Genomic DNA, 125,192 nt, shown 5'->3' with positions numbered 1-125,192 from the left:
CCTCCTCTTCTTCCTCCTCCTTTTCCTCCTCCTCCTCCTCCTCCTCCTCCTCCTCCTCCTCCTCCTCTTCTTCCTCCTCCTCCTCCTCCTCCTCTTCTTCCTCCTCCTCCTCCTCCTCCTCCTCCACCTCCTCCTCTGAAACACCTGTCACCTCCTCTCCTTCAGGGAAGATCATGAGGCGAATCCTCCGGCAGATCGCACGTGACGACCAGGACCTGGGAGACCTCTCCACCCTGGCCGACCCCAAGGTGGCGGAGGTGCTGTTCAGCCAGAGGAGTGAAGCCGCAGCTTGAGCAAGCAACCTTCATCTCTCTATATTGTAACTATGCAACATTACTGACGAAAACAATCACAAGCTTCCGCATCTGGATCAGTGCTTTTGTGTTCTCTTTTGGACTGAAAGACAGGGCTGGGACTGAGACCTTTAGAAACTGGAAATAATTTGAAATGCCAAACCTTTTGTGTTTGTGTTTGGGCCAAAATGTCAGCCACACAAGTCAAATCCTTTACTGGGTGAAGAAGTAAAGTTTTTTTTTTTTGTCTTTTTAAAGTCAGCTTTGTTTCTGACTGACGCCTGTTGTACATTTTAATGCTGCGATACATTTTTATGACCCGAGAATAAAGTGTTGAATCCATCTTCTTCCTTTGTTCTTCCACCTTTGAACAGAGCAGCTGAATGTCGCCCTCATGTGGAGGGGATCATCCTCTGCAGCTGCTTCCCGACAGTTTACTGAAAAGCCTTTTTTATCACTCACCTGCTGAGGCTTTTTACCCTTCTGTCGTCTAATGATGCACAAAGCACAAACACACAGAGCTTTGATGATGTGATCTGTGCAGCTGGGATCAGCGATTATGGGAGACCAAAGAGAGGAGAGGCTGTTGTATCTTAAGAGTGTGGGATTCTTCTGAAATTACAAGCATCAGGTGACTTGAAAAGGACAGAAAGGGAACAATAATGTATTTCTTAAGAGATTAGATTGCAGCAGGTTGTCGTGAACATCGCTCGTGGGGGGGGCGACTGCTGTCTCATCCTCCCGTAGTGTTGGGCCGTGTGCAGTCAGTGGGCATCGCCTTTGTTTCTCCCTGTTTGTCTCCTCCATGTCACATACGATGTGAGCGCGTGCAGGTGGGCAGGACAAGGACAAGAAAACACACCAGTTATGGCTTATGTTACATCATCACCCCCAGCTGCAGGAGGAGTGGTAACCATGACAACTTCTTTGCCACCACCATCTTATCCTCCCCACTTCTTCCTTTCCCCCCTGATTCCATCCTCCTTTTTTTCCAACCTGCGGCCCCGGCAGCAGTCTGCAGATGTTTGTTATGTTACGCAATCCCTACTTCTTTTTCCACGTCTGCATGCTTTTTATTCTTTCTATTCCTTTTATGCTCGATTAGTTGACGGAAAAAATAAGCAAAACAACAGCCAACTACGGACAACAATCACAAATAAAGAAAGCAAATTCCAGCATTGATTTTAAATGCCCCCATGTTGTATAATGAATCATCCAACATCCAGTTAATTAATCAACGGTGACCTTGAAGTGCAGAAGACGATGAAATGATGCCATTTTAGAAATTTCAGTTCTTCTCAGACACCAAACAGCTCAAAAAAGAAAGTTTCTTTGTTAATGGCCCATTGATAAAAGATGACACCTTATGTCATAAACATCTGAAGAATAAACATCTGGAGAATAAAGGGCTAAAAAACACACAAACAAACCAATTTATGAATATGAATAAAAAGTACAACTTAATTATTTTTCTAACACAAAGATTGACTTCCATTATTTAAGTGCAAAGAAAATTTTCATTTAAATGTATAAAATCAAAATAATGTTAATTATTACCTTTTTATCACCCTGATTATTAGTTTTTGCAAACTGAAAGACATGAAGTGTGCAAAAGCAGGAATGGGCGAGTTAGAGCAAAGAGACGTCGGTGAATATTTTAAAAAGATGGTGATGAAAGTACAACCGACCGAAATGTTGTTTTAAACAAGATGTTCAGAAGAAGAGAAAGAAAAATCAAGAAAGCAGCATTTCTGAAATGCTCAGTGAAATGTTGTGCTTTGGGAACGTGTTCTTAGTTTTGTTGCTGTTTTCATAAAATGTCGGTTTTGAGACGTCTTTGTGTAAATAGGATGTAGCGGTTATAGAAAATCAATTAATTTAAATTATGGTTTTAAATGTCATGTTTTTCTTTCTTAGCTTTCAATTTTTTTATTTGATTTGTGGTTTGGTTGATGACCAAATCAGCCTGATTACACTGAAGCCTTCAGTCTTTATGAAACAAGCAGTAAGTCAGCAGTAAATGCACAGAATGTGACAGTTTCATGAAAATGAAATAAAACTAGTAATAAAATGACAAAATATACCAGACTTGTTTTGTAGTTACAGATAAATAAAGTGCCGCACGTTTTACTGTCACCCACAAACAATGTGTCCATGATCATCGAAACTGCAGAGGAGACACATTAGTAGTTCCTGTGAGTCAGAGCAGGTGAAGACGCTATGAAACCACACTGTAAGTTAGAGTAAACAACAAAGAGACATGAAACAGTATTAAATCAAAACAGCCTCTGGTTCCCCTCAGCACCCCCCCCCCCCGATACACCTGTGCTGGGAATTCAGCCTGTGACGCACAGACACACAGATTACAGTTACACTGAGACGCAGCACTGTGCCACCCCTCATCTCTTCATATAACTTTGCATTTTCTTTTTAATGTACAGTGGTATTTTTCTCCTTTTCTCGACCTATTTATTTCCTACATTTATTTCCTATAGATACCATATATGTCAGCAGTCGAGCATCTTAGTGGGGTACAGAGCGTTAACCAGCTCTGTTCTCTCATTGTTTACATTTCTTTCATAAATTTCGCAAATCCACAGTATAATAAATATAGCCTAAATTAGTTTCTTATATATTTTTTGCTGCATTCAATCATTTATCAAGTCTTTTATGTATTTTTCCACCAGTATTAAAAAAGTCCTCCATGATTCTTTTCTTTTGTCTCGTGGTGTCACATTGACTCGTAGAAACACTCCGCCGTCCAAGCTGCCTGTGTTGTTAGATTACCCGAAGGTTTCATCATTACGTCTGAGCCAGTATGGAGGCACAAAGATGTGTGTGTGTGTGTGTGTGTGTGTTTGGGTTTGTGCCAGGGCCATGAAAAAGACTGAGCACATCCAAAGCAAATTACACAAACAAAAGGAGAATCAAGGAGGCACCAAATGAAAGGCATCTTTTTGTTTTAGCTCTTCAAAAGAAGAGACAGATGGTCTAACTGAACTCGAAGCCCGTTGGACTTTTTTCATTTTCCAACGTGTACGTCGAGGACGACACTGAGGCCGCCTGACGGAGGTCAACAAGCTGTGTGGTGGATGAAAGAACGTGCTTTCATACTAAATAAAGTGCAGCATACCTGTGCACAAGAGCAACTTTGAGAGGAAGTTGTACGTTTTACAAGCAGCTCCAGCAAAGTAGAATTTTCCCCTTTTACAAATCAAAATGTTTGTAGTGTTTGGAGCACATAAACCATTAAACCATTTAAAATCTGATGTAGCTTTTAAAATGAAGCCAATGAAAGTCCAGAGGAATGCAAACGGGGTGTACGATATTCCACCCATCGGTCTGGTTGTTTTATGAATTGAGCAGGGCTGATTCAGAATGGAGGGCAGGGTATGATCAGGCCACTTCCACTGACCAATCAGAGCAGAAATCTGCAAATGTGCAGAAGTCAGTCGGGCCTGAAGTGAACTAAAATCCTGCAGGGTGCTGAGCGAGGAGTTAATGAGCTTATGTCCCGAAGTCCGCCTCCTCATCTCTAATCAAAGAGCCCATAATATGATCTTCATGGCCCACCATCATTATCATATGTCATTATTCTCATGCTTAACATTTGCTGTCAAGCTGTCAATTTCTAACACTCACGCTTTAGCTCATGTCTCCCTTAGGACTTCCTTATTAAAACCGGCTCTGATTGGTCAGGTGAATCTTTGAAAAATGATGGTGTACAAAGCAGCTGTTTGGTTTTTTTTTGTTTCAGTCAGCCCACATGGCAGCTGGGATTGGCTCGGGCTCCCCACGACTTTGTATTGGATCAAGCAGGTTAAGAAAATAGATGGATGGATCCACGAAGCGCTATGCAAATGTGTTTCGTGATGATGTCATCAAGTAAAAGAAGACGGACCACAAAAGGAGGCTTTTCAGGCAGTTCAGGAGCAGCCACTTAAACTCAATAAACTGTGAAATTACTACACTTGAATGATGCTTACACACTGATGCATTAGTAGCATGATGAAAAAAGGTGACCTGTTATGTGTTAGTGAGTAGAGACATTTACACCTCTCGGCACTTTTAGCTTAGTGAAGTTTTAAATCCAGGAATCTTTCCAAATGGCTGGACTAATCAATTCAATTTGTTACATTCCTCTACTTTTCGTGCCGTGCAGTTTTCAAACTTCCTGTAAATGTTTTCTCTCTGTGGCTCGACATGTTTCTGATTGGATGCCAGTCTGAGCGACGGCCCTGCTCCTGCAGCTCCGGGTTCAAACGGTCGTCACACTTCGCCTCACAAAGGGACCGTCTGTTCACTCCCACAATAGTGTGCTTCTTGTGGCTCTAAAAAACCCAAAGAACTGGACGCCCAGCCTCTGCCATGCTGCTTCCCCAGCTTGAACACGCTGCTAGCTGCTGCCGCTCTGGTCTGCTGCCTCCACAGGAAGAATGATGATGTAACCCCGAACGAGGAGCTGGGAAGGGCCTCCCAGCAGCAGAGGTCTAACTCGGTGTGAATTCACCTTGGGGCCCAACATTTTTGCCTGCGCCGAGCATTGAGCTTTTTGTATCGTTGGCATGACAACCTAATGGCAGAGCCAGTCCCATTGTGTCTCTCATTGTCTGTTTGAGGTCTTCGTGCACGGCTGCAGGCGCGTGGAATTTGGGGTCCAATTTTGACAGATCGGAGAACGAAGGAGCGCGGAGGCCTCAGAAAGGTTACGGCTGTCAGTGGAGGACATGGAGGATGAGGCAATTAAGTCCAGTTGACTGAAATGTATCTGTCTTTGAACTGACTGAACAGACGGTAATTTAAACATCTCAGAAATGAGCAGCCGCACGATTCATGATTCCTTGATATTTTTTTTTAATAGAATATCTCCTATAAAATGTACAAGATTCCGACTTTTATTCAGTTTTCATCATGAGTCGATCACCACTTACTAATCAGTGAGTTCATTTTGAGTTGCTGAGCTGTGAAGAAGTCGTTTGATGCACCCACTAATGACATGATCAGTGACTAACGGACTTGTTTCACAATTTAAAAAAACTACTTTTGTCTCATACCTTCATTAAACCTATCAGGCAGCTTTTGTCCTTGACAGTTTGGTTCAGTTTTGCTGTTTTAAAAAATGTAAATACACAGCTAGAGGCCGTCTCAAGGCATCTTACATGAAGAAAAAGGAAAGCTCACTGGTGTTTACATGAGAACTGTGGAAACTCCTGCTAAAGAGGACTGTCACAGCCTCCTATGTTCCACTCCACAGTCTGCCAGAGGAAATGTGTCAACCACCATCTGTTCCATCATCAGTAAAGATGAGAAAGTAGATGCTCAAACCAGCCAAACATGCTCACGTCATGTTTCAATGAGGAGCTGGAATGGTTGGGATCGTGGTTACTTCCTGTCTCCACACTTTGTGTGCTCGATTTGGTGAAACTTATGTACCATCAACTGCACTTTTAATTTCACCAGTAATTTCTTCTTCCTCTTCTTTTCTTCAGACTTTCTACACCGTTGTTCCTGACATGTTCCGGCTTGATCTCGTGCCGAAACCTGAAATAATGACAGAATAGGAAACCTTCTATTGGTGCTAATGAACATAAGAAGTCTTTTGTTCAGTTTTTGCATTTTGATACGATACATTATTATAGTTTGAGCCCCGACACTTTCCTGGCTTTAACCACCTAGTTTAAAATAAACTATAACTGTGTAGTTTGTAACGTGTACAACAGCGATGACACAGCAAGTGAAAGTGTGTTACAAAAGCAACTGAATGCAAAAAATAACACTTCAAACCTACTTGAAGACAGTAATGATCAGACCAGGACTTGGTCTTACCTCTTCAGCTTGGCAAAGGTCCTCCAAAGGTGGACTGTTTTGCTTTTTAACTGTGATACACGAGTCGGTTTTTCACCATTTGACTATTACACAGTATGTCATTTTTTCAGGTCTAGTAACAGGAAAAAAAACCTGTAAAAAATGTATAGATCAAATCGATAGGTTAGGTTTTCATGACTTTTCTTGTTTTGCAGTGAAAACGTTTGTGTATCTGCTTTATAAAGTGTTTTTGCTTCTTTTCGTTTAGATACATCTATCTTGTATCTTTAAGAAATATATTCTAATTTTAGTTGTAGAACATTGGAATTAGTACCTGTAGAGCAATGTAATTGATCTAATCTAATCTAATTAATTGTAGTTTATTGTAAGTTACTCGTGTTAAAAACAGGACTCGTAAACTGAAGGAGTGAAAAGAAAATTATCAAAGCTGATTTGTATTGCAGCTGGTAAAAAAAAACTTATATTTACAGCTTCAGCTGGTTGGGACGTAGGATCAGGAATCGAATTATGCATAACGCCACATTTTTTTCTATTTCAACAAAACTCAAGTAAGATTAAAGCTTTTTAACTTCAACAACCCCAGTAAATGCGTGTTTTTGTCATCTACATAAACTGCTGCAGCAACACAGTAATTTGCTGACAAATAAAGTCGTAAATCTCTCTGCAACACACTTGTCTTGAGACACAATTTTCACTTGTGCTTGTGGACACAAACATGTCGGTGCAGAGGATTTTCCTCTGGCATTTTGTTAAACTGTCACAAAACAGTCAGTTTCTTTATTTAGCAGATTTATGAGCGACGAATGATGACAAAAAAGTAGCATGAAATCAGATGAAAATTAGAAAAAACTAGAACACAGGCGATAGATATAAAAGCAAGCTGGAAGGCAGGTCCAGAGTACAAACAAGTTCCTAACTTTAAAAGGTTTAAAAAGAAAATAGTTAAGTTTTAATTGAGATGTTTGTTTGGTTAGCTTTAGAGATAAAGAACCATGTAGTTAGGTTTAAGCATCAAAAACTTGGTTAGGGTAAGGGAAACATAATGGATAGTCTAACAACATCCCTGCCTCTATCCGTTTTCTCTAAACACCTTCCCTGCGAGGCATCCGGAAAGCATCCTGACCTGATTCCCAAACCACTTCAGCAGACTATTTCTACTCTGAGCTCCTGCCTGATGAACAAACTCCTCCCCTGATTCCTCAGGAGACACAACCTACTGTACAACATGTGCATTTTCTGGTTGTTCAGGTTCATGCCGTCTGCTCTCTAACCTTTATGTTGGAGTTATTGGTTCACTGTACTTTCACTGCCCTCTTATATGTGAACAGTCAAAAGGCCAAACACACACACACACCTGGGTAGCAGTTAACTTTTGTTCCTCTGAAAAAAAGGAAACTCAACATTAGGGTGATTCTGAAGCTTCACTTTGTGTTAAAGGGACACTATGTAATTTCTTCCCCCATCTAGTGGTGCAATTTTATTTTGCAAAGTTGAATGAATTTGCTCTCTAGCGCCTCACGTTTTCAAATGTGCGCTGCAACTTCTTGAACTACGGCAAGCGGAATGTGTCAAGATTCAAGAAGCTATAGCTTCAGACTCAAGGTCCATACAAACAAAAAGAAATCAAGACACACAGTACAAAGGATTATATAACACACATACAACAACACTATGAATACAGATGACAGATAACATGTCAGATAACATAACATCTCCTTTGGTGTGCAAGCAATGCAATTAGTCATATTCCGGGAGTTACCGGAAGTGACGTCGACGCAGCGTTAGCATTAGCCTGCGTTAGCAATAGGAGCATTAGCAGCGGTAAATAAACTCCCGGTAAACTTACAAACTTTCTAATGCCTCGTTTTGTGAGTTAAGAGCCTATGTGTACTACGACAGAAGTTTGGTAACAATCAATGCATTATTAGTGGGATCATTTACGAGATAAAATCTATTTAGCATTTTTTTTTTTTTTTAAACTTTATTAGTAAATCAACAAAATAACAGTTTACAAATGTGAGCATAACGCCAAAAAGAAGATATCCAGGGGGAGCATAGGAATAATAATAAAAAGAAGAAGATGATGCACTTACAAAAAGAAAGCTAATGAACACAAAGACATATGTGCCAAGGAATAAAATCTATTTAGCATTAGCGGCTGTAATAAGCCATTTGGCGGAAATGACGTCACAATGACGTCATTTCTGCTTGTAGGCCTGGTGGGGAAATCGCGATTCGAAGTGCTTTATGTCCCTCTCGGCACTTCGTCATTTTTCATAGACCGGAAGGACATGGCAGCCTCCATAGAGCTTACCTGCTCTATGTAGATACAGACTAGTTATTCTTCACTCAGGAGGATAAGTGAGATTTTTGACAGAGATCATTTTACACCAATGAGGACTAACTTATGAATGAATATGTTGATTTGAGCTAATAAATGACTTAATTTATTACATAGTGTCCCTTTAAGATGGGTGGTCTTATGTCTAAATCCTTGTCGCTTTTGAATCATAATCTATCTTATCTGTCCCTTTGGTGACCTCAGATGGGTTTCACTCAGGTGAAACACTGGCTGCCGTCCAGCCCCTGCCCACACTGCTCCCCAGTGCTCAGGACTTTTAACAACTGTCAGCTGAGTCCTCATACATCAGCTGCAAAACTCCACAAAACAAAACAAAACAGGAAACAAGAGGCTCGTCACATCTGTTCAGTCGAACGCGCAGAGATTTTGGAACACGAGGGGGAAACGGCACTAAACAGTCTGACAGAGTGGGCCAGACAGCCGTCGCTGCATTATTCATCAGGGAGGAAAACCTGGAGCTTTTCATCTTTTTCAGTCGCATTCGAGTGTCAGCGAATATTCAACAGAAGACTCATTTAGAGAGGTGGTTCAATAGTTCAATGGACTTTCTCCAACCTGTGAAATCTGATCTTATTGGCAGCAAATGTTCTGCGTTGTTGATTTATTCATGATGTCAGCAGCAGATTGTTTGTTCCACACGATCGAAGCCGTTAGACATGGCGGTGACCCTGGGAGCACTTTCATACCATTTCTGTTTTGCTTTTTCTTTGACTTTTGTTGCTTAGATCACTGGTGTGACTCCGACTCAGCAGATGTTTGTCACTAAATCTCTTGAAAAGCATCCGGCGACCTCTTTGACAACCAATCTGTTTTTCTTATCAGATAATTGAAACCGTTACAGTTGACTTTGTAAAGTGGTGTCATTTCAGAGATGGAATAAACTGTGAAGTCATTCTGAAATCCACCAAATTTTAAACAGGCCAACACAGATGATCAGGAGGATCAGGCGATTATTTCAGTAAGAAAGGACGCTTTATTTAACCTCCGTTAAAAGCAGGGAGGTTTTTATCTTCCGAAAAGAAAGTACATCCTTGTTCTAAGGGTTTACATATCAGGACTTTCAGAAACTAAATCAATTTGACGTCTGGACAACTGAATGCTCCGAACCAGCAAACTGACAAAACTTCTGCTTTTCTAAAGGTGCTCACACTTGCTGATGATCAATTAATAAATGTAGTTTATTTGCATCACCTGGCTGCTGCTTAAACTCTTATTTCCAATGGAAGCAGTAAGGATACACTTAGTTTTTCACACACTGTTTCAGCATTTTAGTTTATTTTTTTTTTCTATTCAGGCAGTGTAAAATGTCAGGTGTTGTTGTTATTATCTGATGTTTGATTTATATAATTTTAAGACCTTCTTAGGAGCAGGTGATTTATTTAAATGATGTCTAGATATATAAGAGTTTAGAACTTAAGAAGGGTGTACTTTCTTTTTTTGCACGGCTAAATGATGGCGGTTGTATCTGCACATTTGTGTCTCGGGTAAAGTTACGTGTTTACGCGTTACGTTCCCATTTAAGCTACATGCTCTCGTGGCTGAAACACATTTAATATGAATGTCCACTAAAACTGTTCCTGGAAAACTGCTCTGCCATGAGTCCAAGTAGACTGAACTCAGCCGATGAATCAAATTTATTTGCGCAGCACTTTTCATACAATGGCTCATTTTAGTGCTGAAAGGCTGCTTCATATACAGGCAGCTGATGAGGGAAGTGGGAGCAGGTGAGCAAGTGGGTGGGGAGGATTATGAGCTGCACCACAGGGGGAAAGACAGAGAGTTACTGATGAGAATCCTGATTGAATAAAAATTTTGACATAATTCGATCAGCTGAATGAAATGTTCAGTAATAATGTTTCAGTGTTTTTTCTGTGTGACAGGAAACAGAAGCATATCATGTCCATCTCACATTACACAGTGTAGATCAATTAAAAACACAGTTCAAGAACCCTCTGAATGCCCAACAAATGCTTTTTGCGTTGCCCAAGTCAACTTATGACGATAGATTGTTTGTTTAGTTTCCACACTAACAGAGAAACTGAATCGAATTAAAACACACCGTTAATCAAATAATGCTAAATCAGACACCAATGAAAGTCGCACCAACAACTGAATCATACATGGGTAAGAGAAGGTGAGAATCTTCAATTCACCCATCATGTCCTGAGGTGGTGCAGTTAGTCCAAAGAAACTTCAAAGTCTGACTCCAAAAACCTGAATGAAATTAGGTCTGTGTGCAAAAACTTCACGAACAAGTGAAATATGACTTATAAGGGCTTTGTTTCAACCCAAAACACAAACATGTGTCCTATGTGACAGGCTAATATTGTGACTGCATATGAAAAGGGGTTGAAAATACACTCGTCCTACTCCTAAATATCAGAACAAGTTGTGAATAATCCTCTTCAGGCCTGGCTCATCTCACACGAAACCTGTTCTTTTGCACGTCCCTCGTAAATCACAAGGGTTTATTCTGAAGTCCTCTGCAGTAGGTTAACTTTACTTTTCTACGTGACTTGTTGGCTCATTGATCTTATGCTTTTCAATACAGTACAAATGAGCCAATCAAATCCTTTCTCATTTCCAGTGTTAGCCATGCTCGTGTGAAAAAACAAGACACATCATCTCACTCTGATGGGAAAACGTTGGCTTCTCATCTAATGCTGATGGAAGATCTACAGGAACACGCCTCAGGTCCCGTCACTGTCACAGGATGCACCATGTCGGGCAAAAAATACGTGAATATCTTCTTTCTGTCCTTCCTTTATTCTTTGTCAAAGCTGAATCAATTCAGGAAATCTCTGAGATTAAGACACTGCAAGGTGTCAAATACATCAGCAGCGTAGTGAGCAAACTTTAATAATCAAACAAAGAAATCCAATAAAGGACTTATGTCTATGTTTAGCAGAGATGGGGGCTCAAGTCACTGTGACTTGGACACGAGTCGACTTGAGTTGCTGTTTTGATGACTTGTGACTTGACTTGACATAAAATAAAATACTTGAGACTCCACTCGGACTTGGAAGTTAAAGACTCGGCACTTGACTTGAGACACGATGACTTGACTGACTTGTGTGTTAAGCATCAAGCATAACTTCGAACTTTGTTCGTCATTTGAAGATCCATTCTGACCAGTAAGTGCTTGTGAAATTAGCTAATATTATCCTGTTAGCCTAGTCTGAAGTTAGCTAACGTTAGCTTGATACAATACGGGGTGGGGGTGGGGGACAGTTACTTATATCTTGTCTATTCACTTTATTAAGATCAGATTCTGCAGGTAATATTGCAATAATAAGGTGACTTGACTTGAGTTGACTTGACTTGTCCAAGAAAAAATGACTTGAGACTTACTTGAGACATGAAAGCTAAGACTTGAGACTTGCACATGTGTGACTTGGTCCCATCTCTGATGTTTAGCCATATGGGGAAGTAAAAAAAACATGAACTCGGGGCCAAAACGCCACCTCATTGATTGCTTCAGTCTGTAAACAGCAGCTGAAGCTTTCCTGTGATGTTCTGTGTTTTTAACCAAAATGCCACTTTCAGAAAATCAAACTAGGTGATGGGAGTCCTGTCTTCATCTTCATCAATACTTCAGGACTGTATTTGGGTGTGACACGCCCGTCTGCCTGCCGCTGACATCACACATTAAAGCAGTGGACAGTGTGTGTGAGTGCAGGGACTTCAGGGCTGCTGTAAATTATTCAGCAGTGGTGGGTTCCTCTCTGGGCAGATGGAAGTAAAAGCAGCTTCTTCTTGCCTCGCTGACCCACTCAGCGCCATCAGCAGTTCCCAGCGTGCAGTCGGTCTGCATTAATTATTCAACGCCATAATTCTGTGAAAGGTATACGAGGCCCTCAGCTCCCTGCTTCAGACTCTTCCGCAGAGCCGATAAGAGCCATAAAATTTACAGATTTAATTCCTGTGCCATCTTTGCTGCTCAAACTTAATGTAGTGAAATAGCTGTGATACTTGTCTCTTTTTTACTGAGCCAACAACAACAGTAGGAGGGGTACTTCACTTACTTTAGAAAAAATGGTATTTTCCCATTTAACCAAGAGAGGAAAGGCACAAGGAGGGGCTGGGAATCTAACCACCAATCTTCCAATTTGAAGAACCCGCTCTACTACTTCAGCCATGGTGCCCTGAGCCTGAGATGGAAGAATACTTTGGATATGGAGATTTATTCCTACTCACTTCCTACAAGATCATTATATACTCAGACCTGTGTACACAGGGAAATGCAGTCCCCATCCTGGACATCAGCCTAACCTGTGGCAAGACGTTTATGTGAGTGAACATAACTGTTGTTATGGCATAAGATAAAGTTACTGAATTTAAACTGTGATTATATTCTAGCTATGAGCTATATCTGACTCTACATACGGCTCTGTTTTGATCTTAAAAAACTAAATGAAAGTCCCTCCATGAATCAATGCCCTGCCCTAGTTTCTCCTGCCTGTGATGTCGGTCAGATTCTGTTCGGCCAGTCGGACTTCACTGTAAAAAAGTGTCGGACTCTCCAAGATAAACGCCAGCCTGTGGTGCACGCTGTTGCTAAGATAAGGGATCAACACGATGTTTCATTATTTAAAGGTGATAATCATCATCTATCGGAGTAAATTCAGTTGTGAGTTTCAGCATAGGGGTGGGTTTATCAGTCCATTCCCTCTCTGGGAGTTAGGGAAGGTCTAATTTCTTATATTATGCTGCGATTCAGAAATGCAGTTTCAGATGATGTGCAATTTCTTCACGTTCCCACACTTCCGTTAAAGAGAGGCAGCACATTTTCATCGTTAGTATTCTTTTAAACATAAAACAGTGGAGTGCCTAGAGAGAAAACAGCACGCTGAGAATGCTTAAAAATGCCTATGTGTGTCTTTAGAAATCGTATTTAATGAGCTTAGAGAACTCTCAGCAGCAAAATAGACATTTCTGGATGCTGCAGGATGTTTTACTGTGTAGTTTTGATCCAGTTTGACTATTTTCTGACACTTTTTTGACAAGTGGTTACCAGGATGGGACACAAGCAAGATGAATTAAACAAGCTTTAAACATAATCTACATGACCGGAGACGAGGCAAACACAATGATCAAGTGGTTAAGGTGCATACATGCTTTCCAGTCTATCTAAACTTAAAGGCAAAATATCCCCAAAATAATTTCTTTACATAGCCAGACTTTTTAAAAGATAGTAGCACTGTGAGTGATAGAGGTCCTTCTTGCCTGACAGACTGGAAATTACGAGGAAGGTGGCCCATGTATGACCGCGATGAAAGAGGATTTGACTTCTGAGAAGATGCAATCTTCTTATTTATGTTCTCTGTGCCTGTCCCCCCTGACCCACTGTAATCCTGTGGCCCGCGCTGTAATCCACAGACACATCTGAGTCGAGATCAGTGTCAGCGAACACAAACTCAAGTCTAACGAAAGAGCGTACAGTTTATCATTAACCGTATCAAAGCTTCATCATGGATATCAAACACGAAACAGAGGAGGAGGTCTTGTAAATACACATTCATGTTTATTACCATTTAATTTTTACATAAGACTATAGATTGTTAGACTTTTTGACGTAGACTTTTCATTTAAAACATTCATATTTTTATTTCCACAATCCCTTTTTCTTGTCAAAAGAAAAAGTTTTTCATATCCAATAGTAACAAAGACTGGTAGGTACAATAATTCACTTAAAAACTCTTCTTATTTAAGTCGATGCAAATCATTTGTGACAACAGAAACAACAGCTCAAGAGTTCCCTTCACGATGAGTTTTGTTTTCCCCCCACAAACCGAGCTGAGTGACCACGAATAACAAGAGCTTGAATGTACATGCACTAAAGTGCTAGTGTTCAAAAGGCATGCAAATATTTGACTGATATTCGTACAACCGCCTTCCAAATATGCATAAGTTTCCTCGGGATGTTGTCACCCATCTTCTACCCGACGACAGATCCGAACAATCATCCAAACGTAGAAATAAATCAGGCCGTTAGCATCAGAAATGACATCATGTGTGTCCACTTCAGACCAGATGAAGTGGAAGGGTTTTTTTTTGTTTGTTTGTTGATTAGCTTGTGTTGTTTCTTGCACCAAAAGCAGAAAAGTGAAGCTTCAAAAGGTTGGCAAAAGAAAATAAAAAAAAGCAAGAATGCAATGCTACAGGACAGAATGAAGAAGTGTGCAAGAAAGAAAATTGTAAACTTCAAACAAATGCAACAGTTGACTGACAGTTTTCACCTGAAAAAAGGTTGAGAATTGTGGCTTCTTATATATGTGTATGTATTAAATACATATACACACACACACACACACACACACACACACACACACACACACACAAACACAGACACACACATCTGGGGTGATGATTAACTCAAGTGTACAGGCACCTCTCATGGAAATATTTCTTTATGTCTTGATGTCAGTGAATTTTCAGTACATTCCAGGTTCACCCAAAAAGAAGTTCTGGTTCCTCGATGGTCAGCTGGTGCTACTTGGTGGACCCCCAGCCCCACTTCAGGCTCCACCTCCTGGGAGTCTCTACTTCTGGGGGAACTCTGAGGTACTGGGTCTTTTTAGGCTGAGGTGGAGGAGGGAAAGAGGAGGTAGAGGCCTCACGCCGGTTCCTCGCCCTCCAGGATGGGCGTCTGGTGTCCCAGCGGTGGGAAGGTGAACCTTCTCTTCATGCCCTCGCTCCACTTCGGGGAGGAGGTGGGGGAGCGGGCGGCCCAGCGAGAGGGGGGTCGCCGGTTGGCCGGGCGTGCTGGTCTCAGGAAGCAGGAGTCCAGGGGCGGAGCCACCGGAGAGCGAGGCAGATCCTGCCAACGGGGAGACAAGGAGCTGTCAGAGAGAGAGGTCTGCAGCTGCTCGCCGCCGAAGAAAACAGGAAGTGAACAGATTCATACATGAATGAAAGAAAGTAAGAGAAGAGTGAGCAGGGGCCAGATGCATAAATGATGCGCCCAAAATATCAGAGAGGGATACTGTCAGTCAAAATATGTCTATTTGCAGTCCTGAATTCTAATCTTTCACCAACATTTGTTTGCTGATGGTCTGAAAACCATAACAGAATATTTACTAAAGACTATTTTGCACCTGTCTGTTGGTAGTTTCTTTCACTGTGATGTGTTTAAAGTCTGGAGTCCCTCTGCAGAGACCGATTTCAGCCGTCTCCACGGGATTTAAATCGGGTTCAGCACGGGACTCGCTGTTTGGCGGATTTAAAAGTTCACCTTTTTGTTTCAGCCGTTCTTTTGTGTTGTCCAACTAAAAAACTTTTTTTTCAACTCTGGTCAACACAAATCTCTCTAAAATGTTACATTTCATCCTTCCTCTCATAGATTTAGTGCATCCCATACCAACATTAAAGCAGTCCCATAGCATGATGGAACCTCCACCATGTTTTACTATAGATACCCCCCTATAAGGAAGGGTTCCTTAAAGGATTAATTTCATCTCCTATAAGCAAACTCCATCTCTTTCAAGTGTGCCATTTCTGTAAATGGTATTTTTTGTGATTTGTATGTGTAAATGCACACATATACAATGAATTTATGTCCTCTTTTATATTTCAAGTGCTCTTTTTTATACTTGTTTACTCCTTTTTTCCCCTGCTACATTCTGCTGGTGGTTCACTTAAATTTCCCTGTTGTGTGATCAATAGTTTATCTTATCTTATATAATGCGCTACCCTGCACCACATTCTCACTCGTTGTAGCTTAGTTTTTACTCTCTTGTGGAGCCCTACTTAATTCAGTATGCAGTGAACTGTACTGATTAAAAAAAACACCAATTCACTTTGCTCCAAGCCAGCCTCAATTATCTTGTAATCTTACGAATTTTATATATTTTATTTGCAAAAATATAATTTCTGATGTTCTTGGACAACTTTCTTGTCCTCACATGTGTGAAGCAGCCTGTTTTATGCAATATGAATAATTCGTCGTCTGTGATTTCGGGTCAACACTGAAAGTTAAGCACATGTGAGTTTTGTTTTTAGTGTAAAGTCACAAAAGGATGCCATAACTTAGTCCAGTGATCTTTTCAAGCCTGCATTCTTACTTCACAACATATTTTCACACACACAGGAACACCCTGATGATGGTGAGAAGTGAGACTGATAAAGAGGACTTTCTGTCAGACTTTATCAAAAGTGCCCACACACCTAAGAGCTCATCCTGATTTGATGTCACAAAGCAGTTAATTGTACCGACCGGCAAAAATGACTAAACATAGACTGTTCAAAATTTCACAAGGATCACAACTCTTTGCTAAGAGCAGAAGAAGATTGTGAGTTTGGGCTTTTAAAAAGGGAGAAAAAGGGAGGACAGGAGGCTAAATGCAGCGAGAACAACATTATGTATTTCAGGATTTTCCTTCGTAAAAAAACTGACATACGGACTGCAGGCAATGCAGTCACACTCTTAAAATCATTTGTTGTCAGAAATAGTGTCGGGATCGAGTAATTTCTCATATTTGATAATGAATTGATGTAAGCTAACACTGTAATTACAGCTACTGGTGTGTTTATAGTAGGTGTAATATTTGTAATGGCTGAGCCCAGTGAGGCGTTACCATCAACCTGCTGATGTCGTAAAATACGGAAACAAATGACCAACGTCTAATCCAGGGAAGATTACTCAGAGATATAGCCATCTTACATTTTCCACAAAAATCTATAAAAATCCTGGGTTCTGCCATAGTGTTTTAGGATTATTTCATTCCCGAATCTACAAGAACTTATGAAGGATGAAAATATACCTTTATTAAAGATGTTTATCAGCCTCGTAAATCGGTTGCTCTTTAGAGCCCCAGATGTGTGCGGATCCAGTAACGACTGTAAACAAGAAGCCTGCCTATTCCACCTTCTGCTGCACTTTATTTCTGTTTAAAATGTTGCTATATCAAATTTGTTGCTTCAGCGTCTGGAAAATACAGATGCCTCCAGTCCGTCTTTCAATCCAATCCAATTTTATTTATAAAGCACTTTACAACAACCTCAGTTGACCAAAGTGCTGTACAGAAAAAAAAGCAATTTTTTTTCAAAGTAATTACTCCCGAATTGAATAATTATAATTTGTATTGACAATGCACAGTATTCTTTCATAAGATTCAACTCTACAGTGATTTAAAAACCAGGAATAAGGAATAATTTATTTCTGTTCTTCTGCAGTTAAAAGCCTGCAAGTGTCAGGTAAAGGACACGAGTGTCCTGTTTGCTGTCCCGGCATGGCTGTGGTCCATCTATGTAGAACTTCGCCATGATTGACACCGTCTAGGCAGAATTAAACAGCCTCGGGGAGCTTAAGAATGAACTGCTGTTGTGCGTATAAAGATTGGCTAAAGAGTGTTATACATCTGACCCCTTCATGGAAAAAAAGAAAAGAAAAGGAAAGAAAATAGGGTGAAGAGAAAAGTAGTAATCCCCCGTCAGAATGATGCGACTGACTGAATGATCACGCCACTGGCCCGACTTATAAAAGGCTCATCTCCAGGCGTTACATTTCAGCTGCAGGATGGGGCGCATCAGTAAGGCAAAGCAACGGTCGAGTTCTGCTAAACATACACGGCAGTCAACCTGCAGTGGCGTGAGACGGGAGAAGTAGAGGACAAATAACTCTGACAGAAGGGCAAATAGTCAGAGACGTGTTATTCAACCTGCAGGAAGTCCCGATTGACCGGTAAAAAAAACAAAGTCACAAGGATGAAGGGGACGGGCAACGTCGCCTACAATAAGTCAGCTGTTATTGAATGCAGCTGATTGTATACACTGGAAATACAGGCAACTTGTTCAGCTGGTGGCTTGTGGGTTGCTACAAGAGTTCATATGAGGTGCTAATATATCCAGTCATACAACGCCACAGGTCACGCACCAGTACTGTGGTACAGAAAGTCAGCATAAAGGAGTAGCTATGAACGAAAACAAAGTGTACAACCTCCGTGTGGTTTGGTCTTAAAGGAAAAATCCAACTTTCAAACACTATGACACCATTTTACAAAAAAAACCTTTATAAACACCTTAGAATAAGGTTAAATGTCAACGGTTTCTCTTCGCACTGCTCCATTCCTCTAAGAAGAGTTTTTTAAACCTTATAGCATGGACTAGGCATAATGTTCTGCCTAAAAGCTTGTCTCAGTCTGTAAAGCTGGAGATGTTTTTGCCTTCGCACTCTTCTTTCACCCTTTATCAAAGCATGGCATGAGCTTTTATCATCAGCGTTTGAGAGCTTATGTTCGCTTTGCTTTGGCAGAATGTGTCCGCCAAAGATTTCCACCAATAACAAAACAAATCAGTGGACAAAACTAAACAACTTTAAATGGGTCTAGTCGAGGAATACAATGTGTAGAAAACCTGTGCTCAGGGATGGAGAGTCCTTCAATTCATTCTGGACAGGACAAATATGTAGATTTATGGTCTTGATTTACACTGAACGTGTTTGTCCTGTCCACAGATGTTTACCTGAGCATACCCAGGCCAGCCAATAACAGCCATTCAACTCCACTGGTATGATACGATCATAAGTCTGTACAGAAGAATGCAGTTAAGACACAACTCTGAGGGATACACTACACATTTTGTAGCACTGATTACAGTTATACGTCAACTAAACAAGTTTCAGAGGCATTTAGGTCTGCACCATGAACTGTAAATAAGAATTGGACGTAGCAACGGTGACATCAGACAACCATGCGAGAATGATGAAACCTTGAATTTGGAATTGGCTGTTCTCATCTTGGTCTTTTTGGAACCAGAAGTGACCGTGTTTGGACAACAAAGTGGAGCCGGAGAGTTATACTTGAAACACGATTGGACAAAAATATGGATCTTTGACATAGTATCTAGTTAAATCACCAAAAGAACACTGTTGGTGATCCACAATGATTGGTGGAAAAAGATGTATTGACTGATAAGAGAAGATTAATTTTTTTTTTTTCAGGAATCTATTGAAGCCAGAGATGTATTTGGAGCTATGCACCAAGCAGCCATCAGTGATTTTACACTTCAACAAGCTTCCTTGTTAGCTTGGGAAGTTCGGGACTGATTTGCATTTGTCTGATGATGCCAGGTTATACTTCTATACTTATACGTCATTTTTCTAAAGTTACAGAGCAACACATTCAGTGAGGAGGCCACCTCAAAATCAATTAAGCGTTTGCTGTGCTTCATTTGTGGTGAATAAAGTTTAGTCACGATGTATTAGAGAGTTACTGATACTATCAGGGCCAGCGGCTTTCAGTAAATTTACATGACACCATAAAAAAGGAATTATTGTGTTAATTTGGTCAAAACTGGACTTTTAAAGGACATGTAAACACGTTAGTCCAACCAAAAACCATACGAAATCGAAGCTCTTAAAACTGGACTAACCAGATGATGCAGTTGGGAGTTAAATCCGTCTTCATTTATACGCTAAACTAAACTCAAACTGGCCATGGTGTCCAGTACACACAATGATAAAAAGCCTGCAACAACAGAGAATAACCAAAAGGGATTGCATGCATCTTTTTGTGAAAACAGTAAATTGTAACTGTATACAGATACAATAAAAGAAAGCTGTCTGCATTGACATATTTTTCAACTAAACACCTCAGAAATTGTGAGTGAAAACCAGCCCATTAAGACCACGTCTCAACTCGCGGTCACTTCTAGCATTTCCTGACTGTCGCTCTGCTGTAATAAAAATCCTAATTTTATAATATCAGCATCATCTGACAAAAGATTAGAAGACGGTTGATGAAAATATCAAGATATGAACCTACTTTTTCAAAATGGAGGATGAAAAAAAAACACCCTTTTGTGACGGTTTTCAGCTTTTTTTGGAAAATAGTTTGAGTCTGGGGGGACAGAAACACCTAAGCTGAAAAACTAAACAAAATCACAGGAACAGGTGTTTCACTTCTTGAAAGGAAACATGGACAAAACTAGCTTACCTGGCAGGATAATAACATTGTACACATTAAAAAACATTTCTGAACCCCTTTCTCATTTTTTTTTAATTTGCGCATATAGGGCCAAATAAATTGTTTTTTCTTTAGTTTTCTTTAGGTTTTGTTCCAGTTTGCACCCCCCATACCCTGTTAAAACAGCTATGCACAACCCACAACAAGGATAAACTGTATTATGTGTGTCTCATGATGGATTTTTCCTTTAAGCATGCAAAATGTACCAGAACATTCAATCAATTTCCACCATGAATCACAAATAACGAAGAGAGGTGATAGTGCACAGGAAATGATGAGTGTTAGAGATCATCTTCATCTGTTAATCTCAGGAGGACTTGTTAGTGTGAGAGGAAGGTGAGGGCAAACTGTAAGAGGAGGAAAGAAAACACTCTATGGACAAATAAGTAAATATAAATATATAAATAACAGGAGAACATCACAGCTCATCCAGCTGCACACATGGTGACATAAAGAGGTGGACCTGGTGGAAACACAGTGTTAGAATAATCAGCTCAAACAGACAACAATCAACTGGTGATTGTGTAAGAGTCCAATTGTTTTGTGTCATGTTCACTGCTTAGCATTTTGACACAAATATTAAAATGCAACCCAACCAGTAATCAAGACACAATCTGGTGAGTCACATGAGCTGGCAGGACCATACGAATGGTTTGCATGATCTGTCCTTAAACAACAGTCACTGTCACACTATGAGTGAGCACAGAGAGCAGGAACTGGATGGAAATATAATACTTAATACGAATTGTTTCAAGCAAACACCAACAATCAATAATAACTTTAGCTAGATACTAATGTTTGTCTTTCAGAAGAACAAATATTTTTAAATAATGGGATGTCACAACATTCGTCCAAATTTCAAATGTCCAAATGTGCATTTTTTTTACTAGTTTCATGAGACATCATTAGTATATTTACTTATTTTTCGATTGTTGTGGAACATAAATATACAAAATCATTCACAATTAATTATCTAGTCCACAATCATGTGTTTTTTTCTCTCTACAGTGGATTTAAATGGGCTTCCAGAGTCCAGTCAATGGATAAGAAAATGTATCCACAGCAATTTTGCTACAACCAAACTGGTGTTTACTATGTTTATTTTTCTATAGGCTACTGGGAACTCAGAGGGGCTAACGTTGATGTTAGCTAGTAGCAAATCAAGCTGATGTTTGCTAACTACTTAGCAGTCATATAAAAATACACTTTTATAAGTCCTCTGTGAGAAAATGGTTAAGAAATCCACTGTAGTTCAACATCAAGTATAAAATAAGTTGTAGGGAATATTATAGGATGGTCATTAAGCAACTGGTTTACAAAAAAAAACCTCTACAACCGCCGGGGTGGAAAAACAGCCAACATGGAGGTGGCATAAACTTCCTAAAGTGGCCCAACTTCAAAAACAACTTTACAACAGAATTAAACAGCTAAGCTCAAAAATTGGTTTTGGCCATTTAAGCTAATTCTCCATAACAAGACAGTTAAATGGGAGATTAAAAACTGTAGTTAACTCACTCCTATTAAGGTGACGACACTATGGGACCACAGCAGATTTTACGCAATATTCTAAAGGTCTTGTGGAGCTTTTTAAAAACCTGCCTCCCTGGTTTGCATTGTTGTTTTTCAAATAAGTTGGGACAAAGAAACCTAATAATGCCTCATTATATTCCTCAGTCGTAGATCGAAAAGTCTAAATTTTCTGTGACCAATGTGGTGTTAATCAGATCCATCCTTCAAACATCATCTTTGGCTCCAAAAACCCGAGATGGCAACAGCCCAAAGACAAACGGTAGAATGGTAGTCTGCAGAGTGATAGGTGACATCATAGTTGTTTTGTCCATCTTTTATATGTAAGATATGTTTATTTGTAGTGGACATTGCTTTTTTAGTAATTTGCTTTGTGGAGTTTTCTAAATTTAGAGGGAAACCACTAAATTAGAGTCATCCCAAGTTTCAGCTCTCTGGTGCAGTTTCACACTGTGTTGGCAGAAAGTTCAATAATTCATACATGTATGGTACTTTATTAAAAAGCTAGTAGTTGAGATTGATAGTTAATCAGCACCAACATGCAAAACCACTAGTATGGTCCTTTAGAAAAAAAAACATATGATCAATTTAAAATACTGAGCATGCACTTATTTACAAGAAGGAACAGATGTATGGCTGTCGAACAAATTTTGACACCACGCCGATGGCTTTACACACTGTCACTCTGCTGACCTGTGAAGCATGCATTAATGAAGAGGGGGCATGAGGAGGGGGTCTGCAGGGCGTGAGGTGAAAGGTCCATGTGGTTGGTGAACCCACCGCCAAAGGCCATAGAGGAAGAGGAGGAGGAGGAAGAGGAACTTACATCACGGAGACAAGCAGAGTTAGAGTCCCCAAGGAGTTGTTAGTATGACACTGTGGTTCTGGATCAGAGCACAGTGGACAGGAAGGAGGAAGGAGAGATAAAGCCCAAAGGGGGGGAGAAGGGGGGAGAGGAGGAGGAAAGATATAGAGTGGCAGATGTTAATAGGTAAAATCGAGCAAAGCGAAAGAGGAGATACATGATAAGTTTGGGCATATCGAGGGCAGAAATAAGGTGGCTGCTTTCGTCCTGCAGACGGCACAGAAAGCAGTTTACACACATTCACTTAAGACCTGGAAAACACACAAGGAGAGGCTAACCTTCATGTGGCCACTGTGTGGATACGCACTGAGTGTTCGAGCATCGGGTCAAACTATCAGTACAAATGGCAACAAATACACCCGAACCTATCCTTCAGGTATTCAAACACCATTTAAATCTTTATTTTCTCTCTTTTTTTAAATTTCAAAGAGAAAACGGATGCTACAGTCTTAATTGTTCAGAACTAAGCTGAGATGAGTTCACTTCTTCCTAACTAATCATTCACATGAAAGTCTTTACGCAACCTTTGAATTTTTATTACTCCGCTATCTTTCTGAACAGCTGAAATTTTGATGTAAGTAAGTGAGCATATTAATATGTATGTGTGGGATTGTGTTGCTTACTGTACATATACGTGATTTTCAATATACATTTTGTCTGTGAGCATTGCGACAAAGCATGACCTATTTTCCTGAGGTATTAGTGCATCTATGGAGAAGTAGCAGATGCAGTCGCTTCACATTCAAACATGAGCAGAAATGTTGTTTAGCGTCTGCCGTTCATTGTCCACATGTCAGCTGAATAGGTGGGGAAAACTACTACTTTTATTTTTTCTTCCACACTTCAAAAACCAGCATTGTTTTAAAATTCTGGTTGAACGTTTGATTGGAGTGCACCGATATTAATTATGTAACGTCGTTACTGCAAGCCTACGCAACAGCAAGATCCTTCATTTCACTCCTCCACTCATCATGCACATAAATTAGATCTAAGCCCGGCTTCAGTGATAGTTGGAGCGCAGACGTAAGAGCCAAACTGTAAGGAAGAGGGAAATACAGAGAAAGAAGGAACGGTAGATTCTCTAAGTTACAGCAGTTGAAGGAAGCTCAGTATTGCTGAGGAGGGTTAAATATCTTAACATTACCATCGCATCAGTCAGTGCTTTCGATCTGAGAAAGAAAAGCATGAACATTTTAGTGCATGTTATGAACTTTATATCTTTACTATGAACAAACACAGTTTGTTAAAGTTAAAGTTTGTCTTCAACCATTTTTTTTTTTAAAGAGAAATCCGAGGCAATGTCATAAATATCACCGTGTCATAAAACATGGGCCCCAGACCAAAGGAATGATGAAGCGATGAATCCAGTTCTGTATATTTACCTCCATGCATCCAGACTGTCCTCTGTCTGAGTCGGCCTGCCTGCTGTTGTCTCTGGTATGGGTGCTCTGTCCTGCTGTCTGCAGCCTCCTCTCGTCCCTAAAGTTCTGCTCCTGCAGCTTCTTATTGAGGATGCGGGCCGTGTTTTCAGCCAGCGTGTAGCCCGGAGGGGCCGACAGATCCTGTCGTATGCTCACTATCTCTGGGTTTTTGTCCCCCTGAGTCTCCACGATCAGCTGCACGGGGCTGGGCGAGCGCCCTCGGGCAGTCCGCAGGCACTCCTGCGCGGTCCTGGGGTCGGCGGCGAGAGGCCCGTGAGCAGGGCTGGGCTCCGTGGTGGACGGTGGCGTGGGGCGAGTGTGACTCGGGGACTTGTTGAACTTCTGCAGGGAGTCGTACACCACCGGTGTGTGGTCGATGATGTTGAAGAGGCTGGAGAGTCCGTCGTTGATGGTAGTGTGGACGGGGCTGTCCCGAGTGGTGGTGGAGCGGGCCCACGCTGACTCGCTGTTGCCCTTCTGAGGCGTGGTGGGGGTCGGAGCGCGGCTGTTGTTGGGTAGCTCGGTCTTATTGGATGTGGACAGTTTGCGCTGAAGCTTAGGAGAGCCGTACTTCGGCGAGCAGCAGGGTCGCTCAAACTTGCTCTGAATCACAGGAGAGTACTGAACCTTCCTCATGCTGCGTGATGGAGATGAGATTGGCGTGCCTCCACCTTTTGGCGTGAGGCAGCGGTGGGGGCTGCTGGTTAGGTTCCGCAGCAAGTCCGTCTGCAGACCCACACTAATGGTCTGGGTGGTTTGAGTGCCTCGCGTGGTGAATCCGTTGGTCTGGCAGGCGATGTCGCGGACCACAGGCCCTGGCGGGGAGCGGATGGCGTTCCTTACAGAGATGGCCACCTCCTTCATATCATCACTCATGTTTCTGGAGAGCTGAAGCTCAAGAGAGGAGGCAAAGCCCACTGTGGGGCAGATGGGAGACTGACTAGGAGAAGTCCTTAGCGCCCCACCCTCCAGGAGACAGGGCCACCTTGCACCACTGAACACCTCATCTGGCCCACTGGCTCCCACCCCAGCCTCCCCTCCAGCCCTGGCTTTGGTCCCCTTAGAATACAAGAAGTCTTCGGTAGGAGGACACTCAGCTGCCCCCGTTCTGGTGGGACTATGGAGGATGTGAACCCCATAGTGCTCCAGTCCAAGCCCTGTCGTCCCTGCCTCGTTGCCCCTGAGCGGGGACTTGTGGCAGTGCTCAGGGCTGCTGAGGGTGCTGGTGGTCAGGGTGGCGCTGGTGGTGAGGAACCAGGTGGCTGGCTGGAACGGATCAGGAGTGGGCTCCCCTTCTCGGACCTCAGTGGGTTGGTCTGTCCACACTTCCCGAACCAAATGTGGGCCAGAGGTGGATGATGGGAAATCCCAGCCCTTATTGTTGAACTCCTCGATGTATTTGAGGTCATCGGGAGAAAGGGGTGGGGTGACGTCGTCTTGGTCGCAATCATCGTGGCGCGTCTTGTCAGGAAGGAACGGCGAGCTGTCCATTAACCGCTGGAAGTCGCTCATGGAGCACACGGACTTTGCTCTGGACGCACAACGAAAACATACATATTATTACAGTCATCTGGGACCGAACATCCCAACAAACAGATTGTAGTCTCATTTATATTCCCACTGTGGAGTTTTCTTTGCTTTTTAGTGTCTCAAACCTGTCTGAATTATTCATCAGCAAAGTGATCTGCATCTCTTTCCTTCCATAAAAATAAACTTAAAAGAAAAATCCCAAGGGAGAAACTCCCTGCCACTTCAAGTAACGGTTAATAGAACCAACAGCCCATCTCCCCAGAGACAAACGTGTATGTATGAGCAAAAGAACTGAAGTAAATGCAGCAGGAACCTGAATAATCTACAGCAAGTCAGACCAGTTCTCTTTGACAAATTTAATGCTAACATCTACAAATAAAATGAAGTTTTCTCAAGTTGTTACCTGAGCAGACTCCCACCCTCCCTCATCTCATCTTCTGGGTAATCGGGGTCAGCTTCTCTCTCTGAAATCTCGTTTAGGGCCTGAAACACAACAGACAGTTAGAACGTGAAGGTGATTCAGTGGACAATGATAAAAGTGTCATTTATTTTAAGCTCGCCTTACAGAAGAAAATCACTCACATAAGAAAAATATTCATCTTATTTTGGATAACAGGTGGATCCAGAGACTGAATTACACGTATGAGACAATGAGTTTTGTGTCAGCAAGGTTATTCTGAATTACAATCGAGATTTACATGAATTTTCATGAAGAAGTGTCTTCTTTTTGAGGAGCTAAACACTGTTTATATCTCGTTGAGCTATTTGATCTAAGGTTGCAATAAAAAAAAATTTGCAGAAATCTCTGCGTGTTGTGACATAAGCCTTATTCCTCTAAAGAGTAAAAAAAAACGTGCTTGGTTAGAGTTAAAAAGTGATCACGGTTAAGGCTAAAATGCTTTACAATGCAACCGTCACCCCACTGGGTGCCATCTGGACACTTCACATGCAGTTGTTCTCATGACCTACAGAGGTCTCAGATTCTTTAAATGTCATTTTTGGTCATTTTGCCAACACAAACAACCAATGACCTACAAACATGTGTTGCCAGTCGGCTTTTACTACTCTTTTGTTTTTCATTTATTTTTTTCTCAATAATCTATGTAAGAGAAATATAATATATGAAATATAACGTCCTGACAGGGTTTCATAAAGTGAAATCACGCAATAAATTATCATTCATTGGGAAGTATCGTGTGGGACTTCTCACAAAGCTGACTTGACTGATGGACGTTACCTCCTTCATGCAGGGGAACCTCTTCTCACTGTCCAGTCTGGAGGGGGGTGGGACCTCAAGTCCACTGAGGGGATCCAGAGACAGCGCATCCAGGAACAGGTTTTCTGTCGGGCCTTTCAGCCTCATCAAGGCCCCCTGCTCCTCCAGCATGGCCTCTGAGTCCGAGTGGGAGCGAGTGGGGAGCATCGCCATAGGAGTGGATGTACAGGGCGATCGGAGGGCACGGGGAGACCGCGGGGTGTTGCATGGACTGTCCTGAGGTGAGAAGACCCCTCTGTGTGCGGAGCTGCCATCTTTGATGTCAACTTCCTCGCCTCTTCTGGAGTTTAGCTCTCTCTGCATCTGCATGACAAATGATACATAAAGATGATAAATCTCAGAGAAAGATGTCTATTTGTCTGACCCCCCCCCCCCCCCCCCCCAGTTTATTTTCTGCTTTTCCCCCCACACTGATAGAGTTATGATGGTTATGTTGATAATTCATAAACTTAGAGTACCAGCCTCATTCATTTAATATAGGATCATTTATTATCGTATGCATTATTGATTTATGGTCTTCATAGTGCTCTTATAAGAGCCACCTTAGCTGATTTTTAGGTGTAACATTTGACATGATTTTCACTCGCAGCCCTCCTTTCGCAGAACATTTGAAAAAGAGATTTTCAATCTGAAGCTGATTTTGATCATTAGGGAGCGTAACATTTAGGAAAGCATACTTATTTCTCTTCCCCTTCTGGCTGTGAGTGTAACTTAAAAAAACAATGTTGATGCACATTTGTGACGACAACAAATCCCTGTAGATCACGCCTGATTCTATCTTTCTTTTAAACTCCACGTTTTGCTGTTATGCGTAACTCAAGATCATTTTCTGGGACACTTCCTCTGTTTTTCCACCACAAGCGCCACTAATTGCAGTGGCGTAAACCATCTAAATCTCTATGCTTGCTCACATCCTGAATTGTGGACAACCAGTCAATGCTCTCTGACATCAGTATTGCCAACAGTCGCCGTGTTTTGGAATGACACCAAAAATGGCAGATTCTAAACTGAGGTCTGCTGTTAGTTATAAAAAGATCTAACAAACAATGACCGTTATTATGGATTGAATAAGGATAATAAGGATCGTTATTATGCGTTGTGCATGACAAGTATAAGGTATAAGGATGCTTGTTTTCATGTAAAAGTCTCGCTCTGATTGTTTATGAGACAAGAATAATATCACTTTAAAATCTTATGTTAGATTTAAATGAACGGATGGGTTATACACGCAGGTACGCTCTGACTTTAAGTCTTCATTCTAAGATACGTTAAGTAACCAACTGGCTGCAGCTATAGTTGTACAGAAGTTAGATGTATCAGTGATATCAACAAACTCTTAGGTGGAACACGTGGAAGATTTAAGTTGTAATACTCCTTTCAATGATTACGAGACTTAAAGCAATTAGCATTCTGAACTTCTTATATTTTAAGGCTCAGATTGGATATTTGCAAGTTTTGGCCCCTGAAATTCAAACCGTGAAACGAAATAAATCTAAAAAACGTAGATACCTACAAGCTAGATATCTAACATTGGAGTCTGAGTGAGTTTTTAGTAAAATAATTGAGACTTCAAAAAATAAAAAGTTAGAGTTTTTCCTTTTTTCTTACAGTAAAAAAATAAGCAGACGGAGGCGCTGTTGGACACTGAGCATGTAGGACGTGTCGCCCTTTTGCTCCGCGAGTTTGCGTTTATTTTAACTTATTAACACAGTTTATCTTCATTAGTTTGGCCGGTGCACAAGTTTAACAAGTATTCGATCAGTTTCGGTGTGTTTTGGGGGAATTTCAACCGACAATGGCAGCTCCACGTGGAAATTCGGCTCGTACGGGCCGTGCTAAGGCTTCTTCCTCGACTGAGCCCGCTTCTCCGCCGAAGGTGGTGACGGACCCCGAGTGTGCGCCCAATCTGGATCACCTCCAGACTATGCTGAACCAGTTGAAAGGGGACATTTGTGGTAAAATAGACTCGCTCTCTTGCGAGCTTCGAGCGGACATTTCTTCGGTAAGAGAGGAGCTTAGGCATGCAATCGAACCGATGAAACAAAAACTTAGCTCCCACGATCAAGTTATCAAGGAGTTACAGCGCGCATGTACGGACCACAGTGACCTACTGTCTTCACTGGATTCAACAGTTTCCACGCTGAAAGCTGAGGTTAAATTGCTGGCCGATAAATGTGAGGACCTGGAGGGTAGAGCGAGGAGGAACAATATACGGCTGGTGGGTGTGCCGGAGGGGGCCGAAGGTGTGCGCCCCACTGAATTTATTGCCCAGCTGTTGATGGACACCCTCGGCCTGGATGAGCTGCCCCTACTCGACCGTGCGCATCGCACTCTCCGGCCCAGGCCCAGCGACGGTAAACCACCCCGGCCCTTTGTGATCCGTGTTCACTTTTTTCACGTGAGGAATGACATCTTACGGCGGGCCGGCGAGACCTCCAGGGACTCCCCTATCCTCTTCCAAGGCAAGAGACTGTTTCTCTTCCCCGACTACACTTCGTCGGTGGCAAAGAAACGTGCTGCATTCACAGACGTTAAACGTCTGTTACATTCGTGCCCTGGTGTAAAGTTTGGATTGAGGTTTCCTGCAACATTGAGAATCACTCTTCCCGGTGGAGCTACACACACCTTTGAAGACCCGGCCACTGCAATGGACTTTGTCAAGGTGAACTTAAAGTCTGGTGTCTCTTCTGGAGCTACAGTTTAAAAGCGGCTGGCAGTTCGTTTGGTAAGCTGGGTAAAGTTAACCCGTTTCCTGTTAGTAAGCCGCCCTGCTTTAAGTTTGTGACACTTGGACTTGAGCCATTTTTCGTATTTTGCGACTGTGTTTGTTTACATATTCATTCTGTGCTTTATTACAAACTCGGATGAGCACTACTAGTTTGTGCTGTAAACGGAGCGTGTTAGGATGTTTTTGGTAGTTTGGGGGATTTGCTTGCGTCTTGCTTGGGAAGATGCTTCAGCTTGGGGGAGGGTGGGTGTGTGGGGAGTTCTGCCTTTTTTTCTTGCTGTGTGTTTTGTGTTCTGTTTAGTCAGGTCGTCCATGTTTTACTTTATCTCTTTGACTGTTATACATTCCACGCTGCTGTGTACACTATTACTTGATCAGCATGCAGCAGCCTAGGATGCCACGACAATCAGGGACAGGACTCAGATTTGTTAGCTGGAACTGTAATGGTCTTAATCAGCCTATTAAACGTAGTAAAGTTCTTCACCATCTTCAACAATTAGGTGCTCATATTGTTTTCCTTCAAGAGACTCATTTAAAATTTTGCAGCCATATCAGATTAAAGAGGAGGTGGGTCAGTCAAGTATTTCATTCTAGTTTTAATGGTAAATCTAGGGGTGTTGCAATTTTGATTCATAAATCGGTTCCTTTTGTGTGCTCTAATGTAATAGCTGACCCTAATGGAAGGTTTGTGTTTGTAACAGGGCAGCTATATAGTAATTCTGTGATTCTGGCTAATGTGTATGGTCCAAACTGGGATGACGACAATTTTTTCCACCAATTGTTCGCTAAATTACCTGACATGTCCACACATTTACTCATTATGGGGGGTGATTTCAACTGTTGGCTTAATCCTGTATTAGATCGTTCTTCCGCTAGACCAGGAGTGTCCTCAAAGTCTTCTAAGACCATTTTATCCTTTATGGATGAATTCTCAGTCTCGGATCCATGGCGCTTTCTTAATCCATCTGGTAAAGCCTATTCTTTTTTCTCTCATGTACATCATTCCTTTTCTCGTATTGATTATTTTCTCCTAGACAACCGATTTCTCCATTCTGTTCAGTCTTGCTCTTATGATACTATTCTAATATCAGATCATGCTCCTACCACACTGGAGTTATTCATTCAGGAGCGCGAATGTACCCGCCCCCCTTGGCGTCTCAATACGCGCTTGCTATCTAATGAGGACTTTGTTAAATTTGTTTCTAATCAAATTGACTTTTTTCTTGCTACCAACAGAACTCCAGGGATCTCAGCCTCCCTTCTTTGGGAGACTTTGAAAGCATATATTAGAGGTGAAATCATTTCATACAGCAGTTATGCAAACAAACAAAGGAAAAAAAGATTAAAGGAATTGAGGTTACAAATCTCCCAGCTCGATAATATTTATGCTTCTTCCCCATCTCCTAACATATATAAAGATCGTCTTTCTCTTCAAGCTGAGTTTGATGTTCTTTCTACTAAAGAGGTTGAGGAGCTCTTATTTAAGGCTAAATATTGTTATTATGAATCTGGGGATAAGGCGACCAAACTTTTGGCCCATCAGCTTCGACAGGCTTCCTCCTCTCAGCAGATTCCACAAATACATACCCCTTCTGGCATCACAACCGATCCAAAAAAAATTAATGATCAGTTCAAACAGTTTTACTCCTCTTTATATACTTCTGAGGTTGAGTCTGATCTGTCAGCCCTGGATAGTTTTTTTGACTCACTGGAGTTGGTTAGGGTAGATGCTGATACTGCTGAGCAGTTGGAGGGCCCAATCACCATAGATGACCTTAAACGGGCTACATTTTCCATGCAGTCTGGGAAATGTCCAGGCCCGGACGGTTTTCCGACCGAGTTTTACAAGACCTTTTTTGACAAATTAGCACCAGTTTTGATTGAAATGTTTAATGAATCTCTTACTCTGTCTAATTTACCTCAGACTCTAAATCAGGCCTCCATATTATTACTCTTAAAAAAAAATAAGGACCCTCTGTCTTGCTCAAGCTACCGTCCAATTAGTCTTCTATCTGTGGATGTAAAACTTCTGTCCAAATTATTAGCTCTGCGACTGGAATCAGTTTTGCCTCTGATAATCTCTCCTGATCAGACAGGTTTTGTCCAGAACAGACATGGGTTCTTTAATCTCAGGCGACTTCTTAGGCTACGGCTACACGAAAACGAAACGAGGTTTTTTTTGAAAACGGGTACGAAAATTCTTGCGACCACACGGAAACGCGCTGCTGTCCAAACGAGAACGGATGAAAACGATGAAACGATGCAATACACACGCCGCTGTGTCACGCCACGCTGTGAGACAATAGAGAAGTGTTAAAATTGGCTCACAGCGTCAACGTGTGACTGACGCAAAAACGTTTTCGCTGTAACAATGGAAACGAAACGAGGCCGTTTTCAAACTTTCCCACTCTGGAACCCGTTTTCAAAAACTATCGTTTTGGGGTAGTGGGAACGCCGGCTCCGTGTGGCCGCGACAGCGAAACGATAAGAAAAAGTATCGTTTACAGTGAAAAACGTTTCCGTGTAGCCGCAGCCTTAATGTTGTTTATAATCCGTCTACGTCAATGGGGCCAGAAGCCATAATTTCATTAGATGCCGAGAAGGCTTTTGACCGAGTGGAGTGGAGTTACCTTTTTTACGCTTTGGAGAAATCTGGTTTTGGCCAAGAGTTCATTTCTTGGATTAAATTGCTCTATTCATCCCCTATGGCTTCAGTCAGAACTAATGACACACATTCAGATTATTTCCCATTGTACCGCTCCACTCGTCAGGGTTGTCCTCTGAGTCCTCTTCTGTTTGCTGTTGCTATTGAACCTCTGGCTATTGCGCTTCGTTCAGAGCCACGCATCACTGGTATAACAAGATATGGTCTTGAACAGAAGGTCTCCCTCTATGCTGATGATTTATTACTATATGTGTCCAATCTTCCTGTCTCAGTTCCGGTTGCTCTTGATATCCTTAGTTCATTTGGTCAGATTTCAGGCTATAAACTAAATTTGGACAAGAGTGAGCTGTTTCCTTTAAATCAGGGTGCGCGGGAAGCTGCTCAGGGTTTCCCCTTCAAAATTGTTCCATTTGGCTTTAAGTACCTTGGTATCCAGATTAGAGACCGATTTGAAGATTTGTTTAAATATAATTTTGCTCCTTTGTTAGATCAGATACAGAAGGACTTTCAACGGTGGTCACTGTTGCCTCTTTCCCTTGTGGCCAGGGTTAATTCGGTCAAGATGAACATCCTCCCCAAATTGTCTTATCTCTTTCAGTGTGTACCTGTCTTTCTCCCTCAATCTTTTTTTCAGAAATTAGACAAATTAATCACTGAGTTTATATGGAACAGGAGGGTCCCTCGTTTGCGAAGGGAGCTGTTGCAGAGACCTAAGCTCCTGGGGGGCTTGGCCCTTCCTAACTTGAGGTTTTACTACTGGGCTTCCATCCTTAGGCTAATTCAGCTTTGGATTTCTCTGGAGGGGGCGCCAGTTCCTCCTACATGGTTGAGTATGGAGATGTTTTCTGCTAAACCTGCTTCGCTGACTGCGCTCATCCACGCTCCTCTTAGTTTTTCTCTCTCCCCTTTTTGCAATAATATCTTAGTTAAATCCACTTTGAAGATTTGGAAGCAATTTCGACGCTACTTTGGTCTACAGACCTTCTCTTTCCTGGCACCTTTATCAGCTAACCCGGCTTTTCATCCTTCCTTGATTGATGGGGCTTTTTCTTTGTGGTCTGACTATGGCATCAAGGCATTTAGGGACTTATATATTGCCGGTACATTTGCATCCTTCCAGCAGCTCTCAGAGAAATTCCGGTTGCCTAGACAGCATTTTTTTAGATATCTTCAAGTTCGTAGTTTCATCCGCAATCTTAGCCCCGATTTCCCAAATCTCCCTGGAGCCTCTCTGGTTGACTCCTTTTTAACCCCATTCCCTACCATCAAGGGTGCTATTTCACGTTTATACAATCGTATCTATTCTTTGCAGCTAACCCCGCAGCACAAAATTAAAACCCAATGGGAGGAGGATCTGGGGGAGGAGATCTCAGAGGAACTGTGGGATGCCATTTTGCGTCGCGTTCACTCCTCATCTATTTGTGCTAGACATGGTCTGACCCAGTGCAAAATTCTACATCGTACCCATTTTACTCGAGTAAGGCTTTCCAAAATCTTTAATGATGTCGATCCCACATGCATAAGATGTCATCAGGCTCCAGCTACCCATGTCCATATGTTTTGGTCTTGTCCTTCACTACTTAATTTTTGGACACAGATATTCAACTCTATTTCTGTTTGTACAAAGGTTCAATTTGATCCAACAGCATGTACTGCTTTGTTTGGGGTCTTACCTCCTACTTTGCAGCTTCCTAAATGTAAAGCAGACTTTGTAGCCTTTGTTTCCTTATTGGCTAGACGTTTGATTTTATTGAGATGGAAGTCCTCTGCACCGCCTTCTCACTCCTCTTGGATCAGGGACATCCTTCAGTTTGTGAAGTTGGAGAAGGTTAGGTACTCCATACGTGGTTCTCTTGCAAAGTTTGATAAAACTTGGGGTCCATTTTTCGTACATGTTGAGGGATTGACTTTTACGGCTATTCCTGAGTAGCCACCCTGATTGTCTACTAGTTGTGAGTTTTTCTTGTGTGATTTTGTAGCATGCTGGGAATGTTTTTTTTTTTTATTATTATTTATCTCTGCTTAATTGAACATATTATTAGACTTGTATTTAGCAGTGGGTGACCTATTTGTGTTTTTGTTTTGTTCTGTGTATTTGTTGTTCGCTTTCATTTTTATTTATTTATTTATATAATTTTTTTTTTTTTTTTTTTTTTTTTTTTGTTAATTCTTCTTACTATTAGTTATTCCTTATCTGATTTCATTTTATTTTATGTATTATTTTTATTATTATTATTTTTACTTGTTACACTTGACACTGTTTTGACTCTCGTAATATCATCTCTTGATTTTGTTATGTCACTGAAAAATCAATAAACAAATGTTTAAAAAAAAAAAAAAAAAAAATAAGCAGACTTTGTTTCTTATGATCTCAAACACATAGTGAGTTATGTGTGTATACATGTCAATGTAGTAATTTAGTGCAAAGCCATACTGGACCATACACTGACTTATTTCATCTCGTTCTATAAAATATGCAAAGCTGCTGGACAAGGAGTCGGTGCAGATAATCTTCATCTATCATTCATTAAGTTAAGAAAAAGACACTTTTTTTCTTCAACTCTGAGCTGTTCAGTATTCCACCTGCAGCATCTGGGGTAAAGTAGTTCCAGGCCACCTTATCACACTGCCTGAGTGAGAAGTTCCGCTGATGACCAGCAGTTCATTGTTTTCTGCAGCTTTGCTGAATTATGCATCTCTGCTTCCCGTTTTGTATCTCCATTCAGGGGTGCGTCAGCAGATTTTTGTTCTTAGCTGGAAAACGTGAGCTGTGTTCAGAGAGCTGTTCCAGCCTTGTTCGATGATACTCTCCCACCTGCGTGCGTAGTCCTGCTTCACAGCCATGGAAATCAGACACGAAGGAGGTGCAATGCTGCAAACTGTTTATTTAACCTGCACAAATCATCCACCATTCAGAAATCTCCTGACAGCGAAGGGAACCACTCTGAGTGCTTAGATCATTTTCATTCATCATTATTTTGTTAATTATCTTTTTGGTTTAAAACTCCTTTTTTCGACAAGATGTAAAGATTCTACAAGCTGCTCACATTTCGCCTCTTTTTTCCCCTCATGTCACAAAAAATATCCTGGACTCGCTTTGGTCATCAGATTAAACAAAGATTTTATATCTCCCATCCTTAATGCAGCTTACCTACTTACAATTTAAAAAAAATCCACTCATCTCTCCACTGTTATCTACAGTTAGTTAAAGCAGAAACGCCACAAGGATTATACAGAGTGCTTCTCCTTTCTTTGTTGTGTGGATGACTCCAGAACTTCAGGTTTGCCAGAATAATCTTTCTATGTTCCTAATTTCTTTATATTCTGATAAACGGGTTAAAAAAGTAACTTTTTCCCACTGTTGTGAGAACAGATGGTTGGAGGTCTTATGTAAAGGATGGGCAAAGCCACCATGTTGTCACTCTCTGATTTGTTGACTGTTTCAAAGGTCCAGTTTTCAGGGTGTTGTGACATCGAACTGTACCACTGATTGCCCACTTTAGCCTTTCAAGAATGTCAACCCATTTTAGAGCAAGTGTTTAGTTTGTCACTTTAAAGCTACTATATTATCTTTGTGGTACAACTTAAAAGTGGATCAATAGTCTATATGGACACTGTTTTTCCACATTTCAGGTCAATCAACTCCAAGACTCGCGGTACGATCCGATGTGTATAAATGGCATAGATGATTTCCTTTCTGTCCTCAGGACTAACCCAAACTCACTGCTAACGATGTGGAGGATAGATTTTAGGACTAAATGCTAAAGATCAATGCCAAATGTCTCACAGTTTGAGTTTGAGGGAAAACGATCCTGCAGATTCAGTCATTTCAGTCACAGGTTCCTGTTCATCGACTGAACTTTCTGAGAATCACGTTCATACAGTAAATCTTGCACTTCAGTACATATTTGACATGATAGTATAGATAAATAATAATAATATTATGATGCCAAATGTAATTAAAATAATGGCAACAATAATTTTTTGCTTGTTTTCTGAGTCTGAGGGAAATGTACTGTTAAAATTGGCTTTGTTCTTAGACATCATAAATGCATATTAAATAGTCTCTGTACTTTTCCATGATGCACACGATCTATGACCTTAGTGACCATAGTGAGACAAAACAATTAGCCTGGGAAAGCAGGTGCAAAATTTCACACACACACATTGTTTGGCTGATCCAGAGTCATATAAATACAAAATATACCCGGAAAACGGGGCTCGGTCTGACGGATTTCCTGCGGGAGCTCTGTTCCACTGTGGCCAGCGCTGATATGCTTCACGTGTGACCACCAATAAACACTTTATTTAACTTGAGATTCCTCCGGCTTGTTCTTGAGCTTCCAATGAAAGAATCGAGCTAACAGTACCGACTAAGAGCCACACTGCATCATTCCACTGTGGTGCTCTGTTTGTTAAATCTAAACTTCTTTTTCGGACACATGCTCACAAACTCGACAAACGAGAAGACAGCCTTGGAGTGGGAGTTATCCGGCTGGATAACATTTTACAGTAAGCATGTGACCACAACAGTTTTTAATTTTACAAGATTAAAAATTAACTCCACACCCCATGTTTCGCTCCACCTAACCCGCCTCTCTTACCCTCTCCATCTTACGGTGCAGCTCCCTCATGCTGCTGCCCCACTCCTGTCGCTCCTGGTCAAAGCGCTCCACCAGCTCCGTCCTCTCACGGCTCCACCTCTTCTCTCCATGCTGCAGCTTCCAGCGGAGGTCCAGCGATGTGCTGTGGCTCTCGGCCAGCAGGCGCCGATGTTCCTCGCGCTCCTGTGTCATCACCCACTCAGGGTCTCCGGCCGGCTCACCTTCATCTCCCTGCGCCTCACCTCGCTCCTTCCCTTGTGCCTCTTCCTCCACCTGGTCAAAGACACAAAGAAACAGTGGGGTCAGGTGGAGGGAGTCATTTTCAAGCTACATGACATATTACACAGAGAAAAGTCCCAGAGAGTCTCATCCCACTGTGTGAAGATGATGTCTGCTGCAGAGTTTCATGAGCAGGTATATCTAATATACCAAAAGGTAAAAATCCAGAGCTACTGTGTTGAGATGTTGCCGAAAGTAAGTTGTTATTATTGTTATCAAAAAAATTTTGTAATGACAGTGTTATATTACTTTTTTTCCCCTCTGCACGTGCTTTGATGCGTCAAAATACAAGCTGAGATATCACTGAGATATTATCCATCTTCATTTGGTTTGTTTAATGTTTGCTCTTATAAAATGGACCTCAAGGTATAAATGTATACGTTTATAAAGTTTATAAAGACTTTATAAAAGTTTATAAAGACAAACTGTGCCCAACACTTCCCATGCACGATCAAGCCGTGGAAGGACCTGGTGGACTCTCACAGACAGGTGAGGATGACAAAATCTATGTCACTCAGGCCTTACTGCTGCACAAGCTGCAAATGCCTTTTAAATCCTATGGTTCCAAACTTTGTGATACATTTCATACAAATAACAGCTTCTCCCCATTGAACTGAAACCACCTCCTCCAAACAAATGGTTTGCAACTCAAACCATTGCACTTTCACTGTGGAATGCACTTTGGAACCTAGCATTGATTGTATTGATTCTATAAAAGGAAGCTGAAGATTTTTCTTTTATCTAAACAGTACTTTTATAACACGTTCATTTGTTTTTATCTTATATCTATCCAAAGACATAAATTATCATTTTAATGTTTGCAAACACCATGTTCAGGAGGCTCCCAATATCTCCTTACCCTTAGAATGATGTATACTGTTCCCAGTTTTTAGACTAAGACATTTATGAAATTACTGCACAGGCATGACAGTGATAATGATATTTGTGCCTTGACCTAGTCCAAGAAATTGTAAAAAAACATGTTTTTAAAAAGCTTTCGGAGGGGAAAAAGCGGGAAACTGGATGCACAGTCATCACAACCATTCAAATCAAGGGAAATTTATTAAAAAGACTTCAAATTCTGAGAAAATAATCATCAGTGATCCTGAATTAAAAACTGAACTGAAACTTTTAATTACAAGCAAGTTACAGTTAGATGATGAGTGCATCATAACGGTGCTGCTGCCCGTCTTACACCTATCAGAGACTCACTGGTGTGTGAGCGCTGCTTTTATGAATTTAGATTTTAAGACGACACACTGGCGGCAGGAGGAGGAGGAGGGCATGAATGGAGGATTCAAACATCCCGTTGAAATCTTCAAAGCCACGGGACAACAAGAACTGGGCTACTTCTTTCTTCTGCAGAACAGAGCTTTGCAGTCTTCAGAGGCTTTGATCCCACAACACATTGGTAAAAACCCTGAGCTGTGCAAGGAGCGACTGAATGCCATTCTAAAGAATTAGCTCACATATCTCAATGACAGATGTTTGTCTTGTATAAATCAAGCTTTAAAACTGTCCAGTAATGGCTGCTGAGGTTTTATAAATGTAGACACTTATTCAGGAGCAAGTCCGAGGCGAACCTGGAGCATAACTTACTCGCACTACGTATTGTATGATCACTTAGAAATAAAGAGGTGAAAGCTATTCTAATTTTTACTCTGCTCTACTGGGCTGCGTGATAATCATGAATAAAAAAGAATATTTCAAGAGGCTTAATCAGAAAGAAGCACAGCAGTGGGAGGAAAGAACTCAACATCATGTTATCAGACGAAACTAAGCACATTAGTGCTCACTGCAGCCCTCAGCGACCTCTGCTCTGTGGAAGGATTTAACCATGTAAGAGCCTCACAGATTAAAAGCATGCGAGTTAAAAGATAATCTTCCTCCTATAACTCAAAACTCTTAATTGGTTCCAAAAGCTGCATTTTCCTTTTTATCAGATAAAGCTTAGAAGTGACTGCTCCGACACTGGGAGCTTCAGATTTGATCTGCCGACACGGCAGTCAAAAGAGAACATGCTCAGTGTCCTCCAGCTGATTGTAGGCTTTGTTTTCTCCACATGGTCGGCTATCTGGCTTGATTGTCATCCGACTCTCAAGGGGAAAGAAAATCTTGAGGTCAAATCAGACACAGCAGACAATGAGGCGCCCACTGTTATGTCCAGAAAACGCACTCATCAAATCAGTATGGATTCAATCCCTGCGGACCGTACCGTTATAGCTCTTCTGTAAAGTGTTTCCTCTCATTGCAGGATTAAAGCTGATTATATTGTCTACTGTCGGTATTAAAGGGCTCATCTTGACAACTGCAGTACACCTTTAATTAAACGAAATTATAAAACCACTGGATGTCACACTAGAGCAGCAGAAGCTTTGGATCTTTATATTTCTCTAATAAAAAAGTGGAGTTAACTTTGGTCTCGTCCCGTTCCCTGTGGGCAGAATAGGGAGGCGTTAATGTGCAATACTAAAAATACCAAAGCTCGTCTCACCAGATAGTTACTCACGCTGGACCATTTATGATATCGTGAACCACGTGGGAGTAGGCAATCTGGCTTAAAGATCGTATTACAATTTTTACATCTAGAAAAAAAAAGTCTTGTAATCACATGATTAGGATCTGGATACAAATGTCACTTCAACTCTAGGTTTAAGATTAGATATCGAAGCATCCCGATGAAAAAAATGTAAGCCATCTCAACATTTATTTATTTCTATCAAGGCTAGATTAGGCTTGATAGAAGGCAAGATTAGGCTAACTATCAAGTTAGCCTAATGCTTACTCTTTTAGCACCGCTTTGGTCTCCACCAGCTCCAAAGGGGCAGATCCGGCTCATTAGCAGCTAAATTATCTGGCACGATCACCAGCTGCTGATGAGCAGGTAGTACACTGAGGGCCCTACGTTTCCAGCTGTCACAGCTGTCATGTCTTAACTATGACCACCCAAAGACACACTGGCGGCTGACAGCGGATGCCGTTTATCTGTCACTAAATGTAACAAACACGTAGATTGGGATGTCTCACTGTTCTGCAAACAGAGCAATCTGAGAGGTGCTTCACTAATGTTCATAAAAAACGTAAATCTCTGAGATTCTAATATTTCAAACCTGCCAAAGTCTCGTTTAGAGAGACGACAATAATGCTGTTCCTTCCACTATTTAAAGTAGCTCGGCGATGCACACATTAGTTGTGGCTGTTCAGGGAAAAAAAAAAAAAAAAAAAAAAAAAAAAAAAAATCTCTCTTCAGGTGAAACTCCCTGGTTGATTTTGTAATGAGCCGGGTTATTCCACTGCTTACCTCACAATAATCCCAACAGATGACAAAACAAGTATTTTAATGACTTTTCAGAGTTGTAATTAATGTTGTGCAGGTGTGTTGGCATTTAATAAACCTTCAAACTTATTGATCTGTGACTCAAACTGACACTTATGAACTCTTTCAATTTCTAACTAATTATCATTACTAATATTACATGATATTATATAAAATAGCCATCAGGCTACAAGTTTGGTGTCTATAAGTGTTAATTTATTTGTTTTTAGAAGAATAGTTTGGTAAAAACACTGCCAGGAGACTGTTAAACTGTGTATACACGCACACATCCAGCCACACAATATCAACAGTCAGCTGTCTCCTTTTCTGTAATCCTGTCAGTTGAAGATCCCCATCAGGAATATCAGAGAATATTTGAACAGCTGTCACTAAGAAGTGCTCAGAGGCAAATAAAACAACACAATGCTGAATTAATTAGTTTGCACAATGACAGAACACAATCCATCATAGGATTTATCATTATCTTCTTGGATGCTGTCCTTTTGTTGAATATAATTGTTGAGAGGAAATTATGAATTGATTTCTGGTCTGGACTAAGACACATTTTGGGGCAAATTTCTCACTACACCAGAGTTTAAAATGGGTGACCAACAAAAGTGCTAAAATTACAGGTGAAAAATATATTTTCTTTATACCCTTAGAGGGATTTCACGCATGGAAGAGGAAACATGTTTGCTGTTGCCTTGCTGCTTACTGAAAGCACCTCTAGTTTTCTCTGCTGCCAGATTGTGTCCTGCCTCTTTAAAGGTGGGTGCTGAGATGCCATCTGTACCTGAGCAACCTGGCACTTCATCTCTGCCCACTTGACCTCCCAGGCAGCTTTGTCATTGGCGTACGATTGCTGCAGTTGGCATCGCCGCGTCTCCTCCTCCTGCAGTTCCTCTCGAAACTCCTCCAGCAGCGTCCGCATGGCCTGCAGCACTCGGCGGCTCTCACCAAACTACACAGGGAGGAGTCGGACAAAAACACAGATTAACAAGACATCCAAGAAGAAATAGATGTGGGGAGGAAAAAATGTGTACATTTCTCTGTAATTTATAGAATCTTTTTTGTCTGTTTCTTTAAATTCGATGCATTTTGAGTGTCCTTCATCACTTTTGCTATTACTGTTTTTTTTTCTCATTTTTTTTTTCCTCCTAAAGCCTGGCTGGGCACATATAGGGCGTAATCATGTTCCTCAAATACTGCTACCAATGTCACACACTGCATATAATGTACAGGACCGTGCTCAGTACCGTTAGCATGCTAGCATGCTCTAGCCAGAGGAACAAAGATCTCACATGCACAAGGGTTTATGTGGAGTTCAGTGTGCCGCCCAAGAACACTTCGACGTCTGGATGACCACGGCTGCTCAATCCAGCGCCATCTTAAATAATGTGATCAGGTAACATGGGTCTCCAATCAGGTACCAGTAAAGTCTAATTAGGGAAAACAGTGTACATTGATGCCAAAATTGTTACCTGTGCATCAACAAACAAGCAAAAAAATCAAATTTTTATTTATGTTTTTGCAAAAATGTTGCAGAGATTCATGGCATAAATATATAAAAAATTAGATGGTGTTGTACTATAGACTCCCTGTGCTCAAAATGTCATCTAAAGCAGCATTAAAGCAGCAACAAGAGGAACCCTGCAGTGTACGAGCCATCTTTCAAACACACCAGAGTACATAAAGGATACCACCAGTCAGTATTTCCAGCTGACTTATGCTGTGAAGTTTGTAACTGTGGGAGTTACCCATTTTGTTGGAATTACTCGTTTCAGATAAGTACATTATGATGCACTCTGGAGAGTTTCTAACACCAAAAGCGATGAGAGTCTTCAACTACTGCAGGGAAACAATCTCATCTACATTATTAATGTTATTTGTATATACTGAAGCACCTCAGCAGCGTGAGTCAGGATTCCTCTTTCAGCAATTTGACATTCTGCCTAAATTCTATCCGAGTCTTCACTGGAAAAGCTGAACGACCTCTTTACAGCTTAACACACTATTATCTCCCTCTGCCTGCAGGACTTATCTGCTCTGTTGTAGTAGCCACGTGCACAAATGCTTACTGAAGCGGGTCTGCTGGTATATTTCAAGTTGGCATGACACACTCGTTCAGAGCGGAAAACTGCTCAAAGTAAAGTAATGACAGATCAAACCATGTTTATGATGTATGTGTGCGTGGAAATCAGAACACATGACAAAGTGGAGCACTTAGGGCTGCTTAATAATGCATCCCGCCCAAATGCTTACATACTGCGTTTACTTTAACCGACGGGTAAAGCGGAGGACTGAGGTGAAGCAGATCGCAACACTTGCTGCGTGTGGACGGAAGCAATAAAAACCAAACTCCTTTAAACTTCACATGCAACCGAGTCTCAACAAGAAGCATAAAACTGGGTGCTCTCAAAATAATTACTGCCTCCAACCAGTTAAGTGGGTCAAAATCTGCATACTGTTCCAAACAACTCTAATTAATGGCTGCCAAGCGCTCACTTCTGCTTAATGAAATAAGAATGGGAAAATAAAGAAGGTATAATTACAGCGTCCAAGCTTACTCAATACACCAATTTACAAGAAAACATAGAGTAACTTCCTTTTTTACTTTAATATTTTCATTTCTGATATTACTGAGGATAATAATTCTATAATCATTTAATTTACCTCCATTTACTTTCTGTTTACTATGTATTCTCAAAGAATTTTGTTTATGGGGAATCACACACCTGACTTGTGTGTGATAACGGCGTATATGCCAAAAAGATCGATAAGTTAGCGTCAGCTAATTCAAGACGTTATGAGTCTTCGAGATCTCTCAGGTGATCAGGAACAGGTTTGCTTTCTGCCCCCAGAGTTAGAACTAAAGCTGGAGAGGCTGCTTTCAGTTTCTATGCAGCGTGCATGCAGACCTGCAGGTGTCTGCTGCAACTTTTCCTTCCTTCCCTTTTTCACTGTCCTGTATTGCTGATACACTTTATTTCTCTCTAAAGCATTTTGAACTCCAGAAAAGGGAGTGCCGGAGAGCCGAACGGAAATGGCGCAAGTCAAAGCTCCAGGTTCATTATGAGACTTACAAAGAAAAGCTATGTGTGTTCAACCAGACTTTGCGTAGAACAAGGGAGAGTTATTTTTCTGAAATCATCAAAAACTGCAGTAACAACTCTCGTGTCATGTTTGCTACAGTAAATAGATTAACAAACCCTGTAATTAGTGTAATGTAAGTGTAATGAGTTTGCAATATTCTTTAATGACAAAGTTCAAGGCATTAAAAATGCAATAATTTCCTAAACACAAATAACTACTCTGCAGCCAGCTAGACACCTAGAGCTGACACATTTCACACCTGTTACTGACAAAACAGTCGAAGAGACCATCTGCAGTCTGAGTTCATCAACGTGCTGCCTTGATGAGTTGCCCACTAGATTCCTAAAGTCTGTGCTGAGCAGTTTGTTACCACAACTCGCTCATCTAGTCAACATCTCAGTCCAGACTGGAACATTTCCAAAGGCCTTAAAAACTGCTGTCATTACGCCTCTTCTAAAGAAGAGCAATCTTGATGCCACAGTACTGAACAACTACCGGCCCATATCAAACCTGCCATTCTTAGGCAAAGTCCTAGAAAAAGTTGTATACCAACAGCTTAGTGACTTTCTCCTGTCTAACAATGCTTTTGATACTTTCCAATCAGGCTTTAGGCCCCACCACAGCACTGAGACAGCTCTGATCAAGGTGACAAATGACATCCGCCTGAACACAGATGCAAGTAAAGTCACAGTCTTAGTTCTGCTGGACCTGAGTGCTGCCTTTGACACAGTTGACCATGCGATCTTATTACAGAGGTTAGAAGACTGGGTGGGAATCTCTGGTCGTGCTTTAAACTGGTTCAAGTCCTATCTGGAGGACAGGAAATATTTTGTTGAAATTGGTAACTGTGTCTCAGACCAAATGGCTATGACCTGTGGGGTTCCCCAGGGGTCAATCCTGGGACCCGTATTGTTCAATCTGTACATGCTTCCACTAGGCCAGCTAATACGCAGCTATAATGTGTCCTACCACAATTATGCAGATGACACTCAGATCTACGTGTCACTGACGGCAGGAGAACACGGGCCTGTAGATACATTGTGTCGCTGCATCGAACAGATCAGTGTGTGGATGCAAAACAATTTCCTCCAGCTAAACTCAGACAAAACTGAAATCATTGTCTGTGGCCCACAGAAACAAAGAGAAAGTGTTATCAGTCACCTTGAGACTCTCTCTATAAAACCTAACTATCAAGTTAGAAATCTCGGGGTAATATTGGACCCAGACCTGAACTTTAACAGCCACATTAAATCTGTAACATCAGCAGCTTTTTACCATCTAAAAAACATTGCTAGAATCAAAGGAATAGTGTCTAAACCAGACTTAGAGAGACTGATCCATGTGTTTGTCTCCAGCAGGTTAGACTACTGTAACGGCCTGCTCACTGGGCTCTAAACGGGCTGTAAGACAGCTGCAGTACATCCAGAACGCTGCTGCTCGAGTCCTGACTAGAACCAGGAAATACCACCATATTAGTCCAGTGCTCAGGTCTCTGCACTGGCTTCCTGTCGCTCAGAGAATAGACTTTAAAACAGCTCTGCTTGTGTACAAGTCTCTTCATGGTCAAGCACCAAAGTACATCTCTGACATGTTAGAGCCATACGAACCAACTCGGGCTCTGAGAACCTCAGGGAGGGGTCTCCTGCTGGTGCCCAGAGTCAGGACTAAACAAGGTGAGGCTGCGTTTCAGTTTTATGCTCCTAAAATCTGGAACAGCCTTCCAGAAGATGTGAGACAGGCCTCAGCTCTGACAATGTTTAAATCCAGGCTGAAAACAGTTTTAATTAGCTGTGCATATGACACCTGAAAGTATTTTATCTGCACTCTTCACTTTTTAATTACTTAATGATTATTTTAATGGGTTTTAAATTTCTTTCTTTTTTAATTTCTTTCTTTTATTTTTTTTATTCCTTTTTAATGGTTTTATTGCCTTCTTGTGATTTTATGTATCTGTAAAGCACTTTGAATTGCCCTGTGTATGAATTGTGCTCTATAAATAAAATTGCCTTGCCTTGCCTGTTGCTGAACTACACTTTAAAATAAACTGACCTCACATTGCCCTCATCTTTGGGTATGATTCGTGTAATTTTTGCGGCTGTAGAATAAGATGATTTCATCTGTATTTAATTTGCAATTCTGCATCATAAAATGACGATACAGTGTGTACATTAAAGCCTCATAGTCCAGGGATGTTTGAGCCCGCATCCGTCCAGACATCTGCTTTTGTAGGTTGGAATTCAGTTCAAAATGAGTCACTCAAACACAGACTGACTGGTTGGTCAAGGACTGGATGTACCACAAATCCAAGGTTCCTTCCTTGTATTGGCAAAACATTTAGAAATGACTGAGATCTATTATTGGGTTTGTATAAAGTTTGAGGGGGAACACATGATGCTTTACTGCATGTGCGTGGCATCTATTCATGTAGAAACTGATTGCCCAAAAGTCTCTGCTTCATCAAACGTCTAAATTGGTGAAATCGTCTGTCCTGTTTGCTTCATTTACAGAAGAGTTGAAAAACTCTTGCGCGCATACATTTGTGGCCAAACACCAGCGAAGTAGTCATAAAGCGTCAGGTACCTGTCTCTGATTCTGCAGGGGTCGATCGGGTGACAGCAGAGGGACGGTGGGTCCGGCGTCCGGAGCGTCCCCCGGAGTTTGTGGTAAACACAATCTGTCGTCTCGGTCCGGCTCGCCCTCTGACTGCTCCGTTATCACTCCCAGCTCTGGGAAGCCCTCCAGGTTCTCAAACTGGAACAGATTATACAACCGTGTATAACAAGGCTTTAATTCAGGCACTTCATAGAAACATATCTTGTCTCAGGGTTACAGTCAGTGAGCTTTTCCGACCATACGCTGAGTGGAAGGCAGAGAACCACTGTGGACGAGCAGGTTAACAGCCCGTCACAGTCAGGATGCACACACAGCTGTCACATTTACACCTGTGGGAAGGTGCTCACACACACAAGGATTTTATACTTTGGCGTGAAACAACACACAGTTGGGCCGTACAAAAATAAAGGACACGCTTTAACATTAAACGCACCCTCTTTTCTGTTTTTAACAACAAAGCCTGGTCACCGTAGCCTGGGCGAAAGCCGACTGTTGACTCTGTCAAACAGTCTGGGAAAACCCAAGAGGAATCCGTTTCCATGGAGGGCGGGACCTTACCCAACAACTTAAATTCATTGGAGTAACGGAGTTCCCTTAACCAATCATAATGTTTAGAAATGACGTTGGGTATGCGCCGAGGTTCATGCTTACTCTCGCGAGGCTCTAGCTCGCGAATCACGCTTCCCACATCCGCTTTCATTATACCGGTACCATTTGATAAATCAAACTTTTCCCAAAGCCAGTTGGAAGGAGAGCTACGACATCCTTGCTACTAACAAAATTGACGAGGCATTCCTCTTGCTCTCGTTTTAATTGTGTAATGATCTCCAGAGTTGAGACAACTTCATGGATAGCTTCTAGCTTTCTTCCGTCGCCATGTTTATTTCCGCTGCGGTTGAACTACAATTGTATGGACTACAATGGACTCCGCGCGTGAGTTCTGCGTCACCACTCGCAACTGTTTGCTGATTGGCAAAACACTGAGCGAACCGAGGTAGGGGGATTTGGCCAGACTATGTGCGGAGCCAAAATCTTTGGGCGGAAGTACGTAGGATGGCGTCGCCAGGCTATGGTCACCGGACTCTTAGGGTCAAATGTTAAAGGACTAGTAAGCTTAAAAAAAACTGCTTTTCTGTGAGCAAGCTATTTTTTTACTATGTACAGAACAATTTCTGCAGCTACTGCTGATGTGGGATTAAAAATGCTTTGAACACTGTTTGAATCATGGGGCTCCGAGTTATTAAACAATACAAAACCACGGCAGGATCTTCACTCATCCATGAGCATTAAGGGGTTAAACTACTCAGACTAGGGGGAGAAGTGTATTGTTGTAGCAATGAGATATGAATTCTGAAAATAAACATGCAGAAAATGACAAGATTTTATTTGTATGAGAAGCTGTTAGTGGTCAGAGAACCACTGACCAACCATGTTTGCATTGTGTATATTAAAGAGAGGCAGAATGCATCAAAAATAACTCATGACATGTTTGGAAACTTGTGCTATTATCCTTTTATTTTTACTTAATGTTATCAGATGATAACTGAAGGGTCCCCAGACTGGATGATAGATTTCAGGTGACAGCTTTAGTCAGGTTGGCCCTCTCTGCTCATCAGGCGAACATCGAGAGACACTTTGTGGTTTACATCTGTTAAACTCACTCATTAGTGCTTAGGAATGACTCATTCTGATCATTCCTAATGCTCAGTAAAAAGGCTCTTTAATATGTTTCCCCTTTTTGAAGTTGGATTGCTTGATTTCTTTGTCTTTAGTGTGGTTAACTATTCCTACGATGTGCCACTCATCTTTGTGCTCAAATCTTCCTCATCCCTTTTCATCCACATCTTTTACTGTCAGTAGTAACATTTTGAACAGGTTTTGCGGCTTTCATTAGGCCACTCTGTGTGTACAAAGGTTGCCTCAATGTCAGCAAACTCTATTATGGCTGCTTTTTGATTTCTTTAACTTCAGATATGCTCCATGATTGTCCTTCTATCACCAGAAAACAGCTATGTTTATGCAATCAGACCTCAGTGGAAAGTGTTCAGAAAGTTTTAAAAAAGTAAGTGAACATTTTCATAAGTGTAATAGGAGCTGAGATGCTCTCTCTTGTTCTCACCCTCTTTATAAGTGTGAGACGCTGCGAGAACTCTGTCATAGGTGTAAAAAGAAACTTTACAAAAGGTTAAGTTGGGATTCAAGATGAAGTCAAGGATGTGTGATAAACATCCAGCAAGGTGCTCTGTGGTTCTTCACTGTGGCACCATCTGTTAGCACAAATTAGATTTCAGGACGGGGTCCGAAGTGAAGAAGCTGACGAGTCAGGATACGTAAATCTAATTGAGTTGAAATTACAGTACAGGCTGATATTAAAGTACCCAGCCCCAGATAAAAAGAAAAACCTGTGATTTCAATCAATGCTTTGAATTTCAGTCAGTCAGTGCTTTAAATTGATACTGAACCACAAAGCAAAGCAACTGCAAAAGTAGTTTGTGTCCAAACTTTTACGGACAGCGTGAGCAGAGATGTCCTGTAATCACACAAACTCAGTCTCCATCTTGAGAAAATTCAAGGTTTAAGAGTGCAGTGATCTCCAGGGAGCACCTGAACATTTGAGACAAGCAAAACAAAACATGAATCTCACAAATTACAAGCGCCTCCAACCTGCGGACTGAAAGGATAACAAGAAAAAGTGGAACATCGACCCCCGAATCGACAAGCCAAACCACAAATGGAGTTGCTCAATCAACCGGGCAGCCAATCAACCAGCAGTCCTGCAGGTACTCGAGTCCTCGTGGGATTTAAATACCTCAAGGACAGGTGGTGATTCACGATGAGTCACTTGTTTGTTATCAGTTTCACCACTTCATTTCTCATGACAGACTCTAACCACATCCTGATATGCTGCTTACAGATGTACCATTAACTGCTGCATTTTTGGTATGAGAGCTCACGTCTCATGTACTCCATCACAACAGGAATTAGACCATTCAGCACACCCACTGCTACTCTCACGTAAAGAACAACAACATCTAATCATGTCACAATATAGAGCGGAGGCAGAAAATCTGTGTACATAACATACAACAGTTAGCAAACTATTTGTCCCTTCCGTATTAACTTCTACCACGAGGAACAAAGTATAAATACTGCATAAAGCTCCGACATCTATGTTATAGGACTTATTGGATCTGCTGCTATTGTTCAGTTTAATTCCGTTTTATTTATAAAGCGCCAAATCACAACAAATGTCATCTTCAAAAATGTCAAAAATGTCAAATACGCCAGGACGCCTCCAGTCAGCTGAGCTACTTCTGGTCTAATGTTTTGGATAATCAGGGTTTAATTTTCTGTCTCGTATCTTCACAGACCAATACTAATAAAATAATTCATGGATCACTGAAACTAATCAGCAAAGTCTTTCTCTGCTGATTCAACAATAAACATATTTTAAGCGATAATCTATGTTTGAACCCGCAAAAAAGACGGACCGGACTCACCTCTGGGTGCGCCGTCTTGTCTCCTGAGTCGTCCTTGCGGCCCAGTCTCCAGTGCGTGAGGATCCACCTGAGCTTCATGTAGAAGATGATGGTGTTGCGTCTGAAGAGGCGGACCTCTTGTTGCAGCATGGCTCTCTCCTGAGCCCAGGGCACCTCGTGACTCTGAAGACCCCGAAGCTCCAAACCTTCCCGCTGCACCTCCAGACGCAAACGATCGTCCCCCTGCTGCAGTAAAGAGTGATTTACACCGCCAACAAACGACTAATCTAATTCAAAACGATCACATTGAAACTCTTGTTTAGTGGCATAACTCACGAGTGTTGTGGGGAGACATTCATTCCTCAATTTCAGATATTTTCCCTCATTTTTTAGGGAAGTATTTAGAGTATTGGTTTGATTTTTCATAAAGTAAAAGAAAAGCACATTTGGGGTCATTTGTTGATCTAAAAAATGTTAGAAAATGTCTCTGAGAATTTAATAAAGCTATCGTTGAGATTTTTATTGTAAATTTTGACAGCTATGGTGGCCCTGATGTGCTAAATGCAACAAAACACATCGACAAAAAAAACAACTTTAAATTTGACATTTCAACAAAAACAAATCTGTGTATTTGTAAAACTTGTGTGAGTGTTTTTATATATTGCACTTCCTGAGACATTTTGTTATTTTCTATTCTCATAGACACCCACCAAGTTAAAAAAAACCCAATATAGTACGGTTTGACTTATCTTATATCCATAGGACCATAAACACTTTAAAAACAGGTCAGTCCAAAGGCCGATTTATTTGTTTCTAACTCATGCAAAGGAGTCATTGCGAATCACTCAGAGTGCGTTTTTTTGTCTGCCTTTGTGGTTGTTTTGAGTGTCTTTCTGGTATTTTTTTTGGTCTCTATGTGGGCCAAATGTGTGAGTTGTTTTAAGTCGCTTTGTAAGCATTTAGATTTTCTTGGTTATTTTGAATCTCTTCGTAGTCGTTTACAGTGTCTTAGCGACAGTTTTACACGTCAGCTGGGTTATTTTGAGTCTTTTCTTGATTGTTGTGTTTGTTAACTCTTGGTTGTTTGCACTGTTTTTGGTTGTTTTGTGTCTCTTTTGGAAGAGTGGTACATTTTCTTAAAAAATAATGCATCCATGAGCTGTCTTTTCAAACAAATCTGACACATTTGGGCTCTTCTACGTGACCTCCTTTTGGTAACAAATTCTGCATGTGATGTAATATTTCCTGACATCCATTCACTGAACCTCCCCTAAAACTGGTTGGAGCCCCCCTGGGAGGTCCACCTTTCCCTTTGAAAGCCTATGCTGCTGATCATTAATTCTGCAGAAAGCCAGAAAAACAAAAAACAAAACAAAGAAGATTTTAGATGCAAGAACCAAAATGTTTTTGAACATTTTAGTATAAAAAAACCCCGAAAACTTAAACCACTGTTTCCATTCTATTTTACATTGAACAGCTTGCATTTCAAACACAAACTCAACTTATTCTTTATTTCTTTTTCTAACTCTGATTATATCAACTTTGAAAAATCCTGTTTAATTGGGTAAAGTGAGGCTGCCTTTTGCAAGAGCAAAATCGGGTTATTAAATAAAAGAGTCTGATGTCAGCCTCAGTCTAACGCTGAGCACAAATATTAAAGCTGAAACTTCCCTCAGTTTTCAGTGGAATACTTTTTTTAAATTCTATGCGCTTATGTTGATAATCTGAAGGTGTTCAAACTACGTGTGATTCTGTACCTGAGGCAGAGTACCAACAGCCTCCCGTTCCTCCGTTGTTGCTCTCATCCTTCGTTCGTGATCCAGACGAAACTGGACGTCAGAAGCAGGCGTGTCCCGCAGCTGAACCCGCAACAGCATAACAAACATTTACTTTACATGTAACCAGCTCAGTTAACACAAACTGATATTTTGCTGTATTTAAAGTTATAACTGGGATTTCTAATTAAAATAGCTGGGAAGGCCTGAAAATTCTCAAATGAATTCTTAGTTTCACACAAGCTAAGAGCCAGTTATCTGCATCTTCATTCAGTAACATCACAGCTTTTATGGCCAAACTACAAGATTCAATAGACCTGCTCGGCTACTTTTTCTAAATTGCAAAAAAACATTACTTGTGGTTTAACAGAACAGTTAATAAAGGCCCGAGTAACAAAATGGTCCCGTCATATTTTAAAAGCAGCATATTAAGACAGAGACAGAGCTGGAGCTGCAGGACTCTGACCAAACAATTAGGTCATGTATCACCAAATGAAATCACTGTGAACATCACTTATATGTAATCATCTCCCAAAATGGCCCTAAAAATACTTCTAAATCAGTCTCGTGAGCCAAATACAGCAGCTGGAACAGGAACCGGTGGCGTTTGCTCAACTACTCGAGATAATGCTTATAGGGAAATGGGATGCTTATGTTCATGGTTTTTAATGTGATGATTCATCTTCACCCTCAAACTCAATTACAAGAATATCTCTGCCTCTCCTTCTCATTTTCTAATATGTGCAACATTTTAGAAACTCCAGACGTTTTTTTTTTAAATGCGAGTTGCCGGGACGCTACCAAACCCACCGACAGTAACTTGAGCTGATCATGGCGTGCTGATCCTGGATCACCTCCCTGTCAGTCCAATGTCAAATGCAAATCTCACATGCTGACAGTGCAGTGCTAATCCTGCCATATCCAAGCTGCTTTCTCATTCATTCATTTTACCTCACAGATTATGCTGCAGCAGAAAGCACGGGGACAAAAAGAAACCCGCACGAACGTACTATAACTGACTGTTGTAGTTATACGTCACATCACCACTGCCAGAGTGCTCTGCATTACATAACAGTCGGCAGAATCTGGACAAGCACAAGCGTGAGGCAGCGATTACGAATCACAATACCCTCCGACTGCACACTGAAGGATTTAATATATGTGAGACGTTTGCCTTTTTGATTGCAGTGTGCAAAATACTCTGTGACACTTCCGTGTGCAGGTTACACTTTTACATGTGCCAAATCTCCTGAGTCGAGTTATGAAAGTGTAGCTGGTGGCAATGAACCAGTGCCAGAGGGTATAACTTCAGGCATGCAGACTCAGCTCTGATGCCCTGAATGACCACAAAAAATCCTCACGCCATGTCAATATATCTGTACTGTATCTGTACACGGCTGCTGCGTCATGCTGTTTTAGAGGGCAATAAACTGTCCACCAGCGGGCTAATTTCTTCATATAGAACAAAACATGCGACTGACCGCTAAACAAAATGTTACTGCTCCTCTTAAGCAAGCGTAATATTCTCTACTTGTTTCCCTCCAATCAATAAATCAATCTCGAACTGCTCAGGGGTGTAAGTCGTACAAAATAAATTGGAGCATGTCAAAACCAAGCAAACTTCAGTGGCTGTGGGAGTGGATTTCAGTGTGAAAACAGTGAGCAAATGGAGTGAAATTGTGTCCATCACAACGAGACGGTGGCTGGGGTGTCACTGCACATGCTGGACTGAGTGGCCTTCTGATAAGAGCAAAACTGATAACGTGGAATTCAAATATCAGCCAAAGCTAATTTGAAGTGCATTTTTCCCAGAAAGTCCTCATAAGTTTTGGCTGAAGCCTTCTTGTATACCATATTTGACGATATGAATTTATTTCTAAATAAAAGACTTGTAAATAATCCCATCCATAATACACCCATCTGTTAGGCATAAGTATTTCACGCCTGTGAATAGGACATCATTTGCAGATGAATACCCCTGAATTGGGGTATTAGGGTTGATATCAGAAGAGAAAATGCTTGATTGGGGCACCCAACTGTGTTGGTATATTTCGATCAATATGCTGAGATGTTCTTTGGCAGCTGCTAAGAGGTCAAAGATATGTTACTCTCCTCTTAAACACATTTCCTTCTGAAGAAAACAGCGTCCATCTCAAAAATATGTCCGGATTCATGCTTTAGACTTGGCAGAAGGCCCATACCCCTGGTGGAAGGGAGGTGGAGGAGGGAGGAGGCACTGACCTCTATTCTTAAAGCCAGGGGCCTGTGGTACCTAGTGAGTCCCGTGGCTCCCCTGCTCTGGGCTTGGCCCCCAACCTGGCTCTGGCTCTGGGGTTCCACGCCTCGCTCCTGTCCTAGACGCCACTCCAGCTCATCCCTCTGAACGGACTGAGTGACGGGGGGAGGGAAGGGAAGGGAAGGGAAGGGAAAGGGGGTGGTTGGAGGAGGGTGTGAGGGAGTTTAGGGGTAGGGGAAAACAGGTGAAGGTGGTGGCATGGAGGTGTTGGGGGGTGGGGAGGGCGGAGGTGGGAGAGGAGGGGGAGGGACATGTGTGAAGTGGATTGTCGACAAAAAAGACATAAGACAACAAATCGGGTGAGGGGACGAGAAATGAATGCGGAAGAGGGGAAAACAAAACGAAAAAAACAAAACAGAAAATGGGTAAAGAATATAAGCAGAGGAGGGGAAAATCAACCAATAAACTACAGTGTGGAGACGAACAAACTAGAGTACGAAGAAAAGCGCAAAGAGAAAGACCAACTTAAAGATGACGGCGTATGAGAGAGATGAGAAGAGAACGAGAATGAGGATGAACAAAATCATGGGCTGAAACATCTGGCGGGAACACAAAGAGGAACAAAGAGAGGGAACCAGGGGGAAAAAGAATGCAAAACACCTGTTATGAAGCGCATGCAATGAGGGATACATGAGTCCAAACCAACAACTGAGAGATACCACGGCAAACTGCAGAGCGAGAGCTAGCACGCTAAAGGTTCTCAACACATGCCCGTGCACAGATGTGTGTGTTGTTCAAGCAGTACACTAAGGACAGTTGCATCTTGAGCCTGTGTGATGCGGATTGTTTTCAGATAATTCAGAATGAAAGACAACATCGAAATAAACCGGATGCTTTAGAGGCTTTTAGTTGAGATTTGAGGCATCAACATGCTAGCTGCCTCTGTGTGGAAATTGTTACAAGAGTTAAAGTTATCTGAGAAAGATAAAAAGCGTTCACCAAAGGGACATTTTGTTTTGTATTTTCATTACATATAATTCCCAGATTATGTAATTGTGACTGAAATTGAACTAATATGTGTATGTGAGGCAGTTTTATCTCAGCATGATCTGGATTTCTGAATATTAGCAGATAGTCTGCAGGTTTAAAGAGAACATGGGTGTAAAAAGTTACGTTTTTTTGGTGCTTTATATGACTATGACATGTAGAAATGTAGAAAAATAAGTCTTTGATGAATTTATGAGAAATCAAGGTATTATTTTGCATTTAAAGCTGTTAGAACCAATTCCAATCCTTGGAATTATTGTGAAATGTCAAAAACTTGAACTAATTGAACTACTCTGAGTTGTTACTAACAAGCTTAAGACATCTTTTAAAGAAAATGTAAAAGTTGACCAAGCTCATACGAAGATAAAACCGATATAAAGTTCTTTAGGAGAAATCTCAACTTAAAAAGGATCTAATTACAAGCTTTAGATCAACATATGACGTGTTTTTTGTGTAATCTGACATTTGAGGTGGAGAAAATCAGTGGAACATGCTGAATTTAAGTGCATAGCTAAATCACTTTTGTTATTAATTAGCAAAACATGACAGTGGTCTCTTTTTATTATCTCTTCAAGTGTGCTTCTGTTTCTGTTAAGTCAAAAATGTGAGATACTGCAAAGATATTCATGATGAATTCATTTCTGTTCTTTAGGGAATAATTTCCAGTTAAAGAAAGGATCCTATTGTAAATGCACTTCTGTGAGTTCCCCAATTCTATCTTCAATATGTATAAAACAACTGTCTGGAATACGTCTTGCTGCTGCAATGATTATATTTAGATAGAACAGAATAGAAAATACTTTATTCTTCCACCCTTGGGGGAAATTCTAAACACTTGTTTGTTTGCTCTGTTGCGAAGAACATTTCAAACCATGAGATTCTCTTTAGATATTCTTGAACAGTTCTTGCAGGCTATATCGTGTGAGCTGTTAGTGGAGCAGTCAGCTGTGCCTAAACCACCCAGCTTCACCCAGACTAACCAGTGAGTCCTACAGGCAGAGGAGCAAAGCAGAAACAAGTCATTGGACAGCGTGCGTATGGAGGCAGCTTCAGTCTAGAATCGCTACAAAGCAGTCTCAGTTCTTCGGGAGGGAAAAGTTTGAAGAGATGTTTGTTTTATTCCATACGGTAGTCTGGTTGATTAGAAAAGACACACGAGGTGTCCGCCTGATCATGCAGCACAGACATAATGAACCGGCTCTGAAAGAATACGCTGTAATTTGACTTCCACTAAGCTGTCGTAATACAAGGACAAAAAAAAAAAGCAAGATGCCAGCCAGCAGGGTTCTTCCACAGGCAACTAGCACAGCACCATGCAACCGTTTCAGGCTCCTTTTGTTGAACACAGCTTATTCTAATCATTTCTCTGGTTTGTCTCCCTGGAAACGCCATGGAGTAACAAATCCCACGTGCATCTGTGTGTGTGTGATGACATGCTGTGGACACATAACAGCCACACCCTTTACGTGTCACAGAAGAGACGTTGTAGCAGAACAACTCACAGCCTCAAGAAAGTCAAGCCAAATGGAAGAAGCTACTCCTTCAGTACTTACTCCATTCACACCAAGCACCCCCACACACCTCCGGCCCCGGCTGAGTGGAAGCAGGGCAGCTGCAGACAGAGAGTGCAGGGGAGCAGGCGGGCGGGGTTGCTGGCTATGAGATGTGCATGGAGATGCAGATGTGAAGGTGGCAGCAGTACAAAGCGATGGTGGTGGCGGGGGGGGTCTGGGGAGAGGTGGCAGAGTTGCCAGTGTGGTAGAGCTGGGTGGCTTATTATGCAAGGACGTAATAGTGCATGTCATCCTGTGCTGGCGCTACTGTTGTGGGGGGTTTTCCAAATATCCACCTCTGCTTGAGGATTGGGGTTCGGATCTTTCAAGTCAATTAAACTTGCTTCATGATGGCCCAGGCTCTGCTTTCTTTCCTTACCACAGGTTGACCAGTTGGTAAAGTCTACATCTCGATAAATAGTAAACATCACAGTCCACAACAAGCACTTAATCAGTGGGGAAACTTGTTGACACATCATTGGAGTTAAACTGATGTATAACCCCTTTCAAACTTGGCAACCCCAGGAAAGAAATAATCCGAGAATTCACCTTATTTGCTAAGCCCCATTAAGCCGTCTGAGTTAATCCAATTACAGCAAGTTGATCATTTTGCCCTGGAAAACTATACTTCTCTGCTTTATGAAAAATCCTTTTTGGAAGACAGTTGTTTACTTTTGCTGTCTCAGAATTTTGGAGCCTCATATTAGTGTGTCACAATCCAAAATGACACATATTGAGATGGTAACGTATCCCTAACCCACTGAGGGCTGAATTATTGTAAAATGACAGAAACTGCAACCCATAAATAGTAACATTGTGAACCATTATTTATACTTTTCTAACCCTAACCACGTATTTTGTACCTGGCACCTGAGGTCTGCGCTGTCCACCTACAAGGGTGATAACAAATGAAAACAACAAAATTAAAGGTGGTGAGTCATACATTACTTCTTATCCTGACATGCATTTTGTAGTGCCTAAACCTCACTATGTGGTGTATATTAAGTCTTAATCTAACCATGTATTGTGTAACACCTAAACCCTAGATAGAATATACATTGTAATCTTAACCATGCGTATTTGCCTTACATGTAGCATAATTTCTAAATGCTTTTAGACTTTCGGAGGACTTCACATAATTCTGTTTGCATTGGTTGAACACCTAGGTTCCATCACACAGTGTGAAGGTGAGATTGACACATGCTACCGTAAACAAGCCCCAATGCCTCCAAAACACTCCTTCTTTTCATCTTGGTAAGCATTTGTGACCACATTATCAGTTTCATGTAGTTAGATCTTAAGCTGCATTTCTGTAGGAATACGAGTAAGGAAAGTGTTGCCTTTATTATATAACTGCTACATTTTGCTCTATAGGCTAACCAAGCTATTACATATTTTGCTGTGAGATCAGGTTGAACGTTAGCTTTGCCTGAATTTAAAGAAGTATCCAACGGGTTAAGTGTCACCCCTCTTCTGACACTGTTGGAGTAACGTTGCAGCAGAAAACGGTTTCAGCAGAACCACCTCCTTGAGACTAGGAATGTTCTATAAAACCGCTTTGCTCACAGTCGTCCATTCACAGACAATCGATTCAGCTCTGTGACGACTCCTCCTTGGTGCCTTGCAAACAGTCGGGCAAGGTGCTATTAATTCTAAACTCATTTTGAGTCATTTTGAGTGCAGACATGAGTTGACATTAACAATGAAAACCTGGGAGTATTAGTAGTAATGGATTATCTTTGATTTTTTTCCTTTAATATTTCTTGCTATGTAGTTGAATCACTGCAACTCTCTCAACATACGGGGAGAAGACAGACTTGAGAAAATCCGAACCCATCCTTTGGGCCACATTTGCCTTCAACTTAATGAGATTCCTATCGACAGGGAATCACTGGAATTATTGGAATTGCAGTTGTCTTTAATTAGAGCAGATTTTTTTTGCACACACTGCTGACTTGACCTTCAACTAAGTTTATTTTGGCCTTAAATAGTCCATTAATGACTAAACCCTCACTTATTTCAAACCTAAATGGATTCTCACATTTACAAATACACTGCTGGGTTTATTTATTTTTTATTTTTTAAATATTTTTGGGGGGCTTTTTATGCCTTTTAATGATAGGACAGTTGGAGAGAGACAGGAAGCAGGGGGCAGATAGAGAGGGGAGACATGCAGCAAAGGGCCGCTCAGTGCGGGACTCGAACCGGGGCCAGCTGCAGCGAGGGCTATAGCCTCTGTACATGGGGCGGCCGCTTAACCCACTACGCCACCGACCGCCCCACTACTGGGTTTATTAATGGTTAGCTATGTATCTGGATTCTGCTGTTGTTTACTTAAAGTTGGAGACAATTTCATTCTTTCTGCTACAATATCGCATGTCACGATCGTTTGGACAAGCAGGTGAGATGTTTTTAAAGTTTATGGCTGATTATTGCAGTGGTTGTCAGTCATTTTTAAGTGTTGACTGTTTTCCCATCAAGGCTAACTGGCCAAGAGACCTTATCTTATCTTTTCTTTTTTTAAAGAACAAACAAACAACAACAAAAAATGACTTAAGCTCACCTGGAAGTCTGTCGAGAGGTCTCTTCCAAAGGTGCCAATGGGAGAGTCGCGGGACATGGAAGTGACTGTGGACAGGAAGCTGCTGGACTCTGTCAGGTTCGGCATAGGTGACAGGTCGTCTGTCCTTTCTCTAAGCCCCTCCCCTACGTGGTCCAGCTTCTCCATCAAGATGTGTAATTCAGTGCGGAAAGCCTTCATGCGAGTGTTGATGGAGTCCAGGACTTGAGTGTCTGGTTTGGATCCTTCCAGGCTCTCTCCGGTCGTCACCAGCAGCCGCCCCTCAAAGATCAGACTGTCAGTGTCCGTGATCAGACGGTCCACCGTCTTGCCGAGACGGTCAGCCTCTCGCTTCACATTAGCGAACGACTCCCGCTCTTCCCTCCTGCGATTGGCTAGTTCGGTGGCACTGAGCTCGCTGCCGTCTGAGGGTTTGATGCTTCCCAGTCCTGAGGTGGTTGCTGTTTTCTCAAACAGGTCTTCGGAGTCGCTCTCTCCTCCGATGGGGCCCTCCCTCTTGGGCTGAAGGAGATGAAGCCGCCCTGCGTCCTCATCTTCAGCGGCTTCCCGCCGGCCCGCATCACTGTCTGCGTCGCTGTCTCGAGGGCTGCTGGTACGCAGGCCGAGGTGTGCGGCCAGGTCGCAGCGCTGGACGTTGGACATGAGGACACGGTTCTCGTACTGCAGCTTCATCACCTTTCCGCTCAGCTCGTTTATCTGCATCCTGGCTGATTTAAGCTCCTCCATCATCATACTGCTGCTGGAGCCATTTCCGCTCCCCCCATTCCCAGGTTTGAACAACGCCCCCCCGTTGCCCTCCTCACCAACAGGCCCTGAACTGCTGCTGCTGCTGGGGCCAAACTTGAAGCGATTGAGTTCAGATGTCAGCTGTCTGTTGTGGTCCTCAATCTCAGAGATGGAGCGGCGCAGCAACTCCGCCTCCTCCTCGACAAACTGGAGATGGCGACGCAGCTCGCTGGCCGACTCCAGCGGATCGCCACCGTAAGGCGACGAGGGCATGCTGGAGAAAGGCTCCCGCCCGAAGCAGTCTCTTTCATACTGAATGCGAATATCTTCATTTTCCGCCCGTAAGCTGCGGTTCTCCACCTCCAGCTCCACAATCTTTCTTCCCAGAATGTTGGCTTCCTCCTCCACCAGCTTGAGACGCAATCGTAGTTCGGCTTCTCGTGTGGTATGAGGGCCACCGCCAGAGCACTCCGCAAGAGGAAGGGGGCTGTCGACGTCCCCATAAACAGATTTATACTTCTGCAGCTCCTGCTCAAGTTCGTCCTTCTCTCGGCCAAGTTTCGCCATCTTCTTCCTCATCAGACTGGACTCCTCTTTGGAAAACTGGAGCTGGCACCTGAGGTCTGCACTGTCCTCCTGCAAGGGCGATGGCAAATGAAAACAACAAAATTAAAGGTGGTGAGAGTTTATATTTTCAATACCCCCCTTGATTGTCTGTGGCTGTCAGCTGCAGTCCCATTTCTTCATAGTGAGAACAAACTACGAATGTAACAGATAGTTAAACTAATGTTTTGTCAGAATCTTTAAAAACTGTGTTTCAAACAGCAGGAAAGCAGTTCATCTTTTAGGAAGGGTGTATGTGGGACGCACAAACGCAAATAGAGAGCAGCCTGTCTCAAGTGTAATAAATCAAATGAGGAGCTTTTAATCATTTTAAGACAAACATGTGACTTTTAGGCCGCCTCATCAAAACCGACTGGGTTCATTTTTGGAGTTTGGCACTCTGAGCTGAGCTTCTTAACATTTGTTATTCTTCCTAAATATCTCACCTGTCACTGGAATGAGTTCAAATTTGTTCCCTAAAACAATTTTTTTTTTTTTAAATAATCAGTTTGCAAACAATTAATTTCTCCCAACACAAGGGCTATTTAAATCCCCCAAACTAAAACTTCCACCACTTTATATGTGAAGTATTAATATAGTTTTTAAATGTCTTTGTTATCAAGTGTTTTTATATTTGAACTGTGTTAACCTCAAAGTTTTCTATCTTTGTGTGACACCTGCACACTTTATGAGGAACATACCTGTGATCCAATCTAAAACAACAGCTCTATCAAGACTTTGCTGACATTGTCAAAGAAAAGGTGCTAACTTTACTTTAGATTAATCAGAAAGGTCATAACAAGGGTTGATGTGGACTACATTACATTTAAAAGTGTTGCAAAGTAAAATAGGTCAAAACAAAAAAAGTGAGTAGTCTTTTTCCATGGGATGGGGGGTTAGATCATGTTTAATATACTTTTACTGAGTATTTATCACCTTTACAAGGTCCATGGATGGCTAAATATTCTCCTTAAAAGGCTTTACATTGTATTTTTTTCTTATTTTCCCCAAAAATGGGAGATAATGATACAAAGTCATGAGCCCTTTTAATGTGACTTATTGACAATAACAATATAAATTGACATATATTGTATCTTTTGATGTCTGTTGTAATGTATCATACCGAGATATTTACCTGACTTGTGGATTTCTTGTCTTTAAAAGCTTCCCTGCTTCCTCGTCGCCTCAGTGCAGTCTGTAAAAAGACGAAACAAGAAGGATGTAAAACAAAACTTTGTACAATGTTCTTCCAAAAATCATGACTAATGATTAAAAAGACACGTCACAGCAGCTAATGAGAGCAATAAAAGAGCATTAGTGATGATGATCTCTGCAGTTTTGCAGAGATCTATGCATCCCAATTCTTATAGAGACAGTCGTAGTAGTGATATAACACCAATGCAGTGGAACGACTGCGTTTGCCATCATGTCATGCCAACTCCCTAATGTGAAACAGACGCAGAAACAAGCCAAAGGAGCATTAATCCGTGTGGATGTCTTACATAACACCATCAGGTCATGGCTAAGTCTAATAGTAAAGTGTTTACTCTAATTCAGACAGCAGATCATATGACATAATTACTGCCAGGTTCATTCACAGTCACGGTAACAGCCTAACATCTGGTTACCATGCCAATCCCGCTAGGATTCAGTGGACACCGAGTGTGGTTTTACTTGATGTCTTGTAACGTAAATCATCCGAGAGACAATTCAACTCCTTATTCAGCTGCAAAAAAAGATTCACAATAACAATGATGAGGCGGTTCTGCTGTATCTTTTGCTCTATGATGCACCAGGGTGCTTATGCTCCCATTCAGAGCTGCAGTGTGACACACGTCTTATCCCGGCTCAGATTCACTGGCACATGGAGCTTCTGCAACACTCTGAGGGGAAAGCATCTGCCTATCCAGTGGGGAAATCTGTCCTGCAGCCAACAGTGGAGCAGACAACGCACGCAAAGCCCGGATAAAACTGGGCCTTCTGCATGCCAGCTTAGTCTTACCGACTAATAAAATCATTCATTTTTATCAGCTCTGTCTTACATCAGCTGCAGCTCCATATGACAGGCAGGGGATAGATGAGCACTGAGGGAAGGAAGGCAGAGAGGAAAAGAGGAAGGAAGAAATCCCCCTCTATAAAGGGAAACTGCAGAGCTGTTTCCAGAGACGGATCGCTGGCCTGACGGAGCTATTTAAAGGTTTGGATGATCAGCGGGGCTTCTTTTTAGGAAGCACAACTTGTTATTAATATTTCTGATCTCAGGGTATTACTACTGCTGAAAGTGATAACGAATCATTTTAACAGGGCGGCAGTTTAAAAAATAAACTGCTTTAAAAAAAAAAATCTGTTTTTTATCGTACCAAAACTAAACGACATGCAGATATGAACCTTTCACGCTTATTAAACAGAAAAATGAGCAAATCCTCTTGTTTGAGGGGACAAAACCTGCAAATGTTTGCATTTAGATTAATAAATGACTTAAACAGTTCAGGCTGTTAAAAATGTTAGAATTAAATTGATCGTGAGACCATGATGGTCATGATGGTTTTATGCCTTTTTTTAAATGGAGATTATTGTACTGGTTTCCTTCTCTTTGTCAAAAGGATCAGAACAAACTGGAAGATGTTTTCCTAAGCTTTCCTAAAGCATCAAGATGTCTCAATCCTACCCTTTATAAGGCAGCTTGAATCTTTTGTAGTTTGTGAGTTCATCAGATAATCCATCTCGTCAGGCTTCACACGATGCATTTCCCACACTGGGATCGTGTCCCGTAATGGGAGCGACATTTTGGGGCTGCAGCCTCTGGGAAGCGTGTGTGGAGACGCTCACTGACAGAAACTCCATACGACTATTGAAGCAAAGTCCAATGTGCCGTCTCGTCTCACAGCATGGGAACTTTTACATAAAATCAGACGATGTATCTCCTTCCTGTGGGATGTTCAAAGATGTGGATTCTGTATTCTTTCAAATATAACTGCTGCAAAAACATGTTTTATTCCTCTGATTTCCTGCTCTGTGCCTGGTTGCGTTCTTTTCCTTTGTGAACACACGCAGACAAGGCAGGAGAGTGTGAGTGATGCCTTTGCAAACAGTGATCAGTTAACGTATCATTTTTTGCATCTGCTCATCTGTAAGGCCTTTGTGACATCCTCACCAGTCAGCAAGGGTCTGATGGGTCCAATACTGTGACTGACCACTTGTAACTCAAATATTCATAAAATGCATTGACTGATTAGTCAAAAACATAAAGGACAGCTTGTCATTTTTTGTTCGGAGCAAGCTAAGCTAGCCACTAGACAGGCATTACTTAAATATGTTTAATGGTGATGGCCATAAAGGAAAAGAGGAAAAGCCTGAACTACAAAGGAGGTGTTTCAGGTTTCTCTTTGTCTTCTTTGGGAAAGAGAAAATCCTTTTCTGGAAAATGTATTTAACACACTGAAGGGAAGACAAAACACAACCAAACGCACAATATGACCTATTTTCTGTTACTGGGTACAATTCAGACAGATGTCACACAAAAAGTGGCCTGCAGCACCATCTATAAACCACATGAAAAATCCTGAAATCTGTCCCTGGACCAGTAATAACCCAAAGGTGGACCTAAAACAGTTCATTCAGTAAGAAACGAGGAACCCTCTGAAATGAGCCAAAAAAGAAGTTTAGCTGTCATCTGCTCTAGAACAGATGTGATTTAAATGTTTGATTAAGATTATGAGATACTTTGGTTTCCTTTTATATTAAGTATTTTTATAGTTTGACCTTTTTTGATGCAGGACACTGATGGTCGTCTATGGAGTGATTTCTGCCCTAAATCACTAAATCTTAAGATGATCAAAGTCTGTATTTTCAGATTCATCGAGAGAGTTTTTAATGTGTGAATGAATTGTTTGTGTTTCGCCTCAAAGAATGAATAAATCACTTAAATTTAATTGAGTATTTCCCCTGTGAAGACCAACAGTTAGTCAGTAAACAGAACATTAATCATCAGTGTTACCGCTGCTACTATTTAAGCTCACACTGTGCTTTTTCTGCCTCACTCCTATTTTTACTTGGTATACTGAAAACTCTTCACTGCACACTCTCTGTTGCCGGCATGTACAGTCAGCGTGAATCATTCATGGCCAGACAAATGGAAAGTGTGAGCGGGAACCTGTTTTACCCAAAAGCACAGAGTCTCTGACGCACTCGCTGGCCCCGCGTCAGGAAGGTAGCGCCCACTTAGAAACGGCACCAAAACACAAGCGTGGGCAGAGAAAGAGATGTGATGTGGACTGAACATTGTACAATGGCCTTTGACTTATTTTACCTTACATTTTCTGTGACTTTTGTTTGATTAAGACTTTTTGATTTTTGCTGCTCCAACGAAACATCCCACCGCTTTCCTCTGAGGTTGTTTTCATGAGCACTAGTTTCTAATTTCTCTCAAATGATGTCTCTAATAGTGTGTTTTGATGTTTCAGCCTCTGTGCTGCTATAATTACAGTGTTTTTCACGCCGAACATCAGTTACACGATGTTTCCGTCGAGTTGTTTGATCTCATTCCGTCATAAATCTTCAGGCTTTTCCTTTCAAAGGAAGGTAAACTTATTTGTTTATTCCTAAAATTTACCTTGTCACATTTGATTCTTCAGATCTCGCAAACAGTTACACAGCAAAACGTCTGAGAGGGATGACGCTCTCATCTCATCTTTTTAGCCTCCCTTTCCATCCCAGTCCTGCTTCAGCCATGAGTCTGTGTCAGCATCTTCAACACCAGTTGTGGTGACAGAGCCAATCTCTCCGGGGAGACGGCGGATTAGACGGCGCATCTTGTGCAAAGCTCCTTAGAGCCCCAGACTGCCATAATCAGGGATCCCTGTTTATTGTATGTGTAAGTCAGACATGAAGAAACTTTGAGAAAACAAATCAAACTGTTTGAGCATCTAATCTCGAAATACAGCGATGTGAACAGACCTTTAAATACTGGTTCCAATTGATCAAAATGTGCTATTATATTTCTGTTCTGTATACCTTTTAAAGCTCAAATATGTTCAGAAGGAAAACCAACTCATGCAAATGTTGTACTTTTAACTTAAAAATGTTGCACGTGGTTTAAATGAACCCTGCAGTCGCTTGCTGATAGTTCAGTTACTTTCAACCTTTCATATCATTTCAATTAGTTGAATTTTGCCATTTTCTAGTACCATTAATCACTGAAACTACAGAGATTTTTGAGCCATAAGAGCAACTGATTGATTATTCATTTGCTCACCAAATCAAACTGAACCACAACTGACCAGACACACCACATTTTTCTTTCATCTCGACTCCTGAGAAGACATATCCGGGGCGATGCATTCCTCTGGCAGCCACCAAGATACACTTGACCTTTGTGTTAGTTCATGTGCAAAAGGGCAGGTGTTTTTCAGTGCTGACACAGCAATAATGTCATCAGTGATGTACCTCCAGCATGAGAAATTATACTTTTGATCACCTCAACTGTTAAATGTTTCAGCTATTCAATCTATATAATCAATACACAGCAGTTAAAAATCATTCCCTAATCCTCTCCTTTGTGGCTAAGATGGCTGGTTTTGGTCGTCTTTTTCCTCACACCTCTCCGTTTATAACATGCAATATTACCCATATTACCACCTGCTAATTACACAGTTCAGTCTAGTTTAATCACTTCAAGTCATTTAATTAAGACGAGCCTGATCAAATTTTTTCTGAGGAGGAACATTACAAAATTTTCCTTTAAATTTAATTTGTCAGTTGCATGGAAACCCAATGGGACCCTCCTGGCTACCCAAGGACAGATAAAAATAACTAAAATATTGAACCAGAAACTAATAAAATGAGAACTACTCATTCATGGAGCCCACAGCTGTCAGTATGCATGCCCACAACAAAGTACAGTTCTGGCTTTAGCATCGATGCCGCAACTTAGATGCCAAGAGGATTGTTTTGGCACCTCAAAATCCCCCAAAACTTTAATTTGAAGGCTGAATCAATCCTGTGGTGCTGCTGGGATTTTATCACAGACCACTAAAGCATCAGTAAGATTAGCTTTTCATAAAGCGAGGTCACAAAAACAGGCCAATAATACAGACATGCAAAGAGGTCACAACCACAGCATCGAGGGGTGGCTCAGTAACAGATGGTGTGTTACAGTGAGGTGTAAACAGTTTTGCCCTTAAAAGAGTCTCCCCCGTTCATTGCTCACCTATAGTTTGGAGGCTGTTTGACTGAGTTACCTAAACAGCTACAGAGGTAGCCTCTAACTGCTGATGTCAAGCTGAGATATGATGCGGCCACAGAGGTCTTTCTACCCTACACCTCTTTTTTTTTTCCCCCTAATTTTCAAACATGCGGTCTTCAGCTCCGAATGATCTCTTGAGGCAATTTATCTTATTTTGCACAGCTCTCTCTGGAGCCATGAAAAGAATTATGTGACCTTTTCTTGGGATGTATTGCATCTAGAGTCCTGCAGACAGACTTTGAGTTTCTTATCAAAAATTGCTGCATATTGGGCATCAGAATCACATCATCAAAGTGAAAGTTTGAACATTTTTCTCCACTTTACTCTCGCTCAAGGGGGATTTGACCCTTTTGGAAAAATAAATATTGGGTAAGAGTTGGTGGAATATTTAAAAACTTTACAGTATGTTAAATGTTTGCGTGATGAAATGCGTTCGGTGCTCAAAACATCAGAAAAACTGCTTTGAACATGTCAAACAAGACAAAAAACTAATTTGCATGGTAGAATATGATTATGATCATTAAATAATGTAATTATAAATTGGACAAATTTGGATTTTAATTGATTTGATTATGATTATAATATAATAAATTGGGTTATAATTGCCAAATTTATTGAATTTAATTAAATAATCATGTTACATGATTTACTGTCAACAATGCTGACTCGTCTTCAATCTGAAGCTGTTTTGATGAATTACGTTGACACAGCGAGCACAAGGCTTTAAAAATCCAACGTTTTTAAAGCTGGATTTTTCTGCTCTTGCTTACATTAGTGATTGAAAATGGATTCATTTTGAACTTTTTAAAAACAAAACATGTTTAGACATTTCTTAAAAATAAATAGATTAATCGACAATTAAATAATCATTTGCAGCCCGAGATGCACAACTCTGCTAGCTGCTGAGCATCCCTCCTGCTGCACTCACTGAAATTTGACTCAGCCAGTGAGATTAGTTTTTACTTCCTGAGCAGCTCTGCCGCATTTCCAGATGTTCTGTGAGATGTTTTCATCCCTCTCTCCCACCAACATACTCCCCCAAACGGTACTGGATAGTGTCGTGGTAAGATTGCCACCTTTCATGTGGGTGACCTGGGTTCAAATCCTGCATGAAAGGTACTGCCTCCAGTAGGGGTCCTTAGGCAAGACCTACCTGCCTGCCTGGGACATGAGTGTAAGTCGCTTTGGATAAAAGCGTCCGCCAAATGCATAAGCATAAACATAAAAGACTGAGTGAACAAGTGCTCGTACGAGATAGCAGCGCTGCATGCTGTAGCTCCAGCTGGTGAGGCTGCAGGACTGGTTTACTCCTCGGTGCCTCTGCCAGCCTGCAGGATTAGTGGATTGTAGTTACACTAAAAGAAGTGGATGCTGTGGGCCCAGACTGGCTGTATCCTTCTCATTTTTGTCCCTTCTGAACCCCCTCATCCCAACGTTACATCCTCAACTTCTGCTTTCTGTCCTAGACGTCGTCTCCTGCTTTTTTTTGCCTGACACACACCAACCCATGAAGGACATCTCAAGTGAATGTGGCGACTAATATCCTATATGTGCCCCTCACTGGTGAGTTATATCCCTGTGAGGACCAGCAGCTTCAAAGTCATTTCTCTTAAGCGCCTGAGAACATTTTCAAAGTTCTCACTCGAGTTGAGGATTACGGCTGAGGGTTAAGTTAATTGAAACTTGGGAAGGGATTCCGCCTAAGGGCAGATTGAAAGTTGAGGTTGAATTAAGCTTTGGATTTCATTTTAAGGTGCTGCTTAGAGGAAGTAGAAGGTTGAGGACTGGATGTGGAATGCAGGTTTTTTAATGGAAACACCAAGGTATACTGTGATCCATTAAAATGTGGTGGCACATTTATCCTAAAGGCCATAACAGTTGTTGAATTTAACTGCACCCGTCTCAGCACAATGTATCGGCTTATATCGTATTAACTGCCTGGAAACAGATGATATAACTGTCAGTTCCCTGTTTTATGACCAAGCAGTGCAACACACTGCTCCATCCCATCCGCACAAATGTGAGAACTCAATCGAATAAGCAAGCCACAGCAAACACAGAGCAGTGGTTACATTAATCTGATGTGAAAGTGAGTTAAAAACACAAACAACTGCTCTGCAAATGAAATGTTCTCATTCTATGGCATCAAATATGAACATTTTGTCAGGATTCCTCGATGTTTCCGAGAGATTCATAAAAATGTCTCGAGGCATCAGCTCCATGAAGAATCAGCCACGTTAAGACAGTCGCAGCAAACACTTCAACGTCACTCTGAGGTATTTAGTTATGAATTCCTTCAAAGGGGGGTTGGATGGGAGGAGGTAACTGAGCACTTTTTTTTTTTAAAAACACATTTAAATGGTCCGGAGCCAAGTTTGGTTCACAAGTGAAAGCTTTTATAGACATTGAGGCCTAGAGACCTAGATTAAATCTTAAAATTCAGCTCAGATTTGACCAGGATTGGCATTATAAATTGAAGGCGTGTATTTGGGAGTCCAACTTGAGACCTTCCCCTGACAAGCGGTTATTCAGCTAAAATGACACCGTTTTAAGTGGCTCCACCTTCACATCCTACAGTGGACTCCGGGTGCAGTTCTATCTGTGGTGTAGATGAGGCTGAAATCTAGAATAATTGTGTTATTTTCCCTTTTCACGGCCGTCCCACTGTCAGTGGAAGCACATATCAGCTAAATAAGCTATTAAGTAGGCTGTTCGTTCATTTTCTCCACAATAAGTATTCTAATTACTGTAAGACTTACTTGTTTGTTCCGTCATAAAAAGGAGGAGTTAATATTAAAACAGAATATCTGTGGAAGCATTTTAAATTTCTTCCTTTTGTCACTGTTGAATATTTTTCGAAACAATAGGATCCTTCTCTAAAATGCATAAATAATCATTAGCTCCATCAGTTTGTCGGTAGTATACTATACTGTGGTACTTCTTACTTGTACGTAAATACTAGGTTTTATGGGGCGAAAGTGACGGGTTCACCTCAGGCTTCACATGGGCTCTGACCAGCACGCCTCTGTATCACTGAGTCTCAGACTGAAATCAGAATTAAGAATAGATTTAAAGGTGGGGTCTGAGATCTTGGAAAAACGGTTCCTGCAAGCTATATTTTTGAAAATACACAACCTTGCCTCTCCCTTCAGCCCACCCCTCGAAACCACGCCTTCAAAACACATGAACGAGTCACGAGTCTGTGAACGCGCAGGGGGGAGGGGGGCTGACGGTTGATTGGCGTGTCAGAATCCAATAGAAGTAACTCTCATCATTATTTCTATTGGTCAGACATTTCCTCTTGCTACACCCTCTACAATGGACTAAAAGATTTAGTTTTTTTTCCAAACATTCAATTTTAGTGGGTGCAATGGGGTCGTGAGGAGGTTTTCAGACAATATGATAAAAAATGCTCCAGAAAACATCACAGACCCCACCTTTAAGCTTAAAACAAACAAAAGAGTTGAGTGTGATGTAAACATAAGGCTGTAGATGTCATTTATTAGGTGAATATGCTGTTCTGATGCTGGTCTATAAAGCTCTGAATGGTCCAGGACCAGAATACATCAGCGACCTCCTGACCCAGTATGAACCTTCCAGACCCCTCAGGTCATCTGGATCCGGTCTTCTATCAGTTCCCAGAGTCAGAACCAGACATGGAGAAGCTGCATTCAGCTTCTATGCTCCACATGTCTGGAACAAACTCCCAGAAAGCCTCAGATCAGCTGAAACACTCAGTGTATGTAAGACACACCTATTTTAAGCTGCATTTGAATAAAGTTTCAAATCTGAAGCTTGAGTTTCAAAACTTAATCAAATTTTAACTACTGATTTTATCAATTGTTCTTATCTTTCTTTTTTGTTTAAAATTTAAATTATGCTTTTTATTTCTACTGTTTTAATGTATCTGTAAAGCACTTTTAATCACCTTGTTGTTGAATTGTGCTGTACAAATAAACTTGCTTTGCCTTGAAGAAGAAAGGATTTAATTTAGTATTGTGTGTATGAGGGTTGAGGTTAGGCCCAAGGTTAGGAAAGATCATAATGTGTGTGACAGGTGACACATTAATTAATTCACTCTCCACAGTCATTAGTAGAGCCTCTAAGGCCGGAACGGTGGTGTGTGTTTGTAGGTGTGGGAAAAACACTCTGTCCAAGCTTATGTTTGACTTTTGTTGCCACAAACTGGAGTTTTCACAAGGGGAATAAGTAGAATACTATGTACTCTGACACGCCTGTTTGTGTAAGACACAACGAAACATTTTTGGGTCGAGCGCCGGATGACATCACAGAGTGACATAACCAACTAAATCCCACAGTGGAGAGGAGGAAACATTTTGGGGGTGGAAGATGAGGAAGAACCGGAGCCCAGCGAGTGTATTTTCAGCAGCATCTGCGCTCAACAGCTTGGCCTATTTCTGAGTTTGCTCAAAGACTGTAGCATGCTGCAGAGAGAGGCGTCTGGCTCTGGCAATGAGATTTAACCGGAGGAGTGATGTGACCAGGGAAAGTGGGCGGGACGGAGGGGCTGGCAGGAGCTGAGAACACAAAAGGAGCTGGGGCGGCCGCTGGATGCAGATAAAACCCTTCTCAGCCCTGACAGAGGAAGCTAAGACTCCGGCACAACAGAATAAATAAGTCTCACCCGGCGAGAGAGCTCAGAGATAAGTCGCTCTGAAATGTTTAGAGCCAGATCATATTAGTTAGATCTGGATGAATGAGTGCTCATTCTGAACTGTAATCCGTTTCAATAAATCAATTAATACAGCACTCTTGACTGAAAGCATTTTAGTGTTAAACGCCCTCCTTTTGTCGCTTGATTTAATTTCTTTTCAATCCAAGGACACATTCAGATGCAAAAAAAAAAAAGGGCTCTCTGTCAGAGCTCCTGCCACATCAGGATTTACACAACTCTGTTATCTTTGTACAGAAAATCAATCTCTGGCTTCCTGCACCTGCAGTAGTCTAAATATACGGTCTCTGGATGTGCTCCATCAGCCAAATATACACCACACAACCCATCAAAATTCAATTTGCAGCTGAACATGGTGCACGTTAAGGCTGTATTTCCCAATATCCATCAATGCTAAATGAATTAAAAAGATCCAATAGCGTGCAGCGCACAGATGATTTTCGTCTCTTTGTGTGCACAGGTGTGTCTATCTGATGCCATCGGTCTCCTAGAAAAGTGAGTTTTGGCCTGTTTTAGTGCTTTTGTCAGACTGTTCTGGTGCATGTGTTCGTCAGTTTGCATATTACTGCATGAATCTAGCAGGGAGCCCGAACTCTCTGAGGGCACCACAATGTCAGGGCATCCCAAGCGGATGTGAGCATCTTGTAAGCATCTCCACCACCCCTCCATCTTGACATTACTGACTGTTCAGAGATTTCTCTCCACCTCTAAACTGAACTCAAGTGCCCTTAAAGCTGCAGAAATCAACTGTTTCAAACAACTGATTCGACGACTGTGTTATATGAAAGGTGCTGCTTTTAATTAAAGATGCGATGAAAGGTGGAATTCTGGACCGGTATCGATTCTTTTTGTCGGGAACCACCAGATAAATATCAGCCGCCGCCCTTGGTTGATGTCAACCTGTCTGCCGGTGGACGACTGCAGTCAACAAGAGAAAAAACGATGGTTACAGATGTTCTGCCGATATGCCTGAACATCCCCTCGTTCAGCCTTACAGCTAATTTCAGCTCTGTGTGGCTTTTTATAATCTCAAAGATCCATGTTTTGGCTCCTCACACGACACCTTCACTCTGATGTAAACAGCATCACTTTTGGCCACCGCCGGTTTCAGCCTGTATCTTAGTGTCTGTTCCTACAAGCATTCGTAAAGTGAAGAACTGGCCAAACAACAATAATGCCACTATTGATCAATGTATTTATCAATTTATTCATAGTCATCCACAAATTTAAGGTGTCTTAATTTACAATTTAACTGTACTTTTAGTCTGGTTTTAATAGACTTTTAACTGTGTTTTAGTTATTTATTCATTCAGTCTCATTTCATTATTTCACTAACAAGCATATTTGTTTATTTCTATTTTGACTGTGACATTTTAACATTTTTTTCTGCCCTTTGTTTTTCCTCACACAAATCTCTGAATTTTTCATTTTTTTTAAATCTAAATACAATAGCGTCTCCTTGATTCTTCACCTCTTATGTTGAGCGTTGTTCAGAAGAAAATCCTTTGGTGCATTGGAGCTAGTTGGAAAGGGTTGATGAAATGAATACAAATAGTTTTTACTGGTTTTTGCATCTCTGCTACGTCAGATTTGTATGAAAAGTGCTAAATAACTCTTGACTGGTCACCTTTATATTGCACCTTGCACACATGCAGCATAGATTTATGAGGACGTGCACAAACATGTATTTTAAAGCAAGTATCTTTATCTCAGCCTTTATCGTTAGATACATTTAGAAATATATTATAATTTTACTTTATTCTATCATTTATATTTTATATCCAAACTATCATTGTGTGTCCAATCTTCTGCAAAGCATAAACACTTTTCAGGATTTTTAATAATTTAATTGTTTCTGAACCCATCTAAAGCAATATTTCTTGATATGTGGGGAAAGCGTTTCCAACCTCGCAAGTTTGTGTGGTTTTATAATACATCACAACAACAAATGCATACATTTAGAAACCAAGTAAAGCCTTTTTAAAGCAATTAATTTTTCTGATTTACCAAAAAATAGTCATGAAATTATATTCAACCAGTTGTTTAGCAGTCTATGATCGCAGCATATTTATGGCTGAACTGAGATGGGATGAGAATACTGAGAGTACTATCACCTTCAAATAATCATCGAATCAACTGATTATTTGATCAATAAATTTCTGCCTACAGTTTCTCAGATAAATTAATTTAGACAACACCACAGCATCAGAAAAAAAAATCTTGCTAACTGACAAAACTGGATATAAAAAAAAAAAAGAGAACAAATATGCCTTTAAATCTTCTGCAAAACCTCTTGCTGCTTTAGCAACAGCCGCTGTCAACCAATAGGTGTAGCAACAACGTGGCTATTCCTGGTTTCCCTCTGGAGACTTGTCCTCTGGAGGAAGAAAACAGCATTTCTCTTAGGAGTTTCCCCTGGAAGCTAGAGAGACCTGTGCCACCACGAACAGGTTGTATATTATGCTGTAAGATAGCATCGAGACACCCTGCCTGTGTGTGTTTGTTGCTGCGGGGGGTCGGGTGTGAGCAGCAGAGGGTCCCACAGAGACCCGAAGTGGATTACAGAGCAGCACAATAGAGCCTTCACAACGCTTTATAAATCTACCCGAACAAGCCGTAGGCCTAGCGTGCTGCTCGCAGAAAACACGATGCCACTCCGCCAACTGGCAGAGACCAAAGACATGAATCTGAAGTGACATGTGGGTGAAATCAGATCATTTTGGTTGGTTTTCATACCAACAGAGCAGTGTTTGCATTCCAAAGTTCACTCAGGACTTCCCAGCTAAGCAATGAAACAAGAGCAGCAGCGGAATCAGATTCAATAATGAATGCAATCCCTTTCTGTGGGCTACAGTGTGTTACATGTGTGACACATTCATTTGCTTTCAAACTGGTTGATAGAGGCCTCGAGCGTACAGCTGACTCTGCAGATCCCACGGTTTGGAGAAAACGGGAGGGGAGGGGGGGTGGTTCACTTGAGTGAGTGCTCTGATTAGTAGCTTCAGCTTCTCTGAAACGTATAATTACAATCAGCTCCACCTCAGGGTCCCTTTTTCCAAAAGGTCTCATATTACACCAGTACTGATTTCTTTGCATTAGCTCCCGGTCAGGTTCGCCATCCAGTTCACAGTTCTTGTTCTCACATTCAGAGCCTCGCATGGTCACGCCCCTTCATATGTCAAAGTTCTGCTGCAGCCCTGTCGTAACAATGGGACTCTGAGCTGCTCTGATCAGGGTTCGTCCAGGCTTAGAGCTGAAGGAGACTGTGGACCTTTTCAAAAGCTTCTTGGAACACATCGATTCACATTGGCTTTCACTCAACTGTACTGGATGGTTTGCTTTAGCTTTCTTTGATACTGCATTGTGCTTTTATTATCATTATTTTTTGTTGTTTTATTTGATCTATTTATTCTTTGTAAGTAGGGGTGGGTATTGGCAAAGAAGTCACGATTCGATTCGAATCACATGCCACGATGCGATTCTATCACGATGCATCACGATCAGGGCTCTAAATTAACACCCGCCAACCCACCAAATGCGGGTGGAAGTTATTTTTGGCGTGTATTAAAAAAAACTCACTAGCCGGCTTGGCCGATGATAAATGAGGAACTTTACCATCTATTTCGCGGGACGTGAAATTATTATTTACAGTCTATGCACGGGACGCACGAGCGCAGTTTCTATGGGAACGCATCTGCCGAGGCTACCGTTCTAGGGGAGTGGGTCACTCTTGGTTTGGAAATACGATAGACGCCGGTGTTCAGTCAATTTCTCCTGCTTGTCGAGAATTGCTACTTTGCGCATGCGCCGAGCCGATTTTCTAAGTTTCGTTTTCACGCCCATAATGTTTTGCTACCCTGCGTCTGACTATTTTCTCTTTAGGAAGACAAGCAAAGTAATAAAACACTTATCGTATTAACAAGCAGTTAGCTTAACATGCACAAATGGGGTGTCATTCACCATTTGATTTTTGTATTTGGGACACTTCTGTCTTTATTTAGGTGACTCTGCTCCATCATTGTGAATGAATGCATTGAGAAGGGGGAGCATTATTTGACAGCGTGTTATTGGTACAAATACAGACGCAAACACTAACAAAATGTGGCGATGGTTGGGACAGCCGGCCGTGAAGAGAAAAGATATGCCTGCCAAAGGAGGGGAGGAGGATGATATTTTGAATATATTGAATCTGGCATGGTGACAGTTTGCGCACACGCCGGCCACACTTTGTGAGAAAAGGGAAAAATGGAACTGATTTAGATGGATCCGAAGACAGTTCAGAGAGCTCGGACGATGTTTAAGCATTTCACAGTATCCATAATTCCATAATTAGTCTCTGCACATAGTTTTGTGTTTAATTTTGTGCATTATCTGCACTAAAACATGATTTGAAAGTTGTTAAATATTTCCATTTTTGTAGATTCAGGGTTCACATGAATATAAATCAGTTTTAAAGTTATTTTTCTTATTTTTTTATGTACAAAAAATGTGACCCTGAATAGTAGGCTATGTGAGGGTTGAGGATTAATGAAATGTTAGATTAAGTTTTGTATGTACATAAGTTTAATTATTGTAATTATTTTTAATTGGATATACATTCCCAATTTCACTGTAAAATGAATTTAAAGCTTTAGTTAATAAATTCATCAAATTAATTCAGTGGCTCTCATCTGTCTTTTTTGCACGGAAAAATATGTGGCTAGTGGAAATTCTGATTGGCTGGTAACTTCAGAAACTTACTAGCCACATTGGCTGGTGATCAAAAAAGTTCACTTAGAGCCCTGATCACGATACTTGAATTATTGCGATGCATCTCGATGCATTGCGATATTTTCACTGAACATACTTTAAAAAAAAAATACAGCCATTACCAGTGGCTGACTGGCTGTGTATGATCTGGATAGTGTCTTCAATTGATACATACAACCCTAAATGGAGGTTTATCCTCAGGATCTCCTCAGTCGACCCAAGAACTGTTAGGTCTGAAAACATCAGAGTCTTCTTACAGCATGAGGCTCATACTGGCACATATAACTGATGGTAAACCAATGAGGAAAATGACTCTCTTTCGATGGACATTGCCAAAAAAAATTGGATTTTGACTTGAACTATGAATTATTCAGTTATAAAAAGGCACCGAACTCAGTGGATAAACCAGCGTGGTGTCTACACACAACAGACAACTTAGCAAAGAGATTGCCATTTTCTGGCAATATATGAAGAAATGAGGGACGACTCAAGACTGTACATCTGTGCTGTATGTCACCAATAAAAGCTAATATGAGTACAACGATATTAGGGACATACCCTAGTTATTTGGAAATTAAACCAACATAGAACATTACATTTCACCCCTCCATTATCTGGAGAAGTATTGTTTAACAAAGTGTTGTCATCTTCTTTTCTCCAGGTTTCTTCTTCAGATTTCTTTATGACCTGATCTGTGGTTCCTAAGCTTTTTGCTTCGTGTGCTTTCCATTAAGGCAGATTGTCACATGTAAGTGAGCTCAGCAGAGGACACATCATATATCATCATTGGAAAAATGTAATGTTATAGAAAACTCACTTTGTGTCTCAGTGGATGCATATGTTTTTAAATTAGGCAAATACTGTATTTTAAATTAAATACGAACGCTTTTAAACATCCAATTATTAACAGTGCGGACGTCCCTGTTGGCTCACGCTCAGAAGCTGCAACCGCTCGGCTACCCTGTGAACAGAAGCAAAGGCAGCAAATCTTCTCACAGTAATTAATGACCTTTCGCCTGGTTGAGCTGTCCATCACTGGTTGCCACGGTAACAAATGGTTTAAGATCGAAAAATCTGCCTGGTAAACCAAGAACTGAGGCCTCTTTGACACAGAGACTTGTAATAATTACATAATATCAACTGAAATTATTATTTTCATCGTAGGAATCTTTGTGTTTTCTACTACGAGTGAGAGAAGCAGTACTGCTTCTGGGTTATTTTTTCCCCCCCATCGTCTGAGTGTTTCCATCCAGCTGTAATTATTAACATCTTCGGTTCTATGGGCTTTTGTCTGAAACACCAAGCTGTTAACACCAGTCATGCAATTGAACTACAATGCAGCAAAAAGAATCCCAGTTTTTGTTCTTTAAATTGATGTTTTCAACTGTTTGCAGTAAGCTACCACGTAAAATTTGATCTTTAGATTTAAGGATTGCTTGAAATTCCACCAAACTCTGACTTTAGAGGGCAAGCTGACAGACGGGACGCTGCCATCACAAACACTGAGCTGCTGTGGGCCTAATTTGGCCCTGTGGCTGATGTGAATGGTTGACGAGTCCAGAAAAGGCAGCCTCCCCCTGTGGCTCAGTGTGAAAGCTGGAGTCTATCAGGGAGACTGACTGCTAAAGGCCAGTGGAGGCAACTGAGGACTGATATAATTGTTATGGAAGGGACACAAAAGAGGGCCGAGCAGAATGGACCAGCATCGGTAAAGAAGTGCGCTTTGTCCTGAACACCAGCAAACTTGAAACTAATGTCAAGTCGAAAGAACTCTTATTGAGCCAACAAGCTTTTGTCACACATCTCTGAATTATAAGGGCACTTGGTATGTTTTTCAGTGTTTTCTGGCTTATCTGCAGTGTTAAAACGACACATAAGATATGATTTTGATTACGAGGACAAGTTGAGTCTTATCAGCTTTTCTATAGACAAAGCGAACTTAGATCAGTGGATGCAGTTTGGTTTTTCTGGAGAAAAAAAAACAGACCCAGTACGACGCTGGCTATACGGGGGAGACTGAAGCTGAAAGTGGAGGCTGTTCCAGCACTAAAAGGGCATGAGTCTGAACCTCAAGCAGTAAATTAAACTGTTAATTGTCCATGTTGTGCTGGCATTAGGTGTATGAAAACACATGTAAGAACAAACATTATGGGTAGTGAAATGGCAGCTAACGAGGAGAACGGCAGTTTGTGTTAATACATCTGTTCACTGAAACCTAGAGTTTCCCTTTCTGAAGCAGTTTCTGTGCATGAATTTAAAGAAAAGCCTGAAACTCTATTAACTACCTTATTCACAATGAAAAAAAGTAACTTTTTATTGTGTAATACATGTATGGGCAATTCATGGGTTTATTAGCCTTAGTTTCATGAATGCAGAATATGAACAGTTGAGTTATTGCTGCCTAAGAATGAGACATTCACATCCATGGATGGGGCAGATTTTTCTCCATGTCGTTGCTGCTACTGTGTGTTTCCACGAAATTGTTGTCTGAGCTCCAACACTGAGAGACACTCCAGATGCCTACAGAGACTGATGTGCTCACAGACTTGTGCCTCATCCAAAAAATTAAGTTGCCCAACAAAATGCACATCACCAGAGTAACTTTTGACTTGCAGTGCCGTGCACGAGGGTGACAACTGAAACAATAAACTACAGTATGGCTTAAGTTTTATCGAGTGAAGATTGAGCTGGAAGGGCTGGAGAGGAAACTTTCACAGCTTTAGACAGAACTAGGCTTGTAGTTTGCTTTAGGCTCAGCAGCTTTTGGGTCAACTTCACATTTACATTCAGTGTGTTAGCAGATGCTTTTACTCTGTGGCATCAAATTCCCTTTGTATGGCGTTTGCTCAATTACTCAGAATTTTTCACAAGTTGAGTTGTTTGTGGATGGTTAAAATTCACTCTTCTGTGGTCACTTTTTGAGCAGCCGTTAGCTTTGCTCCCCATCAGAATTCTTCCAATTCAAACTGTGACTTTAAGTTTTAACTTTAACTTCCGATTATTTAAACTGAGAGCACTCTGACTGCCCTCTACTGCAGGCACAGCATCGACAGCTCACTTCACACAACCCAACTTCAAATAAACCCAAATATCTCTTTTAGGTGCCATCTATCTTTCTATCTTTCTATCTAAAGGATAGAGTACAGCTAGAACTTTTTAAAGTATTGAGTCCAGCTAGAAGACACGTTAGCCCACATTATGACATTTTTACGCCAGCAGTTGCATTTTTAAACAGGTTTTTTGTAAAGGTGAGTAAACCCACTAAATTAAGCCCATTAAATCATTTTCTATTGCCACTAAGAGCTCAAAGGGCTACGACTTTTTTAAGAATCAGTCCAACATATCATTACCTCCAAGAGGACAGGCAAGTAACTACAATGACATGAAGGGATGGTAATCCACAGTATTCTGCAGAACAGTTTCTGATGAGCACAGCTTTCTGATAATTACTTTCTGATAGTTAATGGGCTCACGAACATCAGCTACACACAGCGGGAGTAAGAGCGGCCGCAAGCTGTCTTGCAGACAGGTAAAAATAAATCGGGACTATCATTAAATATCAGCGTGTGCACCTTGGTGTTGTATTCCTGTGGTGAGCTGGAGCCGAAAAATACCTCTGAATACCGCAGAGTCATTTAGTGTGGGACTGAATGCCAATTAAACTTTCCCATTGCACTCAAAAGCCAAATGTTAGCGGGTGCTCGCAGCTTTGTTGGCAAACGTGGTCGCGTAAGGAGAGGAGGTGTTGAAATTTAAAAGGCGAATCCAATTTTAAGCCCAAATTCCAATAATAACTCGCCTGCATGGATCCTTTAAAAAAAAAAAAAAAAAAAAAAACAGTCAAGACTTAAGATTTGACACAAAAAGTCTGGTGCTCTCAATTGATTTTTCAAGAAGGCTGCAAGTCAAACATGACTGCAGTGATAAGAGAGAAGCAGGAACATAAAAACCCAAAGAGTAGATATGCTTCTGTTTGAGTTGGACTCTGAAACCAGGCCAAATGAATGAGCTTCTACAATATTCACAGCCCTCAGTGAGGCCATGAGACTGCAGCCCACAGGTGGGTATGTGCGTAACCGTTACAACTGAGCATGCACACTCAGCTGAACTCATCCCAGGGGAGACAGGTGACACAAAGAGGCCATAAATATCTGAAAGGCGCTCTGTCTCGAGGTCACAACCCACCTAAAAACCTGCACTCTCAAAGGCAGTTCGCATAACTGAGTCTCAGAGTGAGGCTATAAAAAAAATAAAAAAATAAAAAGAATCGGATGTGTCACTGGAGTCGAGTCGTTTGTGGAGCAACACTAACAGCTATAAATGACACTGTGGCTCAGACAGGCCGGGAGGAGGGAAGAGCTGTCGTGTCATCTGCCCGTGAGTTCCTCAGCAGGTCTGCCGAGCATTCTGGGAATGCAGACTGGCGGCGAGCCAGTGCTGAGTGCTGTAAGAGAAAGTGAGCCATGTGGAGAGGCTGAAGTCGCTCCACATTCATCTTGATGTATGTGCAGAGGGCACGGACGGGATTCGAAGAGTTCCACTCAAGATGAGCCCACTGGCAAAATAGTTCTGATAGAGATGCCACATTTCCCGAGCTGTTCCCGCCACAACAAATATCACCGGCTCCGACATGTAAAGAGCAGGGATCATCTCTTTTTTTTCCACGCGCATTACCTGCAGCGATCCAATCGGTGTGGCTGAGATTAAGAACTCATCTTTCAAGGCAGACTTACGGGATAAAGCTGCTGTGATTTTATCATCGCATGCATTCATTCACCAGATGCTTTAGTCAAAGCAACAAACAGATGAATCGCTCTGTCGTAGTCAAATCCCACAACAAGCCTGCAACCAGTATTGAATTTAACCTGCTGACAAAATAAACCTGGATTAAAGCTAATCATTTATTGGCGAGTAACTCTTTCTTCTCTTTACGATTTTCCTGAAAGAGACAGACGGAAAGTTCAGTGTTTACTTTCAAATAGAGCCTGGAATTTCAGTTTAGGCAACATGCAGGATATCAACTACAAATAAACAAAAAATAAAGCTGGATTCTTCCCAGGACAAAACCTTAAATGGCTGAGAAAAAGGAGAGAAAAGCTTTTGTCTTCCTGTGTTGGAGTGGAAAACAGTCGTTCTATTGAGCCCGTTTTACATTGAATTGTTTCTGTAAACAACCTTTTCAAGATGGCTGCTGAACTTTAATTTAGGTTTTATCAGCAGCTAATTTTCCTACAGTGCATGATCCGCACGCGCTCGGGACTGCAGCCACCTACAGTCTGGGTCTTCATTCTGTGGCCCTCAGGCATGTGTTTATGGTAATAAGGCACGGATAAGTAAAACCTTTATACCCTGTGATCACAAACTTGTGTCTGGGTCTCTCCCCCTGAGCTCCAGACACTTTTTTTCGGCCCACTAATACGAAGGAGACAACGGGACATTATTCTCATGAATGACAGGAGGGAGAGGCGTTGGAGGAGGATGCTGGATGGGGGATGAGGGTGAAAATGGAGCCGTGCGAGTGTCCGGCTGGCTGATAATGAGGTCGGCCTCACCCCCGCACCACTTCCCACCACTCAGTGTTTCACTGTGGCCTTGAGCGTATCAAAAGGTTCACAATAGCATGCTAATAAGAGGGAGGGGCCTTTGCGTCCGCACACATGTCGTCTTTGTGGTTGTGAGGAGAGCCAATGAAGGAGCAAAGTGAGAAATGAAATACTGCGCCGTTATCAAATCCCAAAGGAGCACCGAGCTGCCAAACCCTGAACTCAGGTGGCACCAGAGGCTCCAAGTCATCTGCTGAGTCACCTGGACTTGTTAGCTCAGAAGGGGGTTTTCATCAGGGGGCTGTCTGTACAGTACCAGCAACCGGCTAAAGAGGAGCAGAGAAGGTCTGTTACCTTCAACTGAGCAGCACGTTTGGCTTCTCTCACGAGTCATATTGAAATATTATTTAGGTTGACCAAAGTCTAATCTAATATATCGTAATTTACAGCGATAATCTGTTACATTTTAACAATATATATATATTTTGCTCAACAGGAGTTTCGCCTTACACAAAGATTTTTGTAAGCCAGTATTGGCCCATATTGGGTTAGTTTAGGGAAAGGTAAGAAAATATTGAAAAATACGCTGTAGAAACTGCTGCCTGAGCACCAAAGAGCATAGAAAGGAATATTTCACAGGCTGTATAATCACTCCTCTTTAAAACAGGTAGTTTCAAAGCCGTTTGAAATGGTGACAAAGTAGTCTAAAAACAAAAAGATCATCAGGTGATAGATAATTGTCTGAAATTTTAAAAAGCACCCATCTTAAAATCAGTTTCATCCCAAAACTGTGGCGCTGTATTTGAGATTTTTGTGCTCAATCAGAGGGTCAGTTATGAAGTGCTAACATCATAGCGACATAAGCACATCATAGTGTGGCCTTATATGTAAAATGAGTAGTCACTTTGTATCTATATATTCAGGCCTGTCATAATTATCACATATTTTACATAAAGGCGATATCTTAGGTGACGATAAGATGGCAAGGCAATAATTTGTCCAGATATATTTTCTTTCACCTTCATAAAAACAGGTTTTCACAAAGTTTTTCCACCAATTGACAGAGATGATTATAAATTAGTTGCATTTTTTTCCACCCGTTTTCTGATGCAGTTTAATGTAAAACATGCAGAGATTTACAGCCACTGGTGGGTCATCTTCATCAGCCGCACTTCTAACAGTTGAATATTTGATTTGATATTTTACTACATTATAGTGAGCATCTATTGACATTAACATCATGGACTGAGCTCCTAACACCACAACCTAAGGTGGGCCCATTTTGCTTTCAAACGAACACCTAAATATAAACAGTATCAGATGGTGCACTGTGAGAGACCACGTAACACGCTGCATATCCAACCGTATATATTTCAATAACAGCCTTTGAATACTTATGTTAAATTTATGTCACATGTGCCATGCTCACATTTTTTATTCTTTTATGTTTTTATGATAGAATCCAAAAGCCAAGAGCTCCAAATTCATTGCTGATACACGGCGTGTCCACCAGGCTTATAACATAATGGTGGCATAAAAACGAACACTAAATGACAATTAAATTGTTAATCGTTTAAATGTCATGTAAATTTTCATACTTGTGACAGCGCTGTATATATTACACTGAAATTCAGAGACAGAGAAGAAAGTTTAGGACCAACACGAGACTACAATTTTCATGTGACCTATAAATGATCATACGAGCATCAGATAAAGAGATCTTTATGACAGGTAAAGGAGATTATTACTCAGTGGATGAGCTGCTTGAGTAAGAAGAGGGCGTAGGTGAGGGGGCGATAGGATTCACTACGGCGTCGCAGTTTTCGAAGAAGTCTTGCCTTGGAGTGAGTAGGCAGGTCATCGTCTCTGCTGCATAAGTTATCATTTCATCGTGACTGTGTGCACGCAACGTACAACCCCAGAGAGAATGGACACGTTTCACTTCAAGCCAAAGCACAATTTCTGAGCTGAACATTGTTGCTGCATCTACTTCTACTGTGTGGAGAAATATTTATGGAGGACTTAGTCTCAGACCTATATATTGCCTGAAATAGAGCACTTTAACATGATGGAAGACTCACTTGGATGTTAAGAGCTCGGCCATATTCAGAAAAAGGGAAAGTGTGCATCTCACAATACATAACTGTGTACAAAGGTGGTTGGAGATTCAATTTTGATACCAAAGTATTATTAATTTATTTTTCCAAAATGTCTAAATCTCACTTTGCCCAACAGCTGTTCAATATTTTTAAACCAGCAAACAGAAGTGATAAACGGAGAATCCCAGGCCTCACATGTGTGCTTCCTTATTGGATCTTTAAGGCTATCTGTTTGGTTGATAAGGTTCAAAACACTACAACCTGATTAGGTCTTACACAGTTTGCAGAGCTCCTCAAAAATCTTTCAAATCAGCGCATTTACCAGCAAGATATTTCAGCCAGAGTTTCTCTCTGGAGACTGTGAAAAGTGGCCAGAAACACAGCTCCACATGAATGAAAATGCTGCTCTGGGTTAGCGTTGATGAGCGCTACGTGTCACCCTGCAGCAGCTGATCAGAACATGGCGACGGCCCTCTGTGACACACTGTCCGCCCGCTGCCACTTCAAATGAAGTCCACCTGACTTTGGTGGACCTCGCCGACTCCACACAGACCCTGTAGTCTCGTCTCTGAACAGGGACGCACACAGTTTTTGACAGGAGGGATTAAGCCAGACACAAAAAAATTAAACTGCTTTGGCTTTGATTGTTTTGGAGATGAAAACAAATGAGAAGTGGTGCTCAGATCAGTGCAGCTTTGAAGAGGATATGCTTATAATGTGAGGCAATTATTAAAAAATTAAAAAAACAGCATTTCACTTCCAATGTGTGAAATTCTAGATGGAATTATTACCCAAATAATGATTTGAGATGATAATCAGACAAAAGAAAAAAAAATCTAAGAAGTTTCTTGTTCAAACATCTTAAATGTGACGGCTTCCTGCTTTACTTTATATATTCAAAGTGCTTTATTTTATGTAAAGCACTTTGAATTGTTTGTACATGAAATGTGCTATATCAATAAATTTGATTTGATTTTGATTATGTGAGTTAATCTCTGAGTTTTGATATGTTCTGAAAAAACATGGAATCTTTAGAAGGTTTCTGAACTTTTATCAGCACTTTTTCAATGTTTTCTGACACTGACAAAACAAATCAATCATCTTTTTTGGCAGACTTTTAGTGACAACATGAATTCATCGCGAACAAATCAGATTTAATGTCCAAATGTCTGTATATGGTCTGCTTTGCACTATACGTCACTATTGGTTGGCTCTACAGTTTTTAGGGACACCCTCTGTAACCTTTTCCAAAAAAGAGGAAACAAATACATGACTGTAAGTAAACAGCTGACCATCTTGTGCATCGTGCCACATGAGTTTTAAATCTGCATTAATTACCTGCCTGGCCACTAGGGGGCAGAAGAGATTCCTTTACGTTAAATTTGTTCGCAATGAGTTGCCTCTTTGGCTGTTTGCTCACCAACGTTCACCAGCTTGTTCCTAACATCTGATTTGGTGTACAGTCGCTTTAACAGAGATGCCCTTTAGACGAAACATCTGTTTGCCTCTGGATACAGGGTTTGAGACCAGGATAGACAGTCTAATTCAACCAAAAAGCGAGCTAAAAGGGGCTAAATAATCCTCCACCAAAAATATCTGAGTTTGATCATTACTGTGTTAATTTGTGCATCATGACACATTGCAGTGCATGCATTAATTATTTACACTTACTGCAAGTAGAACTTTAATAGGAGTAATCCCTGATCATCTGCTAAAAACCTTTACAATTAGCTAATCGAAGGTCCATCCTTTCATAGAACCCAGCAGCACAAAACAGATCAAACTGACATCCTGTCTCCCCTCACAGTCTTTGGCGAGGACTGAAACACTTTCCCTGACTATATTTCACTCGAAGTGATGGCCCCCAGCATACTACCGGGAGCTCTATTTTCCTGATGGCTTGCCTGTTCCTCGTGTTTGAAGGGGAGCTGAGAAACACATCGAATCGGCCAGAGTTACAGCCTGCCAAACTGCTGCCAAACTCCCTAAATATAACTGCTGATACCGTTTGTTACGGTGTGTATGAGAAGAATCTATGATACCAGGTTTGGACGGGGAATTCTGCTGTTTTTTCCAATCTGGGTTAAGCTGAACAGCATTCAGGGAGGCAATGAGAGAATGTTTTCGTGAACTTACACTGAAGCTTCCTGCATTTTAGCTAAGTGTGCTGCAGAAACATGTGTTTTGGACAATTGTTTAGATTACAAGCAGTCTTGTTGTTTAAATTTTTTATGGCCTTTCTTTTCTTTATCATGGAGCAAAACAATCATTCATGGTCGTTGATCATATTTGCCTTAGTGGGGATCTTTTTTCTATTTCGAGGTGTAAATATTACCACAAACATGCCTCAAAATTTGGCAAAATTTCTGAATCTGCTGCAGTCACAGATGGAAAGAGAAGGGTTTGTGTCTTCTACCAGTGAAATGAGCATCTAGAGAGCAGCTCTCATGAGTTGAATTTGTCGACATTCTAAAAACTCTGTATAAAATCAAATAAAATGTATTATTTTGTGTAAAATTCACTACTTTCAGACCAATATTCTGACTGGTTCAGCTTTTTTCCCAGCTTTTATGTGATGTAGTATGCAAAATGCAAGCCAAACCACAGGATTTCTGAGCATTGTGTTCAAGATGACCATTAATCTGTTTTTTTAAATATTTCAAAAATGTCCCTTGATGTGTCCAAAGACGTTTAAATAGCTCCAACTTCAGGATTTCTGTCTTTGATTTATAAAGTGGTAGCTTTGAAACTTCGGCAAATCAAATCACTTGCAAAACACGTTCGTATGCATCAGAAAAACTCATCTGCATGGAGGAGAAATTCAATTTTTCATGGGTTTTAGACTTCAAAGGACAGCGCCTCAGAATTGTAACACATCACCCCGGGGTTTCATGCAGAAGAGAAGATTTGCCCCATTTCCTTTGTGTCGTGATAGTTTGGCTGAACAAGAATGATATCGTTGCCTCTAAAATGCTTTGCATCTATATAGATGAGTCTACAAAACCGCACACACAAGTTAAAAACTTCCTACTGCAAACAAGCAATCAAGTACAGCCTCAGTCTCGGTCTAAATTCTATTCTTTTTTGTTTAATGGTCCCGACATTTGGTCACAAATGTGTTTAACAACGCCGGTTTGAAGCTACTTTATCTGCATCGTTGCATAAATAATGAATCTCTCCACATTAACAAACTGCACAGCAGCAGCGTAATGATAAGCTCCATATGGATGTGTGTCACTGCAGCAGATTTTGACTTGCAGCACAGTCCCTGTGCTACTCCTCTCCTAAAGCCTGCTCTCCTTCCCATTGGTGGAGTCAGACACGAGATATTAACTAGGTCAATGAGATTCATTTACACTCCTCCAGCAATGAAAACCACAGCAGAGGAGAAGATAGGGGAAGGCATGGCAGAGAGGTGAGAAGCGGAGAGATGAGAACAAAAGGATGAGGAGGTAGTTGTTCTGCTGTGGAAGAAGTATGAAGGGAGCATGAAGCGACTGTTCTGACACCGAACAAATGATGTCTGCAGTAACTCTCGCTCAAGTATCGTGACTTAATAAGACGGCGGATATCTCCCACTCAAACCTTTGTAGTAAACAGGCAAGAAACTCGATGTTGGAGTGTCCTGTGGAAACATCATTAAGGTCTACTTGTGCGGTAAATATTCATGATGCTGAACCCTCTGAGCTGCAGCTAATGTGGGAGTAAAGCGTGACAGTTTCTCAGTGATCAAACACAGGTTTCACATGCACACTGACAGCGCTGTGCATTCACCGACCGCGCTCCTATTTTTGGTGAACTGATCGAGTGACTTGAATTGTAAAATAAGCAGTGAGCGCCTGTCAGTTTTGGGAGAGTGAGCGGATGCCAGAAAGTACATCCTCCTCGTGTTGTATGCCGTCTTCTATGCAGCTCAGAGGTCGAGTCTCAGAGCTGTAAATGATTATATCACACGAAAAATGCCCAATATCACTTGATAACTAAATATCATGTGGTATTTTGTGCATACAAACACCTCTGCAATACGTTTACATACAGGTTTGACAGTACTATGGGTGCAACTGGTTGTATGAGACTGTAGTGCTAATAAATGTTGAATGACTGCAGCTTTCAACACTTTATTCACGAAGCAGCCGTGTTGGACTCGATTTGGAGTTGGTTGGTTAGAGTTCTCCGACCTTTCATGTTGGAAATCAAACTTGAGGACCTATGAAATTCCAACTCCCCATTTAAAATTGAACCCAGTATAATGACTCATTCAGCCTCTCAGGAATGGCTTGTGCTGGAGATTCAGACAGAACTGCCGCCAGCATGACTGCTGAATCCTGCTCATTTAAAGGGGTTTATTGCATAAATCAGTACTGATTTAGCGCACATTTGGGTCCAGAGCTTCCAATTCTTGGGAGCACACATCATAGAGGACTTCTACTGAACCCCACCCAGCTCTGCAGTCATGAGAAAGGCACGACAACTTTACTTTTTGAGAAAGTTGAGTCCTCCTCAACGTCTTACAGCATTACAACGTGGCATGACTAAACTGGACCAGAGGGGCTTTGCAGCATTTTGGACATCCACCTGTGCAGATGCCACCCCCATTCTGCACACCATCTGTCTGAACTGCTCATCCTCCACATAAAGATGCTGAGCCGCCTCTCTCCCCATGCTGCTGTACATCTGAGAAGTTCCTGACCACCCGCTCCACTTCCAATAAAGACTTCAGACTTTTTACTCCTATTTTACTCCTTACTATTTTCACTATTTACATCCTTGTGTCTGTTGTTCACTTATATTGTAGTAAACTCAGGGATGCCTACATTTATTCATTGTTTCTGCACTGCAGTACAATAACAATAAAGTCTTTGTGAATCTCGATAAAGTCTTTTTGAAAAATTCCGTCCGAACATCCCACCTGTTCGGGCACAGAGCGTGTGATAGCTATGTGGTCCACGTTGCAGTTTCACAGTAAAGCCTCAAAACTGGTCCTTTACATCAAGTTTTCTGCTCTTTGTTTCCACGCACAGAGACGCAGTGAACGACTTGATACGTCACCGTTTTGGTGTCACGTTTGTCTTGCTTGTCTTATGAGTTGATTCTGCCACAAGTCCTGATGAAGAGAGGCAGAGAAGCAGAAGAGGCTACAGCACAGGCCTTCATGCAAGGCACTGTGAGTTTAAGACCCCTCCTGCATGCATTTAAAGCGATGCTTTCACTTTTTTAATACAGCTATTTTTTAACTTCACTCTTGGGTTTACAAACAGAATAAATAATGCACATTGTGATGGCTTACACGTTTTACTACTAATGGGTCATGATTCCCGTTGCTGCCCTGCAGAAAACAACAGCAAAGGGACACATTGCCAGCTCAGACTTTACAACCATGGATTGTGAAACTTCTATGTTTTGGTTGTGCGGACAAGCTGCGTCTGTAGTTTAAAGCACATCAAGTTGAAGCGTTTGATCAGTTTTTGGACATATCTGCCATCAACTGCTGATGCCATGAACCCTTTATCACAGGATAATACCATGAGCTGGCAGCCATAAAGCTCCTATGGGACTCAATTACATTTGTAAATGATCTGTTTCGTGCTGTCCTGGTTTGTGAAATATTAGCTGGTAAAACATTAACTGACACAGTTTTTTCTTGGCTTTTAAAACTAATTTATTTTATCTGGAAAGTGGTCACTGTAGGGGAGTGGTGGGAGAAGGTTATACTGAAAAAGGAAAGCTCAGCAACTCATTAAAAAAGAAAACATGAAAAAATGAACATGAGCTAATTTAGCGTGAACTTGCACGACACTGAACGACACTTAAAAGCACTGCCTAAGTAAAAGGCCAATACTTCTTTAAAAAAAAAAAAAAAACTTCTAATTTAAGCTTTCCTGCTGTAAAAGAAAAAGGAGGTCAAATAAACTGCATCCTCTTTGAGAGAGAGGTAATAATAGGAGATGGGGGAAATGAAGCTCTAAGAGTGGGAATGCTTCGTAAAACACGCCAGTTGATAAATCCTTAATCAAATCAGCTAAAATTGGGCTTTCATAGAGGCGGAGAGGTTGAACGTCATGTGACACAATGACTTTCTGCAGAGCAGGAAAAGTTGGTCAAGATTCCTTACCCGGATGCATTGCTTAAAGACTATCCCGCGTCATGAGTTTCTCACATAAAAGAACCTGTTATACAAACAAAGAGGTGCTGCATGATAGTGAAAGGAGGAAAAACCCAGCACAAAGTCATATATTTCACTGGAATGATAATTAATTACTTCTCTGTCAACTAAGTGACCGATTAAAAGACTAACTGGCCCAAATCCACTGCTTTATATTATTTTAAATTCATTTGTGTTGAAGATAAGAGGTTTTTTTTTATGGCTAGGCAACGATTAAAACTTTTAATCTAATTAATCGCATGATTTCCCTGATTAATCACGATTAATCGCATTTGTACACAAAAATCCAAAAATGAATTCAAAAGTGGTGTATAGCTTTTAGCATTTAGTTTTATTTTAAATGTACCATATGAATGAAAGTGCCATAACATTTGTTGTGCAAACACACTTTTAACATTTTTTTAGCATTTTTATGTAGTTTTTATGTATTTTTTTATGTTTTTATTAAGTTTTTTATGCTCCACTGTCTGTTTCTTTGAATGACTTGCTGCTATCAGTTGTGTGTTTTGCCTTTAAGTGATATTTTAGACTGGAAGTACTACGGTGATAAGACGATTCAACTTGGCTGTGTTTACAGATGACTTTGGTTCTGTCGACTCCGCCGTCTGGAAGAACTTTAAAATGAAAATGGCCGAGTAAAAGTTCCGTACCCTTCTCCATGTTTGGTGGATCCGCCGATTACTTTCTTTTCCGGTTCGGCAGCAGACAGCAGCAGACTTTTACAAAATAAAAGCCTGTGAGCAACAGACTTTTACAATAATAAAAGAAATAATAAAACCTGCGCTAATGCGTGATAAAATATTTGGCGGCGTTAAAAAATTAATGAGTTAACGCGATAATAACAAGTTGACTCGCCCAGCCCATTTTTTTTATTATTATTTTTTGAGATTGAGATTTTTAACTGAAAACAAATTCAAAGAAACCCACTTTACAACAATAACGAGTTGAAACCATTCCAACAATCCAGATGTTATCTTAATCCAGAGACTTCTGCCTCCACTCCAGAAGAACAGACGTGGCACTTCATTCAGTAACACTGCAGGTTTCTAGAAATAATGAACGAGTTAATTGAAACCTTATTAACAGAAGAAAAGGCCCCTGTGAAACTGCTCACATGGTCACACACCATAAGAGGTAAGAGAGACCAAATATGTTCAAAGACCAGTGTCTTAACGTGATAATGCATTTATACTTTAAATAGAAACATAACCAGAGTGCGTGTAAATGTCCTTATTTTACCGATTGCTGTCCTTACGTTTGTGCTTCTCAATGAGGAAATCTGTCACGAGACATACCTGGTAGTCACTGAGAGGGAACAGTAGAACACAAAGGATTACCATTTGGCCCTAATGAAAGATGAATTTATCACGGGGGACTGGGAACACATAATAAATCACCTGATGCTCGTGTTCTGTGTGCTGGCATTTCATTAGTTCCATTTCATTACACATATCAGTGGGCTGTTCTTCAAATGTCAGAGGAGTGAAAAATCTCTCGGATAGTTGCTGTTCGCCTTCGCACTGACCACACGAAAGCAGAGCAGGCAAACAGCGGAACAGCAGCAGATCCTGTCGACCAGCTTTCCTGAACTCTTTAGTTTGAGGTTTGTAAGCTGTCATATGGCAGGGTGACAGGGCGCACAGCCGGCTGATTACTGCCATTCTCTGCCTCTGCGTCTCTTTGTCTTTTCTTCTCCACTTCTCCCCTCCCGTCACAGTGCACCCAAACATGCCGGCCTGTTTTATAACAGCCCTTCTTGTTGGATTAATCCACGCTGGGGTGCCAATCTTTGGGCCAGAATTACACTGCGTAGCCTCCTGACAGCAGAGAACAGTCACGCTGACAGGACGAGATGGGCTTCAAAGGCCAGAATCGCTCACACTATTTCAGATTTGTTGCCCTTTTAGCACTGAGGACAGAAATTTAATCGGAATTTCTTTTGCTTTCTTAATCATGAAAAGCAATAACGTAGTAATAGGCTTTTGATGTGCACGATAAATACTTCCTGGTGTCTAAAGAAAAGATGTTCTTTCGATATGTAGAGCCTTGCATGGACCTAAAGATTTGTTGGCCATGAGTATTGTTCATAATATGATGGTTTCAGGACAACTTCTTTGAATGAAATGTCTCCATTTTTTCTTCTGGTTGGTGATTATGAGAAACCCGAGCTGTGTTTTCAGATGGAAAGCTTTCATGTGGGAGATTTCCAACAGTATTTACTACATTTTTGTTTCTTTGAAATCTGCATAATTTCACTGTGAACTTTAAGGAGCTTCTTTCAACTCAAGATTTAAGCAAGAAGAGGAAAAAAAGAGCTGTAAAAGACAATTGAAGAAGACAAATCAAAGACAGACAACAGTAAAAAACTCAAAGCAGTGCTGAGGATTTCATGCTTCTCCCTGCATCACATTACTCCTGGGTCACCGTCTACAGGGTGTGATAAAAGCAGAGGGAAAGTAACAACCTCTCAATCCAGTCGAACAACATTCTTATCCTCCTCTCTTTATCTCTGTGACAGAAACAGATAGCAGATTCAAAGATTCGGTTATTAAAATTGATCCTCAAGTAAGCCGCTTCAGCGTGTTTGCAAACAGTCGTATAACCCCTTGATATTGTTATCCTCTGTTCATTATGAATGTCACAGGAACTGAAGACTTTTGCAACACGAGGATTGTTGTTAAAAATCCTTGACAAAAAGACGTGGAGTCCGTATTTTTATGATATTGTGTGTGGGGGCAGCATTAAAAGAGCCGGAGTGTGTTTTTCTGGGACGAACCTCCGGGGAACTAAAAAAAAAAAATCTGCAATCATTTGGAGCAGCCCTTCGACTACTCCCTCCCCTTTTTCTCTCTGTGCGTACGAGACAGCCTGTCATCTTCTGCTCATGCATGTATGCATCGTCTTACCCCCGCCAAGGACTTAGAAAACACGCTGCACAAAACCTGCCCTCAGTCACAATAACAGAGCCCGATGTGGCCGTTACAGCCGTCATGCAGAGACAATCCCTGCAAATTAAAGAAAAAGGTTCCTCTGATGGCAGTTTCATTCTCTTTCAGAAGGTTATCAACGTCAGAGCAACAATCAAATCTGGAGTTTGCACTTGCTGCATCGCCACATCCATTCCAGACATGGATTTGTTGTCACGGTTCCAGCTCGTGCAGCTCAGTTACAGACAAGTCGTCTTTGAAAACAGCAGCGTTGGAAGCACCGGCAGCGAAGGTCATATGCAGAATATAGATTTTAAACCCGGTGGCAGACCTTTTTGAAGACTGGATACAAGCAACCAATAAAAGTCAAACGGAGACAGCGGAGCTGAGGGACAAACAGAGCGGCACACTTGATGACAGTATGAAAAGAAACAGTGTCATCCAGCTGCCAAAAGAAAGCCACATCTCCACACACACTGGTTTGGGATTAGCCTACTTTCTCTTTGCTGGCAGACGGTGAGTTACCTGCTGCTGTCAAAATCGATTAGTCTAAGCAGATGAACTTGAGTAGCATTGAGAATAGCCTCTGCTCATCTTCTGACTTGTGAGACTTCCCTTGCTATTGTCAATGCAAAAACTCTCTCCACTGAGCAGCAAGAGAGAAAGGAGTTAACAGAACTTCATGGACAAAAGACTCAAATCTGTTGAAAGCAGCTAAATGCACAAATTGAGAATTCAAAGTGAATCAATGCGAAATATAGCTGTAAGTTGCAAGAATTGAACAGAATGAGGGTGTTTGAGTAACAGTAGATGACCTCTATTAAGAAGCACAAGCATAAAATGCCGCATCACTGACGGGCAAAGCCTCGCCACCAACACATAATTAGACCTTTGCACCCTAAAAAAAAGATCCCAATGAGACACAGTGGGCAACGCCAACACAGCCTCAGGACATGAAAATAACTATCCAGAGGGACATGTTGGAAAAGTGTCACAAAAGGACTGTTTCTTACATTTAACAGACGAGAAAGGCTGTAATTTTAGGTTGGACTGAACACGCACACTATTGGCTGAAGAACAGAGTTCCACTTCAGTCAAAATCACTGATGCTTTAAAGTATTTTGGTGAGGTTTGATCATTAATGCGGCCAAAAAGAAAATGCTCCACTGAACACGTACAACTAAAATTAGACAATTAGAGAATGGCCATAACTGCGGGCTCAATCTCCAGCCTGAGGCATTCGTTTTAACAGTTATATGCATATCAATAGTTGATCTGCATGTGACTTTCGGTCTCTTAATTCTAACAAGATGCTTTTTAACTGAAAAAAAGGGTTGAATAACTGACATTTTTAAAGCAGAGGACCAATACAGCAAAGAAGCCGATTCATTCATAGATTAAAGTTTTGAATTATTATCTTTTAATTTAGTACAAGCTGTTTAAAAAATAATGTGGGAAAATTTGCCTCAAGCTGTCTGGGAAGAAATGGCTTTTCATGCTCGTTGGTTTTTATTGTTGGTGCTGGATGATTTCAGGGAGTAGAAGAGGGAGAGGAGGAAGAACGGGCAGAGGAAGAACATCCAACACATTGTCTCAGATGGAAAACAGCATAAGTTGACAGCTGAGCTTGTACATCACAGTAACAATGCAAAGGAGAACTGGCTGTGACTAAAGGAGCAGAAGTTACTGTGCTGCAGTTTTTCCTTCAATGCAAAAAAAGGAAAAGCAGCAAAAACAGGTCTCAGGTGTAGCCTTCAGCTACACCTTTGACACCATAAAAACTTCCTACTTTGTGCTTATATCAGCTAAACCACGATGGAAACTGCAGTCCCTAAACTTACACCACATCCATTGCGATTGGAAGGAAAACAAAAGCCACAAGAGCAACAAAATCTCTTCAGATTTTTACTGAAGTTCTACTAAATTAAGACAATTTCTGACTGTAATGCAGCTCATCGAGTCCTCATCTCTTTCGTTATACTGTAGAAACAGAGTATTTCTGAAATGTAAATAACCTGATTCACTATAAAAGTAACAACAAGTAGCTCGCCGAGTTTAGACACGTGGCGGAAAGGCTGAAAGAGCTTTGGATTAAAAGGGTTAACCGAGAGACTGACAAAAGACTGCAGCTTACGCTTGATTTTGACGGGATTTAACTCTGTGGCTATGACAGGATGAAAAACAACGCTGGCTTGTCGAACCTCTTTGGAGACACACATTTATGGGAACTGACGGAGCCTGCGAACACACCTGAGCTGTGAGGAGGGAGGATGTGGCTTCAGGCGGTTTTGGGTGTAACTGGATATCTGTGACGCTCTAACTGCATCTGACTAACTTCAGTCAGTTTCACTGTTGTTCTGACAGCTGCACCGTCAACACGACCCTTATTGTCACACATTCCTCCTGCCTGCGTGAAACTATTTATTTCCCCGAGTTAAAACACTTCTCCGTGTGCAAGAAAGCAAACGAGCAGCTTATGCTCTACCAAGCACACTGAGCCAAGTTATCAGCATCACTGTTTTAGTGTCTGTTCCACTTGTCCACCGGGCCTCATGAAACTCAGCCGGGGCAGCTTTTGTGTCATCTTGCAGACAGACGAACAAACAGACGCGTAAAGAGAACTCTTGATAACAAGCATGTCATCACCACCATCGTCTCACCTCTTTGCTCCTCTCCAGCTCGTTGTGCAGAGCCTGTTTGGAAATCTCCACCTCGATGATCCTCTGTCTGAGCGTCTCGTTCTCGTCCTCCGCTCTGCTGCGCTTGTCCTCCACACTCTCCAGCTCGTTGTGCAAACGCACCGACACGTCTTTGGCAACCTGAGGTCAGTTCGGTTGGAGAAGACGACACAACGGGGGCACATCAATATTTTACCATACTGGCCTTAAGCACACAAAAGACACAGATACAGTCACCCTGCACAGAAGCTGTTGTACAAGAAAAATCATTAATTTACATGAACATGATTGCTATCAACATTGGGAAATGACAGAATTACTCATTATAAAATAACTACATGGAATAGGATTTTAAAACACGAAGAATCGTGTGAGCCAGCTTGTTTTTTCTTCATGGCACTGTTAAACATATCATATTCAATCGTTCTTTATAAATACTGGATCAGAAACCAAAAGACACAGACCTTCAGATCCTGCTCCAGACTTCGCAGCAGCTCGCCGTCCACGTGGCCCGTCTGAGCGACCCGCAGGCTCTTCTGCTCGGCCTTACGCAGGCGGTACTGCAGGATGCGGCAGTTTTTGTTGGAGCGGTCCAGTTCCCTCCGCAGCTCCTGCAGCTGATACACCTCCTCCTCCAGATAGCTGTCTCGCACCTCCTCCATCTCGGCCCGCAGCTCGTCCACTTCATCCTGAGACACACAGATGTTAAAGTCCACTTCCGCATCCCAATAGGAAACAAAACTGCTGGTATCAAACACTTGTGTCAGTATATGTTATTTTTATTATAATTTTTTACACGTTATCAGAAGATGCACTTTAAAAGAGGAGCTCTATCTCTTTTGGTTATGTCACGATTATCTGTTGCTTTCCAACTAAGCAAAACACTTTCTGTGTTTAAAAGGTCAAACGTATTGACTCCAACTTTAAATTCTGTTGCTCTAAATGGTGTTTTTTCAGTTCTTTTTCCGAGAGGAAGAAGAAATGTTAACCAGCAGCTCCACATGCAGAACGTTACAAATCTTTCTGGCTGTGATGTGAAAGGTCATGCCCTGAGATGACCTTTGTTGTTTACCAGAAACAGCCCATCAACACTGAACACCGAGTGCATCTGCAGACTGGAGCAGCTGCAGTCACCAAGATTAGTTCAAATTTACACTGATTCTGAATCAGTTTCCTTAAGAACTTAAAGACAAAGATGTTGTCTTAAGTTGAAAGTTCAGGCCGGCGAGACAGTCCAGGTAAGATTAGAGAGGGAACAATGTAACAGAGTTTGGAAATCATTCTGTTGACCAAAGTCTTGGAATAACACAGACACATCAGCTGACAGAACAACTAGTGATAAAATCCATATGCTGTCATGTGAAAAAGAAAGTATGTCCTCTTTTAAATGTAAAGTTTTACTTGTCAGGGCTCAATATAAGAGCATCTGGTTCTTACCAGGTTTTAAAATTATGAAAAGAAAACCTCAAATTAACAACAATGCAAGACATACTATGGTGTCAATATTTTACTGAACTAAAAATGAAGCCGGTGTATGAAAAACTAAGTACACCCTTACAACTTCCGGAAGAATTACATTATATTATGCCAAGGTTAGGCCGTGCAATGTTACCCAGGAGCTACATCTCAGACTCTACAGGCCTCAGTTAGCATGCTAAATGTTAAAGTTCATGACATACCACAAGACTTCTGGAACAATGTCCTTTGGACAGACCAGACCAAAGTGGAGATGTTTGCTCAGAATGCACAGCAGCACGTTTGGAGGAAACCAAACACAGCATATCAACAAACCAACTGTCAAGCACGGTGGTGGAGGGCTGATGATCTGGGCTTGTTCTGCAGCCACAGGACCTGGGCACCTTGCAGCCATTGAGTCCACCATGAAGTCCTCTGTATACCAAAGTATTCTAGAGTTAAATGTGAGGCCATCTGTCTGACAGCTAAAGCTTGGCTTAAACTGGGTCATCAACAGGACAATGATCCCAAACACAGCAGCAAATCTACAACAGAGTGTCTGAAAAAGAAAAGAATTAAGGTGTTGTTTGGTCCAGATGAAGTCCAGACTTCAACCTGACTGAAATGCTGTGGTGGGACCTTAAGAGAGCTGTGCGTGAACAAATGTTTGTACCTCATTTTAACACCTGTTAGGAGCAGATGAGCTTTCATTATGTTCTGATACGTAAAAACGACTGTACTGTATTTTTTCATCACTCCGCCTCAGGGAACAGACAGTATCATAGTTACAGTTTAGAACTGAAAATTGAATGTGAAGGTCACCCATTCATGAACATTACTTTGAGCCGAGTTTTAGTGGTTTTGGGTTATAAATCTATTGGAGAGGAGCTACAATATGATATACCTTTGTGGATTATGCTAATACTTTCATATGATTACATATGAATTCCAGTAATGCATGTACTCTTTGTGCTGATGACGCAACATTACTAGTTGGCTCTAAGCATCTTATCTGCTAGATTGGATGCATTCATGCTCGCTGGCTCCCATCAGCACGTGGCATCCTAGTTTGAGTTCATCTGCAGTGCTGAGGTGCGCGTTTAGTTTGTCAAGCGACTGCGAGGGCATCTGTATGCCATCCATCTCAAAGAAGAACAGTTTGCTTTGTAGATTTCCCCTGGGATCGGTGTTCCGAAGGCTCAAACATCTGATGAAAAGACAATTGGGGGGAGGGAAGAGCAGGTCAATTAAAGAAAACTGAATCTATCCTCTTTTGGGAAAGAGGGCCAGGGCCCATTGTTATCTGAGGAGATCCCTGGAGTAAGGAGCTAATGACCTCGCACACATTCAACCCAATCAATGGCCAGGTTAGAAGCTGAGGAAGAGGCAGCATCCTGGGAGCAGGTACATTCAGAGAATATGACTGATGCCTGTGAAGGGTGTGAGCGTGGGCACCTCCCTTTAAAGTGTGGTTGTCTTAACTAAGCAGCTGCTGTAATCAATAAGAGCATTTATGTGTTCGAACTGAGAGCCAACACTGGCTTTAGAGCGGGCTTTTTACGTTATTCAAGCTACTGTAGTGGAGCGTGAGGTGGAAGATTTTCACTTGGTTGCAATTTGAAATTCAGGTCACTAGATGCCACTATATCTCATAGAAAGCATCATTCAACATGGCAAATTCCCCCTTTTGATTAACTGGTTTCATCAACTTTTGGTGCTTTTTCCTGAAAAAATGTTATTTCTTTAATTGACTTAAATCTTCAGCTCTAGACACAAAACAATCAGTAACGTGATCATCTCAACAGCAACAAATTTGTTTCAGATCACATCAAAGGTAAGAATTGAGCCATTTTTCAAGGAAACGGCTTCTATTTGGTGAACTCAAACTCACAACTAAGACAATTTGCAGTTTAGTTTGTTTTCAATAAAATTAATTATTTATCGTTTCGAAAAATGTAGAACCGTTTCTTTCTTGTACAAAAGGAAGCATTTTGAGTGGGACTTGTTGAATCTTTCTGCCGATGAACAGATAAAATTATGAATCCCTTTATTATTTCACAGATTCAGGCCCTGTGATGGACTGGCAGCCGGTCCAGGGTGCCTCTCGCCCAATGACAGCTGGGTTAGACTCCCGCCCTCCCCACCCCATCCAGAGTGGGAATCATAGTCTGGGTTTATCTGCAAAATTTGTAGAGGTTTTGCTTGGATTAAAATGCAAGTGACTGCTAGTCATTTTTTTTTTTGTTGTTGTTGACTGGCGACTCCATTTAATGATATATTGTATGCACATAGCATTTTCCAAACATCTCCTCCAGGGCAAGAAATGAACTGTTTAAAATAGGAGCATCTGCCAGCCAAAACGGATGAAGGTTCACACTCACCAGCTGCTCAAGAGTGGATTAATGTTTTCTTTGAATCTGATCTCAACCAAACACTTTTATATTTTAGCAGAATTTGGTTGGCGGTTATTTACCACCATTTCACTCTAAAGAAAAATAGATTTAAAAAAAGTAACAGCAGTGGCTCCTGTGTTATTTTGGGGGCATGGGGGAGGTGAGAGGCCTCAGAGACCCAGCTGGCAGACTGCCAACCAGGCAGGAGGGTGTTTGAACCCCCCTCACAAGGGACATCTGACTGTTATCAACTCCCGTGGGATAAAGTCATTACAGCAGAGCCAGTAAAGCTGATTAACTCTCTTGTGTCTCTGCCGAGCCAGAGAGAGGCACAGCAGACATGCGCGATCAAGTTTGAAATAATACTCTCATTGGTGACATGCAAATAAACCTGCTCTGCATCTGGGGAGAAAAGTAAAGCTGCAATATTGTTTGCTGCATTAACTCTTTAGCTGCCCCCGCTTCGACTTAAGGGGATAATAGTCTACTTTCAGAAGGGGGACAGGAAGCTACGCTGAGATCTTTGTGCAAATATTCATTTTTGAAAAGACTGTTCTAATACATGGTAGATTATACACGTGTAGGATGATGTCAGCACTGAGATTTATGAGTTTGTGTGGGTCTGTTGTGTCAAGCTGGACAAAATATTGGAAAAATGATTGATGTGTAGTCCGCACAGTCTGCTCACATCCTAACAGGGACAGATGTAATTCCCTCTGTCCCAAACGCAACATGATGTTGAGTCTTTCTGTCAAAGCAGACTTTGCTGACTTGGCAAATATAATAAAAAAAATAAAAAATAAATAAATTAAAACGGGAACACCAGGATGAAGATGCGATGAATGAAAGCTCCATCAATAAAGGTCAAATCAGCAGGGAAGCCTCCAGGGATTAAACACATGACATGATGTATGGATGATCAGGAGGAACATGTTTGCAGCTGAAAAAAAACAAAATGTTTGGTACTGCTGTTGTTCAAGGACAGCTTCAGAGGAGCTGGATCTGTCCTGAGTGAGGCTGGTGTTGGTGTTTAGTTTTGACAGCTGTCTGGTTGGAGGCACCAGGAAGCAAAAGTGCTGCATTTTAAATGCAATAAGAATCCTGAGATTATATGAGGCACATGCAACATAAAAAGCCACTGTTTTCCCCCCAACTTGCTCAGATAAACATGTCCATACCTTGAGGTAGTCGTTTTCGGATCTCAAATCTTCAATTTCCCGCAGCAGGTCCTCCTCCTTCACATCCTTGGCGCCTGGCAGTTTGAATTGTGCGCTTGTGGAGGCTTTCTCCGGTTTGTGTTTCTCTCCGTGCGACCCGGCAGCGGGCTGAGCCTGAGACATGTCTCCTTTGGCGACAGAAGCCTCCCCGGTGTGCGGTGGAGTAGCAGCAATGGCTTCTGTGCGCGGAGGATTAGCGGCTCCCAGCTGGTCCCGGTCGCTGGAGCCGGTGCCGGACTCGGCGTCGCTGCTGGCGGCCGGTGCCAGCCTCTGCTCGTCCGACAGCGGCTCGGACGGGCAGTCTGACAGGTCTGAGCTGCTGTCGGTCTGGCTGACTCGGCTGAGAGGCGCTGCGGTCGGTACTCGGATCGGGGATCCATGGCTGGGAGGGCCCGGAGACCTCGCGGCTAGTTTCGCCTTCTTGCCTTTGGTGAGGATCGGACTGCTGGTGGTGTCCGGTTTGGTGCTGGCCGGTTTCGGCTCAGCTGCTGCATGCTGGGGCGCCTTTGAGGGCTTTTTTGTGACGGCAGACTTGGTGCTACTTTTCGCCGAGGCTGGTTTCTCTTTCGTGCCGGCTGCGTTGCGCCTGGAGCTGCGGTGCATTAAGAAAACTGTGGCAGACTGCTGCTTGTTGAGTTTGGGGGATTTGGGGACGATGGCAGGTGGTTTGGTGGAGCGGGAGTGCACATCTTTCAGGAAAGGTCTGGCCGGGGAAGGCGCTCGGTTCAGTCTCTTCTTCTCCAACTGTTGGCTCTGCGGTTTTGTGTCGCTGCCAGAGCCATTGGAGCTCTCCATTATACACCGACACCGGCAGCAGGGGGGTGAGGAAGGAAACGGTCAACCCACGGCACCGCGGAAAATCTCTGACATGCGCCACCAGAAAAGCAGCCAGGTTTCTCTGCCTTCTTCTTCTTCGTCGGGCTGGGGATGCGCATCCTGCGTCGTGCTGGATCTTTTTTCTTTTTTTTTTTTACTCCATCCTGACTGCATTCACCAGGTTGTCATTGTAGTCCCCTCTTTGTAGACCCCTTCAGAGGAAACGCTGCTAGGAAAAAACGGATTATAGGCACTGACGCGCAGAGTGACAGGTTGCATCTGCAAGGCTCAAGTTAGAAACCGAGGAGTCAGTCGGAGTCTCTTCCTTCTTCCGCAGACCGAGTCTCCATCCCTCTTCCACGGGCTGTATGTGTGTCGGACCACCGTGTTTCCTTCTCCTTCCTATCTGTCATGTAAAATCTGCAATCGCTGCGGCGTGAGGAGCGTCGCCCGTGATTTTCTCCGGGGCGCATGCGCCGCTGCAGCCTCACAAGCACCCGAGCACACCCGTTGTTTTCTCTGGGACCAGGCGGGACCAGGTCTCACACGCTCTGGTGCGCATGTCCCTATAAACACACCCACTCTTGGCTATTGAACACCTTTACACAGACGCACTCACTGGAACCATTACTTCTTCAAGACGATCGTTTGGTGCTTTTCCCAAAGAGTGAAACGTCGCTTTTAAAGTATCCAGGAAGACACCCGGAAGCCCAGAGAGGCTCCCAAACAGACACATTCACACAGTAAAATGAATGAAGACAAAAAAAATCTAGTAATAAATATAGACATCTTTAATCGCATTTCATTAGTTCAAGAATGCCACAAGTTATAAATACAACAAATCTGCTTTGAACATGCCAAAACTTTCCAAAGACTTATAACAGGTTTAATACAAAGTACAGTCTTCCATCTTAAAGGATATATGTTGCAAATAAAAGCATTTTTTAAATGTATATTTTTCAAAAAATGAGTAGTATAAGGCTTGGCTATTAAAACAAAGTCCACAAGGTTAGTGCCAAGAAGTCAGGGGAGGACAAATGAATGGTTTCATTCCCAAATAAACGGCACCATCTGAAAATGCTCACACGTCCAAACACAAGAAACAAAATTCTAACGCTGCAGATCATTTGTCTGCAAAGGGCTTCTGCTGGCTGGTAATCTTATTGCAAAATGTGCTCGAGTGACGGCAAAATGATCCAATTTCAACCCCTTTGTTTTGGTATGAAACCGCTCATCCGTTAGAGTAAAACAATGTGCCATTTTAAGCCCCCAAAAGCTTAACGTAAAACTTCAATGAAAAAAGAAAGAAAAGTCAGTTTGAGTTTTTCAAATCAGATCCTCTGAGTTGGCCCCTTCTTCACCTTCAGATTCTAGTTTTTAACCCCAGCATGTCACAACAAAACAAGACACACTCACAGTGCTACACTGCTAATATTGCAATAATCTCACAACAAAAGACGGAAGAATTAAAAGATTGTTATTGTCTACGAACACAGGAGGGATTACATTTATTGTGCAAGTAAGGGGACGTCTGTGGTCCATTACAAACTGCCGAATTTCTAAATTGGTGGGGGAAAAAAGATCTAAAAACCACAAACGTCTTCCTTAATATTTCCTTGTTTTCACCACGGCTCTAACAACGAGCAATTTACGTTCAATTATGCCATCGTTTCCACCTCTCACCCTCAGCTGTGTTGCTACAAAGGCCCAAAAGGGACAAACCAAACGCAGAGTCTAAAGTGGACCTTTTACGTTTTCTACTGCCCCCTTAGCGTTTCCTAAATGCTCGGAAGGTAAAGATCAGGTCGGTATTCACACCCTCACCACCAGATTTCATTACGTCCTAAACACTGGAACTTTAATTTGTTATGAAACTCAACACAACACGAGTCTGTCGTCAACGGCGTGTGCAGCCATCACTTAATCAAAGTTTCCTGAGTCGTCCAAACACTAAACCAACCTTCTTGCACTTCCCCCAACCAAAAGGGAAACTAACCCTCCTCCTTCAGCTGTGTCTGAATTCAGAGGAAAAACATCCAACGCTAAAGAGATATTAGTAACAAAACAAAAACTAAAACCACGTGTGTTAGCTTTTTACTGTCTCTATTCCATCTGATTAGCCAGTAACACACATTGAGAATTCCCCTGTACAAACACAAATCACTCAAACACTACATTACCCATCACTCCTTGCATCTTCCATCCCACTAACAGAAAGGGTGTTTATTTAAGAGCTCAGAGCAGCCACTACTGAGGCTTTTAGATCTTTATTAGTGCTAAACCTTCCTTTCCTGCGTGTCAGCTTTACCAGGAAGATGGATTGTAGTGCAAAACATTACAAAATTATACACATTTGAATCAAGCTGTTCCAGCCACTTTAACACTTTAAGGCAGAGCAAATTCAACTGATAAGATCCCCACCACACAACCACCTACTGTTGGCCACAAACATCTGCGCCTTGTCCAGTCATTACAGCGACACACCATATTTACACCATGTGCTTTTGTTTATCTCAACTCATCCTGTCACTTGGTAATAATATATATTAATAAGAATATAAAACTAGTGTACCTGTAGACCCAGAGCTTAAACTGAAGTGGGGAGATGTGAGATGTTGCGATCCCTTTTTTTTTTTTGTTAACTTGAAAAATGCAGAGAAAACAGACTACTGGGCAGAATCAGACAATGCTTAAGATGGAGGGAAGTATGTGTGATGACAAGAGAGAAAAAAAAGGAAGAAAATAAGCTGTAAGGCCCTCAATAATCCCCTCCTCCTCAGGAAATGTACAACTGCTACCAGAGGGCTCTCTGCTTGGAAGGCACCTGTGGGGCACAGCTAGCCTAACCGTCTGAGCAATGAGGTAGTCTGGGTCAAGTGTAGACAGAAAGGTGGTAGGAAGAGGGTGAGTCGCCAGGCCTAAGTGTTAGTGTGCTGCAGGTGTACAGGAGAAGTAACGAAGAAGGATAATCCTGCCTGTTTGAGAGTCCATGTGGCTGTCAACAACTCCGAAATGCTGCTAGGTGCTGTCCCCTGGTGGCCAGATTGGGTCACTGCATGTGAGAGTGTGTGGGTGTGCTTTGTGTGTGTGAAGGGTGCGGAGGGAACCACCCCGACTCTCAGCAGCAGCGCATGCGGGGAGGGGGTAACTCCGGGGGCACTTCTGGTTCAGGCTGCAGAGACAGGACGCTGTTGGAAAGCTCCCTGTTGGGAACTTCCAGAGGCATCTGTGGGATCAGGGACAAAGTCACATCGACTTAGTGTAGCAGTCCGACTGTTCAGGGCATCAATGCATAGATAACAAAAGATTCATCAAGGCAAAGAGAAAGAACAGAGAAAGCAAACTTTAACAAAAATAAAGCACATTTAGCAAGAGCTGCAATGGTACCCATCAAGGAAGAAGGAACAAATAAACTGATGAAATGATCCGTTTGGTCCCGAAAACTGTGCACGTTTGCTTGTTCGGTGTGTTTCAGGTAAACCTGCGTTGAAGACCACCAAAAAAAGTGAGTTTTTTTTCCCCAACAGAGCACTTTGACCTCAGACTGCAGGTTTACATGCGGTTCCCAGAGTTTCTCAAAGTAGAATGGGAGGCAGAGCCTTCAGTTATCAGGCCCCTCTATTGTGGAACCATTGTAATTTCCATAAGTAAGCAACTATTCATGAATTGGAATTTTATTTAATTTGATAATAATGAACTGGACTGAATTAGAGTGAATATTTAAAGTTCCTTGATTTGACTTGTTGTGAACTGGTGCTCTTTTAAAAGCTGAATTGAACTACTTTGGTAAAAATGTAAGTGTGAGTGAATTTACCCATCACCCTGACAGATTGTAGGAAATCTAATTGAACTAATGTGAAACCGGGCCCGTTGTTGCTCCATTATCAACTTGAACAATCAAGTTAAAACACTCATGTCAGCGCAGCTTCTAACTATATTCTTACGAATACAATATTGGAAATTATAACACACCAACCTTGCTAAGAATGTCATCCACGAGCTTCAAGAAGATCTCGTCCACATTAAAGTTATCCTTGGCACTAGCTTCGCAGAAGCGCATTCCACTTATCCGAGAGGCAAACTGTGAAAACATGGAAGAACTGTAAGCTTACAGTCAGCGAGGAACTATCTAAATCAATCCACAGGAGCAGGAATCAAAGTGAAGAAAAGGTTAGATAAGCACGCTGCCGTGCTGCACGCCATCAGCATTATGTGTATGAAGCACATGGAAGTCCATGTTCAGGGATGTTCCAGGTTTAAAATCAAAGAAAAGTTGTGTTTCTGTACTGTATGATGATAACGGGAGAGGTTGTGTTCTGCACCCACCCGCTCTCCTTGTTGTCTGGAGATGATGCGATCAGCCTCACAGTCCAGCTTGTTCCCAACCAGCAGAAGCTCCGCCTCTTCTGAGGCGTACTGCCATGAAACAGAGAGCAGAGCAGAATAACATGGTGTTATAACATGAGATGCTGTGGAGCAACCATCTGTAAATATAAGGCAAATTCTTGGGGTCCTCTTATGGTTACGGGAGCTGAGAGGCTCCCTGAAGGGCTTTTTTCTCCCAGAAATGAACAGATATTTACAACAAACACATGTGGGAGCTGAGTCCAAATAACACAAACCCTTTGCTGCATATATGCTCAATAAATCCTGGGCTTCACCATTTCTCTGTGCTTGGTTTTTAATACGGGCACCATTTCACCAAGTGGTGTCTTTGTAAAGGTGGGCTCCAGTGTTGCTTTTGTGCGTTAACCAATCACAGCACAGTTACACAACGAATGTTTTTCATGGTGTTTGAAAAGCCTCCAAAGAAAAAAAAAGACCAAATAAATAGAGTTCTCTAAAGTAGAAATCACCCGCAGTTCCTGCGATGCGTACACAAAAATAGGGAGGATTCCCTTCCAATAGTTATAAATACTGTGAAAAGGTCCCCGAGGCATGAAAACACCAAGAGATTTGTAATGCCTTTTCACATGAACATCCTTTTATATTGATTCCTCATGAATAAACTCAACAGTGGAACTTTAGAACAGCAAAGTGAATATGGTGCGACATTAAGTTAAGGTAAACATGAACAGTTTGTACTTTAATAAGAGGAAAGGTTAAATATGTGCTTTTATTTACCTTGTCTATCATTTTCATCCATTTGGGAAGGTCATCAAAAGTCTCCTGTTTGGTAAGATCGTACACAAGCACTATTCCCTTGGCTCCTCTGTAGTAGGCCGATGTGATGCTGTTAAACCTCTCCTGGCCTGCAGTGTCCCTGGAATAAAAGCATTTTACCAAACTTAATAAGAAGTCGTGTGAGTTTGAGTCAAATATACCTCAAATCACAAACGGCTGATTAACTCATTTATTTTTCTAAAATTCTTTAAAGATGACTATCATTAGCAGGATAATGTAAAGAAAAGAAAGAAAGATGGTAATGAAGAATGAGTTCTGTGGAATCTTGGTATCACAGATGCACTCTGATGATGTCATTTTCCAGGAGTCTGCAGATTCCTCAGTTAGTTTACATGACACTGAATCACATATTTGAGCTAAATCTGGTGTTCACATCGTCATTATCTGAAGGTTAAAAAAAAAAAAGTCACAAAACTGAAGAGTTTGGCTCAAAAATGAGTTTTACACTTTGAGGAAGGTCATTTCCAAACCACTGATTACACGTCAGTTGCATGCTTTTAAAACAAATCTGCTGCATTTTGTAAATCAACCCTTCGCTTTCGAACAAACATTCTCGATTCGCCTCAGCTGATCATCTGAGGATTAAAAGCACGACAAGCATTCTTAGCCACACTCACAGTGCAGAGTTACTGTACCTTCAGCCAGCTAGCATCTCTCCCTTCCCCATGTGAGTCACAGTCAGGCTTATGAGCAGAGGGGTGGACAGAGACAGCAGCACAATGGCAGGGTTAGGCAAAGCTGGGCGCAGCGGCGGAGCAGCTTGATGAGAGCATGTCAACGCGAGAGACCACACAGTGACGACAGCGATCCTGATCGGACAGATCGAGGACGGGCAGAGGAGTGTGGTAGGTAGGAAGGTGGAGGTGACAGGAGGGTGGAGGGGTGTTAATGAGCAGGAAAAATGTGTTAGTGAACCAAGCGTTGGACTTCCCACATTTTAGGCAAACACAGTCATATAATCAATATATAGAAGGTATCCATAGATTTGTCTGAGCCAGTCAGATTTTCCACATTCTTGTCATGTTTCAGACTCAACAAGCTATTTTTCTTCATCATCCTTTTTCACACAAGGTCTGTTGAGTGTTTTCTTCATTATCTAAATGGCTGAGCTCAAGCACTCAAGTGCCTCGACTTCGGCCACTTCGACACTCTAAGCGGCGTCTTTAAACGCCCTCAAAAACAAGATGATTCAATTATTTCCCACTGCCAGCAGTTGTGTTTACCCTCAACGCCCTCAGGGTTCTAACTTATACGGAACCGGTCCAGCAACTTACACCAACCCCCCCGAAGACGAGCCTGAAGCTACAACAACGTGAAGGTGTGTCCTGCAGGCTGCGGTGGACCACAGGTGGACCACAGGTGGACCACAGGGCACGACTTTCTGAGATAACTGAGGTGGTTTATCATTTTTGGCCGCGACTGTAGATGCCCGCCCCACAAAGTGAGATTGGGCTGCCAGCTGTCTATCAGTCAGACCACCTCAATGAAAACTAGTGTGTGCATCCCCCGTGTTGTGTTCCCATCAACGCCGTTCCAAGCTGGTGAAGAGTCATTTCACGCCAGCTGAATGCAGATTAAACACTCTTCCGATGCACTCAAAAGCCAAATGTTAGTAGGCTTTTAGATGTAAAAGTAAATGTATTTTATTTATACAGCCCTTTACAGACAATCCTTACGATGTACCAAAGTGCTTTACAACAGGTAATAAATAAAGAGAAGAATAAGTAAAAACAAAAACAAATAAAAACAATAAAAGAACAGTGAAAGCAATAAAATACAACAAAATCAAATAAGATAAAAGTGTCATCCTACTAATGGGTATTAAAAGCAATCCTAAATAAGTAGGTTTTTAGCCTAGATTTGAAGAGGCCCAGGTCAGAAATAAGACGCAGCTCAACGGGGACCTTATTCCAGAGCCTGGGGCAGCGACGGAAAAGGCTCGGTCACCCCAGTGTTTGTATTTTGACCTGGGTGGGCACTTCCAGCAAAAATTGATTAGGATTGCTCTAAATGATACTGCATCCATCTTTCCCTCCTGGTGCGTATCCCGGTCCCTGTTACAGAACAACTTTCTCACCACGTCTGACTGCAGAGACGATACTAAAGAGATGGGTGATCCTTCCATTTAAGAATAATTGCAAAAATGGGCTTGCAGCCTTCCTAAGAATGAGTCTGGGCACAATCCTATCGCTAGATCTACAACCAATGAACTCAGTTAAGTGCAAGTGTACCTCAATCTAAAAGTAGAATGATCCAGAGCTCAGCTGTGAGTTTCATAAGAAAGGATGAGAATACTTACTGCAAGAGAAAATGTATATGGGATGTCCTTTATGTATAATAAACGAACAGTTCTTTGCTTGTCATTATGGAGAATGCCTTGCATATTCAGTCAGTACTGGAGCCTCCCTTATGGTACTTATGGAGAATGTTAATCAGTTCTTTACTGGTTGGATAGTAAGAGCTTTCAAAATGTGATTAGAGCCAAGTTGGAGTCACAAGACAGAAGTGAAAACCTAACAGAATCAAATAACAACATCCCTGTTAGTGAAGGCCTTCTGGAGCAATAACTAGAGTCTGGTCCAACCCCTCCGACTCAATGCACATTTCTCTGATTTCCAAATAGTATTTTAGAATAATGAACAAAAAAAATAATATCCGATTATCAAGTTGCAATCGTACCGACTATGTGATATTTATGAAAATCTGCTGTACAGCCATCCCTTTAGAGACATTAAAGTGATTAATCAGGGTACCGTAACAAAAGATGTCCATTTTTCCTGTGCAACTAAGATTATTTTTTCAGAGAAATCAGATCATTTAGTGCCACCAGAATCAAACAACTATCTATTAGTACACTGAAGAGACTGTATGGGGATGTCAGTACAAATTCTGAACAATAACAATCAATTCAACAGATGTGTCAGATCAGAGGAAGCGGAAGAAACCAAAGACGGCTTTGAAGACGGCTTTGTTGTTGCACATGCAAAAGTTTAGAAATCTACTAAGTGAATATTTAAACGAGAGCCTCATCAGGTGGGTGTGTCACATAAAAAGGTTTAAGCTGTTCTCACCAAGCAGAAACAGCAGCAACTTCAACCACAAGGACAGAAAACCACACCGGTATCCCACGTTCAAACACCGAAGCACCAGCATTTCTTAACTGAATTAAAAATCTTAAAACAAGGGCAGTGATGGGTTGTGGCATTTTACAGACCGTTGCAAAATTATCATTACCATCATGGGCATTTTTAAAACATGTGTGCAAGCCGTGAGTCAAACTGGACACATAAAACAAAATCCAGAAGGTCATAAAACTACAGGATGCAACCAAGAATAAACTGACCGGTAATTTCAGATAATGTGCCGAGGATGACTTTGTGCAGCTTGCATCAAATTAAAAGACACATTCCCACACGAGCCGCTAGCTTTGAATGTACGAGCTGAAATGCAAAACATGCAGTATGCAAAGCTGAAGGGCACTCAGTCGGGCATCGGTAGGCCTTTTTTGTGGGGGTGACAGGACAGACAGAGGAAATGCTCCATGCAGAAGAAAAAAGAAGCGACACCTCTGCCCTGATACTCACCATATCTGTAGTCTGATCTTCTTCCCCCTCAACTCTACTGTCTTGATTTTGAAGTCAACTCCTATGAGAGAAATCACAACAAATATGTGAAGGCCAGCAAATACCAGCATTTCCTGCGCTGCTTTGGTTCTATACGGGCATATTTGATTGGCTACTCAGATTTATAATAAAATAGTTCCTTAAAAGAATTGCAATGGACTGGATTATACATTTCTCAAGCTCCAAAGTGTGGCAACAAATTGTTTTTCAGGTTTAGCAGCTGTGAAAACTAGATGGAGGGCTTATACATGTGTAAAGACATCATACGGTTAAAAAAAAAAGCAGTTTCAGACGGACTTGGCTGACTGTCAAACTCTTCCATCTGTGACACCTGATAAAAGGAGCATAAAATTAGTGAGGCACGGCTGTGTCATGGGAATGACCGGGCACAAAATGGAGCTCGGGCGCAGCAGCTGCTTGTGTGTGACTATTTTAGGAGTGGACATTATGGTTGGCTGCTGCACTTATCACAGGACTGTTTATCTAATTCCACAAACAAATATCTCATTACTTTCGTCTATAAAAGCATGGTGCTCTACCTTTTTATTATTTTCTAAAGGTCGTCTTGTCTTTGATTAGAGAAAAATGCCAGAAGTAATAAATAACTTAATGTAAATTATGGCGGTTTATAAATTTGGAAATTTAGTCAAGGTGGCCCTAAACTGGACAAGACTATGCCTTCATTTATGTGAGCAAAACAGGCTCAATTGTAGAAAGAAGCCCAGGTTAATGATATACGGAGAGAAGAGTCTTTAATAATTTGTTCAAATGATTAGGACCCAAATACTACCCCAAGCCATTAATATACATGAAAAAGTGGAAGAAAATAGCGTATTTACCTCAGAGTAACAAAGTTATTGTATGAGTTAGCTCAAGTTAGCCAACTTTAGCTACTAATTCAACCTCTGTGCAGTCCCTTTAGACTATAAACTAAGAGGCAGAATGATTACTATGTTCATGCCAGGGTAGTTTAAACAAGTTTTCTCCAGTAAGTAGTCAGAGCCCTGCTACTTGGTTGGATAGAAAGTAAACAAAAACAAGCCCTGTAAACGCCTCCTGTCCTCACCTACGGTCGATTTGCAGGCTTCGCAGAAAGTGTCATCGGTGAATCTCTCCATGAGGCTGGTTTTACCTACACCACGAGAGCCAATAATTATAATTTGGAGTTTGAAATCAGCGGGTCTGGGAGGCATCTTCCTGCGGCGTGACTGAGCCCCCAACGCGGGGGACGAGTTAGCGGAGCCCCCGCCACCAGCGGCGGCCCTCCGCGGTATGTCATATCTGGGATCCATCAGTAATTCCACATTTGTGATTACAAAAACAACAGACAAACACGACTAAACAGTTAGACAACCGAAGCAATTCGCTGCTTCCAACTTTCTTTTGTCGGTGAAGAAGTTTGGGAAAGTTTGTCACTCGCCGACAGTTGTTGTTCAGCCATTAGAGACCCGGGTCGTCTTGCGTCATTTCCGCTTCCGGTTAGCCAAATACATTTATTTATTTCATTTTAATTTTTTTTAAATAAGTTTTTCTTAAAGATAAATTAGGTAACATAGCCCTCAATAAATTTAAATTCGTTTCAAATAATAATCTCCAGTATCTATCCTTATGAATAGAGACATTCTACAACAGAAGCAAGGATTTTGCACTTTTGTTCTGATGTTCCCAAAATCAGGACATTAACAAAATAGTCAATAAATATCAAATTTCACACTATTCTGTCTGAATTAGCTTCCAGGAACAAGTTTGAGTGGTGAATGTGAACCAAGTCTTTGCAACACTCAGACTCAAACTCATCACACGGTGCAATGTGGCTCAAACTGAATGTTGGACACTTAATCTGAATTACCCATATTCAGATGGCCACTTTGCGGTGATGAAGTCATTTAATTTTTTTTTTAACCTTGTCTTTGTAGGAGTTCCTTCTCTTTGTCCAGGGTCTAATGACAGAGGATGCAAAACACTGTACAGATCTGAAAGTCTTATTCATCTAAATGCACATTACCTGAGGTTATAAACCAACGCTACAAGCCTCAGGGGCACAATTAATCTCCGTGTCCACTGTGACAATGTTTTTATAGTAGAACATAGTATTCAAGTTATTTCAGAAATGCTCAACCTCTGTATGCAAAAAAAAATATTACGAATTGAAACAATATTTTGACAAAGATAAGCTTTTCAAAGACAAGTTATAAAGGAATTATCGAGGACATGTCAGTGGAGCTTCAAAGTGATAAAAGACGTACAAAAGTGCAAATTTTTGTGGCCTGGCAGCTTCTCAGTTATGGTACTATTTTCAAAATAATCACCAAAACACAGATCAGGGGAAGTGAATCTGGTTAATGACACCATAAAGACGTGTGGAAATTTGAGATAGCCCCCTGATCAAGTATGACCCCATAGAGCGTTTGTTATGCAGGTTGAAATGTCTCATCTTTGAAGCATATGCGACCTCTAGTGGTTATGTGAACAACTGTATGGGAATTGTAAAAAAAATGTTATTGGTCATGGTCAAGTTTAGGAATATAGTTTAGTCGATTCCCAACCATGATCTTTCCCTATCTCTAAACAAGCAATACTATTGTATAAACCAAACCAACAAGTGACTAAAGTGTTGCAGTGAAGGGTTTTTAAGTGAACGTAACTAAGAAGTGAAAAAGGTTGTTTGCATACATTTGTCTTGACTAAGTGTCATGAACACGTGATTAAAAGCATCATGCTTTACCACATCGTCCAACTTCACCTCTTAAGTCCTGTGAAGGTTTTTGTGGCTTCTTAAAGGAAACACTTGATAATGATTTCTGCTCTGGTGTGTTTCACATTCCGATGGGTCTGACTTGCCTACTGGCCCTTGTAGAGTACTTTTACCCATAACAGGATGCTGTTAAAGGTCATATTTATATATAAACAAAGGAGCTTTTTCAGTTGCTTTTTTGGGAAAAAAAATATTTCCTTGGTATTTCACAAAAAGTTGATAGTTTTTGAGTGGGAGTTTGTTGGAGCCAGAGGTATCTTGGAGGCAGCTTTTGCAATCATCTTTGGTATCAAGACACTTCCTGTTTATGTCTACATCTCATCCTTGTCACTTTACAAAAGTTGTAATGTTACAGAAAAAAAAAAAGATTCAGTGGTGTTGAGTTTTTTCTTTATGCCTGAGGAGACTTCTGTGGATGTTGCACATATTTCTAAATATTTCCAAACAGGATTATCAAGTTACCACCTCTCTACTGAGCTCCCAGTGAGTTTCTAATCCAGGGTTTGGAAGAAAGGTGTACATTATGACTAGATACCCCACATTAAATTGCTTGTGATCTGAGTGTAGAAGTGTCCCTCACATCAAAACTGGAATTTAAAAATGTGTCATAAATTCTCCATTATGATCATTTCTCTTCATTTGTTGGTTTGTTTTAACAAAGAAAAACCTTTTGAGAGATCTCATTTCTGTGCTCAAACGTACAGTTTGGAGAAAAGCACCTTGAAAAGTGAAGAAGTGATTTTAAACAAGCAATACTGTTGTATAAACCCAACCAGCAAGTGACTAAAGTGTTAAGTGCAGTAAAGAGTTTTTAAATTAACGTAACTAAGGGTCTATCCCAGCTGCCATGTGGCGAGAGGCAGGGTAGTCCATTAAACAATTACACATAATGGCAGAATATATCTCACTGTAGAGTGAGGTTGTTAATTAAGTCACTGTAACAGATAACTTCCACTTGCCATCATAGTTAATCCCCATTTTACTCTCTTTATGTTCTCTCATTACAAAGTTTTGTTCAATTTATTGGATCAGGCTACACAGTGCTGTAGTGGTTAGCACTTACAGCCAGGAGGTTCCCAGTTTGAAATCTGGCCTGGGTCTTTCATACTCAGCCGGTGCCTCCATGGATTTCCTCTTGGTACTTACACCTGGAGTCCAGAAACATGCATGTTAGGTTGGTGACCCTGAAATGACCCCAGATTACAGTGTGGTAGTTTGTCTCTGTTAGTCTTTTGATGGACTGGCAATGTGCCATGGGTAAAATTTAAAGACAAAAAAATATAGATTTTCTTTTCAGATCATAATGGTACATTTTAGTAATGACGGATGCACAGGTTTTCTTTCAGAAGTACATACAAGAAGTCACAAAAATTAACCGATCTTCAAGATAGATTCCTGCACCATGACCAATAATAGACAAAAAGAGTTGAATATAAACGTTTGTTTGAGTAAAAAAATAATACGGGGCAGTTTTATTTTGTGTTTAAAACACAAAGCATCAGTTCGAATACAAACGCACACACAATAAAAGCAATGACATAAAAATGCTGATTTTTACATGAAATATGGGCAAGATAATGAGTTATTGTGCTCTATTATTGGTAGATACGTAAAAATACACACAGTATCATTTTAAAAAGCAACATTGGCACATTAAAGATAAAACCACAATTAGGGTTTACAGAGCTGGGTGCTCGTTAACAATCTCTTCCTAAAAATTTATTGAAATAAACGTAAACAAATCTCAGCTTCCGGTCCACTTGCGCTCCAGTCACGCTCACGTGTTGTTTGTCCTCGGCGGCACCCGTAGGCTGCGACATCAGATGACGTTTTGGCAGAGGGAGGAGCCCCAGTTAATCCAAACATCGACAAAACACCCAGCATTTTATCGATAACAAGCTCGTTTTACCCGAGTGATTAATCAACAGCATGGCTGCTCAGAAAATAAACGAAGCTCACGAACACATGGCTAAAGGGGAAAAATGGTGAGTCGTCTTTTTTTTGTCCTGCGCATGAAAAAGGAAAAACGGGTTTGTGTTACTACTGTTTTTTTTAAGCTAGCTGTAAGGCCACTGTGGCATTTTCACCAGGAAGCTTATGCGACATAAATGGTCACAGTGGTCGCGTTATGTGTGTGTTACACATATATTTGATGGCGAGGCATTTCTCCTCCTCAGTGATGAGCGTTTCTGATCATCTGATTCATGTTTTATAGCCTAAAGACAAGTCTGACCAAGTGGAAGCCTGACTATGACAGTGCTGCATCAGAATACGCCAAAGCCGGTAAAGCAGGTCTTCATTACAACTCAAAACTGGAGTGGAGGGTGATCAGAAATATGACTTTACTGGTAATCGATCTGTGTTTTGTTCGCAGCTGTGTGCTTCAAGAACGCAAAGCAGTATGAGCAAGCAAAGGATGCTTACCTGAAGGAGGCGGAGTACCACACGGAAAATAAGACGTATCCTCTTGTTTTCCTGAGCAGAAATTAACCATGAGTCACAAGAAAGGCTTCTACAGTAGTACAGTCTATAAAACAGGAAATAGGTGCAGGGATGTTTAAACATTAAACGTGCAAATTAAGACGTTTTGAACAGTTTTAACAAGCTTGAAAGTCCATATTTAGTCTGAGCATCTTTATTCTTCAACACAGCCTGAACCCTCTGAGACAAGTCTTCTGTCCTTTCTTTAAGGAGTCTTCAGGAATAGTTCTCCAGGCTTCTTGAAGGACATCCCAAAGCTCTTCTTTGGATGTTGGCTGCCTTTTGTTCCGTGGAGCCCGTTCTCTGCCAACATGATCCCACTCTGCTTCAGTAATCTTGAGGTCCGGGCTTTGGGGAGGATTCATCCCTCCATCAGACCTGCTGCCACTGATTTTCAGCCCACTTCTTGTGTCCTTTGGCACAGCTCAGCCTTTTCTCCCCGTTTCCCTTCCTTAAGAACGGCTTCTTGACAGCCATGGAGACCATTTCTGATGAGGCCTCAATGAACAGTATGCATCTCTCAGAACCTCACTTTCAGAAACTGTTCATCTGTTGTAGATAGTTTTTTTTAGTTCTCCCACTTCTTTTGTCCTCAGTTGTCCAGTTTCCTGCTCACCATTCTGAGATATTTTGAGGTAATAGCATTTTCACCTTGTTGGGTTGAAAATACTATTTTCTGTCTCTCAAACTGTGTCATCTTTGGTATTTTTCATAGATGCAACAAAACAAATGCATAAAAAGTATATGTCTTTGTGACAGGCTGCTAGTAACAAAGTGACTAAAGTGACTGTTATACGTAGACACAGCACTGGTTCATCCTTTGAGTTAGGTGCCTTTTTTGTGCTTGTGATTCAAAAGGTCAGTGTTGAGTGGCTTAGCAAACAAAAACATTCCTCTGAACATGCTCAGGTACAAGGAGTGAAAGTGAAAATGAGTGAAAACGCAGCCAATGTCCAAAGGACAAACTTTAAAAGACCTTCCGAAATCTCAACTATTGCTCAAGACCACTTTAAAGAGATAATGAGAATCTGTCAGCTTGGAAGCAAAATTGAGTTGATCAAGACTTTTGCAAACTACTTTATATTGGGCACTTATGGCAAAAGAATTTATGCTTTTTGACTTTTAGAAGGGAAAACTTGCTGCCTTTCTTTGTCATGTATGACTCTTCGTTATATTTGTGTTTAGAATAGATTTTTAGTGACATTTGATGTCCTCTCAGGCTCAAGAGCAGATTAATTGATAAGCAAAGTGATGGTTAGTTGTTGCTCTGCTGTACTCTTTCCATTTTTTTCCTTAACTTGCCCCTCAGGCTTTTCCATGCTGCAAAGTGAGTATCTTGTTTCATGAACCTGATTCAGAATCAACTGCAAATGTAAAACCACTTGTTTTGTCTCTAATTGTCTTCCTTCTCCTCAGGGCTATTGAACAGGCGGGCATGATGATGAAGGTGAGTGCGGCACAGCGAGAACAATGTGAGGCAGATGGAGGCAACGTGTATATACAGCACAGTTGTAAATTGTCTGATTTCTGCTGCAACAGGAACAAAAGAAAATGCCAGAGGCCATCCAGTATATAGAGAAAGCTTGTATGATGTACATGGAGAATGGGACTCCCGACACTGCTGCCATGGCTCTGGACCGGGCGGGAAAGTAATAAATGAAACCTTATTTTCTCTTCTTTCTGGATTTACTGACAGGAGACCTTAAATTCAGCTGGAGCTCACTGTTAATATTCTAATCTATTAGCGTCTGGTTGTGGCATAAGTTTGTAATGCACGTGGGTAGTTGTCGTGCTTATTCTCATTCCACTTAAAGTAGCCTCTTATTGCTTTTTATTTTATTTCCATAAAAGTCCCCTCAACTGATACAAATTTTCCTCCTCAGACTGATAGAGCCTCTTAACTTGGAGAAAGCTGTTGACTTGTATCAGAAGGCAGCTGGTGTGTTTGAGGTGAAAACGCCCTCCCAAATAACCTGAATAATTAAGCTTTGAACATTTATTTATTTATTTTTACATTTAGCTCATGCATCCTTATTTTCCTTTTACAGAATGAGGACCGCCTCCGTCAGGCAGTAGAGCTGCTGGGCAAAGCCTCCAGGCTGCTGGTCAGGCTAAAAAGGTAAAGGAAATTAAGACTTGTGGGCCGTTAACACTAAACCTTTCTCTTCACTACTGTCTCTCTGCTTGTTTGATGTAGTTTAAAATGAAAATGTAATCACTGTCAGATACTGTACGGTCAAAAAGTCTTCACCCACCCCTCATTTCTTTATATTTAGCTTCCAAGCAGACTTTCTTGAAATCTTTTAAAGTGTTCTCCTGGCTTTTAAAGGTCCCTTAAAGGAGAACTCCGGGGCATTTGAAGCGCAATCCCATTGCTAGAGGTTGTCAAATACTGACAGTAGGACACCGACTGGTGCAAATCGGCGCTCCCTGTGCGGCGATTGCGCTGTTTGCGCAGCCTGTCATGCGAGGCTAATACGTGGTGACCAAGGGGCAAATTCTAAACCTTCCAAACCTTGAACCCGTTCAAGTATTTAAAACATTACAACAATATTACTGGGCATGTATTGTTGTAATGTTTTAAATACTTGAACGCAGTTTTTCTAGAGAAGATAATTGTTTTGTATATGGGATTATCGTCCATTGACTGTTTTGGGCTTTCACATGCGCGCGCATACCAACAACCGGTAAGTGACATGCTGTTTATAAAGTTGTTTTGTAACGTCCCCATGCCAGTAATGTGAGAACCATGCATATGGTTTTGATGGTAAGGCTTGTGACTTTATTGTTGGATGGTTTATAAAGTGGTGTGACGTTTCTGCAGTGTGCAAGTTGTTGTTTTATGTGGAAGGTTTAGAATTTGCCCCTTAGCCACCACGTATTTGGCTAGCATGACAGGCTGCGCAAACAGCGCAATCTCCGCACAAGGAGCGCCGATTTGCACCAGTCGGTGTCCTACTGTCAGTATTTGACCACCTCTAGCAATGGGATTGCGCTTCAAATGCCCCGGAGTTCCCCTTTAAACTTTACTGTGGACACTGGCTGCTTTTTATTTATTTCTGTCCAGTCTTTGAACCATTTTCAAAACCAGGTTTCGCAAAATCAGACAAACAAGCCAATTAATGCGGTTGGAAGAACCCGGACGCTCCACACATCCTTCATAGCTCCATCTTTTGTAAAAACACAAAGCTTAGGTTACATTAATACAGCTGAATTCTCAATAAAACTGTTCCCAGTCACCTGTTTTTGTTTCTTTGGTCAGATGACTAAATACATCTAAATTGTGATTGAAAAGCAGCCTATTAGGACTGTATCAACTTATAGTCACCGAAAACATTTCTAGATTGCTGCTTGGCTCTAAAATCACCTAATTATATCTGATAAAATACTGATTAAAAACCCTCATCAGAAATGGGCTCCACGGAACAAAAGGCAGCCGACATCCAAAGAAGAGCTTTGGGATGTCCTTCAAGAAGCCTGGAGAACTATTCCGGAAGAATACTTTAAAGAAATGACAGAAAGCTCGTATAAGAGGGTTCAGGCTGTGTTGGAGAATAAAGGAGCTCAGACCAACTACTTTCAAGCTTATATACTGGGTTTATATTCCTGTTTCCCTGTTTCTGTAAATCACTGCACCTGTTTACTGGCAATATATAAAGAAAAAGAGGGGTGGCTCTGGGTTTTTGCACAGTTCTGTATGGTCACAAGAAATTTTGTCTGCAGCTTTACAAAAATAGATATGTCTCCATCATTCAAGACTATTAGCTCTTTCTGAAACCCGGATGAGATCTCCATTATGTTATAAAGCCATTTGCACACATGCACTGCAGCCCTGAAATCTTCCAGATGTTCCCGACAGGGCTTCACAACATAGACCATATGTAAATGTTGCATCTAATGTTCTGGAGTATTTAATCATGTGCTGCCCAAGACTTTTGCACAGTACCGTCTATTACCCGTTCCTAATCAAACCGGCCTCTGGTTTGTCTTTCAGGCTGGACGACGCTTCAGTCGCCCTGCAGAAAGAGAAGAACATGTACAAAGAGATTGAGAACTTCCCCATGTGTTTCAAGGTGGGTCTGCTTGATATTGCGCCATAATCAAAACTTAATTTATTATCAGAGTAAGTGTAACTATAGGCTGTAGAGCTGGCTTCTAAATTAGATACTGGCTGATTGCTTCATGCTCCTCACTCATCAGTGCACCAACAGTGTTGTCTGCCTTGACTGAGTGACTGATCAGAGACTGAAAATGCAGTCCTGGAGTAGTTTCAAAGTAAATATCAGCAGCCTCTATATGAGTCGTGGTCTCATTAGGAAAAAACGACCAGATTGCATCTTATTAGCTGAATTTTTTTATTTAAAATAAATTTAGGTTTAACATCGGCCAAATAATGGGTCCAGATTTATTACAAAGACATATTTAATGAATTTATGGTCTCATTCCTTAGAAAACTACCGCTCAAGTGCTGATTCATCTTCACAGAGGCGACTTCGTGGCAGCTGATAAATGTGTCAGAGAAAGTTACAGGTATGAACATTCAAAACACAAGAAATCCGCAGCTTCTTGATGCAGAAGCAGATTTCTGTGTCTCTCTTGTGATTTTTGTGGAGCCTTTGTCATTACTTCATGTCCATGTGTTACACTCCTGCCTCCTAAACTGAAGATCATTACATAAGGTGTTTATTGATCTCCCACCAGTCTGCCTGGCTATAGTGGAAGTGAAGACTCCGTTGCCATGGAGACACTCCTGCAAGGCTACGACGAGCAGGATGAGGACCAGGTCCATCGCGTGTGTAACTCACCTTTACTGAAGTACATGGACAATGATGTGAGTACTATGGACACATGGTTATTAGTTCATATAGTGTTTTGAATGTCTTTATTTTAAGTGAAGCCTTTGGCCTCAGTCTAATAACACACTAAAGTTTTGTAAATACCGTTTTTCCATAAAAATGTAGAGCATTCAAACAGGTTTTTTTTATATGACCGAAACATTAAATCCTTTCCCACTTTCCAATACTTTCATATTTCTGTGCTTTGAGGGCTACAATCTACACAGAACTGGAGTTACATTAAGTTCCCACTACCACCTCCTAAGGGACGAGCCTGTAAGGCTTAATGGCACGAAGGGAGGACGTTACACTGAACTTGAAGGCTTTGTTGGACCACGGTTTCTCATAATTGTGACTTTCATGTCGAGTTTATTACTTTTAACTTAGCTCAGTCTCTGTTATGCTGAGTGGGGCGTCAACTATCTCAGTTTCAGAGCCTACACGTGAGATGTTGGTATGGTTGGTAAACGTGTTTTTTGTTGTTTTTTAAAAAAAAAAAGAAAAACTGAGCTGTCCTCTCCAGCAGCCCAGAGCTTAGCACCCTCAGTGAAATATCAGTGTGTGCACCCAGCTGTTGTGTTCCCTTCAGTGCTGATAAATACCAGCGACTGCTGTAGTCATTTGATAAAGGACAGAATGCCAATTAAGCACTTAAGAAAGTTTAAAGAAGTGCTTAAGTTAGCAGAGTTCCAGCCACATTTTTTTTGCAAACTGCAACCTTAAAACAGTGCCAGTAATATAAGTGTATTATATTAGTTTATTATCTTGTACAAATGTCTACATTGAGTTGCTTCAAGCCCCTTAAAAGGTGTTGTCTAGATTTTCTTGAAAAAATATTTAATATTATATGAATTCTAATAAATAAAATAAATAGTATGATAAATAAATAATATATTTATTTTTAAAATACTCTCTTATAAAGGCTACATGCAGGCATTTTTAAAAAAAAACGTTTAGTTACTTCTAACCACCCAGTGGTTACAAGGCCTGGTTGCTGTTGTAACAGTCATTGTCATTCAGTAGCATATTCAGTGAGTCCTGCCAAATCCCAACTGACCCCCTTGGACCTACTGTTCTGGTTTGTAGGGAGGGATAAGGTTTGTTTTTTCTTTTGGGAATGAAGCATTAGTGGTCAACTAGCCCTTCTGGTGCATTGGGGCGGCATTCAGCTTCAGCCGGGAGGAGGCGACAACCTGTTTCATAGCAAAGATGATGAAGTGCCAAAAATTATTATTAGCAAAGAAGCTCAAGTGAAAAGCAGAGTTTTCATTATTTAACACTTAATCACAAAGCTTCTTTTTAGCGAACAACAGCACAGACTGTTCCACGTGTTTCAGATACTGCCCCCAAATGGCAGCAAAATGCGATAACATGCGAGTGTGCCTTTGCAAAGCCCGATGCAGAGTCTGCAGAAGTATCTTCAGATCCTTAGGGGAAGCATATCCCTGCAAAATGGAGGGCAAAGGCCAGTAGTTGGATCTCATCCCATGGACGGACAACAACAGGTGACCGAATCCTTGTTCCACTCTGAACGTGTGACCCATTCCTACCAGAAACCAGTTCATGTGCCGATTGGACAAAGGCTGCAGACCCGAACAGGAAAAACAATCGTCAACTGTAGTCAAAAATGGCGAGGAGGCGGCTGAATGACGTCGAGAGCAACGCGAGACAGGATGGGCTGGGACTAGAAAAGACTGAACTTTCAAAATGAAATGCTTAATCATCCCACCTCCCCTGAAAGAGGAATCCAGTCCAAACAAGGCTTCGTTTATCTTGTCCTGACAGTTTTAATACCGTGAAATAACCTGCTTCATCAGGACAGAATGGATTTACTTTGCGCTGGGTTGATATGCAGCGGTCTGGCAGCAATGAGCAATAACCCCTTAATTATGGTTAGATGTTTTTTTTGACTGATGCCAAACTCTGCTGGCCACTCAAATGCAGAAATATCTCATGAATAACTAGAGCAGAACATGTGTCCATGTAGCATTCCATCGTGGGAAAAACCAGAGGGATAAAATTTGAATCCGAGAGCTAATGTCACATTTTCTTCCTCTCAGTATGCCAAACTAGCCATTTCCCTGCGGGTACCTGGAGGTGGAGGAAAGAAGAAGAAGCCTGCTGCTCCAAAAGGTGACGCCAGCGGAGCGCCAGCTGCTGCGGCAGATGAGGAGGACGACTACGAGGGTGGGCTGTGTTAGCCTTCAGACTCCAGAGTGTCGACTCCACCCATCCGCTGTCACCCTCTGTGTGCGAGTTTGAAAACCCTCTTAGCTCTGACGGCCGCCTGTTTTATCTTTAATGTGCAGAAAATTAAAAAAAGAACAAAAAGCAATATCGGCACCAACAGTTATAGTAGATGTTGCAGAACAATTGACGTTCAGCCTTTTGTTCTTCTTTGAGGTGGATCCTCAGCCTGTTGTTTGTACATGTTCTATTATTTCTCATCTGTGAAGCTGTACATTTGGCTGTTTTTGTTTGTGGGTGAAAATGTAAGATTACTACAGATGTATTCAAATCAGAGATACCCTAAATGTCTAATGACTTGATCAGTGCGTAAGTGTTTATTTGTACAGAGGTAATTTATTCAGTATTCACAGCTGCAGCCTGTTGAAAATGTTACTGGAACAATATGCAATCACACTGTGTAAATGCATGTTTGAGGAGATGAAATGGTTCAATAAAATCAACGCTATAGTTGTCAATGTTAATGCTTTAGAATGATACTTAAAAACACACGATGATGCAACTTTTAGCCAAAAGTAGACTGATTTGTGCTACTTTAAACTAAAAAAAACAAAAAAACTATCCTGGCTGTGTCTTTGTTCCCCAGTTAAATATCTAAAACTGACATTAAAAAAGGGACCATGCAGTGAGATTCTCGGCATTCTCCACGTGATTTCCTTGTATATGATTTTCTTTTGTTGGTAATGCGAGAGGCCTGCTTTAAGTACAATATTTGGTTAAAAGATATTCTAAAGTTAGGCAGCTTAAGGCGATAAAGGGATTGTTTACATTTTTATTTATGCTGTTGCCCACTTCTTGTATATTCCTCTAAAGTAAAAGTCCAGACTCTGCAAATGCATCAATAAACGTTTCCGTTGTGTCCCACTCGATGGTTTGTGTACATTTTCTTAAACGAGTTAGCCGACAGATTTTCAGCATCAGTGAGCCTCGCAGCAGCAGACGTCTACACCAAAATGGCCTCCGACAGACACGTGATGACTCTGTAGCTTCCTAAGATCAATTTATCTTTGATGAGGCTAAAGCTTTCTTCCCGTTAAGTGATGTGTAATGTGCATGCCTTTGTGATGCCTCCAATCCTCAAGGACTACAATGCATCTTCATTATGGGAATCTAAACTGGGCTTGTGGGTACATGAGCTGGGACTGAGTTTTAAATCCATTTTTATCCATATTTATATTAAAACGGGTTCCTGAGGCTGGTTCCTTTGAAACCAGGGAGGTCCACATCCCGTCTTCGAGGGCCGCTGTCCTGCAGGTTTTAGATGTTTCCGTGCTTCAGCACATCTGATTCAGATCACGGCATCATTAGCAGGCTTGTAGAACTTAACAATCTTTTGAAGAGATTAATTTCATCTGAATCAGGCGAGTTGTAGCACACATGCTCTAAACTATTCCAGGCTGAAGTCATGTACAAAATAAATAAATAAAGTACACCCTAAGGTTTTACTATCAAGACATTTTAAAAACCCATATGGTTTTCACCAGATTTTAGGATTAAAATCTTGGAAGAACAACATTAAATGACATATTATGCAGAGTTATAACAGAAACATTAAGCCAGAATGCAGAGGTAGAAGTTAGCTGTATGTGTGCTGTGATAAGAGTCTATTAGCAGGTTTATCAGTGCTGCAGATTCTCCTGCATATAAATATTCAGTACACTCTGAAATTATGGTTGCAGCTGTTATGACCCGACCTCAAGCTGCAGAAACAAAAGGGAGACACTCAAAGTGTTTAAATGCACAATAAACAATTTTATAAACCCAAATGAGGCCAAATAAAAATGCAAAATAAAATGTTTATATCATGGGTTGTATAAATGAGTCAATTCAGTTATAAGTAGTATGCAAGAGTGGGAGATATAATGTGTAATGTTTGACTGAGCTAACATAACAAACCATAGTGGCACAGTACCTGTAGAGGAGGGCTGGTTGGACTGAGGTGAAGACACCAGTGACCAAAAGAATGTGCAAGGTGCTACAGGTGTACGAAATCAGGCTAATCAACTCCCAGCAGGAGAACCAAAAGTAATTACCACAATCGACCACAAGAGGACTCCTGGGGTCATCACCCAGCACTGTTACTGCTTGGAACACAGCGGTATGAAACCCAAAGATTATCTTACCACGCTGTCTACCTGCAAACCGCAAACAGTTGACTTCCTGTCACCTCTGAAAACTCAATTCATTTTAAGATAGTTTCAAGTTTGAATCAAAATAAAGCTTTTCTTCAACCTTTAACATCTGAAGTGAATGACAAGGGCAAAAAGAAATGATGAACATTGTACATTTCATCCATGTTTTTATGTGAGATCATTTAGTCTTTTACATTTTCAAAGGTTTGGGTACTCTGCCAGGTCAGTGCCTTGTAACACCATCTTTTAACACACTATAAATATATAAAAACAATGTCACCATGACTTCAGCCCCTGCTTTGTGACCTACTGAAGTAAAGCGTACGGTACCATGGCGCCACAATCTAAGATATCTGGACAAGAAGGTGGAGCTGCAGATGACACCAGAAAGCTCATTTGATAAAGTATATATCTTTGAAGTCTGCAACTAAATTCTGACATTGTTCGAAGTAGCCCAAGCACAATGATCATAAGAAGTGAATATAGCGGGAAAGCCCATTATTGCTTAGTACCTTGTGGCAGACGTTGATGGTTTTTTTTAATGGTCTGTTTGAGTTTTAATGACAGCATTAAGGGCTCTAACACACCTCCAATATT

The 125,192-nt window shown here is 41.4% G+C and overlaps 4 protein-coding genes across 7 annotated transcripts in view; 2 read left to right on the top strand and 2 right to left on the bottom strand.

The window, feature by feature from the left end:
* acss2l (acyl-CoA synthetase short chain family member 2 like) overlaps positions 1–635 on the top strand; it is a 19,297-nt gene extending 18,662 nt beyond the window's left edge. The window contains exon 18 of the mRNA XM_075482903.1: positions 166–635. Within this exon, the coding sequence (XP_075339018.1) occupies positions 166–293 (128 nt within the window). The 3' untranslated portion in view covers positions 294–635. The remainder of the gene's footprint in view (positions 1–165) is intronic.
* Positions 636–13,983: 13,348 nt separating this feature from the next.
* On the bottom strand, positions 13,984–101,855 carry mtcl1 (microtubule crosslinking factor 1). 4 transcript variants are annotated; one of them, XM_075482901.1, is made up of 16 exons: positions 100,484–101,855; positions 95,922–96,146; positions 95,440–95,598; positions 61,497–61,556; positions 59,015–60,394; positions 53,857–54,003; positions 51,598–51,699; positions 49,862–50,083; positions 46,329–46,499; positions 41,449–41,616; positions 37,061–37,333; positions 27,025–27,366; positions 26,191–26,270; positions 24,219–25,788; positions 22,798–22,855; positions 15,210–15,301 (listed from the first exon to the last, which is right to left on the bottom strand). In XM_075482901.1, the coding sequence occupies exons 1-15, from the start codon at positions 101,315–101,317 to the stop codon at positions 22,817–22,819; spliced, it is 5,772 nt and encodes a 1,923-aa protein (XP_075339016.1). In that variant the 5' UTR covers positions 101,318–101,855; the 3' UTR covers positions 15,210–15,301; positions 22,798–22,816. The 4 variants fall into 4 exon arrangements, with proteins under 4 accessions (XP_075339014.1, XP_075339015.1, XP_075339016.1 ...); XM_075482902.1 differs by lacking the exon at positions 22,798–22,855 and adding an exon at positions 23,981–24,005 and having other exon boundaries at positions 15,211–15,301; XM_075482899.1 differs by lacking the exon at positions 22,798–22,855 and having other exon boundaries at positions 13,984–15,301.
* A 251-nt stretch (positions 101,856–102,106) lies between these two features.
* Positions 102,107–111,604, bottom strand: rab12 (RAB12, member RAS oncogene family). Its single transcript, XM_075482898.1, has 6 exons — positions 111,212–111,604; positions 110,107–110,167; positions 106,463–106,601; positions 105,665–105,754; positions 105,315–105,419; positions 102,107–104,564 (listed from the first exon to the last, which is right to left on the bottom strand). The coding sequence occupies exons 1-6, from the start codon at positions 111,435–111,437 to the stop codon at positions 104,457–104,459; spliced, it is 729 nt and encodes a 242-aa protein (XP_075339013.1). The 5' UTR covers positions 111,438–111,604; the 3' UTR covers positions 102,107–104,456.
* Positions 111,605–114,713: 3,109 nt separating this feature from the next.
* Positions 114,714–122,927, top strand: napgb (N-ethylmaleimide-sensitive factor attachment protein, gamma b). Its single transcript, XM_075482897.1, has 12 exons — positions 114,714–114,885; positions 115,116–115,183; positions 115,275–115,359; positions 116,691–116,708; positions 116,798–116,828; positions 116,921–117,030; positions 117,265–117,331; positions 117,430–117,500; positions 119,376–119,454; positions 119,832–119,911; positions 120,083–120,212; positions 122,277–122,927. The coding sequence occupies exons 1-12, from the start codon at positions 114,830–114,832 to the stop codon at positions 122,415–122,417; spliced, it is 936 nt and encodes a 311-aa protein (XP_075339012.1). The 5' UTR covers positions 114,714–114,829; the 3' UTR covers positions 122,418–122,927.
* Positions 122,928–125,192: the final 2,265 nt, after the last annotated feature.

This window comes from Odontesthes bonariensis, chromosome 14 (assembly GCF_027942865.1).
Source record: "Odontesthes bonariensis isolate fOdoBon6 chromosome 14, fOdoBon6.hap1, whole genome shotgun sequence".
Classification (NCBI taxonomy): Eukaryota; Metazoa; Chordata; class Actinopteri; order Atheriniformes; family Atherinopsidae; genus Odontesthes; species Odontesthes bonariensis.
The sequence above is the reverse complement of the archived record's forward strand: the minus strand, read 5'-3'. Positions and strand labels throughout refer to the sequence as shown.

Coding starts and splice junctions, on each gene's coding strand:
- mtcl1 (XM_075482899.1), bottom strand. CDS start 101,317: ATGGAGAGCTCCAATGGCTCTGGCAGCGACACAAAACCGCAGAGCCAA. Junction 41,617..46,328: donor CCCTGCAGAATCAGAGACAG/GTACCTGACGCT, acceptor CTCCCTGTGTAG/TTTGGTGAGAGCCGCCGAGT. Junction 37,334..41,448: donor TGAAGTGCCAGGTTGCTCAG/GTACAGATGGCA, acceptor GTCTTTGACCAG/GTGGAGGAAGAGGCACAAGG.
- napgb (XM_075482897.1), top strand. CDS start 114,830: ATGGCTGCTCAGAAAATAAACGAAGCTCACGAACACATGGCTAAAGGG. Junction 114,886..115,115: donor ATGGCTAAAGGGGAAAAATG/GTGAGTCGTCTT, acceptor CATGTTTTATAG/CCTAAAGACAAGTCTGACCA. Junction 119,912..120,082: donor TGTGTCAGAGAAAGTTACAG/GTATGAACATTC, acceptor ATCTCCCACCAG/TCTGCCTGGCTATAGTGGAA.
- rab12 (XM_075482898.1), bottom strand. CDS start 111,437: ATGGATCCCAGATATGACATACCGCGGAGGGCCGCCGCTGGTGGCGGG. Junction 105,755..106,462: donor GGATGAAAATGATAGACAAG/GTAAATAAAAGC, acceptor GTTTCATGGCAG/TACGCCTCAGAAGAGGCGGA. Junction 105,420..105,664: donor CCAGACAACAAGGAGAGCGG/GTGGGTGCAGAA, acceptor ATGTTTTCACAG/TTTGCCTCTCGGATAAGTGG.